Source organism: Strix uralensis, chromosome 5 (genome assembly GCF_047716275.1).
Source record: "Strix uralensis isolate ZFMK-TIS-50842 chromosome 5, bStrUra1, whole genome shotgun sequence".
In the NCBI taxonomy this organism is placed as follows: domain Eukaryota; kingdom Metazoa; phylum Chordata; class Aves; order Strigiformes; family Strigidae; genus Strix; species Strix uralensis.
Genome location: NC_133976.1, coordinates 43,317,700 through 43,461,878, shown reverse-complemented (window position 1 = coordinate 43,461,878; position 144,179 = coordinate 43,317,700). Strand labels below are relative to the sequence as shown.

At 40.4% G+C, this 144,179-nt stretch overlaps 2 protein-coding genes across 20 annotated transcripts; both read left to right on the top strand.

Annotated features, from left to right (window-relative positions):
* The first annotated feature begins 25,547 nt into the window (after window positions 1–25,547).
* On the top strand, window positions 25,548–121,714 carry OSBPL8 (oxysterol binding protein like 8). 19 transcript variants are annotated; one of them, XM_074870614.1, is made up of 27 exons: window positions 25,548–25,722; window positions 26,131–26,257; window positions 36,621–36,656; window positions 56,904–57,028; window positions 58,805–58,908; window positions 64,289–64,325; window positions 69,311–69,448; window positions 89,592–89,662; window positions 94,194–94,274; window positions 95,103–95,204; window positions 96,457–96,660; window positions 101,138–101,222; window positions 102,355–102,526; window positions 106,187–106,421; window positions 107,804–107,988; window positions 108,754–108,835; window positions 109,535–109,633; window positions 110,064–110,160; window positions 110,506–110,604; window positions 111,115–111,212; window positions 112,556–112,645; window positions 113,211–113,347; window positions 113,700–113,885; window positions 116,381–116,468; window positions 116,866–116,968; window positions 117,560–117,665; window positions 117,920–121,714. In XM_074870614.1, exons 5-27 carry the CDS (start codon window positions 58,867–58,869, stop codon window positions 118,053–118,055), a joined length of 2,673 nt encoding a protein of 890 aa, XP_074726715.1. In that variant the 5' UTR covers window positions 25,548–25,722; window positions 26,131–26,257; window positions 36,621–36,656; window positions 56,904–57,028; window positions 58,805–58,866; the 3' UTR covers window positions 118,056–121,714. The 19 variants fall into 19 exon arrangements, with proteins under 19 accessions (XP_074726715.1, XP_074726714.1, XP_074726717.1 ...); XM_074870610.1 differs by lacking the exons at window positions 25,548–25,722; window positions 26,131–26,257; window positions 36,621–36,656 and adding exons at window positions 49,792–53,070; window positions 53,315–54,038; window positions 56,436–56,513; XM_074870611.1 differs by lacking the exons at window positions 25,548–25,722; window positions 26,131–26,257; window positions 36,621–36,656 and adding exons at window positions 51,039–53,070; window positions 53,315–54,038; window positions 56,451–56,513.
* A 533-nt stretch (window positions 121,715–122,247) lies between these two features.
* Window positions 122,248–124,498, top strand: BBS10 (Bardet-Biedl syndrome 10). The gene is made up of 2 exons (XM_074870609.1): window positions 122,248–122,432; window positions 122,517–124,498. Exons 1-2 carry the CDS (start codon window positions 122,248–122,250, stop codon window positions 124,468–124,470), a joined length of 2,139 nt encoding a protein of 712 aa, XP_074726710.1. The 3' UTR covers window positions 124,471–124,498.
* The last annotated feature ends 19,681 nt before the right edge of the window (window positions 124,499–144,179 follow it).

Below are 144,179 nucleotides of genomic sequence, written 5' to 3'. Positions count from 1 at the left end.
GGCTGTCTGGAGAGCTCAGACCATCTCTGTTCTCCTCAGCACCAGGCAATGTTGTGCTCCTCGAGTCCTGGAGCACACATCTCTGGCCAGAGTTGGGCCTGGTGCAAAGAACAAAGTCTGTGCCGGCTTCTGGGAAGCAGGGGTGAGAAAGGCAATCCTACACAGAAATTAACCATACAAACAGTATTGTTTTGGCAAGTCAGTGGCAAAACTAGAAACAGGATCTCATTTGTCTTCCACTTTTCTCCCATATAGGCACAATTAACTTAGATGCTCACTATGAAGAAAACATATATTTGAGAATGCCAAGACTTTATTCAGTACTGGTCTGTCTCCAGTAAAGTCAGTGGATGGACAACAAGGATGAATTTTCTTTTGGTCTAACTCACAGTACAAGAGAGTGCCTAATCAGATAGTTATTTGTTAAGAGTACATTTTCACTTCTTTCTCTGTTCCTCCCCTTTCATTCTCCTCTTCCATTTCTGCAGTTAATTTTCTTCAGTCTTTCTGCAAGAGCTCTACAGAGAACGAGTAGTGAAGCTACCAGTACCTGTTAATTGAACTCCCTTCCTTTATTTATTGTGCCTGAAGCACTCTGAAGTGAAGAGAGAATTTTGATGATTATATTGATGACTGAACATTACCGCTTCCTCTATACTACCAACACTATGAAAGAAATCATACGCATAACTGTCCTACAACAACAATTAGCGTAGGAAGCTGAAGGACAAATTCTTCCAGAAAGAACAGTTGCATAAGAGAAGATTCATATGTGGTGCAGTCTTGTAGATGTGTAGGAAGCTGCTGTTTCTGGTTTTAAAGCTGGTCTGTAAAGCTTCATGACAGCTCTTGCATCTTCATGTTTATTTTATCGATCATCAGTCTCATATATTAAATTCCTTTTCTATTCTCTTCCCTCTGCCCACTCAGTATCCAGATGTTTCAAACACCTTTGCAGCTCTAGCTTCTTGATACTCCCTCTTCTGTTTCTTGTCTCCTTTCTAATTTCCATTAATCAGCTAATTATTGTCAGTTTTGCTTCCATTCTGTTTGGAAAGTGATCATTGGTTTTTCATAGTGACACAATGTAGTTTCTTTTCCTTAGAAGTTCCTCATTTTTCTTGCATTGCAGACTCTTTTCTCAAAGTACCTGAAATAGTCAAATCCCTTATCCTTATTCAGCATTATACAGGTCCCTGTGTTTGCCCTATTCCAAGAAGGCCCTGCTCCAGTCTTTCTAGGCGCCTCGTCCCTTTTCACCACTCTCTGCCACCTCCCCATCACTCCTTGCTCCAGTTCTTGTCCCATTGCTGCCTGATTTGGTGCAGTACAAGGAGCACTGAAAATCCCCTAGAGACAGGTGCATTGCTCTCAGCTGCTTTGTCACGTACCACAAAGTCTGCATCAGCCAGAAGCAGCTGCGGCAGGGCTTTTAGTCCCTACATCTCAGCTTGGCCAACATATGTGCTTTCTGCAGATCAGATTTCCAGAGAAAACCGGGTTCCAAACTCTGACAGGTCTTTATGGAGTGTACATTAACTGAACTGCCACAGCAATTTATAACTTTTTCAAAAATGGTCTAATGTCAAGAGATAAGAAAACAGCAAATTTCTGACATGAGGGCATTCCCCTGCCAAATATCAACTTCCATCTCTAAAGCAGGAAGGCAGTAGAGAACTTTTTTTTTTAACATGGACCAAACCTATATTTTCCATTATTCTTCTCAGAAATTTATCTTGCTGATTTTTCACATACCGCGGAAATTGTTTCATTTTTTGTTCTGCTTTGACAACAAAGGAATATAGCAACCTCCCCAGCTCTTCAGGCAGCGTAAAACTGGTTCCTGTGCCCCAAGATGGTCACACCAAACGCTCTTCCTGCATTGCTGGTCCCTGGCTGACATACAGTAGTTTCTCAAGGCTGGTGCCAGCCTACCTAATGTAAGTGGGTATATACTGCAGCACTACACTGTCTCCAACTGAGTCATGCAGACAGAGGGAACAATCTTTTTTGCAGGAATACCAGCAAGATTTCCTAGACTGGATCATCTCCCTACTATCTTTACCCTCAGACTGTCTCTCACAATAATGTAGGAAGCATTGCCACATTCACCAGGAGGGGCAGAGATAGTCCACGTATGGAGCAGCACTGACTCATGCCTTGGAGTCAAGTGAGGCTGCCAGGATGGGGAACTGCATGACCAGCAATGTGGCAGCAGAAGAGTCTCCATGACTTCCTGTAACTGGTAGCTGCTCTTCCTAAATTCAGCTGAATGGAAGGGTCCCTTCAGTGAAGTACATGCTAACCTGGATGTTTGTGCTAGCCAAGGCTCTTGAGTTCACCATGAAGGGCCAGATTATTACCCAAAGTGATAATGAATCAAATTGGGGTGGCAACATTCACTGCTGTGTCACTACAGCACAGGATTCATAATACATTCCTACCACACCACTTTCAGTTCTGCTAAGAGTTTTGCTCTTCTCTACTCTGCTTTTGCCTTTTCACCTTTTTGGCTTCTGAAACTGTGTGTGTCTCTATTTATCCTTGTTTCCTTCCTTAGACTTTATCAGCCTCTCAGACTCACTCATAAAGCATCTCCTTCACAGAGGTATGGTTTCTGATGCCATCCCATCACTTCAACACAATCACATAATATCCCAACTCCTGCAGTCATTTACAGAGAAAAGTGACATTAGGAAATAACTGTTTGGCTGTTTATTGATGCACCTTAGTACCTGAGGAAAAAGAAGAATGAGCACTCTAATGCTACTTTCTGTGCATCAGCAACAATTTCTCTATGAAACCTGGATATGTGACTCTAGCTGTGACAGAGAAGCAGGTGTGGAAAGGAAATATGGTGACACCCTCCAGTGTCCCACCGTATGGCTGTTATAGAACTCATAGGTGAAGCACTGAATAAAAGAGTGCCTGTATGGAAATCATAAACTACCAAAGCACACCCATGGCTGAAAGATTAATAAATTCTAAAACTGTGTCCCAGGCCTGAGGAAAGATCACTGAATCAATAGATTTTTTTTTTTTTAAATATTATTCCCAAGTCACTCTCTCTGCTAGCTCTGAAAGCTTCTTCCTGTCTCAAACCTATTCCATCCCTCCCCAGCACAAGAAACTACCCCCCTCCATTCTCCACTCCCCCTGCACCTTGCAGAGAGCTCGACTGTGCTTGCAGCTTTAGTACTGGGCAACAGAGAGGATAGCTGGCCATCTTGCAGATAGCTGTGCCCAGAAGACACAACAAATTCACTTTCACCCTTCTTCCTTTTCCTTAATCCCAAATTGCACAGCAGTAAATTGCTTTTTATTTGCTGGGTCAGCTGCAGGTACATCAAAATGGAATCAAGGCTCTGCCCTCTGCCCAGCTACATATGGCAAGGGGAATCATATTAGCAGCTCTAAACATTCAAGTCCCAGTAGCACCTTTAAGGTTGTACTTGAGCTTCTTGTTTCCCAGGACAATATGGCTTCGACACAGTCTAACTCTGAGTCTAACCCTAATCTGCAGGGCTCTGAAGCTGTTAATTCCTGCTGCCTGCCTGCCAGCTCCCAGCAGAAGGCTCCAAATGTTGCTCTTGCTGTCAGTGAAAGCAGCAAAATCTTCCGGGGGATATTAATGCTGCTGTAGGTGAGAAGGCAACAGATGGAAAATAGGTTTAAAACCTCCGGGGACATCCATGATGCTCCAAGGACCACAGATGGCTGGAAACAATCACAGTAAAAGCAGTAGTAAAATTATTCAGGGTCTCTTGCCTTACTAGAGCCGAAGAAGAGACTTGGCTACCTTGTAAGCAATGCCCATGTCAGATGGCTGAATATCTATCCATTCAGAAGTTGCTAATACAGGGAAGTATTCTAGCAAACCATGAATTCTGCTAATCCACGAATTCTAAACCTGCACAAAAGATATACAGTAAGGTTCACTCAGAAACCAAAGAGCATAAATAAAACCCACACATCTGTAGAGATTAATTAATACTTCCTTACCCTTATCTAATCTGGCTCATTAGAAGAACAAGAAAAATATGAGAGTTGATATTTTAAGTGACTTCCTCTCTGTTCCAATGACCTTGATTTTGGAAAGAATGCATTAATTCATGCAGAACCACACTGCATTCAATCCTCTCCTACTACCTGCATGAAGAGGAGGGGAAAATGTTCTTGAATCTCCAACTATTTTAAATTCTGCTTATATTAACAGAACACAGACAGAAGCATTACCTTTTGTTGCAGAGTTTCATAGCTGGGCTGCAATTTGAGGAAGACACAGAAGCTGGTAAGAGAGCAGGGGACAGCACTCTACGTGCTGAGTTATCAGTTCTAATGGGTTGACTTACAGAATAGGACACTATATAAGAAAGGTGCAAGAACTGGATTCTGAAAAAAAAGTATCTGAGCACATATTTCTGTAGTTGAAAACCATTTTATTTATTTATCATAAAAGTCAAGCAACACAGAAAGAGACAACTTTGGCACAAGTTACTTGATACCTGATAACTGATTGCTGATCCCAATGGCTCAGGAAACCCTCCCAACCTGGGCTATTCTATGAAGTTTCTAAACCCTCAAACAACAATTTCAAAACAAAATGTAACATAAAGAAGAGCTGTCCTTCCTCTGCAGAGCTTCACCTCTCCAAATCCAGTTGTGTTCTGTGATCCAACCACTCCTGCTTTTGCAAGCAGATGTGAAAGAACTCCACTTAGAAAATGAGTGTGATGGTTTTAGTAGTTAAGTCAGATTAAAATAAGAATTTAAACACGCAAATCCACCTGATATAATTGGAATGTTAGAAAAAATAAATATCTATCCTACTCCTACAGGTTACTCCTGCTCATAGTTGTTTACTATGGAAGATAGTAGGCCTAAGTCTATTTTGCAATTTTAGATTCGTATAGTGGCTGAACACCTTAAAATAAATAAATAAAAATGAAAAAAATCAAACCTACCTAATCTACCATTCCAACAAGAATGATGGTTATTGTTAGCAAACCTGAAATGCAGCATTCGGTATAAGATGAGATCTCGGGAGTTATTTCAAAGTTTAGCTATAGGACATTGTACTGGGTCTGGCTGAGCTGGAATTGGTTTTCCCCTGTAGCAGCCCTCAGGGTGCTGTGTTTTATGCTGGGAGCTGGCAGGGTGTTGATAGCACACTGGTGTTGTGGCTACTGCTGAGTAGTGCTTACACAGCACCAAGGCTCTTCCCGACATTTCCCCCCACAGTGGGACGGGGTGGGCAAGATCTTGGGAGGGGACACAACCAGGACAGCTGACCCGAACTGACCAAAGGGATATTCCATACCATATGACGTCTGCTCAAGTATAAAGCTGGGAGAAAGGAGGAAGGGGGTGGGCTCACCCTTGGTCCTCCGAGGCGACCACTACGCGTATGGGAGCCCTGCTTCCTGAGAAGGCCCGACATCGCCTGTTCATGGGAAGTAGAGAATAACCCTGTTTTCTTTTTTTTGCTTCCGCGCGCGGACCTTTGCTTCGCTTTGCTTATATTAAAACTGCTGTTGTTTTACCCACAAGGGTTGGATTTTTTTTCCTATCTTATTTTCTTTCCCCTCTTTGCCCTGTTGAGAAAAAAAGGGGAAGGGAGGGGAAGTGATAGAGCGACTTGGTGGGTACCTGGCATTTAGCCAAGGTCAAACCACCACAGACGTATTTAGATAAAGAGTTCATGCTTACAGTCCATCTTCCTAGCCATCATTCCAACTCTTCTCTGTTGTATCCGAGCACCTAATAAAGACAAAGTCATCCAAATAATATATCCTTATCTCTTGAGGGCATTGTACCCAATTTGCAGGTAGAAAGCTGAAAAACTGACTGATCAGTGACTTGCCAAGAGGTATACAGAGAATATCTGTATCAATGCCTGGAGTTTAATCCTTGCTGCTTTACCTACCAGCTCCTTCACCACATAATGTTGAATAAGGACTTAAATAACACCTGTAGCAAAATTTTATTTCCTCACATTGTTTAAATCATTTACTAGAGTAAGTAACATAGCAAAGTATTGTAAGAGCAGCCTTATGGGGTCAGATCAAAAATCTATCTAGCCCAGTATCCTACCTCCAGCAGTGGCTGAAAATAAATGTTGAGAAGTGTCACACCCAGAAGGGTTCAGATCATTGGAAAAGTTTAGACCCAAAAGCTGAAATATCCATCCTTCTACTCGGCACATTTTCTTATCTGACCTCCCTAAACTGAATGTCAAAGCTCTGTGGAAAAACAGTCTCTGGACTTTCATACATATTATGGACGAGCTATGAGAATTCAGCTGTAGTTTAAACCTGAGCTACGTGGACAACTGCTAGCAGTCCTGCCAGGTAACTTCCAAATCTGTTCCAGATGCTTCTGTTATCTACTGAACTAACTCTAACATATTTTTCAGGAATCTGCAAGACAAAAAAGGCTGCAGGTTGCTTCTTTAAGAGATTAGGTCTCCGGTGATTCTTCTTGCTGTTCCCTGTTTGTCGCTGAGAAAATCCTACCATCTGCTGGAGAAAAGAAAATCTGCTCTGGTTTCTGCAGCTGTAACTATTCATCTTCCTGCACTTCATGTGCTCTTGTCTCATTTTTGTTTCAGTACTTTTTTGTTTTGTTTTAAGATGGTTTAATTATCCTGTGTGCACAACGATTTGGCTAAGTCATTTTGTGTGCATACACATGCTGATATCTCAGAAGTTTTCTCTATTCTTTAACTCCCACTGCTGTTTGCAGGGAGACAAACACAGCCTCACTTTACTCATAATAATCGGAAGCTTTATGTGGAGGAAAAAAGCTTACTTCAGCATATTTTATTACTTCTTGAGGTGTAAGGTGACTTGATATATTATGTTTCTGAAAAGCAGGCTTTTTACACTGACTAGAACAGAATACAAGCAAATTAACCCAATAGTTGTGCTCCAATCCAGTACAGCTCTTCACTTATCACTTTGCAATTTCCTACTAGGATACTCCTAGGAAGCAAGACCAACAATCCTACCCATGCCTTTGTCTGGGAACTGAAATGGCTTAAGTCAGCTCTTCAAATCCTGGTCAGTATTGCAGGTGGACTAAGCCACTTGAGCAAAGCACTGGTCACAACAGATACTTCATACTTTAGAGGCCATCTAAGCATGAAAACAAAGAGAAGCCCCTGCACACATTACCTGCTGTGAGGTTTTCCCACCATTTCTTCTTAAAGCACACAGCAAATGAGGTGCCAGCCCATGCACTACCTGTCCCTTGCAGCAAAAGGAATGCTGTGGAAGACTAACGTAGTCTGACTGCTTTTGGGGAATAAGATATCTCACCTAGAACTGAGCTCTTTGGGACCCTTTTCACAGCCAGCTTTCAAGATCCCAACACAGTAAAGAGCATGTGTCCATTACATATTTAAAGCATGGTAACAGTTTCTCTTTGTCAGTCCTGTCAGCCTGGTATCTGTTTCAATATAGTTCAGGTTATCCAAAGAAAGAACACCTTATGGTGACACCTCACACCCCACCCCACCCCCACCCCCATCTACGTTAATACATTAAATTTCACACCTTTATTAAAGAAAACAGAAGGCTGGCATATTTGCCATCCCTAGCATATGGTGTTTACATCCTACTTTAAACACAGGACACTGGTTGTTACATGCAAGCACACACATATGCCTACAAGCTTGTTCATGCATCCTGGCTCCAACTGCCAGGCATTTGATGGATGCATTGGTAGGAGTCACAGCAACAGTTACGGCCCTCTTAGACTTCTCCAGTAGCACCATCATGACTCCTACAGCAAGCCCAAGAGCAAAGACACCAGGAATGCATTCTTGGATGGCTCTGCTGGGGTCACTTGGAGCTTGGCTGTAGCACAGACTTTTATTGCAACTGTATCTACCCTTTTACCCATGTAAATCCTTCCAGCTAACCCTAGTTTTTGTGCTACAATGCAGAGTTACAAAAACCAGCAGAAAGCCAGGCAGACAGAGAAGGTTTTTTCCCTCCATTCTCACTCAGTTTCACTACTTAGGCCCAAAATGTAACCCCAAATTCCAACATACATCTATTTAGACTCTCAGTTTTTAAGCACTACTTATAATAACATAGATTCTAAGAGTCCGACTCTTCCATAACTCTGCAAGTCACAGGTTTAAAAAATATTATTTTATTCTTTCTACCATGCATAAAGCAAGGAAACCAAAGGCAAAGTGACCTGTATTCTGCTTTGGGTGTCTGAAGTAACACCATCAAAAGAAACAGAATGATTTATGGCCTAATATATATCTGTCTGCATTATGAAACAGTAAAACAAAAAGGAGCACATTAAAATCCAGGAAGGTAGTGAAAGTATCTTTGATCTCATATATTATTTATCTCTTCAAGTACATAAAATAAAACAATAGATTTCGCTCTGCATTCTGTGCATCTTATACCTAGAATAATAACATAAAATCATGTAAAAGGACCCTTGTCTAACAATCCAAAATCCTTTCTAGGAAAAGGTGAAAATCCATCTGGCTCACAACTTTTTTCCTTCCTGGACAGTCAGGGAAAAATGAAAGAAAAAGATGCATTCTGCAGTGTATCCAAAGATTGAATAATCTAACTCCGGCAGATCATTGGGTTCCCAGGGAATTTTCTACATAAAGGAAGTCAAGTACAAGCTGACAGAAAATAAGGGCTCTGGGAGATGTTATTACAAAGCTACAGCCTGAAGTGGTAGTTGTGCCTCCACTGCTCTCAGTTCCATGCATTGCAGCAATCCAGCAGTTACCATTAACTTCAGTCTGACTAAAATGTATTGGGTGTTAGGCAGGACATTTTGCTTGTTATAAGCTTGTTCCCACTGCTGTAGATTATAATTTCCTTTCATCATACAACTAGAAAGGAATATAATGCTGGAATCTTTTGATGCTTTATGTTCTAATGGAAATAGGTTCTTCTAATCTAAAGCCACATGCAGAGTTGAAAAAAAATGCTAGAAAAATATTGTTTGTATCAATTTCAGCTCCTTGGTGTGCATAAGGTAGGCTAAGCAAGAATACAATGGATTTTCTCAGGGAATCTCAAAAAGTGCCGTTCTAAATAATTTAAATTGCATATATCTAGTTATGAGATGCTATTGTATTGCAAAGAAATGCAGGAGAGATGTAGAAATAAAAAACCTGGAAGAACTACAACAGCTATTTCTTATGATGTTTGAGTAACAAAGAGCGAGGATAGAAAATACACACTAGAATCTTGCCTGCAGACACACCTCTATTACTTCAGCTAAACTATTACTTAAATTGGTTTATCTAATATAACCTCCTATACAGGCACCTACATTATTTTATCAGTTATTTGTTTGGGTAATCAGCTTGAGAAAAATCAACATAAAACAACTTAGGGCTAACTACATATTGGCCTGCACTGGTATAATTAAACAATTAGTAAAAATGTCACTGAATTCTGTGTATGGATAAGATTTGAAATATCTCACTGCATAGTGCTTGATCAAAACAGCAATAAATACTTCTGGGGAATCCACCAGTACCAGTTCCAACATTCTGGAAGTTAAGGTTAGAGAAAAACGCCTTTTTCCTCATAGGCCTGTCAGTGGAATGATTGTAAGCATATCCTTGTTTTATAGCTGTTTGATAGCTCTTGCTCCTTGAGACACCTAGGAATCTCAACATCATTCAGGTTTATCCATGCAGGGCCACACATCCCAAAAAACTGGCATTAGAAGAACATCACTGATTGAGAAATGCAGCAAGAGCCAGAAAATGACCAAGAGAACGGTGCCTGTGCTGATCAGTTTCAGTGCGTGCATGTGGCAAGATGCAGTCTTCACCCAGTATGATTTCCCTTTTGGATCAGGACTCCTGCCTGACACAGCAAAGAGGAGGTACTTGCCCTGGGGATAAGGAAACAGTGAGCAACAGTAAATAATCAATAGGTGCCTTCAGAGATCAAAACAGGAATATTTTTAAAGGTAACATATGCTAGTAATAACATTCAGACACTGGAAATGTTCATTCAGTTTCCAAATCATGTTCAAAAGGTCACCATCATTAAAAATTTATAAAGTTTTTTAACTAGGAAAAAAATGCACTGATCAGTAGAAATGAGAATTCTCACCTGAGCCTACTCTTACCAAATCAGCAAGTTAGTCACTGTCTCTCACAGCCACTAAGCTTAACCTTGCTCCATCTATAGATGTATTCCCCTCACCCACAAGCTGTTTTCCTCCCAAACCCTTATTTTTTTCCTATAGCCTATAACTCTCTCAGACTGCATCGTCCCATATTGCTTGCTCTCTGCAGCTGAGACAATTTTAGGCACTTCCTTCACCTGGTGTCTTGCACCCCCCTTCAAGTAAAAATTTCCTTGAACAAAACTCAACATGTAGCACAACCAGTCTACATTTAATATCATTTATTCTAGACATGATTGTAGAAATCCAAGCCAAAGCCCAAAATACTTAGCAAGCAGCATGAAAATAGCTTCCTATTGCCAGCAACAGAGTAAAAAGCTGTGAATTCTTTTTTTCTGACAGTATGTTATTTATGGTAAGCAGGCAAGCTCAGGGGTGACTGCAAGCGACTCCAGGCCAAACAGAATGATGGTGAAATCTGTCAGGATATGAGCTTGTCACCACTCCCTCTCACTGTAAAGCACTGAAAAAGAGGGAATGAGAATTTCCTGCCTGATACCCCAAGCTTTTAAATAGGCTGTTCTCTACCTTGATAAGTGTACAAAATAAAGCAGGCATTTCTTCCTGCAATGGAGTGATCAGCAAAATGCTGAGGCATGGGTTTTCCTGAGGGTTAAGTTCAGCATCTTGTGCTTTTTGGCAAAACCCTTGCAGTTTGGGATGAGTTTCCCCGCCACCTCCTGATGAGTTATAATGCCCAAGATGCTGAAAGAAATAGCAGGCAGATGGAGCTAGTGATTTATGCAGTGTCGGGAATGGAGGATAAATGAGAGTGTTTATAGGAGCCATCTGCACCTTTATACACTGATCCTACAGTCCATTCATTATATTTGGGCTTGACACAAGCAAGAGGATCCTTCAGTACACAAGCGGCAGTAAACTATAGTGAAAGTCTAGTAAGATCAGTTGTAATGAAGATTTTGAGCTCCCTGGAAAGAGTAGCTTAACTGTCTTTTGCTGAAGAAGGAAGCTCCTGCTGAAGGTATCCCACTGTATCACTCGCAGACATGCTAGTCTTTTCAGGGTAAAGTTTCCTATGTTTGAGAAACAAAGTCATAAATACTGGCATGTTTATCCTCTATGACTTGGGTCAAATCCTTTGACTTTCTGCTTCAATATTTCCACCTATGAAAAAAGAGGATACTTTATTTACCTCATATAGATATTGTGAGGACATTTTTAAATTTTTATATTGCTTTTAACATGCGAATGCACTCTACAGTGGAATACAGTGCAATACAGTGCATATTACTTTGAAAAGACACCAGCCCATGTTTTGGGACACATGAAGCATGTTTTTCAAAACTGTTCTTCTTATGAACAGTAGAGATGGGCCCAGATTGTAGTAATTCAGAAAAGGCTCACACTGTACCAAATACTGTATTGATTAGACTTGGAGTTCAGGGTCAGGTCTACCTCCTACGAACAGACACTGTTCATGCTTTAGAAAATACTCTATGACAAGTGAAATTAGAAAAATATATAGACATTATTTTTAATATAACAGTGTGCTGATGTATTAGAAATATTATTAGATATATTATTAGAAATATTATTAGATATATTGTTGGAAAATAATAATCAAATGAGGTTATCTGGCTGCTCAGAAGTGTTTTAAGGTTCTTTCTGTCCATCCAGACAGTGAAACTTGTCATGACTTCCTTCTGAAAAAGTAGTATCCGAATAACCACCTTTTCACATGGGAAGTAGAAAGGGTAAAAAGAGTATAAAGGAGAAATCCCATAGCATCCAGATAAGAAAAAAATCCTGGCCCCACTGAATTTAATCAGATGTTTGACAGTTACCCTATTTTAGCACTTTGAGATGGAGAGTTTTGACAACATTCTTTTGTTATACCTCAGCCCCTGGCCCATGGATCTGGGGAAGCAATATTTTGTTCTGGACTTAAAATAGAAAGAGGACTTCCCTCTGTGCATCCCTACAGCTCTCAAAAAGTACAGGCTAGAAAGTGCTGCAGCAAATGTGGAAATTTATCAGAGACTCATTTTGTCCCATAATTCAATACACAAAAGGAGGGTCCAGAGCTAAAGCACCACTTCACTGACGTAGACAAATCTTCAGGGACCTCTTGAAAAATCCTGAGCAACGTGGGACAGTCTTGACATTGAGGAAATGAGTTCCAGGAAATTTTGTTTACATCTAGACATGGTGGCATTGAGATGCCAACTTAGCAAGAAAAAAAAAAATACATATATATACACTTTTAGTACTAATGGCAAACTGATTTCTGAGATTGTCCTTCACCTGAGGTCTCTGCAAACAGAAGAAAAAAGCTTTGTGCCTCTGGGGCTTTAGATTAAGATCGCTTAAGAAGGCAAGGTATTTTCGCAACCAGTCAACACCCTCACAGAGTACTATCACAACTAATGTTTTCAGCAGTACATGGTTTGCAGAGATAGAAGAAAGCAGGTCAAGCAAGAACTTTGTCTCTTTTTCAAGAAAGGACCTAGACTTCTGGGGACAAAAATTAATTTAGCCACCACTTGACTACATTATTTTTATAATGCTGTATTTAAATGACAAGTGAGTGTTCTAACAGGGGCAGAGTACTTGGAAGTATTTTGAATTGATTTTGGCTTGCTCCTCATTAAGCCATACATTGCAGAAAGGTTTAGTAAGAGGCAGTCTCTATGCCATCATCAGTAGGCTGATGGCTGCTTTTAGCCAACACAGGAGTTGTACCTGATGGAAGAGGGTATTTAGATGAGGAAACATGCAGTTACACCTGGATTTGCTTTGGATGAAATTTGTAGCCTTTCAGAATTTTTCAGTTTAAACATTTTTAAAAGCAACATTTTCTTTAAAAATTTTTTTGCATATATATATGTATACATGATGAGTGGTATCAACAATTTTACAAACAGCCTGCCTAGCCATTTTTGTGGTACCATATGAAACCATGGATTTACCAGAAGGAAAAGGTGTTCAAGGCCTCTGTTACAGTTGGGGATGTCATGGAAGATGCTGCTGGGAACATGCAGCTGCAGGGAGACCTGAGGGGAAGGAGTAAGAAGGAAAGAGCAGCAGAGAGCAGCTGTCATGCACTGACCACCACCTCCTACTTGGGATGACTAAGCATGACCCCCAGCAAAACAGAGGACTAGGATGGGGGCAGGAGAAGTGTATGGCCAAAGCAGAGCCTGCAGAAGGAAAGTAATTTCCTGAAGAGTTTGTTTAATTACATTCTATCTTTTATTTCCCAAAACCTGACTCACTGATCAGAAGTTGGTGCAAGCTGTCAATAAATTTAAGTAAAAATTCCCTGAGTTGAGAGTGTTCTGCCTGCAACAGGGCCAAAAGAAAGCCCCCCAAACGCAACCATCTCCCCTCCCTGCAATTGCTGGAAGTTCAAAACTGTCCCCACACCTCCTTTTTATTAACCCTAGCAATGGGTTGGTTTTGTTGAGAATCACAGGTGGGGTACCTATCTGCAGTTATTCTCTCCGGGTCCTACTTGTGCAGCCCTGTCCCTCATTGTCCAGCTGTCACGCAGACTCTCTCTTTTCCTCTCATTTGCTTTCAAGCCTCATACCCACATTTTTTCTCCTGTGCCTATTCATATGCTTCCCTCTGCTGTTATTTTTTATTCTGTACTTCACAGCCGTATCTTTTGTATGAAGTATCGCACAAACCGCCAGAACAAAACATATTCTCCTAACAGGCAGTGCTCTTTCTAGGAGCATGGGGAGTGCTGGGGAAGGGGCAGGCAATTTTAATCCTACTCAACAGAATCACAGAATCGTCTAGGTTGGAAAAGACCTTGAAGATCATCCAGTCCAACCATTAACCTAACATTGACAGTTCCCAACTACACCATATCCCTCAGTGCTGTGTCAACCCTACTCTTAAACACCTCCAGGGATGGGGACTCCACCACCTCCCTGGGCAGCCCATTCCAACGCCTAACAACCCGTTCTGTAAAGAAATGTTTCCTAATATCTAGTCTAAACCTTCCCTGGCGCAACTTGAGGCCATTCCCTCTTGCTCTATCACTTATTACTTGGTTATACACGGGAATAACATAATAAAGTGTCCAAACACAGTGGTTTTTTAAATCATGTTTTCATGGCTACTGAAGACAACTGAAACTGTGCAAATGTTTTCCTTTAGCAAATAAACACTGTGCACAGGCTGGACTTCATGAAGTCACCTTTACACAAGTAAGCAATGATTAAAGAATGTTTTTTTAACATTTCTATTGTATATAGACAGGTTTGTTCAAAATGAGGAACACAGTGCCAACATTCTGCGTGGTATTTTTAAGCTCCACCTGCCAGGCAGATATTCCCAGTATTCCTCTGCATTTTTTCCATTCTTCCCTCTCTTGGAAAATTTTTATTGCTAGAAATTGGCTTAATTTATGTTATCAAATTACCTTAATTCAACAAAACATTTAAGCAGATTCTAGCCTTCTTCCATCATAGTTACAGAGGGCTAAATTAAGATTGGTGGATTCATATATGTCTTTCTGTTTTCCATAGACTTTGTTGTGGAGAAATTATTAAACACTCTGAACTGTTATGAAGACTTAATAATTTGCATTTCTTTGCATCAGGGACATGTAATTCTCTCTGCTTTTATAATAAGCATTGACTAAATCATTGTACCACATGACATAAAACTAAACTGAGAAAAAAAAATCAAAAAAAATTCTTTAATTCCAACTAGAGTAAAAACCTCTGGTGAACTAGATGGTCAACACCATTTTTAGTTCCCTTAAAAATCTTAAGCCAGTCCTATCCATTGCCAGGCAAAGGATGCTTCACCTAAACATGATCGAAACATAACTGCTGTAAAAGTCACTAGGGACTATAGAGAATTAAATGTACAGAATTTGGAAAGAAGCACAACTTTGCAATGATTTCTTCTTTAAATCATTTAAAGACATTTCCTAACCAACTGAACGTTGACTAGGGGTCACTTGAAAAGTAACTGCTGGACACAATTCTGAAAGCAATTGGCCCTATTAGTCGTTGACAATTTCTCTTTGAGTAGAATAACACCTTTAATATGAAACACATTCAAAAGCAGTAGAAAAAAAATGCATAGATTCTAGCTTTCCTGTTTTCTCAAAAGAAAAATTACCCATATAGGCAAGCGAATTACCAAATGATACAGAGACTGATACTGCTGATTAACACAGTATAAATATTACCCATTAGACCTACTACTAAGCTCTAATAACTCAGCTAAGAAAAATCATTTTGGAACCATCATTGAGGAATTAAACACTATCACATTCCTGAATGCCTGATTTCTAGATATCACCTTGACTCCCATGGATACAGAAATACCATTCATAAAGTAGGAGCTCCTTTCAGAAGGGAGCAGCATTTTTTGTTATGTCAATAAACGTCATGGACCACCTTAGTAGCAAGAGTATTTACCAGCTTCACCAGATTTTTGTATACTATTGGAAACTTTCAAAAGATTTTTGGTTTTAATATGTTAGTTTGATGATTTAACTATGAATCTCACTGCATTACACCTTTTAGAAGGACTCTCTATTCATGCTAAACAATAATTTCAATTTATGGCCTACTCCTGGACTCCTGAACTCATTCAAAAGTGTGTTTTTCACAGCAACACCTGCCCAGTGTGCTAGTTGTGCAAGACTAATTTAATTTCAGTTTGGATACTTTAAATTTAAAGATAGAGAAAAATTAAAGCCAGCGTAACTATCACTACCAATAAACTTTCACATTAGTTTCAGTAGAGAACATGGAATTGTCATGGTTTAATTCCAGCCAGCAACTAAGCACCACGCAGCTGTTCTCTCACTCCTCCCCCCTGACGGGATGGGGAGGAGGATCAGAAAAAGTAAAGCACATGGGTTGAGATAAGAACAGTAATTATTAAAATAAAATATAATAATAGTAATGAAAAGGAAGATAACAAAAAGAGAGAAAAATAAACCCCAAGAAAGACAAGTGATGCACAACGCAACTGCTCGCCACCCACTGACTGATGCCCAGCCAGTCCCTGAGCAGCGATCAGCCTCTCCTGGACAACTCCCCCCAGTTTATACACTGAGCATGACGCCCTGTGGTATGGAATATCCCTCTGGCTAGTTCAGGTCAGCTGTCCTGGCCATGCTCCCTCCCAGCTTCTTTTGCACCTGCTTACTGGCAGAGCAGAGGAAACTGAAAAATCCTTGATTTAGGATAAGCGCTACTTAGCAACAACTAAAACATCAATGTGTTATCAACATTATTATCATACTAAATCCAAAACACGGCACTGTACCAGCTACTAGGAAGAAAATTAACTCTATCCCAGTCAAAACAGGGATTAAAGATACTGTCAGGTCTCTTTTAGCCTGTTCCTAAAACCCACAGGAAATGCAGACAATTTTTCTGTTTTTCAAATCAGAGAAATAAAAGTAGATTATATCCCAACCTTACAGGCATTGTATTTAGACTGCATCTTCATACTTCCTAAGGTATTACTAAATTTAGGACACGTCATATTGACCTCCTCCTACTCAGAAAGTTCCTTGGGTAGAGAAGATTAGGGTAATTTGACATGATTTGTTCTGATTTATTAATGCCAGCTGTTGCTCATTACCTTGTTATCTTCTAGTGCTTACACATAGATAATTTCTCCTTGTCTATTTCTAGGAGAGGAAAGTGGGCTGAGTGTAATTCCCTTGGTTGTTGTCTTCTCCCCTTCCATCCTTTCAAAAATGGCCACTGTGATTTCCATTTTACAGCCCTATAGAATTTCCTTCATCCTTGATGATGTTTATTCTTTTCTGCAAATAAATAAAGGTCTGAGGTCTCTTGGACTGTGGTTCACGGGCAAGTTTCATGACAACTGTACTCACACAAATAAAACTGAAAAGGAAATGGCAGTTCATATATTCCATGAGACAGAAATGCAAAACCATCTAGGCAACTTCCAACTAGATTTGTAGACTGCAAGGTTGCAGCAGAGAGGAATGACAAGAAGTTTCTTGTAGCTGGGGCAATGATGAGTATACGCTTCATATTTCATTTGTGATGTTTATAGCTATTAAACATATGCCAAAACAAAGGGCATAGCTCTCAACTTACCAAGATCAGCCTGTCAAGGTCCAGATGTGAGATACTGGCCTTTAACATATTAAGAAGGTAAAAAAAAACATGGTGAAGAATGAAAAATAGCATTGCATAACATGGAAAGGACCTAAGAACACATGGGATAAGTTGCTTTTACATAGTTTTCTATGCATCAGGCTTTCTTATGACAGAAATAAAGTGTCAGATAACACTAGAGCTGTGTAGTACAAGAGCTAACACAGAGAAAATTGTCTGACTTGCCTTTCCCTGATTAGAAAATGTTTCATAAGCTTCTGACAGGATGGAGACCCCACAGTCACAACACACATTTGCAGAGGTGGATGGAGTCTTGATTCAATTGCCCTACTGCTAAATAAAAATCTTAAGAAGACTCTGAAAGATGCCTGTGCTTTGCACTGAATTAATGAATGTTTGTCTGTGAGAAGAAAATCAAATGTGACAGTAGACTTCTTCTGACAAAGTCCCCCAAGCATTGACTAGATAACCACCCTGAACAGTGAATATGTAAGTGTTGTTTCCAGTAATGCGCTAGAGACCAAGCATTTACAAGCTAAGTCAACTTAACTATCCACCAAGAAAATGAAGGAACAGAGACATGGTCAACCTTGCTTAAGGTTTAGATGAGGCCTGAACAGAGAATATGCTTTGAGGATTATGCATTAAGGACAAATATAAAGAAATAAAACCTACATACATTAAGGGTATGAATCAGGCCAGCAATCGAGGGTCAGGAAGGAGGCTTACATCAAGACACAAGCTTTAATTTGCAATATGCTAAGGATCAGCTGCAGTTGCTGCTTCAACTAAAACATTGATCTCAACAGCTAGTCACAAGGGGACCATATTCACAGCTGTCATGGTCTAGCTGAATGGGTTTGCCTAGCCAGCAGCTGATAATAGGTCTGAGAGAAGGGAGGACCTGGACTCACTCTGAGTTGAAAGCACTCACTTTTGTCCAAATTTAGGCCATAGAATGTTATTGCATCCAATATAGAAGACAGCTATTGAAAAAATACGGGAAAAGAATCATCCCAGGGAACAAAAATAACCACAGAAGGAGACTAAGAGAGCCTTGATAAAAAGCCTGTTATTGAGGGACCAGCAGATATTGCCCACTGACTTGACAAGGGACCAGAAAGAAGCCTCCCAGTTATGGAGGTCCCTTCTTTCCCCCTAGTAGGTTATCTCCTTTTAGAAGACAGGCTTATGACTTTGAGTATGTCTTCTCCCATTCTGTACAAGAGTCCACACTTGAGAAGGAAAACACAAAGAACATGTCAGCAAGAAGTTCTGGAATAGAAGGTTCAACCTGGAGCACCTTGATCTTAATGTGCTCATGTCTTCCTTCCTTCCTTCCTGCAAAACTGACACGTGGTGGAGGAATTGTGCCCATGGGTTAGACCCAGCCAGCAGCTCAGCACCACCCAGCCACTCGCTCACTCCCCCTCAGTGGGATGGGGAGGAGAATCAAAAGGGTAAAAGTGAGAAAGCTTGATGGTTGTGATAAAGACAGTTTAACAGGTAAAGCAAAAGACACGCACAGAAGCAAAGCAAAATAAGGAATTCATTCACTACTTCCCATTGGCAGGCGGGTATTCAGCCGTCTTCAGGACAGCAGGGCTCCATCACGCATAATGGTTACTCGGGAATACAGATGCCATAATTCCAAACATCCCCAATTCCTCCTTTCCCCAGCTTTTATTGCTGAGCATGATGTCATATGGAACAGAATATCCCTCTGGTCAGCTGGAATCAGCTGTCCCAGCTGTGTCCCTTTCCAGCTTCTTGTGGACACCCAGACTGCTCGCTGGCAGGGCAGCTTGAGAAACAAAAAAGACCTTGACTCTGTGTAAGCACTGCTCAGCAACAGCTAAAACATAAGTGTGTTATCAACACCGTTTTGGTCACATCAGAGCTACTGTGAAGCACCATCAGAGCTACTGTGAAGAAAATTAACTCTCTCCCAGCCAAAACATGTATGTAATGGTACTCCAGCAATCCCATAGGTCTCTGTAAAAGCCGCTGCCTTACACACTTGACAAGCCATGCAAGTATGGAGTAAGTGCTGGATCACTTATATTCCTTCCACTCTAACATCCCATCACTTGGAGTCAGTTAGTGGCAGATGTGTGAGGGGCTTAATGGCAAGCTTTGAAAGAACAAATGTTAGGATCAGATGAGAGTCCCTGATCACAGTATCAATCTGAAAACAGAACACATCGATGACAGCAGTCAGGCAGGTGAGATAGCCTGTGCAGAAGACTACCACCTTAGTCCCCCAGGTGTGGTCCAGGTCACCAGCTTTATTGCCTTTAGCCATGGCTCATCACCTTTACAATGAAGTGGTGCTTCTGTAGTAAATGTTCTGTGAAGAAATCCAGTGATGGCCCAGTCACTGTGATGTGCCTCTAGGTCCTGGACAAGGAGAAGACTGGCACCACAAAGTCACGACTTAAAAATACCCTTGCAAGCAGTGGAGTTGACTTTGACCAAACACTCCAGAGGCCTATGCAGCACCTGCAAGAATTCCATCCTGTCAGCATCGGCTAACAAGCTGAAAAGAACTTAGATTTATCTCAACCTTACAGTGGTCCAGTTTGGTAGCTCACTTTGGTTTTCTGTGATACCATTACAAGGACTAGAAGTTTCTCCCTCCACAGTAAGTATTCATATTTTCACTTTTTTAGATGGGGGATGGTATTAATCATTCAACGACTTTTAGGCAGAGGAAAAATTCTCTACATTTCTACCTAGGAACAACCGCCAATTATATGTGATGGTGCAGAACCAGCCCTATATTCTTCAACTGCAAAGTTCAGATCTGGATTCATTAACAACTGGTATTCTTGGTCTGAACGGGTTTTGGTCAGTATTGCTGCCAACCAGATATAACTGCATGCTAAGAAGTGCACTGGGGCCTTTCACCTTCTCCCTCATTTTTCCCCTCCTCCCCTCCAAGACCTTGGCCAATCTGAACTTCCCAAAACAAATGTTTCAAATCTGGGGAAGAGTTAGTCTGGTGGTGCCACTTAAGCCTGATGCACCCAGTATGGGCAGAGAGCCTTATAAAGAAGAGTTATGAAATTCATTATTGGCAAGGGTTATTTTAAACCCAGGAGAGAGCTGACATTCTATATGACATGTGAATGTTTTACATCCTTTATGTACATTTACCCTTTAGTGCAAAAGTGGATGCATTTTTGTTATCCATTTCTTCACAATACCAAATACTAACACAAAGAGTTCTGAGAAAACTGACAGCAAAGATATGCAAGCTAAGTGGCAGGTGAAAGAGGTGCATTAGGTCTCCTTGATGCCAAGAACTTCCTCTCAGCAGGATTATTGGATTAAAATCCTACTGATACAGCTAAATATAATCTTATCAAGTTCAGTTCCTTGTAGATGAGAAATGTGAGGTTCCCTACATGAAAGCTGGAGGCTAAAAGGAGACACATGGGGAGAAGGAGCTTGTCCAAGACAGCAGAGGATCTGATACAGCAGATATTTAGAGAACTTGTCAGACAAGAGCATACTGAAAACTGCAAAAATGACAAACCGGATCAGGGCTAAAAATACTTCAACACCGGGGATGCAAAAGAATAAAAATATGCTGGCACTCGAAAAATGCCTGAGTTGAATTAAAAATCCTGTAACATCATGTCCTAAATAACTAAATATAATGCAGAAGAGCAGGACTGACATATTTCATAGAGACAAGCTAAGTTCTAAAGGAAGGAGGAACATACGAAATGTCATTCTGGAGTGCCAATGCCTCTGACAGAATGAGTAGTTCTAGCATATTGCAAAATAAAAATGTGATCTAACAGTGGAAAAATAAGTTTGAAATTTTTTTATGTTAGTCCCATGAATGACTGGAGTAAATTATGGATTACTGTGGACAAAAGTAATTTCATAAGGATAGCATTCATAACTGTGAACAAACTGAAGACAGTGAGAATTACTGTAATGTAAATTAAAATTAGTCTTCTATCATGAACAATGTACTTACAACCAAGTAACAATCCCTTTAAATGTTAATTAAAATCTTAATTTTACTAACATCCTAATGCAGATGATTTCTCCAAAACAGAACAAAGCAGCTCAGAGAGGCAAGTGTTCAGTGGCTGCAGAGCTGACTGCTCTCCAAGCAGCGCTAAGGCTCTCCCGCAGAGGGCAACGGAGGACCTCTCAAACTGGTTTTCTTTCCATGAGAAGAGGATAAAACCATTTTAGGTCAACATTTAGCTGAAGAGTCTTTTGCTGTTCTCCCTAACCCCAGCTGCTTTTTCATTATAACCAACCTTTGTTAATTCTAACTAAGAGCCCACTTTTATATTTTATTAATTTTTTTTTTTTTTCAAGCTGAGAACAAAAGTCTCAGTCCTTTTTGAGAGATGTGGGAAGCTGAAACTTCCAGGAAGATCAAAGAAAGGACAGCTTCCCTGAAAATGTAAAACTGCTGTATATTTCATATTAATGTTTTTAATACAATATTTCTAGTTTATTTCTGGTTTTGGTTTGTTCTTTTTTTTTTTTCTAATTTTCAGAGCTGTCTGTGCCTACAAATGTAGCAGGAAGCTATACTATCCACTTCAGAGAAACAAAAATAAAGGGGGCGGGTGGGGTGCAGAAGGCTCCCTTGCCAGGACTGCAGAATTCTCACCATACTTCGGACTCTGCTGTTGCTTTTAGTCTTCCTGTTTTCCTTTACCAGTAAAGCCCCATGTGGTATGTGTTACCACTAGATAATAAGATAACACCTAGCAGGATTACAATGAATAATCCTCTAGTGACTCTGCAAGAATGTTATCTGAGAATAATGCAAATTTTCTTATCTTCTTTTCTGAACAGAGCTTGTTTGTATTCCTATAGCATCTACCAGCCCTAATCATAGCCCACAAAGACAAGCACAAAACAAAACCGTCTGCCTTTTTGCTGTTCACTTTCAACTCTAAAGTGTTTTATCTTGTTTTCTGAACACACAGTAGAGACCACATGAACTTGGGAAGGAACCATGAGATGGTGGCACTATCATAAGCTCCCACGCCCCAGGTGGAAGTTGTTCCTGCCTGCAGCTGAGCTTCATGTCTAGCATACAGCTCTTCTGCTCACCATTTCACCTTTCCTTTTGCAAAAGTTGAGTCAGGAAGGAGCAGCTGTAGGGAACTGAGGTGAAAGGCTTGCTTCAATGTATTACTGCAAATTTTATGCTGTAAGAAAGAAAAGGACTGGACGAACTCTTTGTGGGTCCTGAGTGTACTAATAAGCCTTAATGGCTCTGAGCAGCCTCACCTGCAGCTTCTATGCCCACCCATGAGCCCAGGAGCTCTATTTAAGCTCAGCCCTGGGCCTTCAGTTCTCACCTAAGCTGTGTTGGAAGAATATTGCTTTTCAGTCTGGCTGTGTCTGTGCCACAGCAATATTTGATCTGGGCCTCCATGTGTGGACTGATTCCCTGGCTTAACTTCAGCCTGGTCTCAGCGGTAGCTCTACCTTGGTGCACCTGATCCTAACCATGATTGAGGGATTTGCTCCTGGCTTCACCTGAGATCTCTCTCTTCATGGCTATTGCCTTATGGACTCTTGGTTGAATGTGGCCTCTGTCTCTAGGTCTGTCCTGCTCAGGTGCTGTGAGAGTGGGTCCTGAATGTTGAGGTCCCTGCCCTGCCAGCTAAATGGTCCATTTTGGATCCCAGCTCACTTTCCCCTCAGGGAACAATCCTGTTCCTGCTGCTCCCTGACAACCTCAAACATCAGGTCTACCCTTAATTTACCTGAATCCCTGCTATTTTAAGAGGGTGGAAATATGCCCTAATTAAAAGCATGTTTCAAGGATGGAACAAAACTTCTCCCCTTTCACACAGCAGTTTTCCCATCCTTTTCCTGACTTCCACATTAACAGGGGTTGATAGCTGTGGCATTCCTACAGGAAAAACAGATCATTCTTTCCCTATTACCTCTGGGCCTCCTGTTGTTTTATAGCTGGTCACAGATCCATACAATGCAGGCAAACGTATTTGTGGTGACAGTTAAGTATTTCTTCTACCTGACAGCCTTAAGGCGTGAGGTACAAGCTCCCACTACTCATCAGTGCTCTGTATCCTCAAACCTGAAAACGTGATACTTTGTGGTCATTTCTCTGCATTTTTCCTATAAGAAGTCACTTAACGTCAAGTTTCTGTGACAGAATTCAGCTTTGTGCAACCTATGAAAACATCAGTGATTCAGTTTAAGCCATGGGAGCAGAGGCCTCAGCTTCTCTGTAAACTGTTGCTGGTTTTGGTTCTGTCACAGACAAGAACTCTATAAAGGTAGGAAAGCACTCTAAGGAATGAGTAACAGGCGCTTACTGGTGACCTCTGGGAGAAGCAAAAAACATAGCATGGATTCACCTGGCATACTCCCTAAGTGAACCAATTCCCAGCTGCCCACAACTGGTGTCACATTTCTTGTTCATCTGAAACTGTGACTCATCCATGGGTGTTTAGCATGACTTGAAGAACTCCATGTTTTTTCAGGAGTTCTCAAAGTGTGAAAGTGCAAAATACAGTGTCCTTGAAAACAGCTTTAAGAGAGTTGCTCTGTCACAAGGCAAGACACGAATGAGTCATGAATTGCACACATGAGCAGGACTGCTTCCCAAAGCTAGATTCAGTTCATTTGCTAGACCACGACCAGCCTTGTGAATTAAAGCTCTACAGTGAGAAAGCTTGCATGTGTAACTCTGGTTGGAGTGGATTGTTTCATTCCAGGGCCCTCCTTTGGGGAGAAGTATTGTTTAATTATAGAAAGCTTTGTACGAAGAAACTTCACACCTACTAATGAAAACAAAATTATTCTCTGTATTCTTCACATTTTATACCTCATTGCTGAGAAGAAAAAGCAATCTTCCGTAGTCAGAAATATACACATATCTTTCTACAGAAGTATTAAAAAGAAAAGAGTACAGAGGAAAGAATACTCAGCCTTTTAATCAACACAGATTATTCAAGGAACAGAATGAAAAGATCATGAGTGGAACACTAGTCCAAGATAATGGACTCCTAGCGACACTGCTACATAATTGAGGTACAGCAGATAATTCCATGAAAAATAGTTGAGCTAGCAGGCTTATTTTCAGAGTTGGAAACATTAATCCTTTGACAACTTTTCTGCGTCATTAGTTAGCAGGTCAGTGGTGAAGGTGCCAGACATTTTCTGAATGTACTGACAGTACCTTCCCTCGAAATAAGTGGAAAGAAGATGCTCAGCATTTCCAAAAGTTGTTCAGCATTTTGCAGCTCTTTTCAGTGATGTCAGCTGGCAGGTGATGAAAACCTGAGGTACATGCTGACTTTATTTTAAAGATGGTGACATATGTAAGCTGCTCACGGTGGTTTCCTATGACCAAGGATATGTTTAAAACTGCTAGGAGAGGATACATTCTGAGGTGGAAAAAAACCGCCAAAGCAGGGTTGCTGTTGGTGTGTAAATTGGCGACCATGTCTCTTGCTGATTTATGGGTATTGTTCAGAGCATATTTGATTTCCATTGTTACTACTTTTTGGCTGCTGAAGTTATTACTCAGAACCACACCTGATGATTAATACAATGCTGCCAGGTTATTTATGACTGTACTTTTTCCCTGCACTGTGTTCACAGCTTCACAGGAGTAACGCCGGTTGGAAGAAAGTTTTTTGGGGTTTTTTTCCGTAAGAAAGAAGCACGGCTCTAACACTGCTACGGTCAGCAGCTCCCTCACAGCCGGGCCTCCCTCCACGCCTCCCCTCGGATCTTTTGCGTTTCCCGCTGGATTACACGGTGCCTTCTGTTCCTCGCGGAACGACGTCCGGACCTTCGTTCTCCCCTCGCCCGTTGCACAGACACGGAGCCGTTACGCTCCCCGCAGCCTCCACCACATCTCCTTTCTTCCTTTCGCCCCCTTTGGCGACCAGCAGCCCGCCCACCCCTGCAGCGAGCCGCCCCGGGGACCCCCGCAGGCCCCTACCCGGGTCCGCACCGCCCCGCAGCCCCGCGGGTGGTGCCGCTGCCGGCCAAAGCCTGACGGGGCGGAGCGCGCCTGCGCTCGCGCCCGCCACGGCCGATGAGCGGATCAAGCGGCGACCGGGCACCTCCCGCGCGCGCGGGGGGCGGGGCGGAGGAGGAGGAGGAGGGGGGGTTGGGGCTCGCGCGCGCGTGTGTGTGTGTGTGTGTGTGGCTCTGTGTGTGTGTGGCTCTGTGTGTGTGTGGCTCTGTGTGTGTGTGTGTGTGTGTGTGTGTGTGTGTGTGTGCGCGCGCGCGCGCGCGCGCGCGCGTGTGTGAGGGAAGGAGGGGCTGGTGCGGCGGGCGGAGCCCGCGAAGGGGCGGGGAGGGGTCCCGGTTGCCGCACACCCCCCGCCCCCCGCATCCGCACGGCCCGGCTTCTCCGCTCCGCCGCGCCTCCCGCCGGACCTGGCTGCGGGGAGAGGTGAGAGAGAGCCAGACGGGGAGGGCGGGGGTCCTCCGCCCCGCCCCGCCGCGCCCCGGGGCCAGAGCCCCCGCCCGCGCCGCAGCTGGGGGCGGGGGCCGTGGGGGCCGTGGTGCCGCCCGGGGTCCCTGCCGGTGCGGCGCTGCCGGCGGTGGCCGGAGGAGGTGGTGCGGTGTCACGGCGGTGCCCGTGTGCCGCCTCCCCGCGGGCTGCTGGGCGGGCGGAGGGAGGCTCTGGCAGCCCCCCGGGGTCGCCGGTGGCGGCTCGGCCTTGCGGCCGGCCGGGGGCGGTTGTCGCTGAGCCCCGGGGCGGCTCCGCGGTGGCGGCGTCCGGGCGCGGGGCGGCAGCGCTCCCTGGGCGCTGCGGCCGAGCCTGAGCCGTGTATTAAAGCTCGGTTTTATTTTCGAGCGGTGGCGCGCCGCTGTGAAGCCGTGTATCTCGGCTTAGGACGTTCAAGCCACTTCAGGATGGACCTGCGTTTATTGCCTTTCTTACGCCTCGGGCCCGCGAGGATCCATAAGCCGGACTGAAAACGGTCGGGTTAAGTACCGAACGCAGTTAAAATTTAGCTCCTTTGATTATCGGTAACCTCCTTCCCCTCGCACTGGGAAAATAATCTTCCGATTGAGCAATGCCCTGGGGAATGAGACCTAAATCCCTATTACTGTCCCTAGTCCCTTATTGCTGCCAGACGCTCTTCTGTATCTTTATTAGCAGGCCTTATAAATGGCTCACTTCCAAAAGAATGCACGCGCATGTAGGCTACAGGCATTTTGCTTAACGTACTTGGTGATAATTCAGATGAGCTTCAGGCATTTGCTTGAAATAATAGTCTTCATAAATTGTATGTTACAGAAATGCTGTATAGAATTCCTTTTCTGAACGGAGGAAAGCCATCGATTCCTGTGTGTCACTGAATGTGTTTCTAACATGAGAATTGCTGCTTGTGAACTACTGTCCAAACAAAACAGAGTTCTTGGGACTGGTGACAAGAAACCTTTTAAAACTGCTGATTTTCATCTGCAAGTTTCATTAACTTCAATCATTTAAACTTAGTCACAGGAAATACAAATCCGTTTGATCCATTGAGTGTTAACACAGTTGAGGCCCTGCTGATGCTTGTTTAATACCAACTTGATTCTTGAAATTTTGAGAAGACAGTAGTTGATACCGAGTTGTTAGTCCCCAGCAAATGTTATGGGCAGTAGGAGAAGTGTGTATGGAGTGTTGCTTCCTGCTTCTCTTTTGTCAGGTCTGTTCTCCAGCTAGTGAGAGTTTAGAATTGATATAGTACCGGTTTTAAATTAAGGGGGGAAAAAAGGAGAAAAGAACATGATTTCCACTTGTTGGCTATCAAGTCGCTGTAGAACAGAGTGGTGAAATTCTCTGTGTGCTGTTTTACTTCAGAGTTCCAGGAAAACTTGTGAGGATGTTTGTTGGTTTAGATAGGCAGTAGTTTTTCATCAAAACTCCTGAGCTTTGAAGTAATTTGTTTTGTGATTATACAACTTTCTAAAACTCTGCAGTAGAGTCCTCCTTTCCAGATGTGCATTTAATGCAGTCTGCTTCGAAATTGAAACCAGTTGCAAAAAGATGTGTGATTGTGGTCACTTCTGGGCTCTTTGACTCAATTTTTCTATTGTTCTGGAGTTACGAAGAGGCTATAAGTAAAGTGAATTTGTTGAGACTGATCTAACCTAGATCTAGCAATTAATAGATTTTCTTTTTCCCCACTTCAATCACGGGGCAGGGAAGGAGCTCCTTTTAAACATTCTGTTCTGTAAAATTAGTTGAAAACTGACTTTTCAGAAAAGGGCCATCCAGCTTGTGGTTTTTTTGTCCATGAATGTGAACTTCTTGCGTATTTCCGTCACTGTTTTATAAATGCTGGTTAACTTTTACAACGTTAAGGTGGAATTTTCTGGTGTTGCAGGAAAAAATACTGGACTTGTACACTTTTTACAGGGTATTGAGTTGGGTCAGAAAGTCAGGCTGATGTGCTGTTCTTTCATGAGTGCTTACTGTATTATCTCAGGGTTTTACTCCAAAGGGAAATAAAATGCTGAAATGAATAGAAAGTAATTTGGGGGGAAAATAAGTTTATTGAAGGTTGATCTTTTCTAGATTGCCTTTTTTTTTTTTTTAATTCTGTTAGAGTGGTCAAGAAGGATCTTGGGTGATACAGTACTTATCCTATTATGCTTTCGAAAGAAATGTTTGTGCAATTACCTAGTACAAGAAACTATGCATGTTTTGTGTTCTGTGAAGTTGTGTTCCAGCCCCCCCTCCCTCCAATAAATCTTTGCATAGATCACTCAGCCAAGATTTAATAAACAGTATCAAGTCAGTTATTAGGCTTTCATTTCTTCATGGACCACCTGCCCCCCCCGCCCCCCCCCCTCATTTCCCACAACTTCTGTTTCCTGAAGCCTGCAGGGGAGTTTTCTAAGGGGTTTTCTCCCTTTCACAAAATCTCTGTCACTTTAGGCTATCTGTCAAATAATTTATCTGTTAGTCTCCTGGGCTTCTCTTTTGGCACAGAAAATAAATTTGTTGCAGAAATTACATGCCATCATATAGTTAAAACTTCCCAATGGGCCAGGCAGCGTTTTTGGGGGGTTTTGTTTTTTGTTTTTTTTTAAATGAACCTAGATCAAGCTCAAATTTGTGATTGAACAAAGAAGAACAACTTTTAGTGTTCAACAAACCAGAGAATTATAAAGGAAGACAGGAAAAAGACCTTTGTTGCAGAAATAGTGACAGCTATTTTCTGGGAAACAGGATAGTCTTACTACCTAAAAGTGTGGGTTTTTCTTCAGTATATGCAATGTGATAGAAACAGTACAAACAGGGAAGTTGATGATCCTATTCCCCAAACTGTAATGTGGAAATCTTGGTCAGGTGAATTGTGGTTCATAATACACTATGCTGTTAATGGCAGATGCGCTGTTGGGGAGAAGAGGAGCAGTAGCTGAAAGCTTTCTGAGGCAGGTATTTATGCAGTCCTGTTTTTACAGGAAATGAAACAGCGTAGTTCTTCATCTAGACTGTTACGGTAAATTGGTGAGGAAGTAAAAAAAGTACTGTTAAATGTCAAAGTAATTCTTTACCGAGTGACCTGTCATCTTTTTTTTTTCCCACTTTCCATTCTGATGTGGTCATAATGCTGTTGAATTAATAAAGCTTTTCTATTTTGTTGGACAGCCTTTTCAATTAACTTTTGTTATAACAGGTAGTTGATGGTAATATAGTTTGGAAATACATCTCTTTTAAGATCTAAAAGGGGATGGGCACAGTCTTGGTGGTTGTTTTTTTTTTAAAAAAACCCCGCAACAACCAAAGTTTTTCTCAAAGGCTTTGATTCATTTTAGAGGACTGTTTCTGGGTTTTGCTTGAGTGATTTCTTGTGCTGTTGTCCTGTTTAACTTCAGCCTGTCAATAGTTTCCTTCTTTCCCTCTGCTGCTTACAGCTCTTTTGCTAACAGAGTGGAGAGTCGTACTCAGAGCTTGTAGCTGGAGCAATGTAAAGGGCTTTGTAAGCCTCTTGCTTCTCTTAAAAATGTATGAGCAAATATTGAGACTAATGTTACTTTCAGAAGTTTTCTAGATGTTGAAGGGTCTAATTGTAACCAGAAAGGAGAACAAATAAGTTTTTACTTTTAAAAATTAACATTCACTTTCACGATATTGGGGATTTAAATAGAGATTGAGATATATTGTTCCTGCTTTGTTGACTTGCTTTGACGCTGAACTTAAAGAATCTGCATCATTTTGGAAATGTTTTTATAATTTAACTTATCAAAGAGATGGTTTCTCTGCCTAAGAAACTTCATCAGTGTAGACACAGTAGAAGCAGCGCTCTGTAGCTTTATCTTATAACAAACATGTGGCTAGCTCGTGTGAACAGCAAGTTGCATGCTTTTCCAGTAATTTGTCTCAATTCATTTTTGTAATTTCATACCACAGTAGAAGAAGGACTTGGTGGAGCTTGGTGTTTTGAGGACTGTCATTGACTTTTAGAAGGAAGGCATATATGCAGTATTGAACCCTATAAACTGAGCAAGTGATGTTTAGGAAGTAGCGCTCGTAATAGGGCACTGATTAGCAGCAGATATATTACTCAGAAGTGTTTTATTCAGAGTAACTGGTTCTGGAGTGTACACAGTTGAAATCCAGTGCAGTATTTTGTTCTGTTTGTTATAAAACAATGTTTTATTCCATCTGTACTCTACAACAAGAAAATCTGTTGCAGATGTAATGTATATAGTAGCATAAGAAGCCTCTTGAGAACAGCTAAAAGTGTTTGACAGATGGTAAGAGGCATTTGGGATGTGAGATTTTCATTTTGAGGACATAGCTTGGACTTCTGGTGTTAGGAGAGGAATAAATAAACCTTGTTTTCTTCACACTCTTAATTGTGGATGTGAGGTTTTATCTCAGCTTGTTCCCTCAGCACAGGGTGCAGCACTGATCCTTCATCCACTAAAAATGCTACATCTGTCTCTTGGGAAGTTCTTAAGGTTCCAGTGACTTTGACACAGTACAAGAGTGGAGTGTGTGTATCGGATCTTCCTCCTTTTTTTTTTCATTCAACTATTCATTCATCCATTTGGGAGTGTTCTCATTGCATCTAAGTTCAGGCTAGTTCATATGCTATCTGTATGTTCATACATTTTCCAGTGCAGTAATCCTGTCACCCAGTGTTTGTAGTACTGCAGAAGCTGTTAATATGACTATTCAGTTGAGATAAAGGAAAACAGCTTGTTTTTTCTAGAGTTATCTTTTACTTCCCTGCAAGCAGAAGCCATGGTATTTCGAAGGTTTTTTTAAAAGCCGAGTGGGTTGATTTTTAAAAGGCTTTGGACTTGGGAGTGCAGCTATATTACTGGTCATTTAAACATGTGAAAAAAATGTTTTTATTGGATTTAGTGTTCTTGCACAACTTAGGGAAGCATGCATGTTGTAGGTGACTTCTTTGATTGACAGTTTCAGCTATTTAAGGAATTACACATCAGAAGAAAATAGATTGGTTTTAAAATTCATGTGTTTAAAGCTGATAGTAAGTGGGCGGTCTAGTGAACGGGGTTGGGTACTTATTTGGTTGTGGCTTGAGCTTTACTTATCTTAGGAGTACCTTTAATAAATTAAAAGATAGTTTTCACCTTTTCTTTCCCCTCCAAAGTAACACATAAGGCCTGTAAATGATTTACTTGACTCTTCAAATGGCAGAAGCATCATTCCAAACCTGGCTTTCTCATCTACAGTAAGTCTTTTTCTATGTACCTACAGAAGGCCTCATCTCAGTCGGCATATTTTTCTGCAAAAAGATGTTCTTTAGATGTTGCGTTTTTTACAGATGATTTAGAAAGTTAAAGAAAACAGCCTTTTTGTGGTAAATTATAGGTTCAGTTGCTGTCTAGTTCATGAATTATAAAAGATTACTGGCTGTATTCTAAAGGAGAATTGTGACATTTTAAGATTCGTTAAACACTTCTTGCCAGGTACACAGCAAGTTCCTTGGCTTGAAATTTTACATGGGTTTTTTTCTAATTATTGTTAAGACATATAGTAAAAAGGATGCTTTTCCAGGCAAAGTGAGTACTTTTTTAGGTAAAACTTCGGCAATGTTTGCGTACATATTGCATTGACTGATCTCATTTTTTGTTAATATATTCAGATTTTACGGTCTTGCAGTCTTCACAAGTTTAAAAAAAAAGTATGATGATGCTGTAAGTCTGTGATTAGATACTCCTCAAGTGGCACTGAATTAAGAAACATGTTTACTTGAAAGCTTAGCTTCCCTTGTCTAGTTGCGGTACAGTGGAAAAGATCACTTGGTGTGAGAATATGTGGTGACAGATATAAGCCCTTTACAGTACTAAATAACGTATTTTTTTCATTCTTGCACGTTTAATTCCGATGTAAATACCTGCTTATGGGCCACTGTTTTTTCTTTGAAGCAGGCCATAGCATGAGAGGCCCTCCATGGTCTGTTTCTCCAGGTGACGTAAATACTGTAGAGTGGATGCCTGGAGTTAGGCAAAAATACTGCTCCCAGTCACATAAAGCTTTTGAAATAAATCTCCATGAGTTTGTCACCTGCCATGCAAGCTGTTCCTTCCAGACCCATCTCAGAGATGGCTGCCCGAGGGACCTCCTGTGGCATGCTCCTCCTCATGTGTGGGGACCCGTGGTGAAAAGGAGCAGGGTAGGAGTCTTGTTCCTCGGGCGGTGGGACACTGGTGCTGCCGAGAGGAGAAGCAGGGAACGGTTTGTTCGCAGTGGAGGTTTTAGTGCAACTTGTGAACCTTTAGGCTACATAAAGCGAATGCTGTTCTTAAACACAGAAGGGATAGCTAGGATATTGTTTAGACATTAAACCAATGAGTCTGTATAAACTGCAGTTCGTTGTTTTGCAGTTGTGGGAGTCAAATCCTGCAGTGCCGTACTGTACCAGGAGAGTGGGTTTACCATTGTTTGTCACTGGAGAACTAGGCTAAGAGAAGGACTACAGCCCGAAAACAAATATTTAACACGGCTCTAGAAGATCACCAGTCTCCTTCCTTGCGTGACTTTACCTTTGTCCGATAAGGGCTCTGTTATAAGGCTTTTGATGTAAGCAGTTTCTTTTGCCTAGTTGAGAGCTCTCATGATGTTTCTTTCAGTATTTTTTCCAGTGGAAAGCAATCACAAGAGCAAGTTCATTTGTGTCTCTGAACTGAACTGAGCCAGTTTAGATACCCATTTAGAGGAGTGCAATCAACTGCATAATGCATGGAAAAATGTTTTGGTTGAAACAGATGTATTATGACTTGATGTATATAATGCGGTCTATATTAGTTGGGACTGACTCTGAGTGTGAACCATTTAACTTTTTCTTCCTCCACATCCCCACCCTCACATGTGTAGCATGAAGATGAGACAGCTCATTTGCTTGATGGATTCATTTGTTTGTTGTTTCTTAAGCAGTTTACCATTGGTGTATCTCCCGCCCTGTAGACAGGCACAGATAGTCTTTGTGCTTCTTGTATAGGAAGATGGCAGTAGGGCCGACTCTATGTCTGTATTGCCACCTGCAGCCTGGCTGCTGAACGTGAAGCTGCATTTGTATGTGTGCTTTACTGAACGCTGGCTCCATGGAGTTACAACTGGGAGCTAAACTAAATGTAATTGGTAAGAGTTGTGCTGGGTGAAGGTGGTGTGAGTGACCAGGGAAGCTTTATTCCAGGCTTTGGTCATTTCCAGGTGAAGAGAGCCTGTGAAGTTCACTAAGCACTTCAGGAAGTGGGCCTCTTTTCCCCTGAATAGTATAATTTAATGGTTTTGGGAGAAGTCACCTGCTCTATGCTCTAATATGACTAGTGCCAGTGTTACTGTGTTTTTACACTAGTCCTGGAAACTGCTGCGCTACTCTTTTTGAGGGACTGGTGGACACTTAAGATTGCTGAATTATTTTTTGTTACAATCTACAAGACTGAGTAACTTTTAGAAAGAAATATATACTTTAAATACTTAAAATGCGCTGATCTTATTAATACAGAATCCATGTATAAATACAGAATACAGTATCCACAGATATTAGGATGATGCGTATAGGATCAAGGGAAACTAAGGGAAACTTGAACTTTTTCTAATATACTAGTCCTAGAAATAAATAGGTGGACCTGAGTTGAAATACTAATGTGAAAATGACAAGAACTGAAGAAAAGAGACACAGCTATTGTTCCTTCTAGGAAACAGTTTTTGAGTAATCACTTATGTTTAATCCAAGTCTGAAGGAAACAAAGTTTGCATAGAAGCTGAAACGGAGTTAAAAATTAAAAAAAAGCTTTAAAAGTATTTGTGGAAGACCTCAAATAATAGCTAATGTGATTGGGAGGAAAAACTGCAGAGGAAAAGTTCTGTAGGCTTGGGTCAGAATCAGGCATCAACTCAGTGTGAATTCATTGTTCCTAATAGTTCAGTCTCTTTGCAGCCATTACACCAACATTGGCATGTGGAGGTACAGCACTTTAGCTAAACTTTGTTAAAAGTCTTTGCACTGTAGACCTGAGGCAAATGCAGTGATAATTTGGCTTTGACTAGTCTCTGTGGGCTTGTTACATGCACTGAACAGCCAACGTACATTTATTCTGAGTATAGTATACCAGGTTGTATCTGATTTTGGATAATACGTTAAATTTTGGTAATGTGAGCTGTATAGTTGAGTAACAGGTTATGCTGCAGCAGAAGTTAATGCAAAAATGCTCTCTTCCCTTAATGCTTATTCTTAACATTTGGGGGGGTGGGAAGAGAGAGGTCTGGGGGAAGTCATTTAGGTCTTGTATTAGGGAGCTAAAATCCAAGGTCTACAAGGGAAGTTTCAGGATCAGTAATAGTGCTTAGACTTGTGTAATTTCCAGCTCTCCACATGCTGGACCATGAGTAATTCTCTGAATAAGGTATGTGCTCTTCTGCTATTTCCATTTCTTATGGGGAGGGTTTACAATGCTCTGTGCTTCTCTGTGGTATTGCCTTCTTTTTTCCTCCCTGATCGTACTCATTTCCAATTCAGGCAATGTCATGAAAGTTATGGTAACGTTAAAGGAGGGGGGCAGAAGGAGGATCGAGGAAGGCTGTTAAATTCTTACGTGAAGCAGCAGGTAGGGTTAATTCAGCGTGACTGAAAATCTGGCCGTGCTGCTTGTAGCTGCTCGTAGCTGTAAGATGGATGTCATGTGCCCATTGCTGGTGGGGGAGTATCTTTTTTGTGAGTGAAGAAAACTTGCATCACTTTCCTAACCTAGTGGCCTCTGCCAATGCTGAGGTGGCCTTTTTGCTTCTCTTCCACCCCATCTCTGCATAAGTAGGATGGTGAGGGCCTTTTGCTTGTTAGCTTTATTGAGGAAAAGACATCTGGGATTACTGTTTTTTCCTGTGATACATGACCTGTCTGTTTTCTCCTGCAACTCTAGCTGCCCTGCCTGTACCTATTCCTTGGTTACTTACCATCTCTCTCCTGCGTTGGTCTCCTACACAGATCGTGGTTAAGTTGCTGCAGGGAATTTTCTGTCTCATTTCTTCTAACTCTAGGTACCATCTGACTAAGCATGGCTTTAGCTGTTTTCAGAAGATTATAGTTTTAGAAGAGTCCATGATCATAATTTTGCATTCCCTCCAGATAGCTCAGACACTGTGGAGGACTACTGGCTGGGCTAGGGGACTGTTTTTTGTTTTTTTTTTTTTTTTAAGTGATATGCTTGCCACGCTAGAGTAATATATGCTGTCTGTGTGTGATACAGACACTGCCTGTGTAGTACCTGCTTTACTGCAAGGACTTGCTTAACCTGTAGAACATAATTTGCCAGTGTGCATATATGTATTTGTGTGTATAAAAGAAGAGTACTAGTAGTGTGTTAGAAGCAGATAACCTCCTATAAACTGCTGGCTGGCAGTTGTCAGTGCAGGGCTCTCAGCTAGGTCTTTAGGCTAGCGCAACAGTAGGGGTAGCTGTGACCTGAAATCCTTCATGTTATTTGCAGTCTCCTTTAGAAAAAGCAACTTTGATTAATCCGTATGATGCAAACTGTAGACTTTGAGGGCACCTCTTTGCTTTGATTAGTGTGTTTTAAAAAAATTTTGAAGTTGAGTCTGCACCATACATGAGAAGTTGCATTTCTAAGCCCATAATTCTAGCTTCAAAATTTACACTGAAGATTTTGCTAAGCTGTCCGTTATGACCTGTTGGAGACTGGAAGATTCATGTATTAGTACATATTTCCTGTACTGAAATTCTAATTTTATAATGTTTCTTTTGTGATGAAATGAAAATCTCATCATTAATTAAAACGTAGTCTTTGTGATTGTAGAGAAAAGCCAATAAACTAACATTTGAATCATTTTATACGCAGAATGAAGGACCCCACACTAGCCTACCTGTAAAGATTTACTGCTTGCTGTTTTTAAAGACAGTACCTTGATTCTAACTTGCAAATAGGATTGTTATAATACTTAACTGTCACTAACCTGTGCTGCCTTGAGAAGAGACTGAATCAGCCTTAATGCAAACAACTACATTAAAATACCAGAATAGAAAATCATTAGGAAAAATGTGCTTAAGGCCTGTGATATTTACTAGTAAAAAGAAACCTCCTCTACACTAATGCCGATTCTATCTATTTGAATAATGCACAAAATTACTGTGTATAAGGAGAGGTTTTAGGATAGATTTTTGAAATCATCAAGAATGAATGTTCTCCCTTGATGAAAAAAGTTCTCCTTTCATTAGAAAAGAAAGCCTGCAGAGGCAAAGAAGCACCAAGTAGAAAGCTAATACATGCTAATCAAGGTAGAAAACAGAATGGAGAGCAACGAACTGCCCTATAAAATGAGGGAAGAACTGATGAAAAATAAACCTGAGAGAGTGTACGGATGGGTCTGTACCATGTCAGCTACTTGAATTAAATATTAACTATACACGCTTACTGTCAGTGCTTTAAGGAACAGCACTTGATATTCCTCCTTATGCGTAAGAGTAGTATTTTCTTTGAAGCTTAATGATCGGTTCCTTTCAGTGTCATCAACTCCATTTGGTTCTCAGATTGGAACAGGAAAACATGCTTTCTTCTTGTGTAAACTAAGAACTGGTGTAAGAAAATGAGGCCGGTCATGTGAGAGGGTTTGTATTTTGGTGGTTTTGCTTTGTTTTATTTTTTAAATTTGTAGAAGACTTCTGTTCGCTGTTGGATCACAGGTTACAAATCATGCTACTTTGGTTTTCAGAGCCATGTTCTTGTTGAACTAAAACAACCTTTAGTATTTTTTTCCCCTGTTTTTGGCATATGAACTATGTCTTCAGTGAACTGTAAAAAGTTGTCCTTTTACATCTTATTGTTGATTTCTACTTTCTTCCCAAACAGAGCTTGATTTTTACGAAAAAGAAGATTAAAGATCTGGTAAGTGGTTATTATTTTCAAGCATAATAAACCAGCGAATGTATGTTGTAGCGTTTATTGAGTATAAATATCTATTTTTTGTTAATAAAAAGTGTCCAGAACAAATTTTTTATGCATAGTTTTTGACTATTTTATTAACTATCAAATGATATTTGATCCCTCTTTATGAAATTAAGAAAACTGGTTGTGTTTTGCATATTTTAAGCCACTTTTCTCTGTGACCAATGTTTTTGTAAATACAACCCACTTATGAACAGGACTTGTGTTACCTTGTAATGTAAATATACTGAAATAACCTCTGTTTTATTAGTTGTCATAAGCAGCATAGATGGAATCAGGGCATGAATAAAATAAGGCAAAAGTCAACATTCAGCTGTACTGTTTCAGTTGCTCTATTCTGTGAATGCTTCCAAGTATAGCCTGTCGTCTTTCACTCAAAAATAGAATAAATTACTTATCTTTACATCCTATGTAGATTAAATATTTTCCAATAGGAAGCTTAGAAAAATATGTTGCAGATGTTGCTCTACTTACCTTCCTGCATTGTAGTGGTTCTTTCTTCCCTTACATGGATTTATTTCTGAACTCTGTTCCTTAATTATTCTGTATAATAAATTGTTTAATCCTTCTTCCTCATTACAGGTACAAGAATTCTTTATGCCTCTGAAATTCTTACCAGCATGACAGTTCTCATGACGTGAACAGTTAAAAATCTTTTCTTTGTGTCCAATACATCTGTTGTTCTTCAGCAGAACTGATAACACTATCTTATGTTCAGGTTGCTGAAGATCCAGCAGAGAAATTACACTACTGCATGGCTTAGTCTGCTTTCAGAAAGAGACCAGTAACTCTTCTGTAACACAGTGGTGACTCGGTGTTGCTCAGTAGCAGTGGGAGGCTCAAGCCTCTCAAATCTCTGGATCTTTTAGTTTTTCACAGAATCACAGAATCATTCAGGTTGGAAAAGACCCTTGGGATCATCGAGTCCAACCATCAGCCCTACTCTACAAAGTTCTCCCCTACACCATATACCCCAACATCTCATCTAAACGACCCTTAAACACATCCAGGGATGGTGACTCCACCACCTCCCTGGGCAGCCTATTCCACTGTCTGACCACTCTTTCTGTGAAAATTTTTTTCCTAATGTCCAGTCTGAACCTCCCCTGTTGGAGTTTAAAGCTGTTCCCCGTTGTTCTGTCACTAATTACCTGTGAGAAGAGACCAGCACCAACCTCTCTACAATGTCCTTTCAGGTAGGTGTAGAGAGTGATGAGGTCTCCCCTCAGCCTCCTCCTCCTCAAACTGAACAGTCCCAGCTCTTTCAATCACTCCTCATAGGATCTGTTCTCCAGGCCCTTCACCAGCTTCGTTGCCCTCCTCTGCACTCTCTTCAGCACCTCAATATCTCTCTCGTATTGAGGTGCCCAAAACTGGCCACAATACTCCAGGTGTGGCCTCACCAGTGCAGAGTACAGGGGCACTATCACCTCCCTACTTCTGCTGGTCACACTATTTCTAACACAAGCCAGGGTGCCGTTGGCTTTCTTGGCCACCTGGGCACACTGCTGGCTCATGTTCAGCTGCTTGTCAATTAGAACCCCCAGATCTCTTTCTTCCAGACAGCTCTCCAGCCACACCTCCCCAAGCCTGTAGCCATGCAGGGGGTTGTTGTGGCCCAAGTGCAGGACCTGGCACTTGGCCTTGTTGAAGCTCATCCCGTTGACGTTGGCCCATCGATCCAATCTATCCAAGTCTCTCTGTAGAGCCTCCCTATCCTCGTGCAATCAACATTCCCGCTTAACTTGGTGTCATCTGTGAACTTACTGACGATACACTCTGTGTCCTTATCAAGATCATCAATAAAGATGTTAAACAGAAATGGTCCCAACACCCAGCCCTGAGGAACACACTTGTGACCGGCCGCCAGCTGGATTTAACCCCATTGACCACCACTCTCTGGGCCCGTCCGTCCAGCCAGTGCTTGATCCAGCAGACCATTCGCTCATCCAGGCCATGAGCAGCCAGGTTTTTTATGAGAATTCTATGGGGAACTGTGTCGAATGCTTTTCGAAAATCCAGGTAGACAATATCCACAGCTTTTCCCTCATCCAGTCGTCGGGCCATCTTGTCATAGAAGGAGATCAGGTTGTTCAGGCAGGACCTGCCTTTCATAAACCCATGCTGACTAGGCCTGATCCCCTGGTTGTCCATTATATGACTTTTAATGGCACTCAAGATGACCTGCTCCATGACCTTACCTGGTACCAAGGTCAGACTGACAGGTCTATAGTTTCCTGGATCCTCCTTTCTGCCTCTCTTGTAGATGGGTGTTACATTTGCCACCCTCCAGTCCAATAGGACCTCCCCAGTTAGCCATGACTTCAGGTAAATCATGGAAAGGAGCTTGGCGAGCACATCTGCCAACTCTTTCAGCACTCTTGGGTTTTTGTTTATAAACTTCAGGAAGCTAAGACTTGTGTGCATCTTAAGTAAACAGTGTAAAGGGTAACTTGGCTGTGTATTGTTCGTGAGAACTATAGACTAAGTACAATGAGTTTTTATTTTTTAAAAAGAATCTGAATACAGAATATTGTCTGGCAGTTGACCTTTTGTGAAAATGGTATATACAAAAGCATTTGTACTGGGAGGCATGGTAGAGGAAAGGGAAACTAGAGTGACAGAGACCTGACGTTACTCTCAATGTATAGTGTCCAGAAGTGCTAGCTGAAACGTGTCTGAGATACTGCATGTAAGTCTGGACTGTTATTCATTGTACACATTTTTGTAGACCTTTTTGTGGGTTTAAAAAGAATGCTTACATTTCCAGTGTTAACAATCAATTTAATTTCATCAGGTTTTTTTTACTGTTTGTTTCTCATAAGTGATTAAAATGTAAACGGCTTGCTTAGCAGATATTTCTATCTTAAAAACGCAGATTTAAGAAGCTTGAGTTGTCTTTCTTGCAAGATGAGTAGCATCTGTTGTGATTCATACGGCTTTAAGGTGTTGGGGAAAGTGGTGTAGAAGCAAGCTCTTGACTTGTAGAATGATTTTCTGAATATAGTTTAGTGCCTTGATAGAGAAGATGATTAAATTTGAGCCTCTGTCTGTGAATTCTTGGATGGAGGGAAGGGACACGGTTTTTTGGTTGTGTGGTTTTTTTGGTTAGGGAGCAGCTGGTATTTTCATGGCTTGCAACTTTCTATAGCTGACCTTCCGCAGCCTACACCGTGGGTTCAGAGAGCGGAAATTCTAAAGTAGTGAAAAGTAATTGCTAAACAAGTTTCATGTTGGTGAAAACTTGGAAAAAGACCTGAGTGAAGGAAGGTGTGTGTCCGTGATTGGGGTTTTAACCTGCAATCTGAAAGCCCTCATTGAATCCTCACCCCCTTCTTCAGTGTCAAGTGTCCCAAGAGTTGAGTCTTGGAGGAGAAGAGAAGAGATGATGGGACTTCTCTATTATGACTTAAGGGTGTAGTAGATAGAATTTTCCACCTTCACTCAGCATCTGCTCTCTTCTTGTGACACAATGTTGCTGTTGCTCATCCATAGGGAATGAAAGCCTGCTTTAGCTCTGGTGGGCTTATTCTCCATATATTATATGGATATATAGGATCATTTGCTTGAAATTTATTCTATGTTTTAAAAAAAATTGATTTTTTTTTTTTTTTTTAATTTCTACTTTTGTCCTGTTGAGGCCATCTTTTAGACAATTCCTCTGTGTCATTAACTGTTTTGGTTATACTTGTCTGACACCTCTAAATGCCTTTTTTTCATCCCAGCTTTATTCTCAGGTTTCTGCTTGGATAACCATGTTGTTTAGCATCACACACAATTACCTTGCCTTACAGTCTTCTGCCATGTTCATAATAGTTTTATCTTTAACCCCATGTACCTCTCTCTTTCTTCTTTCATTTAAGCATATGATAGCATATTTGTTTTTCTTCTTGGCTGCTATCCTACCTGTCTTAGCAACTCAGAAACCTAGTAGTGTTCTGCTTTACTTTCTCTGGAGAAAAATACATGTGTTCACTGATTCGAGCTTGCCAACATACACGCATATTTTGCTGTTGTGAAATTTTAAATGTCTCTGCCTGAATGCTGTGCATGGCAATATTTGCTGCTTAACTTGTGAAGATCATGCTATTGTAACAGTGTGGGAGAAGCTGCAGTGGAGGTGTTTATGTCAGTAAGTGTTTGTCAGCTCCCTCCCCAAACAAATTACTGTACAAGGAAAAATAGTAACACTCTACTCCACCCAGTACTGTATCCGGGGAGGTTATCAGCGTAAATTTATTTGCTAGGACTTTACTTGTAGGAGCCCTACTGCTGATACTCTGGTGGAATGCAGTGATAACTGCTGCAGTCTTGGACTCTGTTACGTTCGCAGACTTAACAAAGATGCCATGTTATTGTGTCTTGGCTTCTGTTCCTCCTTCATCATCGTTTCTCATGCCTCTTGTAGTTCCCAGAAAATGTTTTGCTGAGTAGCGATGACAGTAATTTTGATCATAAGAGAAGCAGGCTGTCCTTTCTCATAGGAAGTGGAAGTGCTGGTCTTTTATGAATTCTCATTTGTGAGCCTTATGATGAGAAGCTGTCATGCTTGGTGTCCTGGGAGAACCTGTTTGAGCTACCGTTCGTGTACTTCACTTGAGATGCCTAATGAGGCTGACAGCTAGGAGAGAGATTTTAGCTGGGGGAGCACTGACATTGCTGTTGAGGTGGTTCCTAAAACTATTGATCTGTTAGTGATTGAGCCATTTTTCTACTCTTTATGAAATAAATATGAACCCACCATGATGGCAGCATGGGATTTTCAGAGTTGTGCTCTTAATTCAATCTGTGCAGCAGAATCTGTAAGAGTTATAGCAATGGAATATAGCATCTTTTCCTCTTCTCAAAGAACTCCAGTTAAAATTTTAGGAAGAAGGGGAATTATAGGTCAAGGCTGTATCGATGTGAATGCATGTGACTTAAAGTTTTCCAAGAATGAGCAGTGGTTCATTTTTGTGAAGCTCATGCCATGCATGTGAAGTGCTAAGGCTTGGACAGCAGGCCAAAGCCAGAGTTGACCTGTAGATGAATCCTGTATATTTTATAACTGATAACCATTGTGCTAGTAGGTATTGTACTAGGTTATAACAAACCACCTACGCTGATGTAAAAAGTGCTAAAGTGCTGAAGTATTGAAGCCTGAACAACAGGCCCTGAGCCAAAGCTGCTAACTTAATACGTAGTCATTAGCAAAATATGTATGCTTGTTAATGAAAGATGAGGCTTAAACATCATAAAACATGTCTATCCTGAATATATCTTTATCCTTCTTTGTGTGTGAGTAAGTTAACAAGGCTATGGAGCCAGTTGTCCGGCCTTGTGACCAGATGTGTGACCTTGCTCATAAATAAATTAGATAAGCAGGAAACTCCCTTAGCTTCTCCCTTGAGCCCTGGCCAGGCTCTGGGGGGGAATCTAATGTGAGAGTGAAACCAGATGTTTCCGCTCAAAACAAAGGTGCCAGCTATTCTGGCTTGCTGATTTTTGGGTATATAAGGCTGGACCCGCTCACAGCGACTTCGGATGCCTCACCTACGGGTGGACGCACCACGTAGGATTTCCCACTTGCCGGGACAGGCTCTCCAAATCCTCGCTGTAACCGGGGCTCCCCAGCGACTGCGGATCTGGCTGATGGTAACGTATGCAAGTGGTGATGTATCTTTCTTAATCACTATGCTCTCTCTCAGGTAATAATGATTTGATGCATTACCCTGTATTTTCCTATTTGTTTGCTTTAAGTCCTATTTGTTTGCCTTGAGTGCGCTATTCTGTCTTTTCTTACTGCATGTTTTCTGTATTACTCTGTTACATTATTCAGTTATCCCCAATAAAATATGCCTACTCTTTTCACTGTGGTGTCCGAGTTTAATAGGCATCCTTAAGCAGCAAAACAGTGTGTCATGAAGTGGGCAAAGTCGCCTTTTAGACAAAAATGACTCCTTCTGGGAGCTTCTGCACAGAGAGCTTGTTGCTGATGGACTAGGGCCATCTTAAAGGAAGGAGTTGGAGAGATTAGCGTGAAACTCAGGTGTTTGCTTTGCAGGCCAGTATTTTCTGGAAAGTCTGTGCCCTGGTTCCAGGCAGATTGGAAGCCCAGAGTATCCTAAACCAGAACAGTACTTTCTAGTCAGGAATTTGAGGCTATTACATAAAACTTACTTTGATTTTGATCAGCTGAAGTAAAATGTCTGAGTGTGCTCAAATCCCATACACAGGAAGAGTTTGTTGTGGGTTTTAAGGATATTATCTCACCTGCAGTAACTTAAAACTTTTTATGTTTAGCTGTCATTATGGTACATATATTTAGCTAGTTGGCTGAGAAGGGACCAAGATTTTGGTTTTCAAATTAATACATCTTGCATAATTTATTACTACGTACAATATGTTTTGCAAATGCTTAAGCTGAAGATTCTTGCAGCAACCTTACAGTATCTTCTGTATATTGTACTACTTAGCCCCAGGTTAAGGTAGAGAGCTGAGCTGTGTAGAATACTGCCATCTACAGCACAGCTATGTACAATAGCAGTCAAGGAGTTAAATGCTTGAAATATGTTTAACTTGACGTGAAGATGATTCTCACTTTTAGCCACCTTATAAAGGGGCTGCTTTCAAAATGAGTAGTTAATTCAAGCTTGTGTAAATACCTGGACAGATGCTAGCTGAGCAGATATATTGTGTATATGTGAAAAGAAATGAAAAAAATGGAAAAAAAAATTAATGCCACTCTGAACTCCAGTAGTGAATGAAGTTATACTAAGATATAGCACATAGATCACTGGAAACAAAATTCTGATGTTAAAACTGAGTAATAACAATAAAATGGTGATAATAATCTCAGATTTGCTAGAGAGTCAGAAATCACTTCACCTATTTTTCCTTTGGTTGAAAAAGTTATGCTTCTACCTAGTGTTTTAACTAGAAAAAAACCCCATGAATTTATTTGTTCTGACACTGAACGCTAATATGATGATTAATGTGAAGGAGTAGATGCAACAAGACACTATAGAGATGCAGATTTTTCTTCTGTTGTCATGATGTGACAGCCTCATACACAGAAGAGCATGGAAGAATTGTGATGTTATTAAGAGAGCAGCGTTTCATACCTGGCTTAAAATCTTATAGTATAATGTGCATTTCAAGCTCAGGTGGTAAAGTGTGGAAACCAGGAACGATAGTAATTTACTTTTAAGCAAAGCTGCAGAGTACTTTTGGTCTGCACCTGTGACAGTATTTGTCATGCAAAATAGCTCTAGTTCAGAGTCTGGATATTCTGAAAGGCTTTTGTAAGTGGCTGGGTATTGGTCTACTGTAATCTTTCGTTCCTTTCATTATTTAGGCGTGTGACTATAATCTTCTATGCCCTTCATTATTCAGGGGTGTGGTAGTAGAATAACATAGTGATTGCAACAAAACCAAGGGGTTGAAAAAAAAAACTGATCCATCAGCTAGAGATCCACATGCATCTGAATTTCATGGCAGGTCAACATGTTTTCTTTTGTGAGAAGAAATTGGAAAGTTGCTAAAAATGTTTTTGTCTCAACAATGAAAAAAATTTAATATTCAACTAAATGTTTTAAAAGTTCAGAACCACTTTTGATCAGTTTAGAGCACTTCGCGTGTCTAAACTAGAATGCTGCCACTTGAAAATGGGCAATTGCTTGAAGTTTTATGGTGTTTCTTATTATTTTAAAGACAGTTGGATTTACAGAGGTGATCTCCAAGGACACTCTACCACTCTTAAATGTTCTTTTATATTTTTTTAATGAAGCTTTCAATATGTAGGCTTTTACTTGGCTGTGAGGTCTCTCTGAAGCCTTACCTTGCAATTAAGTATTGTAGCCCAGGATTTTCCATGCTTTTCACATCTAGGAAAGAAGCAGTTAGAGAGAAAAATGAGAATTCCAGGTCCATCTGCCTGTCTAGTCGTCCTGCTAATTTAGAAATGGCAACCATAGAAAAAGCAGGTTTGGCAACATAAATCTGAAGTAACTTTCCTTGTCAATATTCAATCCAAAAGGCAGAATGAATATGGATACCTTGCTGGGGGAGAATGAAGTTAAGCTCTGTGAACGTGAACTGTGCTGTGCGAGCTGAGAATGAATTCTGGCCCATATCAGTAGGATTAATATCTATTGTTATAGATAAGAATGAGAAAGTAAAATCAAACTTCATAGCCCACCTAGCTCATCTTTATCCTTTGTTTCTATGCCTATTTTTTCTGTTAAAACTTCAATTTTGCAAGAATCAAAGAGTCCCCTTCATCAACCTTAAATGTTTCAGTCTTGGTGGAGAATTGAAGAGTTCTTCGGTTCTCTTTAAAGTGCAATTTATTTATGAATTATGATTTTTACTAACTAACAGATCCTTGAAGGTGTCTGAGACAATTGTGCTTTGCTGCTTTTTTTAATTGAATGCAGTATGCCATTCTCCAGTCCCAAAGTGGATAGACTGCTTAGCATTTTAATTGGTTTTCAAGCTGAATTCAGCTTTAATGTTCAAGGCCAAAGACAGGGTTGTGAAGGTTAATTATACTTATCAACATTTGGAGACCGTCGATTCTCATTGTATATGAAGTGTTGGCACAGTGCTTTTCTCTGGGGGGTGAATTGGCTTATTACTTCATGATGTAACTGGAATGCTTCTGTGCTTATCTTGGTTAGGTGGTCTTGATGGATAAGCTTCTAGGTTATTTTACAGTTTTGTGCTTATAAATGGCATTGAAATATGCAAGGGACTATTCACTTAAATTTTATGAAGTTACTAGCCCTCATGGAGTTATTGGGTCTTAATTTCATATTTCATGCATGTTGTAGACAATCTGGATATAAAAAAACTCAAGTTATGAATGTTGAAGACTCCCTAAAAGCTATCAGAGGAGTGTAAAATGTGCCATTGCATTAAGAACTGCTACTGCCTTCTTGTGTTTCTTCCTCAAGTTGTGATCACTAGGAGGAGAGGACAGGTCATCCCTCTCCAAATTCTGTTGAGGACTGCAAAACAAAGAAATGAAATCCTTTCTTACAGGAAAAATTATACATGGCAAGGTGTTTTTGAGGTTAAGGGGCTCTGCGCACTTGTTGCTTTCATTGAAATCAGTATTACATGTGTTTTTGCTTGACAATTTTGGGTCAAAAACCCAAACCAACTAACATGTATTCTCCTACATGTTCATTATGAGACTTCATGGAGAAATCAGAGTTTTTAATCGTTAAAGTTTCTAGTTGTAAGTACAGTGTACTTCCTGAAGTTCACTGGTTTGTAGCTGTGACCACTGGTTTTGGATATTCAGTCTGGGCACTCAGTTAATAATGCATTGAAAATGCAGGACACAAGATTTCAGCAGTCACCCCTTTTAGCATAGCACATGGTTGGAAACGCATAGTGACAGTTATTCTTACAGCTACTTCTGCAGGAAATCTGAACAGGTACATTCAGTTTTTCTCCTGACATCTCAGTGCCGTGTGTGAAAATGAGTGTCAGAGATGGGACAGTTGGCTAGGAGTAAGTTGGGACATACATTTCTGTTCAGTTATAGCTCTGAGACCTGAGCTTTTGCTGCCTAGCTCCATTTACATTGTGAAGCATGGAAATTAGTGTTTCATTCTTTTCCTAAATGCTAGACTTTGGAGTACATGGGTGAGCTGCCTTCAAGGGAATAAAATGTGTAACATGATACTTAGAGGTGTAGTTAACTGTTGTGTCAGAGATAGAGGGTATTGAATTGCTTTATGCTAATGTTATCTTGGTGGTTAAGCTAGTGTTATCTTGGTATTGCGTGTGATTTTAAATGTGAAAGTAAACTATGAAATGCTATTAAACTGATAACTCTTGTCAGTTTTGGTGACGATATTGGAATGAGGTAATGCTGTGAAGGGAAGGATGTAGTTTTTCTCTTCTAAAAAATAAATACATTCTCTCTTGGAAGTATTCTTTCTCATATTTATTGTAAAAACATCAACTGAATTTGCTGGGCTCCTGAGTGTTGCATCCTTTCTTCTGGGCGTTTGTGTCTGTGTTCTTACCGTCCATGGACTCCCAAACTGTGATGCCTCTCGCAACCTGCACCATGCTGTTCTGACTTCCCTTAACTAGCTGAGTATTGAGGGGATGGATAGAAGATGGTGAGGAAGGAGGGTTCTAAACTTCGTATCACACAGTCCTATGGGATTGCACAACTGAGAGGGTAGCATTCACTTTAAATCACATGCTCAAGCTATCTGATGGCCCCTTTAGCCCATTTTATGGGAAAGAGAATTCCCAGTACTTGAGTAGACTGGGTGAAAGGGCAGGAGGAGGTGCCTTGTCCATTCAATGTTTGTTTGGCCCTGAATGGAATAATTCTGTGTCCAGGATGCTAGGGTTTTTTCTCTCTTTGTTTTCTTCTCTGAAGTATGTCAGAGAACTTGCAAGGAAGTGTCAGACTTTGTTTTCCTGGCTGTGCTGTATGACATGACCTTACAACTGCTCCCTTGCTGTCAAGGAACAGAACTCTGTTATCCCAACTGTGACACATTCTTTTCTGCTTGAATAAATTTACTATACTGGTCCCTGAAGCAGAATGTTAAATGTACCCTGATAATGTGTGGTTCTTGCTATGGAGAATCTTGGTGTCTCCTCCCAGTACCAGGAGTAAAAAGCATTCTGCTCTTCAGAAATGGGATAGCTTTGGGAACAAATATGTTTAACTCCTGTGCTTGAGGGCACTTGGCTTTGAGCTGTGAAAGGCTTGGCTTCTATTTTCAGCTATGGCAAAAATTATTTTTATATAAGTTGCTTGTTTATTGTTGCCTAACTTAGATTAGACAGCAGTATTGAGCTGATTTCTGAGGGCTATGAATTGCAATTGTATTTGCATTGATTATGCTTGTATCTTTTCCATAGCTGTGTGTTGTGGCAGGCTAGGTGCTTCTTATCACCCAAAGAAATGTCATGGGGGAGCATGTAATCTTTTGAATAGAAATGGGTGGGGAAACAAGAGGTCTAGTGCTAGGTCACTTCCCAAGTCTGCAATGCGACAATATTTTACAGTTCCTGTGGATCAGGTTATGTTGTTTAAATGCTATTAGTTCATCATCCTGTTAAACTAAAAGCTATGTGAGATTGTTGCAGCAGTTCCAAATTAAAGTTGATCAGCAGTTACTCAGTAGCTTCAGAAAGACAAGCTTGGATATTTGGTGCTAAAAGCACTAGTCCTCGTTTTAAGCCTGTATGAAGGCTATTTGAAATGTTTGTTTGTGGCTTAATCCCCACAGAACAACACCCACAAAAAACCCCACTTCCCCCCCTGTACCCCCCAAAAATCCCAAACAAAAAAACAACACCTCAAAAAAAACCTGTGAAAGATTGCAAACATATAGAATAGCAGTGACACCTAAAAAACCAGAAGTTAGGTTCATCAGCTCATTTTAATTAGGCAAGCAATAAAGTGAAAAAAACTAAACTTGGCATAAACAATGGAAATCTAAATTAGACTTTCTAAATCTTTTTAATAAACCATGATGTGTAAGCCAGATACTATTGCTGCCTGTTTGAACCTGCTGCTACTTTAAGTTAGAATTTCTAGGGTTTTTCCTATTGGGGTAGACTTCTCTGACCTTTTGTTCTTAAATTCTCATACAGATATCCTGTATCTTGAAATTGTGGAAGCTACCTTCTAGCACTAGCCAAAAGAAATCCAAACGAAGGCCATATCTTATGTCATCAACTCTATTTTAATATCAAGAAGAGACACTGCAGCCAAGATAAGAAAACTAAGTTGTACATGAGAATAAACATTAGGTTCCTGTTTGAAATACCCACCATGTTTAATCCTGCAGAAAGTCCATTTTATAAAAACCTCTCAAACACAATATAACTGTATTGCAGGGAAGCACAGCTTGACTGAGACTTGTTTGTTTGTGTTAAGTCTTCTTTCACACTTTTAATCTTAGAATTTGCATTGGTTTTTCTATTTTATGTATCTCAGGTTAGAGCAGAAATTAGGATTATAGTTACTCTTTTAGCTGAGGCCCTGTGAAGTGTGTTCATGGTTCTTATTAGCAGGAACCAGAGAGGTAATCACAGTTCTTTGGTGAAACTAAGCCATTGGGGTATAGAAAAGTGGTTTGTACGGATAGGTCTTTGGGAGCTCTGGATGAGAAAAGATAGTCTATTTTATTCACTTCACATTAACGCTGTTTCTCAACAGTGCTTACTGACAAAAAAACTGTTACCACTGTTAGACCTTTGGAAGCTGGTAGTCCAGTGTTCTTCCTAAATGAATGCAGTTAAATGACATCACACTCAGAATCTGAATCACTGTATTCTTGGGCAGGTCTTAGTGAGTCACCTAAGATTGGGGGGTTTTTTAGTGCACAGAACCAGCTGCCCCTCTCCCCTTTATGAAACTTCAGGTGTCCTTTCAACTGGTATGAAAATTTAAAAGAGCTCTTGAGGTGTATTTCACCTCTTAAAAATGAGTTAGCTGTCCTTTTCTGTTCTGAGAAGCAGCAATATGGACAATGCAAAGGAGAGATTAAAAACATAGTAGAATTGCCACTTGGAAAATTGGTCCTTTGTACTGACTCAATTTTGGAGGTATATTATTCATTTTATGAATTTGGTTTTCTTCTTTTTGCTGTAGATGTGCATTAAGATGATTCTCCTCCCCTTCAGCTCTCTATTCAACAGTAACTGTTTATATTGCTTTGAACTGGAGAACCCTAGTCACATTTGGATCAAATTGAAGTTGGTAGCATACAGATATAGAATGAAAGGATAATTTGTACTCATGAGCGTACAGTCAAACACTGACAGTTACTGGTTGAGTTAAGAGAGTAAGAAAAATAAAGATTGGTATCTGCTTTGGTTACTGTAATTTCTGGGAAGGCTATGGTGAGACCTCATGTGATACCAAAAATTCTGATACTGTAGGTCACTCGTAGTCACCTCCTTAGACATTTCTGCTCTTTTGAAGTGTGTGGGTTTGGAGATTTTTTGGAGTTTCTTTTTTGAGTATGGTCTGTCCTTCGTATTCTGAGCTTTGACTTTTATAGCTGGGTGATTCAGAAGGTATGTATAGCCATGAATGTGGTATTAATTTGAGTTTGCTTTAGTGTGGCTTTGGATCTGTGTTGTCAAGGAATGTACTGAGAAAGATTTGATCACTTTTGAGGAGGACAGTCATCCTATTCCTCCAGATGTCTGTTAACTCCTGCAAAGATGAGGGAGAGATGGTAGGTGAGAAAAGGGAGTGGCTTTCCTCAAGCAGAGGATTGTGTAGTCTTTTGGACACAGTCTTGGGAAAATGTTCTAGTCCATCCCCCAGCATAAACATAAATGGTATTGTAACATAAGTAATACATGCTCTAATGCCTGAGAGTTGCTTGGTGTTCATATTAAAACTGCAAATTGTTTGTAAACTTTTAGTAAACAAAATGTTTTACAATGATTGTCTGATCAGGTACATATTCTGATTGTGACAAGCTGGAATCTTGCTTGTGATTGCTTAAGTCAGCTCAGAGAGAGGCATTGTAGGAAATCAGCTGCAGTAGCTTTTGATGTGGCAGTGAACTGTCTACATGATGGTGCCTGTCTGTCCAAGCAGAGTCACTGCAGCTTCTGAGATGCAGAAATGTTACACTAGTTGAAGGTAATTTTTTACTTTATTTGCAATAGGTAAAGAGCACTCATCTAGTCACATATAGCTCATCTGGCAGTTGGTAATTCATTGAGCTGCAACAGTATTACTTGCAGTCATTTAAATATAATCTCAGAGTAGTTCTCTGAAACTTTTTGTATTCTTGACCTCCAAATGAGACTTAAAATATTTTAGTATCTATGATCACATTATGACCAAGATGTTTAGAGGGTTTCATCACTGAAGGTAGTGTTCTGCATAATTTGAAGTATTCGGGTAGACTTTCAGCATCCCCTTATTGAGGCTTTTTCAGCACAATGAATTAGTTCTTATATGCTTAAAGTGTTTTTCGTAGGCTTAAAATAGTAAGTGTCCTTTTTTCGTTTTTAAAGCTTTGATTCTGTATTTGACCATAATGTCTGTCAAGGGAAAAAAAGAGTAAAATGTTCCTTTTAGGAAAAGCAAGGTTGGATTTTGTTTTGGAAAGTTCCACTCAGAGGAAATCCAGATCTATCTCGTGTCTCAGGATGGCAACTGATTCCACTTTGGCATCAGAAACGGAAGGAATTGTTCTGCCACTTATCCATCTTGTCTGTGGAAACATCTCTGCTGACTTATCTCACTTTTTCACTTCAGAAAAACCTTTAACAACAACAACATTGCTTTTTCTTTTGCCCTGGCTTGACTCTCTTCACTTCCTGCAGTAGTTTCCAGTCGGCGTTGGCCAAGTCCGTATCTGTAGACATACTCCATGCTTGCATAGGCTGTTATGGTTGGAATGGAGGTGGGTTAAGAGGTGGCCCTTGGTCATGCTTTACCACTGCTATGCCAGACCTGCAAGCAGAAAGGCAGGTGCAAAGTCCCATGGCCTAGCTCAGTTTAAACAATCTGTGCGTGAGTATATCTGTTTAAAATAATTTGCAGTAGTGGGGGTCCCTCTGAGAGAAGAGGGTTAGGGGGAGCACCTGCACAGACAGGCCTGTGGGCAAGTCAGAAAGGCAGCAGCTGTGGTGGGGAAGGAGGAGGCAAGGACCAGGTGTGGAGGACTAATAATCTCTTAAATCCTTTCGGCTGTGTCTAGGAGAGTGTGTCACACTGCAGCTTCATACAGCTGCCAAAATGAGAGATAAGAAATCACAGGGAGTACCAGCTGGCCTCTCACCACAGTGCAGAACATTTATTTTTTACTTTGAGATGACCATGAGTTGACTAGATATATGGGGGGATGTGTAAGTGTGAGGCTATTAGTAGTACCTTTACAGTTGTGAAAGAAGACTTCTAATGCTGTTAGAAGAAAGGCAGGATTCTCTGACTTTCAATTATTAAATTTGTCATGTTGTTTTCTTAAACCTTTTTTAGCTTGTCATCTTGTGCAGGAAAAATGAAAGGCGCAAATAGTGAATGTGCCCTTAAGTCGCAGTTCTTGTTCTTATGCTCAAAAGTTAGACGGAGCCCTTGGTAAAACTGGCTTGTGGAGGAAACGTGGATAATGCTCCAGGTAACTAGACACCCATAGGTGAAGGAATGGGCGTTTTTACCATTAAGACCAGCAACTCCTTTGAATCATGGGAGTAGTTTTGCAAAATTTACGTCATGAAGACTGGGACCAGTTGGGGAGCTTTGAAGCTCCAGAACACCTGGGACTTGAGGTTTTTTGAGAGGATGTTGGGTTTTAGTACCTGGAGGTGACTCTTAGCACCTCTTCTGTACTCCTTCATTTTTATCAGGGCAGGTTTGTCTGTGGAACACCTATTGAAGGTAGTAATTATTAAAGTTGCAGTGGGTATTCAGAAGTTAGCTCTACTTTTCTTGGTATTCATTACAATCTATCGCTCTCAAAAGATAGCTGAGGTATCTGGACTACTTTCCAAGTTTTTTCTAGATGAGAGATGTTTTCAAGTCTTGTTCTTAAGCACTTCAACATTTCTGGGTTTTTGGGGTGGTTTGGGTTTGTTTTGTTTTGTTCTTTTCCCCCTTCTGAAAAGAGCAATACAGAAGCAGAGGAAACAACTCTCTCATGTGGACTGTTTATTCAGGAAATGAGAAGGCAGGTGATGAAACTCAGGGTGGAAGGAAGTGTTTCATAAGGGTAGATTTGGTGGCTGATAGCATTAAGTGATCATAGTATACCTGGGGGACATACGTGAGGCAGTTGTTGAGTCTGATGTGGTTATACTTGTGGCAGACTTTTGAGCATTCAAACAGTGCAATTCAGAGTTAACGCAACAATGCAGTTTGTCATCTATGACCTCCCCTATATTGTTATTGGTTTTGTCAAGCTCTCCTGTTTGGCCTGACTTCACGGCAGAAGGAGTTGAACTTAGAGACTGACTGAGCTCTCAAATTTATCTTCTAGAATATCAGAGTAAAACCTCTTCTTAATTATTCCAAGTTCTTGTTAGCATGTGTAAGATGCTTAGTTCAAGAGTTGAGGAAAATTTGTTATTTCTTTGTTACCAGATCTTTTGCTGAATCATTTGACCCTGTTGGCCTCACTCCATTTTTACCAGGAACTCAGCCTCAGTTCCTGCTTTCTCGGAACTGGTCTGAACAAACATGGGGTCCTTGGCATGCAGTGACATTATGTCACGTGCAAGAAGCTGGCCTGCTCTGTAGCTTGTTAATGAAGCGTACTTGGTGTGTGGACTTATTAACTGAGAGAGATGATCTGTGGCCTCGCACTACAATTGGGGGGCTGTATTCCCTCTGGCGCACTGGATTCAAAGAGCCTTGAAAGTAAGACCTGTGCCCTTACTGCTTTCTGTGCTATTTCTGCTCCCCTGCTGCACGGAGCAAAGTGAAAGTGCCTTCACCCTATCGTATGACTGCTGAATGAAATTTAGATTATTTGAGACCCTTGGTTTGATCACCCCAGTAGGATTTAGGATGTACATTTCCTTTAATCTCTTAAAACTGATCCTATCCCCATTAGCCTTTAATTTTTATGAAACGTGTTCCTTTTTTTTTTTTTTTTTTTTAGCACTTAGATACCTTTCTCAAGAGTAGTACCTTAACTTCCTTATGGACCTTACTGAACTGAATGCACTGATAACAACACTTGAGAACTGCTTACCTAGGGGTCACCTGGTGATCCTGATGGGCAGCAAGTTGAACATGAGCCAGCAATGTGCCCTTGCCACAAAGAAGATGCATGGTATCCTTGGATGCATTACACAAAGCATTACCAGCAGGTCGAGGGTAGTGATCGTTCCCCTCTGCTCAGCCCTGGTGAGGCCACACCTTGAGTGCTGGGCCCAGTTCTTGGCTTTCCAGTACAAGAGAGACATGGACATACTGGGGAGAGTCCAGTGAAGGGCCATGAACATGATCAAGGGGCTGGATCACCTCTTAGATGAGGAAAGGCTGAGAGAGCCGGGGCTGTTCAGCCTGGAGAAGAGAAGGCTCGGGGCCATCTCGTCAACGTGTATAAATACCTGAAGGGAGGGTGTAAAGGTGACAGAGCCAGGCTCTTTTCAGTGGTGCCCAGTGATGAAACAAGAGGCAGTGGGCACAATCTGAAAGAGGAGGTTCCCTCTGAAAATCCTTTTTTACTGTGAGGGTGACAGAGCACTGGCCAGGGATGCTGTGGAGTCTTCATCCTTGGAGATACTCAAAAGCCACCTAGATGTCCTCCTGCAAAGGGGTTTGGACAAGACGACCTCCAGAGTTACCTTCCTACCTCGACTATTCTGTGATTCCCTGTGGTAAATAGCATTTCTCTGGTACTGTTGTGACTCTACTTTTCAGCAAGAATCTAGGTGAATTTTTATACTTCTTAACACCAATGTAAACAACTAGGTTTCCTTTCTCAGTATGCCTCACCCATGCTTGTTGCCACATTGATCTTTGAATTCAGTGTATTATGCCTGTGTCATCTTGAAGAAATTTGCTATATACTCTTATCTGATACCCACCTTGGGCAATTTAAATGCATTAACTTATTTTAGGCCTTAAGGAAAGAAGGCAGGCATCCAGCAGAGTTTAGCAGATCAGTTTGGAGGTCAGAGCTCTGGAGAACGCTTCACCTTTGAAAGGCTGGATCAGCACGCAGTAGCCATTTCACCATGTGCTTGGTGCAGCCCATTAGCAGGTCACAGGGGAGGTTGTACCTTGCCTATGAGGTTTGATGCAGGAGTGTAAGAGGGTATGCTGGTACTATAACAGATCACAAAACAGTATCACCGTGCAAATGCCATATCTAATGACGGTAGGTGATAGTACTTAGGGAGAAAGCTAAAACCTGCCTATATAATACAGTATGCAGGTGTTCGAGTAACTTGGTCCATTGATTAAACAGAAAACGTATTAGATTCAGGGGTCATCTCTACCACTTTCACTTTGTGGCTGCACCTTGGCTGAAATTCAGGAACTCGTGTGGGGGGCAGTAAGGATACAGGAGGTAGCATAACAAGCATCTCGGGTGAAGATCTTGATCAAATTCTCCCAATTAGTCAAGTGTTTGAACTGAAGCTAGTATGTGGGAGAAGGGGAAGAATAGTCCTTCTGTGAACTGAATGATGGTTTTAATGTTAGAAACATACCTCCAATAGGGTATTACTGCCATAGAGTTGGGGCTAAACTCTCTTAATATGCCTGGAACAAGTTACATGTTTGATGAGGAGCTTTTGTTATGCTGGAGGGAAAAAGGGCTTGTCTTTCCTAATAGCCCCTTTATTCAGGTAAATTAACATATCCCCTAGAGTAAACACTCATATAATCTGGTTAACATACCAAATTTATAAGTCAATACAGAACATTACCAAATCCACTTCTCTGATCTCTAATGGTGTGAACAAAGTCTTGTTGCCACATAGGCTTCTGACATGGCCAAGGCACCTGACTTGTGCTGCTTTTGCTCTGTGGCCTTTGTAACTGTTAACTAAGAGAAAATCATGTAACATTATAGTATTGAGGCATACTTTTATAGCTTTTGAGATTTATGTTTTCTAATGGGTGGGAGTTGGGAAGAGGTAAGAAGTCAGTCACATAAGACATTTGAGGATGCATGTGTATAGATAGTTAGAAATGATGCTGGTCATGTAGAGTAGTACCTTTCATTGATGCGTGCTGTCCTTTGCTTCTATGGGAGACCCAAGCAGGATTTTCCTGTTCTCAAGGTGCAGCTAATTGAAAATAAGATTGTTACTAAAACTACCAATGGCTAAAGCAATGTATTAAAACAAATTAAGATGAAATACAGATGTTAATGGGACAGATTGTTGATCATGTGATAAGTGGGATGTATTTCCCTTCTGCTTTAAATACATGCTTCTGAGCTGATCACCCTAGATCATCTTTACAGTTGGAGAGAAATAGCTTATTTTGTGGCATGATTTATCCTATTGGTACAGCTGCTTTAAAATGAGCAATACCTTTCTAAGTGCCAGTTTGTATCCACTGTCTATAAAAGAAACATAGGTGATTAGCCGGGATGCCATCATATAATTCTTTTCAAATAATTTCAGTTTGTGTGTGACCTTCTGAACAATTTAAGCTCTTAAAAAGTGTGATTGTGAAGTAGGAACATCTGTCAATTAGAGCCTCAAACCAACCGAACTGCAAACCCTTGTGAATGTGAAGAGAGCAGCAAAGGCATGTCATAAAAGTCCCCCAAAAGCTAAAAAGACGGTTATTTAAATTTGAGGTTGTGTCTTCCAATCTAATGGTTGGTTAGGTAAAGTAGAAAAGAGCTCACTTGTGGAAGCACCTCTCATAATAACCTGGCTGCATTTGCAAATAAATAATAAATTCCCCTTCCCTACATTGATTGGAAAGTTGTTTCAAAGCCTTGGGGCTTGGATGGTTGAAAACATTCTGTAATTTTCATAATAAATCTGTTCTCCCAAGTTCATACTTATTTGACTTTTTGACAATATCCTTTTGCCTTGCCTTGCTTTCTGTGGTATTTATTTTGGTATATTTCAGAAGCAATATTGTTCACTTCCAGCATTCATTTTGCCAGGAAAAATAAGCCAAGATGGCTGTCTACTCATAAGCTAAACAATGTGGGGAAAGATAGTCCTTAACTACTTCTGCACCTGCTTTATTCTGCATGTCTGTTCAAGTATGAGCAGACAGAATTTTTTCCCTCCTTCTCCCAGATAATTTCTCTGCAGGCTTTGGGATCCTGCTGGATTATGAGTTTCTTGGGGACCATGGGCAACCATGAAGATGTTAAGGTACCTGTCCAATGATACTACTCTTCAGACTGAGTTGAGGAGGATGTAGTGGCTGCAGTTATTTGAACAAATGGAGGAGCAGAATACACCAGGAGTGTTGACAATAAAAATAATGAGTTAAAAAATCTATGTTAAAAATAGAGATGGGTTTAAAACTGTTTTAAGGGGAATGTTCCTGTGTCAGAAAGAATCTGTTTATTTGGATATCTGAGTATGGTTACAAGTTTGTGTAACTAAAAAAAGCTAACTGCTTTAAACATCAGTGTGTACATCTGTTTGCAATGCCACTCATTTTTCATCCTTTTTAAGAAAGTTTAGTGTTTCCGTAAATTGAATATGTATGCAGCCTGCTGTTGCTGAATTGCCTGCTAATAATAGAACCTAAAATAGGTGTGGGGGGAGAGAGATGACAAGGAGCAGTCTCCAAGAGACATTACCCAATGCTGCATCCCTGTGCTGGTGTGTGGAAGGTGCCTGTTGCAGTGCCTGCCGCCCTGGGAAACAGAGCTTCTGGGGTAAATACCTCTTTCTGTGGCAATGCCATCTTTCATTTTATTGACGCAGATTAATCACAATCTCCCTTCAGATGTCTACTGTTTCTAGCCATAGGCTTCCCAGTTACATACCACCTTGGTAATTAGTCAGGTACTTGAGTAAGATCCTCATCAGTCCTTTGAACTGAGTCATAGGGAACTATAAACTGTGCAGTTTCTTCAGCACACAGTGTTTTTGTTAAGCTTTTTATTAACGCTTCCTTTTGTGTTTTAGTGGCATATGATATGGTAACGTGTGTAATGCTGTATGTCCTTCCTAAGGGATTTTTAGTTCTAATGTGCTTTACATAATATATTTTGTTCTTGTATTATAATAAAAACATTGAAAGCAGTTGAACAACTGGTTGTTCTTTATACTGAGATGTTTTCATGAGTGTGAATTTCCTGAGGCAAGCTTTGAATCACAAGATTTTGTGTACTCTTCTGGTCCTCTCCTTGCCCTTCTGTCCTCCTGCACCCAGGGTGCTCCGCAGGCTCCCTGGAGGGCTGTGATGCTTCCTCCCACCTCACCCCTCTGTCCTCAGTCAATCTGTTTCTGCTAAAGCTTGAGCTGAAGCTGTAGTTTTATGTATACCTTAAGCACAGTATGCTAACATCGTAGCTTAAAAAAAAAAAGTCACCATCTCCATGCTACCCCTGCTCTTACACAAGTGTTAGTTTAGCAATCTGGTTTGTAATTTAGCTGCTTCCTGCCCCCTCACCCCACCCAAGACAAAAAGGAAGAGAGGAAAATAAATAAAAAAAAATAGTCCTTGGGTTAATTCTCTGATCAAACACTTGCTCTGGCTGGAGGGAAAGGCAGTGTGAGCATGGCTTCATGGAGGGTGAGACCGCAGGGTCTTCTCCCTGTGGGATACTGGTTTTACAGTGTGTCGTGTCCACTTGTATCTCTTGCTGATGGAAGCCTTGGAGAAGGAACCAGAGCAATGGACTGTAGATGGGCATCTCTGTAGGCATCCCATTTTGATCTGCTTCCCTCCTGAAACCCACTAAATGAATGAACAGTTAAGGCATGTTTTTTTCACTGAGTTTTACTTGATTCCAGGCTGTTTTCTTGTCTCACCAGTAACTTCAAATGTGGTGTGAATACTAAGATTTACTGTAGCTTTCATTCTCTAGCAAAGAAAGTAAATAGGAAATGTCTTGAGAATGAGGCATTGCTTTCTGGCTGTGCGTGGTGACTGCCAGCTGAGCACCTGCTCTGCCACAGAGGGTGCTGGTTTGCGTGAATGATTTAATTTCTGTGTCAGTTCCACAAAACAAAATGTAGCTGTTTCTGGAGTTATGCTGGGAAGCCCTGAACTCTCACTGCTCCAGAATAGCTTTTATGTATCCACACAGTTTGTGTGCACATGCCTGCAGGGTGGGAGTGGTGTGCTGCTGGGGACTCTGGAACAAGGGGAAATATAGGGCAAAACCTGTGGGGTTTTTTGGTTGTGGTTTTTTTTTTTTTTTTCCCTTGTGTTCTTCCAGTGTAACTCTTCTCTATTTGATGCAAGCATAGTTAAAAGTAAATGCTTGCCTCTGAGTAGCTTTTGTTTTGGCCACTTTATTTGAAACTATCCTCTTCATTTCTAAAAACTTTTTACGGCCAGTGTGCACGTTTTGCAAGGAATGGTAATACGCAGTTTACAATAGGAAACTATTTACCTTCTTAAAACATAGAGGAGAGAGAGTGTAACTTTTTAACAGATTTCGGCCATTGGAAGTGAATTATATCTTTCTTTCCTTCTCCAGGATCTTGAGTAGCAAGATGGAAGAACTCTAACTGACAGAGACAGGCAACACACACTTTCAGCATGGAGAGCATTCCAGTTGATGGGGAACTTGATAGAAATTCAGTGAGTAACTTCAACGTGGCTTTATGTAATCAGATGAATGTGAAGATGTTTTTGCAAGGAGAGGATTAAATGGCTTAAATCTGTTCTAGTTTGGTTTGAATTGATACTTTTCTGGTGAATGCATTTGAAATATCATGTAGTATTGCCTGTCATTTGCTAGATTCTCATGGCAAGAGGGCTGTATGTCAAAAACCATTTGATTCTTGGATTTGATCCTTGGTGTCTCAGAGTCCTAAAAGAGAAAGGTATTCCTGTCAGTCTTACTAATTGGCACTTTACTAGTTAGTGACTAGGGACAAAAGAAAAAATAATGTATTTCTTGGTGGAATGAGAAGTAGAAAAGGCAGGAGGAGTGATAATTATGTGTTATCAGAGTCATTTCAGGTCTAAGAGTTTATAATCTCTTACAGTTATAAAATTTCTGAAGTACTGAAAATACCAGCTCTTTCTTTCTAAGCACAATTTAAAACCAGGAAAGGCTAGTGGGTACTATGGCACTTCATCATCATCATCATAATGTTGAAATTATTTAAGAATTTAATTTTTCCACAAGCTGTGTTATGTGGAAGCACTTCAATAGCTGAAGCAGGAAACGTTTTTTAGTTTCCAAAGCTGCTTCTTGATACAAAGCACTGCTTCCCAAAGACAAAATAGGAAATTTTTCTGTAACTGAGGTGAAGCTCAAGTTTAACACCTCATTAGTGACAAACTTTGTGATGGTTCAACTACTACATGGAGGTATTCATTTGATCAAGTGTTTTGTTACTGTTTTCATCTTAAGTGATTAATTTGGAGACAACCTATTTTACAGTGCATTAAGAAAATCCTTGTTTTTTTTCTGTAATGAGCAAATTCTTTGATTTGTTGCAGGGTCAATGCATCTATATCCCAGGAGCAACGTATTATAAGTATCATCTGTCAATTCAGTTGCTGTGCTCCTTGTTTCTTAAAACAAACAAACAAAAAAAACCAGTATATAAAAAAACTTTACAGGAACTTGAAACGTGTTAGTTTTCTTTTTGTGACATCCCTTCACAATAGCATGATTTTAAGAATGTATCTTGAATTGAGGCTCTATATGTTTTACCAAGTCTGCTTCAGACGAAGGTTAAGCATAAGATAGATCTGTCTTTCATCCTATGTGCTTGCACACCTGAGGTGTCATCTCAGAATAATTTTTTTTTAACTGATGATATACTGTGATTGGCTACGCTAAACGTTTCTTACCAGAATACCATCTGGTGGGGTAGTTGTCTGTCTCAATTGCAGTTACAATGTGAAGTTTTGAGTGTTGCATTACAGCTGTTAACAACATTTTTGAAAGCTTATCTGGTAGTGTAATATACTTGATCCTGGTGTGCAGTGTAGTAAAAATTGAAACTGAAAAATTTTTTTTAAAAAGCATATATTTTAAGAGAGATTGGACCCAGTAACTTTGAAGACCTTAAGTGTATGCAAATCCTGACACTTCCTAGAATTTTAAATTTTTTGAAGGGTCATGTTTGAGGTTTTTCAGTATTACAGACTTTTAGCTGCAATTGGAATTTTTTTCTTTTTAAGTTCCAATTGTGTGATTAAAACTCATGAAATACATGACTTGCAAACATGCATGAAGAATACTGATTGACATTTTGCTACATGGTTTAAGTCCTTTGGGGTGTTTCTAGGAGGTACCTGAAAAAGCCCATTTAAGAGGTGTCAGCTTTCTAATGTGTTTTTTGGTTTGTGTGTATAAAAGAAAAGCAGAGGGGATCACAGAACTTAATATTGTAGGCTTTTCTTTCCAGAATCAGTCTAGGGATAAAAAGTCTTATGAAATGCTTTTCCTGTCTAATAATTAGGTTGATATATACTGTATGTGAACACAAATGTTATGACAGCTCAGCAAACTATTTTTGTAGTGTGGCACCGTTAAAGCAGTGCAAAATATGAAACGCTTTAGTTTGAGTTCTTGTTTGAGAAGAGCTTTTTCCTATTTTTCCATAAAGTAATACCTTAATTTAAACAAGCCTCACTGCCCAGAACTCAGAACGTTACATGGGAATGTTTGGTTCAAACCATTATTTTTTTAAATGATTTTTTAAATAAAACTTCCTAGTCAGCTCTAATTTTTACCAAAACGTGTATTTCATAAATATGTTGCCTTTGACATAACTTTTTCAGTCAGTCCTTGCTCTTTAAATACATCAGTAGACATAAACATATGTTTTTTCCATTGAAGCATAGAATAGAGGTCCTTTTTACTGATCAGCTTTGCAGGTTGGGGTAGTGGTCCTGAATTTAAATGTGACATGATTAGGCTTAGTGATTTACATGTATTAGAGACTGCTTTCAGGAAGTCTTTCTTCAGCAGGGTGAAAACTCTAACTTGGCTTTAAAACGTGCATTTAAACTCTATTAAGAATTTAGCTGTAAGTTTAGATTGTAAATCTAGTAAGTATGTTTAACAAACTTATCTTCTGTAGTGTGAGATTCAGACATGCTAGCATGACACATTTTTGCTTTTACCCTAATCTTCAACAGGAAGAGGACAAGTTTTTTTATAGGACAAGTTGGCAGATAAAATTCTAGGTTTAGTAGCAGTTGTTATAAGCTTTATTTCTGAGAAGTGAATGTCTAAAAATAGAACTTTTCTGAAGCACAGATCTGCTTTTGTATGAAAACAGAGTTATGGGTGCTGTCTCATGTGAAGGTTTATATTGCTGGGTTTATTCCTTAGTCTTAATCTAAAACTTCACTGGGAGGAGGGCTAGGTTTTGTATGTTTTGGTAGTAATATTTTTAACTAAATGTGCCTCAGCAGAAGCTAAATCAATCATGTAGTGTTGAGAACCTCCCTTATCAAAGGACTTGTTCTGTAATCTGTATCGAAGCCATCAATTAAATAAATGTGAAAATAAGGACAGGCTGTGTCTCTGGAAATAAGTGCATGTTTCTCTTAATTTTGTATATTTACAATAAAAGTCATGGGAGATGATGGACAGTAATGCCCAGGGGGCATTCTTTTCAGAGAAAAAACACCCAAGTAGTGAAATTATAATTTTTTTGTTCCCTTAGGGGTTTGAATCCTTGATCTGCAGTGATATGAATTGCAGATGATACAGGTGCAATAGACTATTGGAACTTGAAGAGATCTTTTTGGCCAGAATAGTCTCATTTCATTATCTTAACATCTTGCATCAATATTTAGAAATATATGTTCTGCAGGTTTTAGGTAAATACACAGGCTCAAATAGTTCTAATGAAGACAGGGGGTTGACCAGCAACAGAGACAGTTTGGTGTGTAAACAGAATGTCTATTGGAGATGATCAGGGACAGAGTTAGACAGGCTTGTGTTTCAGCCTCTGGCGTAGGGCTGTTTGTACCAGTTCATAGGATTAACCATGCAATGCTAAAATATTTACGTAAAAAGCCCCTGCATCGTCTCGGGTGGCTGGTTGCCCTGCTCTGGGTGTCATGTTGTATCTTGGTCAAGGCTGCTTGAGAGGCAGGCAATGAGACAGGACCTGCTGCGCTGCTTTTTCACTCTCTTTCTTCAACGCGTAAGTATGTACTGCGAGTGAACATGCTGTCGGAGTCTCGGAAAATTCTGATCCTATATGTCTGTTAACAATTTATTTTCCCAGTTCTCTTCTCTTGCTTTCAAACTTTACGAGTGAAATAAAGCAGACCAGTGCTGAATAATGGTGTTCCCACTCCTTCAGTCGGTTGCTGGATCTTTGTACAGTTACTGCAGACTCCTTTATCTTACTCTCTTATCAGTCACTGTTCTCTTGATCCTAAAAACAGCATAGGGAATGCAGTTCCAGACTGAACATGAATTGTTTCCTACTCTGCAGTATGTTACCTGTACATTAAAAAGAAACACTTTGTCTTGAAAAATGTTGAATTCTTGAATCCATTTCATGTACTAGTAGCTAAACCTGTCTACTAAGTTCAGGGGTTCCCTTAGCAGTGTTTCACTCTTCAGCCTAAATTTAGCGTCTGACAGAAATAGAAGGTTGTTTACCAAGTGCACTTAGAATTTATTTCAGCTTCTCTTGTTTAATCAAGTCCTCTTCCAGAAGGTGCAACATTATGAAAGAAGGGTTCCCTCATCTTTCCAGTGATGGGTACTGCAATTGTAATATACTCATTGCAGTATTTTACATTTGCACGCTGTAGCGTCAATTTAACACCCCTAGGCAGCTGAGAGGGATAAAAATCCATGTTTTAAGATCAGAAGTGTAAGACAAGACTCCTGCTTGCTAAGGTTTTTATTTTTCTTTTTTATGTTTCCTGTTGTTTAGTCCTGATAACAGAGAGGCAAGATTGGATCATCTTTAAAGAAGGGCAAGGATTTCTCTCCTTTAAGAAGCAGAAGTTTTTTGTTTGGGATATAGAAGATACAGCATGTTTGGATTTATTTTATTTTTAAGGAGGAAATGTTCACACTGATCAGTATGCTTGTTTTCTGCTCCTTTTCTGTTATTCACGGATTTCAAACATAGTAAATCGTTTAAGACATAGGTGAAACTTACCTTACATCTGTACACGGCTGAGCACAGTGGGGACTTAGCTCTGATTGTAGCCTTGGGTAGCAATGATTTATAAAAGATTCCAGATGAAATGTCAGGAAGGAGTACAGACTACTACTATGTAACTACTCTCCTGTAGTGCCTATATTTGATGCATTCAGTGTGACAAGAGATGATTTTTTTTATACAACATGATTCTTTAGAAATATTTTGATATAAAATGTCCTCCTAAATTTAAAACTGCACTGCTTGTCTTGCATCCTAAGCAATTTAAAACGTTATCTGTGTTTGTAGATTAACTTAGCCTGTGGCTTCTAAGTTTGTGTTTGTGTGCAGAAGCAGTTAGGCTTCGATCTGGCATTAGTGGGTGCTTGCATATTGCTGAGGCTTAAAAGGTTTTGTCTTTCCAAAACACCTGCCTGAAAGTGGAGCAGTTTTGGAAACAGATATTGTGTTATTTCAGCTTTCTTCAGAGCTTTAGTCTTCTGAAAACATTCCAGCTAAAAATTTCTTAAAATATATTGTGTATCAAGTCATATGAGCACTAAATTGCTGATGAAGATGTTCCACTCTGAATTGGAGTTGGGCAGTTGCTGTTTACTAACCATATACAGTGATGGCTTCTAATAATGACTTCTCCATAAGCATATTTGTCAGTTTTGTTCCTTCAACTTTTCTGAACTGCTAAGTCTCTTGAGGTCTTGCCTTTGGTATTAAGGTGCATGTTGTATTTTAGTTATGTACTAACACAGTTTTCATTGTCCTTCTTCTTTCCCGCTGCTGCTGCTTTTGCGCACTTGCTTCTTCCTGGCCTGGATTTCTTTGTTTGCTGTTCTTCGTTCTTCAATTGTGTGTGTACACAGCATCATGGTGATAACAGAGACTCTCATGGACCATCAAGTAAGTGTTACCCCTCCTACAGTATGTTTCCACATATGTTCATAATAGTTAGCATCTATCTTTTCATATAGGCTGTTGGGCTAAACACTAGGTTTTCTTCTGTATTGTAATTGAGAAGCTGAAGTACAATGAAAATTTACTGTTGGAAAAGTATTTTATCTGGCATACTACTCATGTGAATGAGTCACCTTTTTTAGTTGGAAAAGTTTATTCTTCACCTCTCCCAGTCATGGCTAAAAAAAATAAATATTTTTAAATTACTTATCTGAAAGAGAAAAATATATGTTTATCAGTTTGAAAGGAAACCTTCAAATGTTACTATAGTATCAGTAATAAAGATGTGGAAATAATGGTTCAGAAACAGTTTTATGTTTGAGCTTGTCTCGTTATAGTGCTATATGGTTCACTTAATTTCAATAAATTTACATCTTCAGAAATGAACAGGTGTATACCCTGTAATACTCAAATAAGGATTGGATCTGATGTGGTGATAGGGAAAACTTCAGTTTGTGTGTGTGTGTATGTGTGTGCATGCAGCCAAAGATTTATTAATGCCATTGGTTCATGGGTGTTAGTATGATTGTGTGATTGGCAAAATAATTTAGGCTGGGAGTAAGGGTTTGTGTATGTGGGGAAGGGAAAGATGCAGGCACAAACTCTTTCTTTTTGGTGAGAAATCTGTGCAGAAGCCATGGTCTTAGCCAGTATCGTTTATTGTAGACATCAAAAAATAATGCGGAACTGAGTTATAATAAACCTTTTCCTATATCTGATATCCTTGTGCTATTTTCAAGACTGTAGGCACTTTCACATGCTCATTAGAGAAACGGAACAACTGGGAATCTGCACTTCAGATATTTTTTTTCCATTGCTTTATCTGGTGAAATAAATTGGCTGTAAAGACCTCAATTTGTGTTCCTTCTGATGCATGAATCTTCCTGACAAACTATATATTAGTAATTTGATGGCCAATATAAGGAAATTGAATAAAGTATGCATTATTAACTCTAACAGGTCCGTTGGTATTGAGATGTGTTCTCCAAAGAGTTGCGAGGAGGCTTTGATATTTACTAACTGATGTTTCTTCTCTAAAATAACCCTCTGCTCATCTTCAAGGAGATAGATGGTATGGATTTAAACTCATTCAGGTAAAGGAAGGGATGAACGGAGGTCATATTTCTCTTGGATGAGTGCTCTGAAGCCTGAGTTGAAAGCCTAAAAATAAATCACCACATTGAGGCCTTTGAGTGAAAGGAATGGTTGGCAATGCTAACGTATGTCTTGTCAGACACGTTGAGCATATGCCTACCAAATCCGTCTTTCAAGTTGCGGAGATGGCATGTGAAACCTGAGAAGAATTAGAATCATAGAATTGTTTGGGTTGAATGTGACCTTTAAAGATCATCTAGTCCAACCCCTCTGCTGTGGGCAGGGACACCTTCCACTAGATCAGGTTGCTTAAAGCCCCGTCCAACCTGACCTTGAATGCTTCCAGGGAGGGGGCATCCTCACCTTCTCTGGGCAACCTGTTCCAGTGCCTCACCACTCCCATTGTAAAAAATTTCTTTATGTCCAATCTAAATCTACCCTCTTTCAGTTTAAAACCATTGTTCTGTCTCTACAGACCTTGGTAAAAGGTCTTCCTCCATCTTTCTTATAAGCCCCCTTTATGTATTGAAGGGCTGCAATAAGGTCTCCCCAGAGCCTTCTCTTCTACAGGCTGACAACCTCAACTCTCTCACCTTTCTTCATAGGAGAGGTATTCCAGCCCTCTGATTGTTTCTGTAGGTGAGGCATTCCTCAGGAATATTTGGAAAAAAAAAATAATTATACTTTGATTGTCTTCACCAAAACTCACTATGAAGTGTGAGTGCTTTGAAGATTAGTCAGAAACTGCGTGTGGTTTTTCAGGTACATGGGAACATGAGTCCAAAATAGGAAGTTTCAGTTTGGTATTTTGGGCAAATAAGAAAACATGTTTGACTAGGAATGTCATTTATTCATTCATGCTGATTTCTATTTCACAAGTGAGTAAGGTCACTAGAGTAAATGACCATTGCTCTCTTTCAGTATCACTGTTGATTTTGTTCTGTGAATGTAATGAAATTCCAGGGTAAAATCATTCCATGCTTCAAATGAGTTCAAAATTAGCTGTAGGACCATCAAAAATTGTCAGTAAATGGATGGTGAACTACGCACCATACATTTTTATAGTGTTTATAAAATAAATCTATCAGAAGCTATAAACAGCAGCCAAGGCATCTCTACAAATTGCTGAGTTATCTATTAATATGTACTAATTAAATCTTAAAATCTCTTAAATCTTAAATCTCTTAAAATGATCTGCTTCAAGTGGTAAGTGTTTGATTTAATGGCATCTTGAAAACTCAGGTTTGTTACTAGCATAACTTCTCCCGCTCCTCTCTCCTTTCCAAGTACTTTTTCCCTTTTCATTCTAATAGCCTTGTTTTTTCCATCTCTGTCTTCTAAGGTTCCAGAGCTCCTGCCATAAGATGCTTAAGGCATATCTTTACAGAGCTCATTAACTGCCTGAAGGTCCTACTGGTTCTACAGTCATGATTACAGTCACCTTAAAAATCAGGTCATTAGTCAGTATTTTAGAGAAAAAAAGATGAAAGCCTCTTAGTAATCTTATTTGCTATGCCCTGCTCAAACCAACAGGTATATTCTGCCTTGCCTTGTCTTCCCCCTCACCCCAAAGCAGATGTCTGCGCATCAGGATGAGGCATTTTGAAGGAGGAGGACAACTTCTTCCTAGTGGCTGCTATGGTGTGAATAGACGTTTATGTTCCTAACTGATTAATTTCCATTTGTTTAGTACTTTTATAATGCTTTGTATAAAAAGGAGGTTTTAAAACTCACCTGCTAATCATTCTTCAGCTTTATAGATTGAATTTCTCAAAAGCTCACTTAAGAAGTTCATCTTGAATCGCCAGGCATGCGAAGTGCTTACTACAGGATATTCTATGTTAGGTGATACATAAACTGTTTTCTAGGAAAGGAGCCTTTCTGACACTGCTGGCAGTCTTTGAAAGACCCAAATTGAGTCTCCAGACTAACAAAGGAGCATGAATTTAATAGTGAACTTGAAGCTTGTGACCTTGTGGGTTACTGAGTTAACATGACTGAGTTCAGCTCATGCTTTGGTGAAACTTGTATGCGGAGCTTGCTTACACTCCAAATTACTGGCCAGGACCATCTGAGAAATGATTGCATCTCAACAGCTTAAACTGCAGAATTTTCAAAGCTTAAAGCTCAAAAAAACCTAGCAGTGCTGCATGCTGCCTGTTCAGAAACAAGCCTTCTGCCCAGGTCACTCAAGGCAGGGTTGTTAGAGCAATTTCTGCTGCAGAGCAGGTCTGCGATGTGGCTGGCAGTGTGGCAGGCGAGGCACCCACCCATGAAGTGCCCACCTGAGGAGTGCCCACTGGTGGAGCTGGAGTGCTGCCCACAGCAGGGGGCTGGCTGGGGGCACCTGCGGGAGGGACTGTGAAATCCCATTCCTCTGGAGCTAAATGGCAAGAGCAGCTTTCAGCTAGTTGATTGAAGGTTGGTGCTACTTCAGTGCACCTTAAACATTTTTAGAACAAGTGAGTATAGCTCATTCCCCTCACAGGGACCCATTTTGTGTGAGCCTGTGAAGCAGCTGTTTTCTAGCCCCTCTTTTATTTTTTCAGTTGAGATACCAGACCATTTGTGGTACAGTCTCTTCCCAAGACTTCAGCAACTCCCCCAATCCTCCCCTTTCCCCTTACTTGTATCAGCAGAAGAATAAAAAGCTAGTTTGGTGGTACCACAGGAAGAGCAAACTTGGTCACTACTTTGAAGTATTGGCCTTCTGACTTGAACTCTGAACTGGTAAAATGAGCTCTTTACCTTTCTTGTCCATCTTCTCACGTATTTTTCCTAAGCAGCAGTCTGCATAGGGTATAGTTTGTCTGGAGCAGAGCTTTATCAATGTAGAAAAATCATACAGGTGGGTATCCTGGCATCCTTGCATTCTTTGTACTGCCTTGCGTTTATGCTAGTCTTTGCTGAAAAAATGTTTCCGTTACTGTAATAATACTAGAAATAAAGCTGTGAGGAGGGCCTTCTGTACTTTACAGATTCCATCCAGAAAATGAAACTTGTTTGTTTAGACTAGATCTTCTGCTGAGCTTTTAAAACTGAGGAAAGCTTGGGAACTCTTAAAATGAGCTGCATCATAAGTTTCAATCTTTTAGGCAGGCTCTTCTCTAGTAAGCATCTTTTGTTTCCCTCTCTGATCTCTTTTTGTCAGTCTATCTACTTCCCCAGGGCAGGTGTTACAGAGTCAGCCATTCTTCCAATATCAAAAAAGGTACGATTTTGTTGTGTGCAGCTTAAGGAAATGTACAGATACCATAAACAGGATGGATGGCCTGGTGGTCTTGCAAATAGCTAGAAGACACCAAACAAGTCTTTTCAGACTGATAAAGTTCAAGGAAAGTAACGCTTCTGCTTTAAACCTTTCCCTTGATAGAGCCTATACATGATCTTTATTTATGAGACTTGTTTCCTGTGATGTACGTACATGTGTTCATCTTAGCTTTCTGGTATGGTGGCACAGCATGATCTGGCAAGCCATTTCCTTGGTTGGCTGTGTTGTGGGTAGTTAAACCAAGAACTATCACAAAACTGGTGAAGAAAGTGGGATTTCAGAAATTAAGTAACAGCTCAATGCTGTATCTGTATTAAGTAGCAGCCTTTCCTACCTCCTAGGTTTTGTTTTCATCTTCTGCCTCATGTCTTAGACCAGTCTTGTTGACTCCTTTCTGCTGTCCCCTCCAAAGCAAATTTCTGGCTTGAAATCCTTATCTTCTAGAATGAAAAATTTTGCAAGACAGCATTTGAATACCAGTTTCATAAATAGCGGTGAAGTTGTTAATAGAAATCTATGCACAAGCACATAACATCGTTGAATGAGCATCCATTTTGTATTTCAGCAGTGGTAACAAACAGCGATGAATCACAGCTTTTAACTCCAGGAAGAATGAGCCAGCGCCAGGGGAAAGAAACCTATTTTACTCCAACCAAAGAGTTACTCCAGCCATCTCTCAGCCCAGGAACTGCCCACAGCTATGGTAAGATAAAGCTTTTTTTTTTACGGAGGTTTTAAAGAACTTAAATGCTGACATTAATTATCTGTTCCAAATGTTGGTTCAAAAACAGTGCCTTTTACAATAAAGAGGTAAGGAAGAAAACATGTTGAAATATTGTATGTAATTTTTTGTATCCTTATGTGTTAATCTGAAAGCGAAAAAAAATGCATTTTATGGTGCACTAGTTCATTAAAGCATGCTGTGATTTGTGGGAGAACAGTCCATGTGATGGTAAATCATTATCTGTGTGTAATCCTCAAACTGATGGTCATGTTAATGTCTCAGGTATTTAAGTTGTGTCTTTACACAGAAGTGTTATGATACACCATCTAAGCCTGGAACCTTTGGGTAAAGACCTTTTACAAATTACTTCTACTGAAAGATCCTTCTCTTTAGGAAAGGGAAAAAAAGTCTCAGCACTACTTTTTGTCAGCTTTCAAACAGACCTTCTGCCTTGCTTAAACCTATTGAAAACAAACCCTCAGTGAACTGATTGGATACAAAGTTGTCGCGGATGAAAGTATTGACACGGTAATATTTAGTAAGAAATCTAGGTTTATTAATAACTAACAGCAATTTGTTATTATAAAATAATTCAGAAATACTAAAAGAAAGAAAAGCGACTTATTCAGATTCTAAAATGACAAGATTCACACTAACTTACTTAACGGTACCTATATATACATATATACACATGCATGCACATAACAAAATGGACAAACATACAGAAACAAAGGTGTTTGGATTCAGTAGAATGGACACAGAACAGACATACACACACAGAAACAAGGGTACGTACCCACACACACACACAGAGTAAAGAGAAGCTAGCTCAAAGAAAATTTCCCTCTCAGTTTAGAGTAAATACTCACAATGCCTTGGCATTCCTCAACGGGCGATAATTGAGACTCAAGCGGGGGACTTCGCCCTGGCCTTCCGTCTGGAGCAGACGACACCTTAAGGGTTTGGTACCTGAGAGGCGTCCCAGCCCAGGGGAGATGCTGGTCACAGGCCCGCTGCGATCCAGGAGAGCTCAAAGGGTCTCCCTGGTGGTCGCCATTTATAGGGTCCAAGATAATTGACTTTTGTCAAATGCCTTCTGGTGCCTTCCAGCAGTTACAAAAGAATTTGATTAATGTGCGACTCTGTTATTGTTCCCATTTGACCACATCCCAGGCACAGGTGTGCCAGGCCCTTAGGAGTTGATGGGCCATTTTAACCATTTCCGAGCAATCGGGAGGGGCAGGAGCCAGGCTCGTTAACATTGTCAGTCCTTATCTCCACAGACTGGTGTATAGCTCGGGGGATGTGGGTGGAATCGCACCTAGCACCAAGCAGCCCAACAAAGAGGGGCGGGGCGGGGGTAAGGATTGCACCACCACAAAAGTGAAACTCCTCAGTAGGCCTGACCTGTTGATAGTCTGTTTAAAAACCAAAACCAAGCAATAGTTACTCTCCTTGTGCTTATTTGCATTTGAAACTGTTTGTGTTGCCTTACTGTCTAGGACATAATTAGACATGTTTGTTATGGTGTGTGGAGTGAAAACTTCAGGCTTTTTTTATTAATTTCTCTCTCTGTTTACTCTTGGCAGCCATGCTAATCACCTATGCTTCCTTTAGTTGCTGCCATGAGTAGTGTTCCTGAGAATTATTTTTTTGTATGAACGTCGCTAACTCCCATAGCTTGGTTTGTCAAAATAATGATATTAGTTTGTCAGAGTAATAAAGGCAGTGTCTCAGGCAACTTTGAATCATTTTCTTGTTTTCCCATTCAGTACCATTCAGGTAAAAAAGAAAACAACTTTGAAACCAAAGATAGTCATTACCATGTTGAATCTGTGTATTTTAAGAATTATTATGGTAGTATTTTCAGAGCTACACACAGCTAGCTCTGGTATATTTTTTAAAAGGTGCTGTTATCTCACTGGAACACCACTTGATGTTCTCTGGCTTGTATTGTGCTTAGTCTGGAAATATTTTCTGTAGAATATACATATATAACTTGTAATTTTTATTACGTTGAAAGAAATTTTTGGCTATTCTCTCTACGTACTCTGTTGTATCCCTTACTAGACAAATGTTGTAATTATATAAGTGAATTTGAATATTCTAGTAAATTCTTCCTTTTAATGTTGCTCTTCCCACTAGTTCATAAAGTCAAACTGTTGTGCTTTTTTAAGGGCTTTCACTCATAGGAAAATCATCAAAACGGTCTTAAAAACTAGGAGTTGATTATGCTACATCAAACTCCTTGCAGACATGAAGTCTTCTCTCCTGATTTTTTTTTTCCTCTGATTATTTCAGGGCTTATGTAAGTGATTTTAAGTTGGTTATATGTATCTGTGCCTTTTTTTAGCATCAGTCATCACTGACTTAGTCTTCCAGGAGTGCCACTGGGAATGAGGCTGTAGTTTCATGACACAAGGAATTTGCCTTGCAGTCAATTTCAGTAGTGAAAAGGTATGATGTGGGCTAGGCTTCAGCAACCTTTAATTACTACTTCTAGCCTATCTGTACACTCAGGAGGTATAGGTTTGATTTTTGTGGAGGAGGTTGACCCACATTTAGAACAACCAACTACTTCTGTGGTAGTTATTCCTATGGGAAAATTACAGTGCTGGTGAAAATGTGAGCTTATTACATAGGGGAAAAGAGATCCTGTGCAAGCCTGAAAAATATAATAGAACAGACTTTAAGGCGATGGAGTACTTGAGGATAACTGTTGTAACTGAAATCCAGTTAACAAAGGTCTTTACAATATACCTGTTGTATGATGAGAATATGCAGAAGTATAGGAAATGTTTAGATGCAGTATTTAAAGGCATTTACTATGAACTAAATGAAGATACTTTTAGTCACTGGCACATGAATGCATCCTTAGGAGATGGGTAACATAAGTAAACAATTCAAAAGCATGCTAGACACAGGATAAAAGAATTAAAACACAAAAATGTATGATACAGTCTACAAAGAACTGATTAAATGTATATAAAGGGGAGCTGTGACATGGGTGCTTAGCTTTTGCTGCTAACAGTTGGATGTTGTTAGATGCTATTTGGTCACCATTACCTAACTTACATTTCCAGCTGCCTGAATAAAAGAGCCTGTCTGGCAAAGTCAGTTTTGTATAGAGCTTGTGGTTAAAATTAAATGAGTTGGAATGAAATGAAACCTATGACGAGGCAGTCTTTGGTGCAACCAGCACTTTAGTGTTAGTGGGGAAACACTACCATGTGTGCTGGATTCTTTGGCTGGCCAGCAGCAGTCCAGGGAGCAGCATGCTCGGTGCCTGTCACTTGGAAGATCTACTGGGACAAGCTTAATTTGTGTCTTCTGCTTGTGTTTTAAGTAAGATCCTAATTACAGTATTACGAATATGATTAAAAGTAGGTGAGAACTTGAGTCTCAATACGAGGGAGTGAAGGTAAACATTTAACATCTGTTTGGGCCATTGGCTTCCTATTTGGAACCAAGGGTGAACCATGTAATATGTCATTGTGAAGTTGTAAGTGGTATGTATTTCATGATTTTAAGTGCTTCTGTGTATAAATACTGGGTTTTAATAATATGTGACCATAGCTCTGAATTTCAGAAAGCTTTTGTTTTCCTGTACTCGGTTTCTTAGTTTAAAACATGACTACTTTCTTCCTTGCTCCTTTCACTCTGGTGAGATGGAACTTAGTGTGTAGTCTGAGCCAGGGATGAGGGTGGTCTTTTTGGAGTCCAGTACAGACCTGTTTTACAAATGTAGAGTACCACTGGATCTGGCAGCATTGTCTAGTGATTGTTCAACAAAAGTCTGTTTACACTGTCATTGTTCTGCATAATGTTTGCAGGAAGAAGTTGCACCTTCTTATTTTACATCATGTTTTTAAGATTCTTGAAGATATGCTGTCCTTTATTCCAAGGCTGAAGACTAGCTTATCCTTTCAGCTACAGACTGGCCTTTAAAGGTGTGGAGGTCAGACTTGCTTCCATAGAAAGCTTCAGCAAGGTTGTTTGACAGAGAAACTGATGCTGGGGATTATGCTTATTATGCTCACCAGTTTATGTAGCCGATTCAGAATTTTAGTGTTGAAAGGGTAACTCAGCTGTATATAGCATTGGTCCTGAGATGAACTTGTGATTTTAATTGTAGTGGATTTAATTTATTTCTGCCTTGCCCATCATTAGTTGACTAGATGGTCAGAACAAGCTAGTCCAGATCATAATGCTGCAATTACAATTTGTTCTATAAAATATACTTATTGATCCTCCAAACATCAGTAGCTTTAAGTTGGAGAATATCAAAACCTAAGTGTCATCTAGTGCAAAAGCTGGTAACACTTGGATGTGTTGAGGTTCAAGAGACATCAAAACAAACCTAAAAACTATCTTTTTGCATCCAAGAAAGGATTTAATAAAGGTACAAAGTTGACTTAACTAGACAACCTTTCACACTCTTCGTGGTACCACCATTTCTAGAAAGCCAGCACTAGAACTTTTCATGGGAGCTCTGAACTCGCCTACACAAAGGAAAACTTTCTGATTATGGAGCTTCTCGGGATCGTAATACAGGAACTCCATGTGAAAGAGGCCTTGAGCAGCTCCACATTGCGTTAAGTGTGTTTTTAGGCTCTGTAGTGTGGCCTTGACAACTCATCAAGACCCATGTTTTTGTAAGTGTAGCGCATGTAGATGTTAGGACTGATAAAACATCTTTCAGTCCTAGCAGTTGACGCATAGATTGAACAGCCTTAATTTAGCTAATTTTCTGTGTGTGCATTCTGTAGTTGAAAACGTTATTAACCATTAATGGGCAAACTACTACACTTTTATCAAGCTTATTTTTGGGGTTTTCCTTTTTTAACCTACCTATGTGTGACAAAATGGAATCATTGACAAAACTATTTTATTACAGTTAAAAAATGGAAAATATAGAGTCCAGGACTGCATTTTCAAAAGCTGTATAGCAGATCTCTGCTTGCTGATGTAAGCTGTTTATGTCATTACACAAATTATCCCTGGTAAATTGGATTCTTGTAAATCTTGTTAACTCAGATTTAGATTGGGATACCGCTTTATTTATTTGATAAAATGGATTAATATAGAAATAGTGATTGCTTAACATTTGCAAAAAAATCATAAGTCTACTCAGAAAGGGATTTCAGTATTTTCTAACTTATACATATGCTGTTTAAACATATTTCAAACTTTTTATGAAAACAACATAAATGCTTATATAATAATAAGCTGTACTTGTGGTAAAGAGACAAATCTAGTTAAGATGGTAACATTAAAAATTCTGTAATAGGATGTTTGAAAATGTCTGACCTTTTTCTTTTTTACCAGTATTCATATTGTCTGTTTATAGCTTTGTTTGATGAGAGTTTGTGCTGTTGTTCTTTGCTTTTGAGTGTATGTCACGAAGTATATATGATATGCTTTTCTAGTTTTTTAACTTGTTAGTAATTTACATATGTGTTTATTTGCTTGGGAGATAATCTCTGGTCTTACTTTTAAGTGTGTGAGTAGGTGAAAATCCACATGAATATCATAAAATTCACAACATTCATTATAGAAGGATTTTGCTACTTTTTTGGGTTTTGTGGATTTGAATGAGGACTCTAATTTGCAGGTACTAACAGCATCATCCAAATTTAGAGGAACAAATAGCTGTGGTGCTTGTGTTGACAACACTGTATTTGATACTTTAAGGATGGCAACTCAGCAGATGATTCATTAAGATTTTGGAGCTCTAGTTATTGTATTTCATGTGGGTAACAGTGACTTGTGCAGGCAAACTTTCCGGCTCATGAACTCAGCTGCATCAGCCCTCAGTATTTCTCCTAGCAAAGCATTGATGAGATGCAGATAGGGTGAAAATGTGGGTAGTATCTGGGAAAAGCATGTTAGGATGAGGAAGACTGAGGAGGTATTTTACAATAATGTATGTCTTTGAGCTAAATTAACAGCTTCTTGCCATCTTTTTTTTCTTTTTAAAGTCAGCTTGTCAGATAAGGGTAAGCAGTGGAAGCATGTGCCCAGGAGCTTGAGCTAAGAAACAGGATCTGCCCCTCCTTTCCAGTTGAGTAGTAGTAGTTTTTAATTTAGTTTGCAACATGATGAAAATGTATGGTGTTACTTGACTGAGAAACCGAAGTGGCTTAGGTGCAGGGAAGTGGATTGACAGTGGAAGCAGTATTATAGGTCTGCCAGTTATGATGATGATCACAATGAGCAGAAAGAAGATGAAGCTGATTTGGGGGGTAAGGGCATTTTTGACTGTGCTAAGACTGTACTAAAGGCTGTTTGCTCCATAGTAAACCTCTAAAGGACATGCTAGGATTTTAATCCATAGGACACTGCATTTGGGGAGAAAATAGATGTAACTATTTTTGCATGTGTGAGAAGGTGGAGAGTGAAAAATAGATGTTTTCAAGCAGTAGGTTCTAAAGAACACTTATTACCCACTGAAGGGATGAGATGACCATCTCATGACCAAGAAAATACAAGACTTGGATATTACTGTCTACCCGGGGCAGGTAACAAGTCAAAGATTGTTTGTTGTAGACCTGTACAACTTGCAGCCTTTAAAAACCATTTGTTTCAGGTCTTTGGCTCAGTTGACAGCAGCAGCAGTACCATGTTTTGTTTGACCAGGCAGTGAGAAATGTCTGGAGCTCCTGACTCATCTGGCTCACTGGTAGTCAGCGTGCAAGAAGCTCTGGAGATGTTGCATGCATCTCCTCTTACCAGCTGTCAGGGGAGGACACATGACTGTGGTCCAGTGGAAGGAAAGATACAGTCCGGTGCCAGTGAACTTGAAGCCCTTTCAAAGTATTAGCAATCTTCCTGAGATGGGTACTTGGCTTCGGTTCTTTGGCCATGTTTCTGCCAGGAGGTCACAAGAACCTGTTGGTTCATGTGGGTGCATGAGACTAAAGCCGTAGTGGAGCAGCACTGTGTTGGAGCTGGAGAGAGAAATCCTGCGTGCCTGTGGTTATAGCAGATGCATGCACTGAGCATGGGAGAGGCTGTAACTCCCCTGGTTAAATACTGATCACTGCATAAATACCAGCTCCCACTTTTCTTTCAGCTGGCACTTTCAGAGTGTTAAATTTCTTTTTGATAATGATATTTGGCTTGCAGATAGTAAAATCTTGCCAATCTATCTGGTTCCAAATCAAGCTATTTCCTGGATAGTTGGGTTATATCTAATCTTTTTGTCTCATATTTCCTTTGACTTTACTCTCTACATCTAGACAGACAGTCATGGAAATAACTTCCTGCTGTCTGTTTCCTTCTGCTATATCTGTCCTTTGAATAGAGAAGCTGAAGAATGGTTATTTAAATAATTATCTTGACACAGAGCAACTTACTACTAAGCATGTCATGCTTTTTTACCTCACTTCATCTTTTCGTAAGACTGTCTCACTCTCTCAGCACTAGAGAAGTAGCTGCTAGAGGGCTTATTTTTTAACACTTCCATATTAACAGTAAATATTACTTCTGGAGTCAGGCACCTTCTCTGCAGAGTGTGTCTAATGTCTTAGAAAAACGTTAATGCTGTTACTTTCTCCTTCCGCATGGAAATTCTGCACTTGGAGAGTCTTGGTGTCTCTCGCTTATTTTTGGGAGGTGTTTTAATTTGTCTTACCTTGTCTTTTGATGATGAGGAAGTATTTTGTAATCAGCAGTGTATAGGAGCCATGTGGACTGGTTGTTCTTTAGGTAGTTCTGGATTGTTACCTGTTGTACTGTTGCAGGGACCTGATCCCAGTGACACGGGTGGTCACTTTTCAGTTTTATGGCGGAGTGTACCTTATGGAGGTGAAGTGCCAGTTCTGCAAAATTGTGCGACTTATTTGGAGTAGCTTTAGTGATGTTTGCCTCAGATGGGACGTGAGTGAGGTTCTAGTCACAGTAATCAAGGAAGGCGTTTGACCCCTAAATAATCTGGTTTTAGCTTGTGTTACCAGACTGAATTTCTTGTGAAATGTTTTGAGTTCTGCTCTGTGTAGTTTGTCTCCTGGATCTATTATCTTGACCTCCTGCTTTCTTACTGTAATGCATACTCTGGCACATTCCTCTCTGCGAGTCATTGTGTGTTTATTAAAACTTGCCATTTCTGAAATGCTACTCCACCCAGTATTTGTGGCTTGAGTAAATTGCATGTGCTCCTTTCTGTGTGGGTTACAGCTTTATGAAAGCATGGTACTGGGTTTAAAAGGCACAGCAGGGCTGAGTACTATGAAACTTCTGGAGCAAGTTCTTGTTCTCCATGACAGTCTCTGCAGAGCTGGCCTACTTGAACCTGAACTGTGACCTTGAGAATTTCATAAGGGCTGAGATGAAAACTTGAAACCTGAGCAGTGAGCAAGCCTATTCACTTTGGGTGGGAGGAGCTGAGCAGGAGTGTTAGCAAGCGAGGAGGTGCAGCCAAGTACAGTTGCCAGCAAGGCACTGTGAGCCTTTGGTGTTCATTCATAACCACTCTCAGACGTGCCTCTGGAATTACTCCTCAGCTAAACTGCACTTGACTTGGAAATACCAGAGAACAGAAAGAAGTTTGCCACTGTAAACTACTGACACAACGTCTGGCCTCATGGTTCAGATGTGTTCTTTCTGAATCAAATATTGCTGTCTGAAGGCAAGTATATCTTTAATACCCTTTTTGTTAAATAGGAGAAAAACACTTTCACTTAAAGTCCATGTGCAAAAATCAGATGTTGAATAAAACTCATTTATAGGTATGATAGTCTAGCAGTTTCCTTTTTCTGTTTTCTGCATGCCACAAAGAGTGTGTGTATACTCCATGTAGAGAATTATTTATGACCTTTTCTTTTGTTGGACTGGGGGAAGAATTCTACTGGAAAACGTAGTGTTGTCAAGATGTCAGTGCAAATTATTGTCAGACTTGAAAGGCAAGTCTGAAAAGCTTCTGTCTTCTCTGCTACACCATCAGTTTTCCTTCCTAATTCTTCACCCTTTAGCTTTCACAGAATTTGATTTTAAGAAGGTTTTGGGTTTTCCTTGTATACCTCTAAGGGGAAAAGGAATATTTTGTTTAATCTGCATCACTAGATATCACTTAGTTGTATTATTGCATCAGTATCACTTTGTATAATGTGTTCATTATTTTAAATTTCTAAAAGCTATATAAAAAGGTTTATTATATTTTAAATTTCTCAGTTGGATAGTTCAGAATATACTTGAGTTCAGTTTCCATGCCTGGATTTCATACCCATAGAGTTGAGAAAGGTCTTTTTTGATAAGCCTATGTTTTTTTCAGCTGTAAATATTTTTTCATTTGGAGAAGTGTTTTAAAACTAAAATGAGGCTTTGTCAAAAGTGTTCATGCACTGTTGGAATTGCACATGTCTTCTGTTTGTCTTTGTTTTGTATACTGAGATTTAAGTTTTGTCTTAGGCATTATCATGGAAGAATGTCTTAAGCACGGGATTATGATTTGTTTTTCAGTTAGCATTTACTACTGAAGAAAACCTGATTGAGTGGCTAATATGAGAAATGCCTTCTGTTCTTTAGAAAAGGTATACAATAGATAACATCTCTTTAGAGGAGGAAATCTTCATCAGATTGTCTGAGAATGGATTCTTATCCCCCCTCCCTCCTCCTCGAGATAGATGAATTAAACATTTTAGTCATGCTTTTTTCTTCTTTCTACTGATTCAGGTATTATATAAAACAGAAACCAGGAGACTTTTTCTCCCTTTCAGTGGCATATATAGTCTAATGCCTGCTTTCATGAAGTACTTAACTTCTCTTATGAGGAATCTTATTTTTTCATGTACAGATACACTGTGGCACACACCTGATGCATTTAAGCTAGAGTGCAGATACTTTCCTGTTTATGCAGGCTTTTCAGCTGTGTCTAACTTCCACACTTGGACTTGGCTGTAGTCCTATTTGTGAGTATTTCGAAACCATGTAAACTTCCAAGCTGTGTATGTTAGTGCATTTTCTAAGTATATCAATTATTACGGCACGGGGAACTGATCTCAAAAGGATAGAAGGCTTCCTGGGACATTACTCTAAAGTCACCTGATGAATGATACTAATTCTGGTTTTATCAGTAGATTGGCCTATTCTGTCTGAATTTATTTTGGGGGAGGGAAGGAGAGGAAAAATGACTATTTTTGTGTGTGTGTGTGTGTCTAATATGTGGTGGTTAATGAACCTTTCCATTGTCATGTTGAGAACATCCAAGTAAAAGCACTTCCAACTTCTTAAAAGTACCTCTGTGTCCTTTCAGGAATCAAATTTTAAATTAAAAGGGTTTCTAAGAGCTTTGGGTGCTGAGTGTGTGGAGAGCAGAAACACCTTTAATATCACAGGCTGATGCTCAAGAGTTATAATGAACTTTATCTTAGAATTACACCATGGAGAAGAACGTTACAGATTCCTTTTGATCTAACAGGCTTTCAGTTGTGTGTTAGCTATCTCTCCAGCAACATATACTGCTTTGAAGTAGTTGAAGCAAATGTGCATGTGTATGCAAGTATTAGCAGTCATAATAAATCACAAGCTGTTGAAAAAGTGGACAACTAGTGAATTTTTACAGCCAAACCATGTAATTAACTGTTTTACCATTGCAGATTTAAGTTAAATATGAAGATGACTGGGGGGGTGGAAAAGAAGGAGGAAGCTTAAATTTAGTTGGGTTTTTTCTTGTCCCTTCCCCCTCCTTTGCAGTGGTGAGACAGTGTCATGTTTTGGCACTCCTATATTGCTGTCGAGTTAAAGCAGAAGGTACTTAGGCAGAATGATGGCTTCCTTGGTTGGGAGATAGCTTCAGAGAGGGGAAACATAACATTATCCTTATTGAAATTCTTAATTTTATCTAGATCTCAATTTCACTTCTAAATGGAGAAGAGGTCACAGGAAGAAGAAAGAGATTTTTTAATCTGTTCTCATTTACAGTTTGGCTACATGAGCAGTGTCAAGGAACCTGAGAGGGTATAGAGAGAAATAAGGGGAAAACCTTCAGCATTCCTTTGTTTCCTCAAACCCCTGGATGTCTAGCCACTTCTTAATAACATGAATGTAATGTGGTGGAGAAGACTGTGTTGTGGAAGAACCTGGTAGGCTATCAGAGTCATGCCCAGTAGTGGCCCCAGAACTGGCTGGCACAGCAGCTGGAGGCAGATGCAGGCAAAGCGGTGTGGGTGGCTGGTGGTAGACCCTCCCACCAGTCTGTGCGACCCTGCCATTACGGTACAAGACATGGAAATGTCCTGATACCAGTGTCAGCAGAGCAGAGCGTTCCCGAGCAGGGTCATAGCCCTGACTCTGAAAGCTGAGATAACAGACCTATTAACTGGGCAAGATAGGTCTGTAATGAGAGGATACAGTTCCTCCTGTGTGTAAGGGAAGTTTTTCTACTGCAGCTCTCTCTTGATTTTAATTAGAAAAAAGAAGATACATTTTCTGAGGAGATTCGGATCAAGGTAGTTGCTCTCTTTTTTAGTTAAGAAGATAGATTTGGAGAAGTGATGTGGAGCTGTGTTTATTTAAAAAAAAACAACCCCAAAACCCAAAGAAAACAAAAAAACAAGTGGTGTTCTCCCTCCTTGCATTTCCTGCTCATCACCCCACCATTCCACTCCTTAAGTTTTTCATCTGCTCTTTCTGTTTCTTCAGGGATATCTGGACAAGAATTGCTTCAGCTGAGGGAAGTATGAGACACAGTAGTGGATAAATGGAGATAGGCCTGAGTACAGGACATGCTCATCCAGTTTCTCCCCCTCCCTGTGCTCAAGCAAATAGTTTTTCACTTCTTGTGCCAAAGAAGTGAGTTATATATTGCATATAATGGTTTCTATTGATGGCTCATATTTGGGTTTTTTCAGTTACATCTTTTTTCCTTGGCACATATTGGGATATTAGTCTGTTAAGAGACATGAAGAAATTCTAGTGATTCATAGGATGCTGGAAGCTACTGTGTTTCATAATCAGAAAAATTATTTTCAGTGTTTTCTGTATGTGTCTTGGTGTATGTATCTAGAGGTACTAATGCTCATATACTCTGCACAGTTAAAACTTTTCACAGGGGTTATGAAATACTTCAGTCTACTGTATTATCCTTGAGTCAATGTGAACTGAAATTAATGAGCTGCAAATAGTAAATAAACTTCTTTGCATAAGAGCTGGAGTAAACAGTATTATTGAGGATTAATCAAATTCACACTACCATTGATTTAATTTTTGGGATGTGTTTCACTTCGTAAGAAGAGGAGACCTCTAGTACAGAGTAAGGGAGAATGCAAGTTCTAATTTTCAAGCCAGTTATTAGTGTCTTATTTTTCTGCTTTCCAGCAAACAGAGTAGGTTTGAAAACATATTTTGTCAGAAATAAAGTGTGGTGGGGAACATGAGATCGGCAGAGAAGCACCAGCTGGGAAGGAAATTTCACATATGGAAGAGGGTGTCCATGCATGTTAGTAGTCAGGGCAAAGAAGCAGCTGATCTAATGAATCATAGAATCATCATAGAATAGTTTGGGTTGGAAGGAACGTTAAAGACCATCTAGTTCCAACCCCTCTGCCATGGGCAGGGACACCTTCCACTAGACCAGGTTGCTCAAAGCCCTGTCCAACCTGGCCTTGAACACTGCCAGGGAGGGGGCAGCCACAACTTCTCCAGGCAACCTGTTTCAGTGTCTCACCACCCTCACAGGAAATAATTTCTTCCTTATATCTAATCTAATTCTACGTTCTTTCATTTGAAAACCATTATCCCTCATCCTATCACTACACTCCCTGGTAAAGAGTCCCTCCCCATCTTTCCCATAGGCCCCCTTTAAGTACTGGAAGGCTGCTTTAAGGTCTCCTTGGAGCCTTCTCTTCTCTAGGCTGAACAACCCCAACTCTCTCAGTCTGTCCTCTTAAGGGAGGTGCTCCAGCCCCCTGATGATCTTCATTGCCTCCTCTGGACCTTCTTGAGGAGGTTTATGTCCTTCTTACGTTGGAGGCCCCAGAGCTGGGCACAGTACCCCAGGTGGGGTCTCACGAGAGTGGAGCATCCCCTCCTTCAACCTGCTGGCCACACTTCTCTTGATGCAGCCCAGGATACAGTTGGCTTTCTGGCCTGTGAGCACACATTGCTGGCTCATAGTCAGTTTTCCATACACAAATACCCCCAAGTCCTTCTCTGCAGGGCTGCTCTCAATCCACTCATCACCCAGCCTGTATCTGTGCATGGGATTTCCCTGACCCATGGGCAGGACCTTGCACTTGGCCTTGTTGAACTTCATGAGGTTTGCACAGTCCCACCTCTCAAGCCTGTCCAGGTACCTCTGGATGGCATCCCTGCCCTCCAGCGTGTCAACCACACCACACAGCTTGGTGTCGTCAGCGAACTTGCTGAGGGTGCACTCAATCCCACTGTCCATGTCACCAACAAAGATGTTAAACAGCACCAGTCCCAATACCAACCCCTGAGGAACACCACTCGTCACTGATCTCCCCTTGGACATTGAGCCGTTGACTGAAACTCTTTGAGTGCAACCATCCAGCCAGTTCCTTATCCACTGAGTGGTCCATCTGTCAAATCCATGTGTCTCCAATTTAGAAACAAGGGTGTCGTGCGGGACAGTGTCAGATGTGCAGTGGATGAAGTAGGTTAGAGAGAGCTTAATTGACTTTATTATTGTAGCTATCAGCAAGAACAGTTTGGATCAGCTAATTTCTAGTCTTGAAGCACAATTTGCTGGGATTTTTTATGTTTAAAATCTAAGTTGGTTCATTTAAGTGTTTTATTCATTGCATAGAATATTTGGGCCATTAATAATAAAAAACTCTTTTTGTGGAGCTTATTTGGTGTACCTCTTCCAGGAGTCAGGCTGGTTTGTATATATAAATATGCCAGAATCTTAGAGAAGAAAAAGCTATCGCCTCACCTTTTAAATAGAAATAAGAAATGAAGGTATAGAAGCCACGGCAATCTGTGGATGAAAACTAGCTAGGTAAGTGCCTAAACAGGAAAGTTCAACATGGCTGCGTAACACAAAACATGGGCTCCTTTTCCAGATTCCCATAGCGTACCACAATATCAAATAGGGAAGCCACATAGCTCACAAGTTGTGCTTCGTGCAATATAAATTTGGGACGTGAAAGACTAACAGGGAAAAGAATTGATTTAATAGATCTTTAAAACCTAAATAATCACAGGTTTTGTTTGCTTAGAAGGTAGAGATGAGTAGGACTAAAACAGATGTAAAAAATACGATGCAGTGTATTTGTGCGAAAGAGGAGATGAAGCAAAGTCATTCTGCTTTAAGCATCCTAATGGGTTTGACGAGAGGGATATAGTGTTGCTTGGCTTGCTGCTGATTTGGCAGCTTCTGTCTCTTCACTGCATTTTTCATGTGTGCCCTTCGTTTGTTTCTTTTTTTTCCTTTTGTATCTTACTCATCAGAATGTGAGGTAAAAGGCTGTTACTGCAACACTCTTGTTCCAACCAGCTAATGCTAACCAGCTTTCACAGAGAACATAATCCTTACACAAACACCTTAACTCATGAAGGAAGAGGGTCCAGTGCGACGTAGGTTTTCTTCATGTGCTGGGATTTCATCTGTGTTTTCTCCAAGAGCTGATGGCCGAAAGCTTGTCCGGAACGCTTCATTTGGAGGATATAACGAACTCTCTCCTGCTTTACCAGGTTTGTTTTGGTCTTGCATTTCTTAACGTACAGAAGAGAATATAATTTCGACTTCAGATTTTTCAGCTTGAATGAAAGTAATGTAGTGAGACGTTGGTAGAAATCAGAAAGAATATTGCTTGTATGCATTTAGATAACAGTTCTTTGTAGTGGCAAGATTTGCAGATAGGCAAGTAAGCTTACACAGCAGCAGATCTCACTTTAAAAGGCATTTGTGTATTTGGTACTGACTGGAATATTTCTTTTGGTTGTTTAGGCTTTTATGACTGAAGTTCTGTGATGTGGTTTATAAATACCTTCCTCCTTTGTACTTTCCACTCCCCCCTCCACAATGGACTTTCTTTAAAATAGTGAGGTACAGCAGAAGGTTTAAATTTAGCTATAACTACTAAAGAATGTGTGTTTGTCATCAGTGGTTTGACAAAAAATGACAAGATAGAATGAGTTAAGGCTAAAAGCATAGGCTTGCTAAACTCTGTAGTGCAAGATTTTTAAGAGATTCAACAACAGAAAGGGCTTAAATCTCCTTTTGCTCAGATTTGTTGTCTTCTGAAAATCAGTACTGGAGTACTGAGATGATTTTCTACAGTTTCATTGTTCATAATGTGCACTTCTCATATAGGTACCTGAACTTAAGCTGTTTACTTTAGGAAACTTTGATGCTTGAAAATGTGTTGCAAGGTCACCTCTTCATGTAAGGGACGTTGTAGAAATTGTACATTCTTACTGGAATTACTCTATATGTGTGATTTGTCTTGTGCATACACACATACACACTTCGTTGCGTAGTCCCGTGGAGCCAGAATGCTGGATGGGAGCAAGAAAATATAACAGTTTTCACTTTTTATTATATGCCTACTGCAGAATGGCTTACTGAATTTGTAAGCCCTGGCTCTGAAGCCATGGAAAAGAGTTGGGGTACAGAGCATAGGGAAGGTTTCAGGCTGGTGATTAGGGAGCTCTCTGCATCACTGGCCAGTGCTGGCTTGCAGAATCACTGGAGCAGCATGTTCAGCCTCAGGCAGGTGGGGGCTGTTGCATGGGACATCACGTTCTACTAGATTTCATTTTTTACCCTATAATGTTTCCTTTCACTCTGCTTCAGGAAATGATTAGCCTTCTACCAAGAATCTAACGCTGAGTTTTATTCAAGCTGCTCAGGAAATAAAGATTTGAAAGAATGGAGTTGGCAACTAGACAGATCCTCCCTATCTTTCAAATAAATGCGTGTAGTCTGGTAATTACTGAAACAAAAAGGGATTCGTTTCCTATTTGCTTCCTTCCTGTATAGAATTCTACATTAAAGCTGATCACTGTCCATAAGTGGACAATGAGTGACTTCTTAAAACACAGAACAAATGGAGAACAGTTTTTGAATTAAAAAAATCAAGTGTAAACATACAACTAAAGGATGTTTTATCTTTTGAATCTTCTATATATCTGACGAATTTAAACAGTCTTAGTATGGTGGAAGGTATACTCTCTCAGTTTGGTTTAAGCAAGGAGTACTTATTGCCTGTCTGAAAGATACTCATGTATAATTATTATGGTTTATTTTCTCACATGACTGTGATTTTGTTTCATTGACACCTTGCATGTGTAGAGTTCTGGCTGTTTCAGTTCCTTGAAGTTGTCAGGCTCTTGCATCTGTTTGAAAGCTTATCATGAGTTTTCACATAGATTTCTGCCTGAGAGTTTTGGAAGGACTTGTTGAGTTTTCACAGTAGGAACTAGTGGACAGTTTCCCTTGGCTTCTAAGGTCATATCATGAACTGGGGTTGGGATCAGCTTTCAGAGCCCATGGGCCCATGATGTTAAGACAAGGAAGATCATGCTGGGAGAAAGTCTGTTAAGACCTAGTGTTGCTCTGAACACAATCCCTGATGTCCAGAATTGCTTTAGAGGCTACAGTAGTGGAGCTTGTGTTTAAAATAAAAATATTTTTTTTTAAATCTGCAAGTGTCTTAAATAATACTGGGAGCTTAATCTGCAGCTCTGAAGATTGATTCAAATGGCACTTGCTCATTCTCTTCTAACTCTGAAGATTGCTTTCAGGATTTTAGGTAGAAAATGAACACAAATTCAAGAGATTTAATTGAGAGGAGGTTACAGAAAGGGACTGCATCTTCAACACCTGAATTTCTACATAGTGAAATGTGAGCTCAGGTTATCTTATTAAAGAGTTCCTGATTGAATTACAGAATGGGAAACAGCAAGCAAGCTAAAATATTAAGCTCCAAACCACTCCTGATAAACATTGAACACATTCTTTTTATTAGACCCTGCCTCTGGTGTCTCATACCCTGGCAGTCTTTGCTTCAGACACTGATTCAATGACTTTTTGTCATGCAATTTTCAGTACCTCTGGGGTGAACTAAAATACAAAAAGAGCAATAACACAAAGCATCACTTAGATGCGCAGCTTTCTTGGCTTTGCTGTTGTCTTTGTCGGAAATCCATAAGAGAAATTGGTTCTTTGTGAGTGGTAGAAGGAAGGGAGGAAACAGTATTTCTTATGGTTGATTCTATGAATGTAATTGTTCTGTTGTTGTTGTTTCCTTAACCAAATATTTCCATGGCAAAGTGTATATTGTCCTCAGCTTGGGCCCATATATAGCTTCTTATGATGCTTCAGTACAAATTTCCCTGCAGGTATTAGTATCAAAATGTTCTTGTTAGAAGTAAGACTGCTTATGGTATTGAGGTCTCTCCTCTTAATAGAGGCTCCCTGGAAAACACGTCCTTACACTGGGTGAGTCCATGTCTGGATCAGTACCTGAGTTATGATTTATTTGTCTGTGTTCTGAGTGAGCTTATCCCTTCTACAGAGACGGACATTAAAAGTAGGATGATGTGGGATGTGAAGCTGACTGGTTGGGTTTCCTCACAGACCAAGATGGAGCAGTGCAAGGTGTTACTCTGCATCACCCTGATTTGGGTTCACTAGCAAACCCCTCAGGCAAACCCTCTGCTGTGCCTGTGAGTAAGGAAGGGAACATTCCACGATGAGTGTGGCAGCATATTTCTAAATTGGCAAACACGCACACCTCTTGGGCTTGAGACACTGGAAACAAGGAGGTGAAATTCTTGGAAACATGACTGAACTTCGGTTTTGGTGTCTGATTCTCTGGGACAAAGTAGTTCTTCCTGTTTTCATTTCTGCTTGTTGATACCAATGAAAAGCTTGTTTATGAAAATAAAGACATATGTTTGTTAGATAAGGATGTGTAAAGCCCTTAAAACTGTTGTCCTTTAGAAAGCAAGCTGTGAATTATAGCTTCTCTTCTTTAAGAGAAATCCTGATTTAGCACTTCCTTGTTGATTCCCATCACTAAGTCTTCTATATGTGCCTATAAATAAGCAAGTAAAAATGGCAAAGACATTAGAAAATGCCTGTGTTACATTTTCAGTGGAACTTCTTTCCTAATGAGGAATTTCTTTTGGGTATGGGGTGAGTAGACCTCATTACTATGGTTCTGCTGTGTGTTTGACTGCCTAAGACTGGCATCAAATCTACTAATTTCTTTGCGAGCTAGGACAGGTCTGTCCTCTAAAGCTTGAAGCAACCTTTGTCATTTCAGCATGTGGTGACTGGTGTTGTAGAAAATGTGCTTTTGTATTTTGTGTTATATAGGAAATGTGGCTTCTGGCCTCTGGATGGTCACATGCCTTTTTATTTTTTTTTTTTCCGGATTCCCTAGTACTCCAACTCTTCTGCCTGTCTAGATGGTACTTCCTTGTGGTCAAATAGCCTTCTGCATTGTAGGTTTTCATTAGCTGAACAAACCTATCATGGATGTGTTGGAGGCATTTCAAAAGAAAGGGTTTAATGAACTGTGCACAGAGGGGCTTCTATAAGGGCATGTAAAGGTTTCTTTAAAGGCATGTAAGGTTTACTTGGTGTAAACATAAAATGAAATATCATGGTTCTGCAGTATATAATTTTAAAAATGTGGTCTTAAAAAGAATCTCTGCAAAAGGTAATAAACAAAAAACCCGAAAAGACTGATTACCAGACCAAAACTAAGAGGAATCTTGCATCTCTCATGTAACCTGAAGACCAGCTTCATGCCTCTATAACTCAGTGAAACCTCTCAAGGTGTATATTTGTCATAGATGAATCAGTTCTGTCTTAGAGTTTCTGGGTATTGTAAGCTGTGGAAGGCCAAAGATACTAATTTACAAAAAAAAGAAATCCTACCCTGAACAAACTACTCAACACTGCTATAGAGAGTTAATAATTATTTTAAAGCTCATAGTTTGCCCACACATACACACGCACCCCTGAAGAATATGAAATCAAACTGTTTCTCTGATAAATCTTCTCATTTTAGAGATCTGAGTACCGATTTCTATTTCTAAGTTCGAAACATGTTCAAAGGGAAGCTCAGAAGAGCTTTTGGTGGCTGTTTATGCAATTTATCTGCTGATGTAGTGCCCTCTGGTGGGGTACAGCTCTAGGCTACCACTGTGGGAGCCATGCAAGGCTTTTCAGCTGCGTGGATAATTCCTGAAATTCATGTACGACTTCATACTTATCTGGCTTCTATTTGGAGGGCATGCAAACGATGGCATTCTTACTTACTCAGATAAATGCATTGCACAGTTTGTTTTATTCCTATTTATAGAAGCTTTATGCTACCATTAACCTCTTTAAAGAAAATGGATCACTGGAGTGTTCAGTCTCATAACCAGAGTAGATTATTTTTCCTTAAGAGGATGCTAGGTTCTCAGTACATGTTCTGTGGCACGTCGCAGCTGCGCAGCAGCACTAACGCCACTCGCGACCCCCCTTTCCTTTGTCGCATGTATACTGGCTGCAGCCATTGTCTCACTTTGCTTTTTGGATACTGGGAAAGTGCGGGGTTTGTACTGCGAGACGCTCCCAGAAGATAAATGTGGGTTTTTGATGACTGTTTTAATATAAAGCCTTGTAGTTACACTTATGCAGTGTCAAGTTGAAAGTTTAAATTCACAGCTAACGAAAGCGACCTTTTCCATTTTCTTGCAAAAAATTTACTTCCAATCTTAATCAGTGTTTTAGATTTGCTTTCCTGTAGGTGGTATTTAGCAATTATTTCTAGCTACAGAAATGAGCAAACCAAAAAAGGCTTTATTTAGTATTCTGCTCCGTGCATGCATGTATCCAGATAGGGGAGAATGAGAAGATAAAAGCACAAAAGTTTGCACACCGTATTTACAGTTTGTCAGGTTATTGGATCAGGTGCAGTGCCATCCAAATACAGTGGACTGTTCTTGCCTCTTAATGGGTATTAAATTAGTTTATATTGTAGTAGCTGGTATGTTTTTAACTGATGTGATTAACTGGTATGTATATGTTGTTTAAAAATCCAATTTATACTTTTTTATGCTAAGCATAATTTGCAAATTTATTTCAAAGGCTAGCTCATACAAAATGTTAATGTCTTCAAATAATTTACAACAATGCTGTCTTTTCTTTAAGGTTTTGACAAAGGGAAGGACGATGTGTCACAAACCAAGGAAGATGCAGCACATTCTATGTCAAAAAGCAAGGTAAGGAAAGCAGACTCCTAATCTGGCTTAAAAATGTCAGCGTGCAAAGGAGTTCTGCATTTTTAATTAAATGCAAATGTATTTAATTTTCATTGTAGATAATCTTGAAGATTACTCTTCAGATTCAGCAACAGATAAAGATTAAAGGGGATTTCTTAATATAGTCTCAGGATTGACATCACATGAAAATCTACATTTCAAATTAATGAAAATAAAATATGGTGTCTTCTCATTGTCATCCTTGGGTGGGATGTTGCCTCGCCAAATGTAACGATGGATGGAGGCTGACTCTTGCTATTGAACAGAATTTAAAATCCTTTTAAGCTGTAGGTGAAGATGCTGTTCACTGAGCTGTAGCAAATCTTTTTACAAGAATGTTAAGGAAACTGTAATGGGAAAAGTTTTAGTTTAGGGTCATAAATTGCCAGAATAAAACATAGTTAAGTGTAATCTGTTGATCAGTTGAAAGGGCTTCTGTGCCTCGGAATTTAAGTATAAAGGCCCATTTCATTGAGGCAATGAGAGTGCAAGGGAAAGCATGCTCAGTAGAATGTTAAGCTAGATATAATTGCTATGCATGTTTATGCTTTCTGGTAGTCTTGATAATGGAAATGGAAAGGGCATGACCCAGGCAAATTCATAATCATCATTGTGTAGTCCCAAGTTGAAAGAGATGCAGTGAAAACTGAGAATGTCTGAAGTGGAGTTGGGAGATGGACACTGCAGTCACTAAAACCATAACATCTTGGTGGGTAAACTTTTTAAAAAGGAAGAAAACATGAACTACCTGAGCAACCAAAAAGACACTTTTTATGTTGCAATACCAGGTCTTTTCTCTCCAGAGTGTTTTGTTCTGGTCACAAAAATTTGTTCTTATTTACATGTGTAGTTTGCAATAACATTCTTATTGAGAATAAAATGTTCTTTTCTGATGGTAGTGAGATAGTAGGTACATGATGAGAGATTTGTGTAAAAAGGCATTGTAGTAGCGTAGAGAAAAATCTACCATAGCTATCTTTTCCTTTCCCAAATCTCTTTAAATTTGTAGATTACAGTTATAGAAGCTGTCAGTTTTAGGACATCATATAGGCCTCTGTGATACAACCTCCTTTATTTGTTGTCCTGTTGTAACTCTTAAAGCACGTGAACATTTTGGTCAGCAAAAGTGCCTGGCATGTCAATACACTGAATTTTTATCTAGTGATTTGTATGTATTTAGAATGTGGAATTCCAGAAAAAATTATTTTCGGTTGGGTGTCTCATAAAACAGGCATCTCTTTCTCTTCAAGACATTAAAGATTAAAGAGGAGAGGGAAAGACTGCATTTTGCAGAGTGGGAGGTTATATATGGTTTGATCACTGAATGGAGTAGCTAAGTTTACTTGTTTTTCTTACTTAAGCATCACTACAGGATAGAGGTTAAAGGCTTTAAATTACCCAGCTGTGTGGTTTTGTATTTTCAGCTAGGATGTCCACTGTTTTTTACAGAGGCAAATGTGGTAACAGACACTTGAACAGTTTGTCAGGGCACAGCAGACATGGGCTGCTCTGTAGGAGAAGGTGAGGACCCAAGGGAAATGGGGGAGATGCCTGCTTCTCCCCACTTTCACACATAGCCCTTTCCGTGGTGCTCTGCTGCACGGTTAGCCCTGCAGTCTGTCAGTGCTGTCCCTGGGCACAGCCAGCAGCACCCCTAGGAACAGAGGGATTGTGCTCGAGGTCTTGATGCAAATTTTTCTGTGATGTTTCACGTATCAGAGCCTTAAAGAGAAACATTAAAGTGATATCAAAGTGACTTAAAGACTGTAGTAGCAATTCCCTGCCTAAATGGTGTCATCAGAATTGCAGAGGTGAGCAGGTTAGTTTCTGCACCTGATGCTGCAGTTTTGTGGTGTGTAGGTAAGCATTTCAAGCTGTTGGTGTCTTATATCTGCTTGGAATCACAAAACTTTGAGTCTTTTACTGCGTCCTAGAGCTTCACTTGTCAGGGAGATCAAGGAGCATGTCTTACCATCCAGCTTGCTTCTGATCAAAATATTTATGTTGGTCCAGAAACCTCTAACTCATTTTTGACTTGAAAATCAAGTTAATACTGTCTCTTTTAACTTGGATTTATTTCAGACTCTATTAATCATTTATCTTTGACTATCCAATTTGTTTTTTCTCTTCCTTATTTTTTTTTTTGGTTCTTGTCTTTCCAGGATCTTAAGTCTTTGTGTGCTTTGCCATTACTTTTGTTTGTGTTTTTCTACTATCAGAGATGAGACCAATATTCCTATTTCTCCTAATACATGTTTTTCTTCATCCGTATTTTTGCAATTGCTGCATGTGGGGCTTGATAAGACTAGTGGTTCCTTTATAACGCACAAATAAACTTCAGGCTAACAGCAGATGGTAATGGTCTGTCACAGCTGTGGAGGTGAAGTAGCAGCCCATTTTTCTAAGTAAGGATGGAAAAGCAGTGATGACACTTGCCCAGAATCTGGTACTGAATGTGCCTCACTGGGAGTTGCAGTAGGTTCTCTTAAAATGTTTTCTTTTTTAAAATTTTAGTCCCATCCACTTTGTGTGGATATAACACTGAGAATGTTACTAGCTTAAAAATATATGAATCACTGAGCTGTCTCATAATCTGTTGGACAGGTAAATATAGACCTTTACTCAGTGTCATATTAGTGAGCTTTAAAACTGAGATGGAGAGAAAATAAGGTTTTGTAACCGGTGATACTTACTGGTTTGGGGCATGACCTTTAGATTGCATTAGCTGATTCGAGACATTCATATGCATGACCTTTAGATTGCATTAGCTTTGTTAGTGAGCAACTAGAATATTTATGAATGTTTTGCTTAAGTTGCGCCATTATAGTTTACATAATGAATTCATTACCTCTTCTTATGTGACAGCGATAAGCGTTTTTCCCTCTTCTGTTATTACATTTGAAGTACGGTATTTCCTTTAACTTCTAGACAGAGGAATTAAATTTCAAGTTGTATGCTTGTCTTAAAGATAAATTTTGAGTGTTAAGAAAATATCTTTAGTACGAAATGAAAAGGTTTCCTTCATTTTTCCAAGATGTATATGGAAGTTAGAGAACATTTACTTACTGAAATGATTTTTGAGATAAAATTCATTTTTACCAGTTATTGCACATCTTTTTGACACCAGCTATCTAACTAGACTCCTGTAAAGTGCTAGCTCTGAATTAAAGGCATCAAAGTAGGATCAAAGTTAAATTGCTTTGTTCCACTTGTAAATCTTTAATTTTTACTTCTTTGGTTTGAGCAACTTGTGTGTTAAGAAGAGTGTTCATGTGCACTGTTTTTATTATTGCAGTAAGTTTTCTCAAAACTTGAATGTTTTTTGACTGTCATTTTATGGTATTCCAAAACAGAAATTCAGTGAATAGACTTTGCATTGTAGTCTGAGTTTTGAAATGACTAGTCAGAAATCTCGAGCAGCTTGAGAAGCAGTTTTCATAAACTGTCCTTGAATTTACACAGTTTAGAAGGTTACATTGATTTTTTATTTTTTTTTTTTTTTTTGGCCTAGGCAGGAACTTTGGGTCCATCCAGCTTATATTTCAAAATCTTTGTAATTTATTTGAAGTTTATATATAGTGGATACCTATTCAGTGTTCTCTGACTTTTTTTTTTTTTTTTTTTTTAAGACCTCTGTATCCCAAGGTGAATATTTGGTGGCTCTAGTTTCCTTTCAACTAGTAGGCAACAGATGCCAAGGAATAAACTTTGAACTTTACAAGATGTGGGGAGAGGCGGGAGGGAGAAATCATGTGGTGCTGAGGCAGCATATTGTCCTTCCATGAACAACGACTTGGGTTTCATGAACAAACCTGAGTCTTATTCCCCTGTCTGTCACCACTGTGAGTTTCTCAGAGATGACTTGCAAAGTAATGAGAGCGTGGGATTAGGGAGGAAGGAGCAGAACGAGTGCCATTAGTGGTCAGTTGTACTCTGATGATTTATAGAGCACTGGATCCTAGATTGAAGAGGCTGTATTTTCCTTCATGGGTCATGGGGTAAGTGTCTCAATAGCAATCGATTCAGAGGAGCTGTCAAGTTATGAACGAAGATGTTGGGATTCATATGTCATGGGAATGACTCTTGTGTTTAAACACCAGGATTGTCCTAAAACCTTTCCTCTGTGCTAAAATAATGCCTAACTGGTCAAGACTGCACATATCAAGTTAACAGGGTACATGGGCTAAATATTTACTGTGTATAGTTCAGCTTCTTCTGGAGGAATCTCAGACTTCTTTCCCATAAAACCCTTATGAAAAAAGACTCCATAAATAGGTGGTGAGCAGCTCATGTTACAAGTTGTGGTTTGTTCGTTTTGTGTTTGGGTGGTTTTTGGGGGTTTTAAGTGGGAGAAACAGTAGAGAAGTGGGTGGGAATGGGAACCTTACAAACATAACTGTGCACTTCAAAGGCTTTCTAAAGTGCCTTCAACAGTAATATATCCTTGTATCTATCATTATCATTTATTTACTATGCGCTTTGTGAATTTCAGTCTGAATCCAAGCTTTTCAATGGCTCTGAGAAGGACATCTCTTTGTCTTCAAGCAAACTTACAAAAAAGGAATCTCTTAAGGTGAATTCATTTCCAAATAACTCCTCATGATCTATAAATGCATTCACATAGTTTTTCTGTGTTCTCTAATGAGAAGACAAGAATGCCAAGTAGTGATGAGACCTATGGAATATTAAGTATGGTGAGAAGTTGTGGTGTAGATTCCCTTCAGATCTTCTTGTACTGTTACTTGAGTATGGACTTCTATAATGCACTCTTGAAGATGGCACAAGGTTATAGGATAACTCAGAAGACTATAGGATTATTCAGGCTGACAGGGACCTCAGGACAATGAAATGACGAATAGAATTATCAAAGTTACAATTTGCATGCAGTACCTGTGGGTTTTCTACTGCCGCCTTCCCCCTGCGTTGTAACAAGACCAGACTCCACTGTCTGGCAGATATCACGACAGGAGAATCATAAAATCATTTGCCTCTAAAAGAGGGAGATACACTGCTGCAAATTTCTACTAGTGGGTAAAGACTACTGATCAGATAAGCCCAAACTTGGTTTTGTACTTTACACCAGGAAAGGAGGGGGGCGGGGGTGTTGGTTTGGTTGGTTGGTTTTCCCCCTGTGATTCTAACAGGAGTTTCAAAGTCCTCAGTCTAAAGCAAACTGCAGAAGAATCTGAAATTGGTTATATCATAGCTGCTCTTGAAACACATCATGAAATAGTTGTTCACATGTTGAAGTCAAATACTGTGTTCTAAAGCTACTTCTGTATCTGTACTGCAAATTGAATTTAGCAGATTTTTCCTCAACTTGTATTGATAGATGTATTCTTGTGCTCTGATTACTGGCTTATGGCTGTGGCATTGTACATATTTTTATTATTATTTACAGGTTCAGAAGAAAAATTACAGAGAAGAAAAGAAGAGAGCTACAAAAGAATTACTCAGCACTATCACAGACCCATCAGTTATTGTTATGGCCGACTGGTTGAAGGTCAGAATCCAAGTGTGAAACTTGAGTTGAAGATGTAGCAGCTGCTTGCTGCTTTCTGACCGGAATAGAAAAGGCTCAATCTTTTACTTGCTGTTAATGTTTTTCTACAAGCATAGCAGCAACTAATTGCATCCCAGGGTCTCTCTGCTCAAATCCTAGGGGAATTAAAGAGGAACCTAGCTCCCACTTACTGCAGTCTCCATAGTCACAGGCATCTTCTGTGTATAGCCATTAACTTCAGATTAGTTGACTTTATGGTTCTTTTTTTCTCTTTTTTATTTTACACTTTGAATTGAAGCTCCATTATGTGCATAACAATAGTGAAAATGGTTCAGTCATACGAGATATTTGAATACAAATTTCTGTGTGTATTTCTGGTAGTTTTCCTTTCCTCTCTTAAGAACTAACTGTCCCCTAATACTGGTACAAAAGATGGGGAATTAATTTCTCAAAGGTAGCAGTCAGTGTCATCAACAATAGTGCAGTTTATATATTTGTATATAATTCCTTAAATTTGTAAATATAGTCATTGGAAATTGTACAAGAAAAAAAGATGTGTTACCCATTATTTTTATAAAATTATAATTAACTCCAAACAATAGCTTGTCTGGAAAAAGTTTCTCAAATTTTTGCAAAAATCAGTGTAAACAGGCTAAAACATTGCTCAGAGGTCAAGTTGGCATTCAGTCCTACAGACACAGAAGTAATTAAAATCCAGAATTGTCAGAATTGATGCAAGCAGTCTAATCAGATGTGCAAATTCAGGGACTTGAAAGGATCTTATATTTCACTTACGGGTTGAAGCTAACAGCTGTTATAAGAGGTTTTATCTAAGAAATCCAAATATATCTGCATTATTTTGTGAATATCCTGTTTTTCTTATCAGACATCTGCCCCTGTTTTTAGAGGAGCTCTGTTTCCAAAGATTATCCTATTTTCATGCTAGTGATAAAATACGTTCCAGATAGGAAAATTCATGAAGGTTTCAGATGAATTGTCATACTTCCCATATCTGGATGTGTGTATACACATTTGTAGAATAAGTATTCATCAAGAAAGATTAGAAGAGTGAGCACTGAAAATTGTACCTTTGTATTGTCTCTGATAAACCTGGATAAACTTTGATAGACCTCAGAAACTTTGTTTGAAATAAAAACTAATAAATAATTTGAATTTTAATTTTCATTTTGTGAAGGGGGATGGTTTTGGTATTGGCATCACTGAGATGTAACTGTAACTATTTATCTTCTAGATTCGTGGTACCTTGAAAAGCTGGACCAAACTGTGGTGTGTACTGAAACCAGGAGTGTTGCTTGTTTACAAAACCCCCAAAAATGGCCAGTGGGTAGGAACAGTGCTCCTCAACGCTTGTGAACTCATTGAGAGGCCTTCTAAAAAAGACGGCTTTTGTTTCAAACTTTTTCATCCTTTGGAGCAGTCCATATGGGCTATAAAGGTTAGTGGTAGCATATATGGTTCTTAACAGATGACTAGCATTAGCCAGCTATGAGTAAAGGCAACCTTAATGAAAAGCTGAACTGCATTTTCTGTTAGAACTTTAATGGTTTGTTTATTCTGAATATAAGCCTTCAACATCTAGTCCTCTTCATCACAAAAAGTATTTGATTTATTCTGCTCTGTATACTTAAATAGCTTCAGAAGTGTGGTGTGCAGAGCGATGCCATTAAAGAGGTTAATGCCATCACTGGCAATCATGTAAGCAGAAGGAATGAGTGTATAATGTTGTATTTTACATCAGTCAAACCTGAGAAATTAAGGAGGGAAGTGACTTGCCAAAATGAAAGAGTTGAGATGTGTTATAAACATTCCTTGGCTTCCAAACTTATATTCCTGTAATAAAATGACAGCCTAGCTCAATTTGCTTGTAAGAGTAGAAATTCAGATGACTTCCTTGTGCAATAATAGCTTATATTTCAACTTGTTAGCCAGTTGTGTACCTTTTTGGCTACAATTTTAGGAAGATAAATGTTTTCCTTCAGTTCTGATGTCTGTTTGCTTTGTCATATGCAATACTGTGAGCAGCTCTTATCTGTAAGTGTTGAAAAGCACAGTGTGTTCTGCACAGCAAAGGTTTATTTCAATTTCTTGTAAGAATCTTTAATATTTGTTATTACTCATTGTTTATACTCTAGTAAGGAAACTATTGTAGTCCTTGTTTTGTGTTTGTATATGGAGAGGGGGTGTGGAAGCACAGCACAAGTGAACATATTTACCTCCTGAAATGACATCTTGCTTTAGATGAAATTACTGTACAATATTAGGACCTTTGTCATAATAAAATAATTATGCCCTCTGCAACATACATCTTAAGAGAGCTACTAATTGTGAGATTGCATTTTCTGAATCTTAAATTGATATAGATGTACTGTCACATCTGTAGAATATGCTGCATTGATTTTGTCTTCCTTATCTCAGACTGGGAAGTCAGGCAGCTAGTATAATTCCTGGTGTGTGTTTGTGGTCTTTCTGAATTGTTATCATTATCAATGTTATCTAAATTTACCAAACTTAGATCAAATCTTTTGTAGATGCCTTTGAATGAATTTATTTTAATATTGCGTAGGAGGACTTTTCACTAATTAGTGGTGATCTCACATTTGCAGAACACAAACTTCATATCCTTTTTCAAAGCTATAGGGTTTGGTGTTAATGTGCTTTATTTATGATCATGTATACATACATTGCAAAGTGGTGGCCTGCCTGCAGAAGATCACAAATCAGTCTTATATTTCTTTATTGCTTGGCAATGAGAAATGGATTTGTTTGTTTTTTTAACTAGATATTTAGAATTTAGAGGACATGCCCCACCAGATTTTTACTTTTTTAAGGTAGGTCAAATTTTGAACCTGAACAAGTTGATATTGTCCATTCTAAATGTGCTGAGAGCTGGAGTGGCGTTTGTTCATTTTGGTATGGCTATTTGCAGTTGAGAATTACTGGATTTAATTAGATGAAAGGCCTTGAAGTTTGAAACCTTTTTCTGCCTTGTTTACCTAGTCAATTATAATGTCCTAGTTACAGATTTATTATCATGAGGCAAACTTTCATGAGTAATAGCAATTGATTGATTTACAGAGTAGATTTACCAGAATGAGCCTGATCTAAGGCAAAATGAGCCTTGTTTGCAGTCAGTTCAGGAAGATGACATTGCAAGAAACATTTACACAGGTACTGCAGGATATTTTCTCACTTAAACACACTTCCCATAGTGTGTCCTTCTGGCAGACTGCAAATTCTCTTCTGCAGTAGTTTGTGGCCAGTCACTTCACACGCTCCCTTAAGCCTGTTGCTGTGGTCTCTGATGTTCCTCCTGCACTCTGAGGTAGCTGATACACTGTACCTTGTCCTCTCTTCCTCATGTGCCCAGTCCTGATGCCATTTCCATTTTCTAAAATTAGTAACTAGATGAGTTACTGCAAATAATTTTTCATGAGTAAATTTAGTCAAGTGTGACTGCTTATCGGTTTTTATTGCTTCCTCTGAATGTTCATGGCATTTGAGTTTTATTGGCATGAATATTCTGTAGGAAGTAAACATCAAAGTTTTTTTTTAATGTAGTGGAATTTTTAACTTGCCCATTACCTTGTATTGATGTAGTTGTGCCATCATTCTGTCAGGAACAGAGACAATTCAAAGTCCCCTAACAAATGGAAAGTAATTTCTCTTTTGTACAGAACATACTGAAAATTGATTTTGAAACCATAATGGGTGATATCAAAGAAAAATATCCAGTGCTTTTGGAACAGTAATCAATTAGAGGAAATCAAGATACACGAGCAGTTATTCCAAAATAAGTCAACCTACTTAAATGTTTGCTGCAAATTATTCGTTCCATTTTGATCAATGTATTGTCGAAGCACCTAGGAGAGTATAGCTTTCTTGCATTTAAAAAAACCCAACCCAAACACCAAAACCACACTTCATCTCTAAATTACAGTTGTTTGGTACAGAGTAAGTAGTGTACCCTGCATGCTCACAATATAACCTGAAAGGCAGAGGTCTGCCCTTAGTCTGTGACCTGAGAGTTTTGAGGACTTGTGATGGCTGAGGCCTCTGCACGACACGGGTGCACCCACGGTTCCACGGTCCCCTCTGTGCAGCGCCCCAGCATCTCTCCCACCCCTGCCTGGCGCTGCACTGTGCCTCGGTGCTCTCGCCTCCCTGGGGGCCCCGTGAGAGTGAGACCTGTTCCCTGCCTGCCTGCCCTCAGGGCCAGGAGCACTCATGCATGGGGCTGTCCCTCCAGGTTCTCTTTACCCGCTAACTCCTAATCCTGTTTTGCCACTTCACCAAAGACTTTTTGTAGGCGCACCTTTCCGATCACTCAGAGGGGGACTGAGGTTTGGAATCTTGTTTCTAATGCCCAAGTTGCTGTTACTCCATACTGACTATTCGGGAGTTTCTGAACATCATTCACACCAGCACCAGCTTGCCCGTATTGGTATTTAAGTGCCACCAAGACTCCTTGTTACCTGCCTCTCACTCTCAGAAATGTTCTGGCTGTTTCATTTGCTTGCTTCTAAAATATCTGCCTTTACCTGCTTTTGCTCAAAACTTCTGCTGGCTTTCCAATTCCCTCTTCTAAGCCTTGTACTGACTTTTCATTAGGCTTCTCTGGGGGAAATAAGTCATGACCAAAATGTATTAACTCAGCAGTTAGGCAGGCTTAACCCAGCTTTCAACAATAGCTTCAAGTATGTTTAATACAGCCCTCTTTGCCTACCGGTTGTCTTAAAGTTACCATAGGTAAAATTTTTTTGAAAGGGTTTTAAAATGGTTGTTTAGCATTTTATTTCAAAATGAAGCTCAAGAGAAATGGAAAGGTCTTTTGGATTTATTTTTTTTTTAAATTTGTGGAATAGTCAAAATTAAACTTTGGCATTTGACATCGTCTGTGTGTCTTTTGGTTGAACCTAGTGTCAAAGTGTCCTGCTGATACCTTTATAGAGAGACTTAAGCATCTAAATGTCATTTATGGACCTGGGCATCATCTTTTTTTTTCTTACTTAAGTGATAAGCCTACAGTTAGGCACCTAAATATTTTGTGGGCTTGACTAGTGGATAGGTAGAGGGGTTGAAGGGGAAGGAGGGAGGGAGAAAGGATGGGTGAGTTCCTATAGCAATACTTGATATTTGGATGGGAGAAGTTATTTCCTTTTTATTTAAATATCAATTGACTTATCTGTCTTCTGAAGACAGGCAAAAATCATGCAGTTCTGGAGTATAGGATGCTGCTGAGACACCAAACACATTGTCACGTAAAGTAAGCATGAAGTGGATCACTGAAGAGGGCCTCCCATTCTCTACAGGGGTTATGGCTTGCCCTTGTGTGTCTCTGTGCTATGAACCGTAGCATCCTTGTTGGAATTGAGAGAAACCTTTGCTCTAATCAAGAGAGCATTGCTCTTAAACCACCCCACAGACATGTCTATTGTTTTGCTTGCTTTCAGTCTTACCTCTTCAGCTGAAATACTGAGCTGAAGAGGAATAGCTTGTCCCTTGTGATCTGTCTACACCCATCTGCAGGAATCCCCGGACAGTGAGGGAGCCTCCCCCATGGTGTTCCTTTTGATGCTTTTGTCATCTTGCTATAAGTAGCATCAGCAGAGCATTTGCAAGTTACTATGCCAAGTCTGATTTACCAAAAAAAAAAAAGCCACCAAAAATTATTTGAATCCCAAAGACCATTCTTTTTAAAGTGGGGTTGAACTGGGAGCTATACTTAGAATGAAGTGTTTGAAGAAGAAATCCAGTAAAAGAGGGCTGTCCATCTTTCCATTCATGTCTTCATTAGATGTTGCTGAGTGACAGTAAATAGCCCTGCAGTGTGTCAGCTTGTTATTATGTTGAATGATAAACTGTAAAACTGAATTAAAATATCTGATGCTGTTGCTTGTTTTGTGTATTTCAAGGGTCCCAAAGGTGAAGCAGTTGGTTCTATAACTCAGCCATTGCCTAGCAGTTACTTGATCATCCGAGCCGCTTCAGAATCAGATGGTAAATAGATATTTCAGTGTTCTTCCACAGTGACAGCAGTTAGTTATTGGAAAGAGATGATTTCAGTTGTCTTACCATGTCTTATTACAGCACTGTGATTGCAGTTTAATCATTGTTAAGGTTCCACCTTAACTTAGTGCATTCAGTTGTGTTTGGTACTAGTACTTTTTTCATGGTTATTAAAGGAAAATCTTGACCCGAATAAACTGTCATTCAACTCCTTGCAGTTCCCTGTGATTTTAACTATATTAATGTATGTCTAAATACTCGAGCTAGTTCATTTCTAAAATGCTAATGTGGACATACTTTCTTTCTAATGAAAGCATTTGTATATTACAAAGTCCAGCAGTTGCACAGAGTTCTAGTGGTAAGAATTCCTTCAAAGTAGAGTTTTGTAACACCCTTCCTTACTGGGCAGGTGGTGGTCAGTATCAGTGCAACCAGCTTCAGAGGTTACAATGTGGAAATAAAATTTAAGACTGTGGTGTAACCTTTTTAGAAGTTGCGTTCCTTCTACTTGTTAATTAAGCATACCCCTGCAGACTTTTAAAAATAGGACTGGATTTGCTTTTTGTATTGGAAAATAGATTAGACACATGGAAATGAAGAAATAAGGAGTGGAAAGAACACACAAATTTGTTTAGTTGCTTTTTGCCAAAAATTCTGAATGTCTGATATTTTATATCGAAATGGCATTTATATGCTGTCATTATAGTTCATTTTCCACATTGTTATTATATTATGTGAGCAAATTTTGCCAGCTGATGCAGTTACTTAGTCTTCAAAACTAGAGCAGGGCTGCAGGCAACTTTGGAGGAGTTCAACAGTCAGGGCCTGGGTGGAACCATACTTGCATTAAGGGAGAAATTCTGGAATATGATCTAACAGAATCATGATTTACTTTGCTTGTCCTGAACCCTGAAGCATCCCTTGTACCAGAGCTGGGTAGTTCTGGGTTGCTTTTGTGTCCCTACCAGATTATAAAATCCAATGCATGTAACGTGGAATAACTCTGAAGTGTGTCTTCAAAGACAATGTAAGCAGACCCAAAAGGATTGTGAAATTAGGAAATGGAAGTTGTATAGTTCGGTTAAATCCTTAATTTTTAGTCTAATAATAAATTTGTCTTCAGGGAGGTGTTGGATGGATGCTTTGGAGCTGGCACTGAAATGTTCAAGTCTGCTTAAACGTACAATGATTAGAGAAGGTAAAGAACATGATTTGAACTCTTCAGCAGACAGTACTCACGTCTCTCTCTATGGTCTGCTTCGTGCTAACAACTTGCACAGTGGAGAAAACTTACCGTAAGTGAATCAATTACTAAATCTCATTGTCCATTTAGCAGAACCTTGTAGTGATAACTTCTCCACAGGGAGAATGTCTTCCTAAGATTGCCATTCTTTTTGCTCCTGAATTCTCTTTATATACCTTATTCGCACTGTGTTTTATATTGTATGTGGATAAAACTAAAAAAATCTTTTTTCAAAGTGGATACAGAGGAAAGTTTGGCCCAAGGAACTCAAAGTTGAGTATCACACCAGTAAGTAATCTGTTAAGCTGTTAAAAGTTTTAATTTTTTTGTATCTTGAAATTGGTCTCGTCTTAGCTTCACCTGAAAATAAGAAATTTAGTACATGTGACAAGGGTTGAAAGATGTGAATATAAGTTGCTGTTCTTTGGTTAGAGAAATGAATAATCCTATCGTTATTTAAACGGTTTCATCATGTCTTGGCTTTGAATCATCAGATGGATGAATAATGATTCAGTCACCCTATTATTATATTAAATGCAAAAAATTTGAAATTATCTGGTATCACCTGATATCTAATGTCTGAGTGGCCTTGCGTAACTCTGTTTATTTCAATAAATACTTTCAGCCAGACTTTTGGAGGCATAAGCTTTTGTGGAAATATTATTAAACAAGCATGGCGAAAGAATGGTGTTTTCAATTGTGGTACCAAAGTGCATTAGAAAATATGGAAGATTTATGCCTTTACTTGTAATAATTGGGTCTGAAGCTTAGCAGTATGCACAGTTTCTCTCAGTTATCTTCTACCAATTTGATGTACTTTCAGGTGGATGTAAATTTATTTCAAATAATTCCTCCTACCCATGGAGATTTAGCTGCCCATCTGTCTTTTCTGGGTGGACAAGAATTTTGTATGGCTGTTAAGAGTATGCTCCTGTATGGGAGACAGAGAACTTGGACTGGGAGAAATACAATTCTTTCTGGCATAGATAGTCTGAGAAAAGAACAGAAAAGGCAAATTATTGCCCCTGGCCCAGATTCAGGGCCCTATCCATACAAGCAAGCAGGCTCAGCTACAGTTTTTCTTCTGTTGTGTCGTGAAAACAATAAAACTGCTGTGTACAGTTCAGCTGGAGATGGGTACTCATGAATAGTAGTTTAATATCAGCAGCTGGCCCAGATTGCAATCACAGCAATTAGCTGCAACTGTTAAGTCTAATTAAGACTAATGGTTTAATTAAGTAGATATTTGAATATAGCATATTCTAAAAGTATTCAGTGTGTTTAACCATCTAAGCAACAAAACCTGCAGGCTTAGTTTTAATGGAGTTGGAAGGAGAGAGAGAAGAAAGATGAAAGCAATTTTAGCTTCAACTGAGAGCTAGCTTTCTTAAGTACATTAATAGCAAGAGGAGGTCCAAGGAAATTGTTGGACTGGTACTTGTTGAAGATGATCACCTGAAAAATAGGGATGAAGAAAAAGCAGAGACATTCACTGCTTTTTTTCCCCTCAGTCTTTAATAATACTAGTAGATCTTGGACTGCCTGATCCTCTGAGTTGGTGGGCCATGAGTGTGGGAACAGTGACTTTCTATTTGTGGACGCTGAAATTGTAAGAGACCAGTCGTAGCAGCTGAATATTCATAAGTCCGTGGGGCCTGATGGGATTCATCCTGGAGTACTGAAGGAGCTAGTGGATGTTATGGCAGAACCCCTCTCAATCATCTACCAAAGGTCTTGGGAGACTGGGGAGGTCCCCGCTGACTGGAAGCTAGCCAACATTATTCCAATTTACAAGAAGGGTGTCAAGGAAGACCCAGAAAACTACAGACCTGTTAGTCTAACCTCAGTACCTGGAAAAATTATGGAGAAGATCATACTGCGTGCTATTGAAAGACATTTAAAGAACAGTGCAATCCTTGGGCACAGTCAACGTGGGTTCACAAAGGGAAAATCCTGTTTTAACTAATTCGATATCTTTCTATGATAAGGTCACCTGCCTAGTGGATGAAGGGTAGGTGGTAGATGGAGGTTTTTCTGGATTTTAGAAAGGCTTTTGATACTGTCGCTCACAGCACCCTTCTGGACAAATTGTCAAGCTGTGAGATGAGCAGATTCACAGTGCACTGGCTGAAGAACTGGCTGAAGGGCAGGGCTCAAAGGGATGTAGTGAGTGGGGCTACATCTGGCTGGTGACTGGTCACCAGCAGTGTTCCTCAGGGTTCAGTCCTAGGGCCTGTTCTGTTCAGTACTTTTGTCAGTGATCTGGATGCAGGAGTTGAATGCACCATCAGCAAGTTTGCTGGTGATACCAAACTGGGAGGTGCTGTTGACTCTCTTAAGGGATGAGAGGCCTTGCAGAGGGATCTAGATATATTGGAGCATTGGGCAATCATCAATGGCATGAAATTTACTAACAATAAATGCTGGATTCTGCACCTGGGACAGAGTAACACCGGACACAAGTATAAATGGCAAGAGGAGTGGCTGGGGAGCGGCCCTGCAGGAAAGGATCTAGAAGTGCTGATTGGCAGTAGGCACAATATGCAATGTGCTCTGGCAGCCGAGAGGGCAAACTGCATCCTGGGGTGCCTCAGACACACTATAACCAGCCAGTCAAAAGAGGTGATTATCCTGCTGTAATCAGCATTTGTGCAGCCTCACCTTGAGTACTGTGTGCAGTTCTAGGCCCCTGTGGTGGTTTAGTCCCTGCCGGGGTCTGAGACCACGCAGCCGCTGCCCCTCCCCCACAAAGGGAGTGAAATACAAAGCCCCGGGCTGAGATAAGGAAAGGTTTAATACAACAGTGCAACAGCAGCACAACAAACAACAACAGTAACAATAACAGTAACAGTGATAACAATGAACAGGGCAAGATATATATACCGATACAGCAGTGAGAGGACCGGCTGCGTCAGCCACGCAGATCACCGATTCTTCCCGCGCTCTGACGCCCGGATGTGACGTCAGCATGGTATTGAATAACCTGGCTAGAGCTTCCCCCCAACTGCTGGGGAAACTTAACCGTATCCTGGCTAAACCAGGACATACCCACAATTTTAAAAGGATTTAAAGGTCCTTGAATGCATCTGGAGAAGGGCAACAAAGCTGGTGAAAGGGCTGATAGGCATGTTCTGTGAGGAGCAGCTGAGGACTTTGGGTTTGTCTAGTTTGGAGAAAAGGAGGCTGAGGGGAGACCTCATTGCTCTCTCCAGCTTCCTGAGGAGGGGAGGTGGAGATGGAGGTGCTGATCTCTTCTCCCTGGTATTTATTGATAGATTGCGTGGGAATGGTTCAAAGTTGCACAAAGGGATGTTTAGACTGGCTATTGGGAAGCATTTCTTTACGGAGAGGGTGGTCAAACACTGGAGCAGGCATCCTAGAGAGGTGGTCGATGTCCCAAGCCTGTCAGCGTTTGAGGCATTTGGACAATGCCCTTAGTAAGGTGCTTTAACTGTTGGTCAGCCCTGAGGTGGTCAGACAGTTGGACTAGAAGACTGTTGGTCCCTTCCAATGCAACTATTCTAAACTTGGTGCATTTGACATTTCAGTGAGAAGAACACCTCCTATATGTTTCCAGTGAAGCTAGTTTGACATTGTTGCCAGATCAGGCTTGATACTGGCAATTTTAGTGTGTATTTTATTAAGATCCTGGTTTGGAAACATGAAGTTATTGTGTGAAGTTGAAGATTCATTTAGCCTTTATTTTTTGTAGGTTAAATGACAGTGAAATTGAAAGGCATCACTTTAAAGATCAAGATATGTACTCTGACAAATCTGATAAGGAAAATGACCATGACCATGAGGAATCTGATAATGATGGATTGGGGAAAAGCGAAGAAAGTGATAGCGACACATCGGAGCGACAGGATGATTCCTACATTGATCCAGAACCGATTGATATCAAGGAAACTACTTACTTAGAACAGAGTCATGAAGAACTTGGCGAGGTAAAAGTGCTGTTGATGTAGTGAGCAAGCAGCTTCTCCAAATAGAAAGTTATTTTAGCGGTCAGACTACATTTAAAAGCTGACTTGCAGGATTGGCTTTCATGTTTTCAGCAATAGTGGGGCGAAAAAGTTCTGTTCACCCATGTTCTGCTCTGCATTGCCACTCTTGTGCTTGTGTCTGAGATTTTGACAGAGATAATAAGATTATCTAGAATATTGCTCAGACAGAAGGTGCTTGGTTTGAAAGGGCCACCTGCAGCAGCAGTTGACCATGTCTACCTGTCCTTTTGTTGTTATTTCTATTTGTTTTTTATTATTTTACTCCTGTATTTTTCTTCAGGTAAAATTCTTCCAAGCTGAAGATTTTAATGCAAGCTGACACCTCTTTTTCTACTGCAAGCAAGGCATTAAGCAGCCTTGGGGTCTGCAGAATTCAGTGGAAGGCTTGCTCTGTTTCTGATGTCACCTTGCATTCTAGTATGATGCCCCAGAGCTGCCATTCCACTTCTGTAGGTTGTCTTACATATCTACACAGGCAAATATATCAGGGATTTGTGTGTTTTACTTGCTATAAAAATACCAAGAATTTAGTGACAGAAATTTAGATGAGCTTTTTCCCAAATCTTACCATTCTTCTCAAGCGATAACTCTGAGATTTTTTTTTTTTCCATATCTAGAGGACATAAATACGTTGAGCTTTATGCTTTCTAGTATTTTTTCTAGAAGAAGCAGTATTTTAGGAAAAGTTGAGTTGACAACAAATTCTTGAGTATGCATTTTGGAACTCTTCTGGAAAGAGGGATGCTTATCCTTCAACCTTTGCTTTTGATTTCAGAAACTGTAAGGAAGAGTACCTCCCCTCTTCTTGGACAGAAAGGAGCATATTGGACTGTGACTGCTGGTTTTGCTCACTTACCCCTAAGTAGTGGTTTTCTTTAAGGAAAACCACCGATACTGTTCACTGGTTGAGACAGTGAAAAGCATAAATATGGCAGCTTTCATGGTGGAGAAAAGATGGTAGAATGAACAGCCCTTTGCTATGTAATTCCTGCACGTGAGAACACAGGGTAATGTACTTGATGCCTAGGGAAAGACTAAGGGAAGAGGATATCTGAACAATGTTCTACCTCAAACTTTTCTGGTTTAGGGCTGATGGAAACAAATGCAGTTTTTAATGCTGAATAGTATATCTATCATACTTCATGTATTGTAAGTGTATTCAGAGAAACTTTATTTTTCTCCCACAGTTGCTTGAGCTTCCATGACTGGTTCATTTTAAGTATCCATTTTCCATTCTCATTGCATCCTTAGAATGTGTTGACCTGTCTTCTGGAGGATTGTTTTCTTTCTCCTTTCTTTAAGCAGTTTTTTGTTCATCCTAGGCAGGGGAGGCTGCTCAGACAGAAGTAGTATCAGAAGAAAACAAAAGTCTGATTTGGACACTACTGAAGCAAGTCCGGCCAGGAATGGACTTGTCCAAGGTTGTACTGCCTACATTTATCTTGGAACCTCGTTCTTTCCTGGACAAGCTGTCTGATTACTACTATCATGCAGACTTTCTGTCTGAGTGAGTCAGTCTTATCTCTGGTTTTCATTCTTTTAATTTTTTAAATTAAAATGGGGTAACGGCGTATACTGAAACATTTGATCTGGTCTTCTTAAAGAACATTGTAGACTGCTTAGAGTTGAAACGTTTGTCTGACAGTGTATCAGTCATCACATATCCTTGTTTTCAGAAATAAACTGCCTGAGAGCTCATATGATACATCTTGAAGTTTCTTAGTAATTTAATAGCAATTGCATTGCAGACATTTCTGGTTTAGCTTTTGGAGACTGGTTAAAAGACTTTTCAAAATTTTTTGTTTCTCTAGGAGACATATTTAAGATGGTAAAACAGTACCAGTTAGCCTTTTTAATACAGTGTTAAGTTCTATTCCGATTTATACTTGCCTGCTCAAATGCAGCTAATAAATTAAAGACTGTAAATTGAAATATTATTCAACTCTGAGCTCTGTGCATGAGTAGGCCAGTTCTCCAAGTAGCATCTTATAAATGGAAGAACTTCAGTGGGGGTGGAAGAGTATTTAATGTTACAAAGAACAGACTCAATTATGGAGGTACCATTTCTGATTTTTTTGTTTGATTTCTGTTTTCAGATAATTATTTTAAAACTTTTGAATTTGATGCAATCAGGCTGAAAGTTTTACAGTGCTGCAAATCACAAAACTTTTGTTTTAGTCAGCTCCTAGATTCAAGATGTATCACACTGATTGATAGCATATTATAACTGAAACAATGCTGGTATTTGATCTGTGTTCTGTTTGTCTCTCAGAGCTGCTCTTGAAGAGAATGCTTACAACCGCATGAAAAAAGTAGTGAAGTGGTATTTGTCTGGATTCTACAAAAAGCCAAAGGTATCCTCTCACATATTATTTTGCCTTTACTTTGGTCATTGTGTCTAGTTTGAGGGCTTAGGGATGTGCTGGAATAAGTTTTTCTTTTTAAATTGTATTGTTCTGCATTTTTGAAAATCAAGGTTAAGCTTTTGTTCTTTACACAAATGCATCATGGACCTTTTTGGTCCCTAGCCATATTTAAAATAGACTATCTTCAATAGCTTTTTTCCTTTGGAGTAGAAGTTGAACTAAACATTTTTTGATAAAGTTGAGCAGGTCTGTGTTTACCATTCTTCAGTGATAACATGCTGCAGTTGCAAGATTAATATTTCCACTACTTCATTTAGCTTTACACTAAATACTGTTTATAGTAATGTTGGTGGTAAACAGTATTGAAAGAAGAAAGTACTTATTACCTAACTTCAGACAAAAGGTCTGTAATCACTCTCCTACAAAAAAAATCTTAGAATCTGTTTGTCCTTATGTGTAGCCTGGAATAGTTCAGCAGATATACTAAACCTATGCCAATTTCCTTAGAATGAAGAGCAGAGTAACTGAGCATAGTATTCAAATGATGCAATCAAGTACAATGTACATAAGCTTATATATTAGGATTGTATTTTTTTTTGTGTCGTGTCTTCAGTGACAGACTGATAAAGTGTTTTGTGAGTTCTGTACCTGCATTGTATGGTTACTTTCTCTTGTATTTCTGTTTAGGGACTGAAAAAGCCGTACAATCCTATACTTGGTGAGACTTTCCGCTGCATGTGGATTCATCCAAGGACGAACAGCAAGACTTTTTACATTGCAGAACAGGTGGCTGCAACAACCAGAAAAATATTGTTAAGAAAAGCAAATGCATTGCATTTCCGTGGTAGCCAAAAGATGTGGTAGTTTCATAAAATGTATTTAAATCTATGAATAGTATCCTAAAAGCTCTCCTGGTGAGCAGTTTTTTTGCAGATGTCTCTTAAGTGTGTCTTCCTAGAGAGACAAAGGTGTTTCTAGCATTTCTGTTCCCTCTTCCTCCAGTAAAAGTCAGGTGCTAATTTTCTTAACTATTGAAATTCAATAAGTGTTTGCGTGGTCTTTATGTCTAAAGATTATAGTCATATTTCACATATATTAACTGTGTTCTATTATGTGCAGCTTGAATTTTGCATTCTCTCATTACTAGATCAAGGTTTATACTATATTGCATGTTCTTCTTTGGTTTTTTTTCAAATATGTGGATTTTTTTCAACAGGTATCGCATCATCCTCCAATATCTGCCTTCTACGTTAGCAACCGCAAGGATGGGTTTTGCCTTAGTGGTAGCATTCTGGCCAAATCAAAATTCTATGGTAAATAATGGGGGTTTTTGTTGTGCCTTTATTGAGGAGTATAAAATTGGTGCGGATGAGCTGTGTTTTGTGGAAAAAAGGCAGCTGTTAGAAGAATCAGGGGTTTGATCATTGTGTTATCCTTTTCTTACAAAGTTTTTGCTACTGGTCTTTGGAATTTTAATTTCTATTTTTGGAGTATTTTAATTTTTAATTGGAGTCACTGTGTATTGTAGGGGCTTCACTGGACAGGATAGATTGCAATGCTAAATACGCTGATGTTCTTCACTTTATTGCTCAGTTATTAGGAAATGTTGACTTTGTGTTGCAGGGTGAGGAATATGATTTTCTGTCTTTGGATTTCAGGGAATTCATTATCTGCCATACTAGATGGAGAAGGACGGCTAACATTCCTAAATAGGGGAGAAGATTATGTAATGACAATGCCATATGCTCATTGTAAAGGTAGTGAGTTTTTTCATTCTTTAGGTGGCAAAGTTATGAGAACAGTAGTTTATTACTCTAAATAGTTCATTATTCTAAATAGTATACTGTGTTGGATCGAAGCTTGTCATCTGAGAAGAGTATTCTGAACATTGGCAACACTGGTAGCTCTAGGCTTCCACATATTTTACCAGGAGAAAAATACATCTGTTGTTTAAGCAATGATCTATTTTCATAGATTATTTCATAGATCCAATCATCTGCAATAAGACTTAAATACCACCCTTGCTAGAGCCAGAAGCATACACTGCCAAAGATATGTCTTAACCATATAATTTACTTAAATCTTTTTGTTTCTGTTTGGGTTATCTTATTTGGCAGAAAGATCATGCTTATCATTAGGAAAGGTCATCTGAAAAAATTATTTTTTTTCTCTGACACAGACATGTTTAGTAATTGTGCCCAAAGAATTTAGGTTTTTTGTCTTGTTCAGTCACAAACGTTCATTTTATCTTTTTTTTTCTCTTGCAGGAATTCTTTATGGCACAATGACCTTAGAGCTTGGTGGAACAGTCAACATCACCTGTGAGAAAACTGGCTACAGTGCAACAATTGAATTCAAACTCAAGGTTAGTAAATGCTGTGAGCGGGCACAAGAAGAAGAATGAGCATAATGATAATGAAAAAAAATATATTAGGTCACTCCTTAGATGTGATCTAATTTAATATAATACTGAGTTGTCTTTTTGGAAACTGAGGAATTTTCACTTTAACTGCTACGTATCCAGCTATGTGTATCTAGCAAATAGTGATTTATTTAAAAAAAAAAAAGAGAAATTATCTCTTTTCTTAATGTATTCTTCTGGGTCTGAAGGTTTTGACTGAAACTTACAGTACTTTCTTCATCTCTGCTGATAAGAGATGCAAACATATTGCTAGCTGTATGAACAGCTGTAGTGGGGAAAAAAGCAACAGTCTGTCTATCTCCGGCCCTGACAACAGTGTGTGTCTAAAAGTGTAAGAACAGGGGAAGTGTTTAGGGATCTCATCAGTGGTTCAGATATTTTGTGTGTTGTTGTTAATATGCCTTGGTGATTACTAATTCTCTAAAAGTGTTCAGGGTCTTTTAAAGTCCTGGAGAGTCCTTGGAGGAGAACTCAGACCTAGGTTTCCTTTTTCCATCCTGGATAAATTTAATTTGGTCATGACACCTCATATAAGATGATGCAAAGGCTTTGGCTAACATTTATATCAGTCTGATGCCTGGTGCTAAGCAACAGTTTACATAGACTATTTTAGGCAGCTGTGTGTGCTGTAGCAGCACCTCTCCACTCACAAAAGCTAAACAAAGGTTTCTAAACTACTTACAGATGGCTTGCACTTCTGAAAACTACGTTTGCCATCCTTGAGGCAGAAACTGATTTAAAATTGAACAAAGAGTTGTTAAGAAGTGTGCACATGGAGAGGGAAACTGTATTCAGTTGAAATTGTAGAGGAAACATAAAAGTTACAAGGTGGTGTTAATTGATATTTTGCCTCATCAGCCCACTGGATACATGTGCAGACTATCAAAAAGGCTGAAGAAAATCCCTGGCAATCATTTTTGTTGATGCTACTCCAAGAGTTAATCTCTAGTAACAAATGGTGCTTGGTGAAGTGGTGAAATTAGTGTAGCAAATGACTTTTTTCTCCAAGATATCATTGTGTCGCTGTTTTCTGCATTATTTTCCATTTTCTTTCCATATTTCCTTTGCTCAGCAAATCTTTTAAGAAAATACAGCATGAGACAACAACTTACTGAGATTTTAGACTTCTTTTGGGGATTAAACAGGCAGAAGTTACAATATTAAAAGCCATCAGGGGCTGTTTACATCACATTTCATAAATGCACTTTTTTCCTTAACACTAAATATAAATGCAAAAATAATTTGCTATTAAAATAAACATGAAAGCATTTATTTTTGTTTTGCAGCCTTTTTTGGGTAACAACGACAGTGTTAACCAAATATCAGGGAAAATTAAGCTTGGTAAAGAAGTGCTGGCTATTTTGGAGGGTCACTGGGTAAGTAGTGAGTGATGGTATTTTATAAAATCTGGCTGATAGTTGAGACAGGTGAAAATAGCACTTAGTTACAAAAAAGACTCAAGTTTAAAAGTTGATTAAGTACTACTTTTATAGAAAATATCTCTATAGTTTGTTTTCAAGAAATTATAGAATCAACATAGTGTTATTTGCAACTGTTAAAAGGTGGAAAAGTTGTGTACATTTGGGTAGTTCATGAAGAAAATACATTTCAGCTTGTGAAATGTTTTTAGTATATTTAGTACTATGAAGAATTGTTATGCATGAAATGTTTAAACTTGTTTTAGTTCTGGTGAGATGACCCTGGCACCAGTGGTTTTTGGCTGTCGTAATGGTTCCATTGCATCTCTGTTCCAAATTAGAACTAGCACAGAGTGTAGAAATTGAATTTTAAAGTTAGCATATCTAATTATTCTTAACTACATGCATCCAAAAGAAAATAAATTCTCGTTACAGAAAACCCCTGCTTATTCCTCCCTTTTGCGTTATTTTGTCACTCTTTGAGATTATTACAATTAAGGTAACTGAATTATATATGTTACAGGACAGTGAAGTTACTATTAGTGACAAGAAGACAGATGTTTCAGAGACATTCTGGAACCCGACATCTGATATCAAGCAGCGTAGACTACCTAGATACACAGTGAAGTTTGAAGAGCAAGATGACTTTGAGTCAGAGAAGTAAGTTCACTTCAGAACCATGTGTAATTATTTTGCCAAAATAAAACTCATAATCTTCTCCAAATTATGAACGAATGTTATGGTTTGAACAAATTAGGAACAAAATAGGTTCCTTACCTTCCCATGTTTGCTGATACTAATCTGTAAAACAAGAAAGCAACACTGTTAAATACAAGTTCATTATTTACAAACCTTACAGTCATGGAGATTCTTGATGGAAATGTAGAAAAAACATATATTACAACATGGTAATATTCTGGTAAGAGCTCGATCCCTTTACTTATCCTCAGGGAGATGTTTGCAATTATTTCTGTCAACCAGATTGTAACTCTCTATATTGCTTGTTCGTCAGGCTTTGGCAGCAAGTGACAAGAGCAATAAATAACAAAGACCAAACAGAAGCTACTCAAGAGAAATACATTCTGGAAGAAGCTCAGAGAAAGAGTGCCAAAGAGAGGAAACTTAAAGGTGAAGAGTGGATGTGCAAGCTGTTCGATCAGGATTCAGTCACAGGAGAATGGCACTACAAATATGCTGAGTGAGTCCTGGAGTGCTTGTAACAAAAACTGTTAAATGGCTGGTAGTGTCGCTGAGCCTCTTGCTGTGGTTTCAGGAGCAAAAGAACTCAAATATATAGCTGAATTCAGGCTTGTGAAATGCACAATGCTACTTGATATTCTTATTCATATGTTTTAATTAAAATGTGTAATTTTTTAGCTGAACTTGGTAGGCCTTTCACCAAAGAGAGGATGTTAATATGTCATGTTGAAAAGGCAGTGATTGCTAATACAGGAAACCATGTTTCATGTAACCATTGCAATGGGCTTTTTCTTTTCTGTCTTTATGGTTCTGTGCCTCAGTGAATTCGTGCTGTGTTTTAGAGTTTCTTGGGCATGGCACTTTGGGATGCATTGTACTTTTGTTTTTTCCCCCGAGACTGACAGAGCAGCTACACAAATTTGTCCAGACTGGAAAGTATGGTCATACATATGGGCGTAACAACTGGAAATCAGAAAAGCCTGTGCCAAATTGAACTAAGCTGTTCAGTTTGTTATATGTTAAAATGACTCTGAGCGTAACAGGTTTACAGCGGTGGTTAACGCTGGGACCAGGTAGCTCAGCTCGGCTGTCAAACATGCCCTGTGCACATGAGTGTCTGTGGAGCTCTTTGTGTGATGATCTGGACTGGAGGGCGAAGATGCAGCTGCCTCTCCAACTGCTGGGATACATTCTGTGTTCTCACCAACTCTTACAAGAGTCAGCTTGGAGCTGAGCCCTTTGCTAGGGATGGTTTTTCACAGAACACCCACATTCTCCTGATTCTTTTACAATACCTAGCACGCATCTATATTGCAAGGATTGTAAAAGTAAAATATCCAAAGATTGTATACTCTGAGTTAAGTAATTCTAAAGCCATTGATGCTGGAAGCATGTTCCCATGGCTAAACCTGGGAACCCTTCACCTTTCAGTACAAGAATGGCAATACTGGGGCAGTGGCCTAAGTGTATGTATAGGGAAGAGTACAAGAATCCCGTGTATTCTTCATGTTTCCAGCAAATTTGCAGCTCAGAGGTTTCCTGGGAACGAAGCAGGGATTCTGTCTGTTTAGCAACTCTCAACAGATCTATTTTTCATTAATTTCCTTGGTTTTCTCTTCAGTTTGTACAGACTTTCACCACACAAAACATCCTGCAGCAGGGAATTCCCCAACTACAGTAAAAGCTCTGTGAAACACCTTCTCTTGCTTTGAACCTTTTGGTGCTGTTGATGCCTCTTCCTGTTGGAAGTTGTGAATAGTCCATCTGAATTTACTGCCCATACTGTTGAACCCTGCGTAAAACCACCAGGAAAAGTATTGCACTTGAAATCTGTTAGGCCTTAAAGCTGCAGGTGATAGTCTGTCTTGTTAATTGCGTTATTTCTTGTCTCCTTGAGGCCTTGTGGTTCAAGGATGTGCCACGGAAATTTTACGATGTGCTAGAAAGCAGTCTGCGCTGTCAGCATTCCCTGGAAGAAACTTCTGTCTCCTTTTACACAATAATGCCGGCTCACCACCTGATCCATGTAGAGAGCAGTCTTTTACGCTGCTGTGAAAGCTGTGGCATTTGTTAAAGTATCTGGATTATGAATTTAGGCATCTGTCTTAGAGATACAAAACACCTTTGGGAGAGCAATGCCTTGTTCTTACCCAGTTACCTTAGATGACATTTGATTCAAGTCAGGTTAAGGTAAGATATAAATGCAGGTCTATGTTCACAACATCTGAAACAGCTACAAACGTTTTAAAGGCATACAGGAGGAGATGAAAGGAAATCCATGCTTAATCTACTCTCACTAAAGCTGCGCATCAGAAAGCTGACTTGCGCTTTCTATCCTGCAAAGGCTGTAATCAGTGGGGATGCTGGTCTTTGGCTGCTTGTTGTTCTCCAGTGAGCTGTGTGTCTTTTGCCTTTTTTTTTTTTAAAATTCTATATCAGCCTGTACTTGGAAAAGCAGTGTTAAAAGAACGAGCATAGCTCATTAGGGCCTCTTAAAACCAGTCTTGATTACCATTAGCCACTTTGGGATGAGAGCAGGTTTGAGGTAACTGATTCTTAACCTCTCCTTCCTAGGCATCTTTTAAAATAGAAGAAGAAAAAAAGCAGTTCAAAATAATAATAATTTTTAAAATCCCCTAATTTCCCTGTAGTTCTAAAATAATAACTGTACATTAAGCAGAAAACCTCTCCATGTTTGACAAATACGTTTCACTAGCCAGATAAATTCATAATGATATTGTTGGTTAATACAATAGCTTGTACTCTTACCAGCTGGCTGAGGGTTTGACCTGGACGTAAAGTTTATTTTTTGGCTCTCTTGGCTCTTCCGGTTAGGACTGCGGTATAGGTAGAAGATAAGATCAATTATTCCACGTCTGCCTTCTATATAGGGAGAGAGAGCTTTAACCTGTTCATACTGAGTAGTTTCTGAGCAGGAAAATATTTCTTATTTAAATTGTTGTGGTATTAATCAATTATATTCACCTTGTCTAGTACCAGACCATGGGACCCTTTGAATGATATGATCCAATTTGAAAAAGATGGCACCATCCAAACAAAAGTTCGACATCGGACACCAATGGTATGTTCTGGTTCTGTGAGCAGGTGCAGCAAGATCCAGGGACTTGTATGTATTGCACTATGTGTATAAAGGTCATCAAAGCATTGGGAGCGATGGGAAATACTGTTGTTATCCTACAAAAATGTAATTTACCCAGTCCATAGCCTTTCACTTCTGTGTTGCATCGTAAGCGGTAGAGGTGACTTGACTGAATAGGAATATATAATGGACGAACTCAACAGTTTAATGTACATTTTCCCTTAAATGGGAAGATGCACAAACTTCAGACTGTTTATACATCAAAACTTTTAACTTGGACTTCTATTAGATACTGTGCTTTTAACTATTGCTATTAAAAGGTGCTGCTTTGCTACAGTTCTGGTCGTCTGGAAATAATTCATAAGTTTATCAATCGTAGGTTAGTGTTCCAAAAATCAAACGAAAGCCAGCCAGTCAGAAGAAAGGAGAGTGTGGTTTCTCATCCCCGGAGCCTGATAACCAGGATTCCTCTGGGAGTGAAGGTAGGAAAAGATACCTTTGCATAAGGAAATAATAAACTGCCTTGACAGTGAAACAGTTCTGTAGTCACACACTCTTCTTAATTTTATGTTTGTATTACGAAGTAATGCATGCTTTAGATCGCAGTTCTATCCAATGTGAAGCACGTTCTGGAAAAACAAAAGGAGCAGAATGGCTCATGGTTTTAATTGCAAACTCTCCCGTCCTTTTAAACATCAGTATGTAGTGTCATAGACTTAAGCGATGCACATATTTAGTATGGGGGGAAAAAATCATGTTTGTAAACTCTTTTCTTTCTTAAAACAAGTTGAATGGTTCTAATTTGTTGATCATTATGTTGCTAGAAGGCAGATTTTTGCTGTTGATAGTGCTTGCAGAAATTAAACAATACAGTGTTTTAAGATATGTCAAGTGTTTAACTTGCTGTCCTATGCTATAGGTGACTGAAATAAAGCTTTGGTTTTCAATAGAAGCTTAGTTAAAAAACTCTCCCCTCATTTTTGCAACTGGTTTAGTTTGTCATTAGTACTTCGTTCCTTTTTTGACTTAGCAGTCACTTCTGTGAATTACATCTGGCTTTTGTATCTTTTTAGCGCAACTTCTGAAACATAATACAAGAATAAGGAAAAAAGGGGCAGACCTTGGTGAACTGCAGAGTGCCATTGAATCTATAAAGGAAACCCAGGAAGACATTAAGAGGTAGTACTAAACAAAATGCTTTAAAAGGGTTTAGAGAATACTAATTTTCTAGCTTTTTTCCCTTGGAGGCTGGTATGTATTTTTCTGCTATAGAGCCTTAATGTTTTTAAACTACCCTTCTTCCCAAATGTTGATTGCTTATTGATGTTTCATAATTTTCCTCAAAAACTGTCTTCTGCAGGGAGCCCTAACATACTAGAAAATGCCAAATTGTCTAGATTGTAATTTACAGTATATTATTTTCTATCTTACAGGGACATTATGGCTCTACGAAATAGAGTCACTTCTAATTCACCACCCGTGGACTACCATTTCTTGCAGTTTAAGCACTATGTCTTCATTTTACTTGTGGTTCTGCTACAGCTTATCATTAATTTCTTGTTCAAATAGGAAGTATGAACAAGGGCCTTTCTGAGCTGGAATGATCGAACTGTTACTGGGGACCATATTTTAAGTTGGACTTTAAATGATGCAATATTATCTAAAAGAGCCCTGTAGCAACAACTTACAGAACTTTGCCTCAACGTCCATGGTTCAGAATCATACTCGTGTCTACCCAGTTGAAGTAAGAATTGTGTAAGTGCCAGTACACTCTTGCTCCTGGTGTGTGCCTCTGTCTCGCAGACATAAAACATCAGCCTTGTGTTTATTGCGTCATACGCTGTACTGATGAATCTTCACCACAGAATAGATGAAGTTAAATATTCAGAGGTTAGACCCTGTAGGTAGGATGTGATTCCTGTTGTGGTAGAATGATAAACAAGCATACTTTGTTACATTTAAACTTACGATTTTTGTAACAAAGGAACTTTTGAAGTAGCCAACAGTTTTTGTAAATGGCGTTGGGTGTTTGGAAGTAAACTTCTGTTTAAAGTCAAACAAATACATTATTATACAAAGATCATGAGTGGTAGGAACTGGCAGGTAAAAAGCTCAAGTCTTTGGGAATTCTGCAATGTGATGTCCTTGATTTGTTTTGGAAGTACTAGTTTTTATCCTGAATTACTATAGTGGCTTGTACGCCAGCTTTTATTTTTATAGTTTTAAAACTTCAGATTCTTCATAAAAACATTCCTGCATCTACTGTACAGAGCACATTTTTAACAGTACAGCACTCGGGAAGGTACTGTCTTGGTCCACACTCTCTCATGAATTGCAAATGTCAAGGATTTACGGTATGTTTGTAAGTCTTGATAAATCTACAGCTTTGAATTTACATTTGTGTATGGCCATGTCACAGTAAGAAGACAGACTGCTGATGCCAGGACTCTTATTTTTGAAACAACATGTGAAGATGCAAAGGTGTGCTTAGTATGTAGCTGGAGTTGAACCTCCCAAAAGGCAGATGATGTAGAATTCGGGCACTGTCATGAGTTTACTTGTAAATGAAACATGTGTGATTACAAGGGGAAGGTCTTCAGAAATTGTGGGATGGCTTACACCGCACATATCAGAGCAAATGAAAGTGAAACCCTAAGTCTTTGTTAAATTCCTCCTTACTGCAGTATATACTACCTAACAGAACACACGGATGCACCTATTCACTATGTGGTAGCCATACAAATTCATGTGAAGCTGAAGTTTCCATTTAAAACTAGGGTTTCTAACATTTTTTTATTTGAAGAAATATGTGCATGTATAGAACTTGTAAAATTCCAGCAAAAAAGTTTAGTGCCAGTGTTTATCTGGTGAATTCCATATGCCAGTCAAGCATACCAAGTCAAAAAGGGCTGTAGTATTGCAAAGGGCAGCCAAGTTTGTTTTCAGAGGATCCTCTCAGAAATCAAATCCATCCTGGGCAGTGGAACGGTTCAAAGGTCACATTTGGCTTTTTGCCATGGCCCAGTTATCCCTCTGCCTTGGGCAGCCTCCCTGACTCTCCAGGTGATCTGCCTTTCTGTGCTGCATCAGTCTCACCAGTATTTAGTGAAAATACTATTTACTTGTTGTTTATCAGTCTAGCTCGTATATTCCTGTGGCTGACACCTTCAGACACCTCCCCTTCTCTTTTACCTTTCCCCCTTTTTGGGCCTAACCTATGTAAAAGTTTATTGCTTAAGCAGTCAACTTCAGCTTATTTCTTACAGCTTCATATTTAGCATAGTTTGGTCTTGAATCATTTTCTGGAATGTGGTACCTTAACCAAAGTGGTCTTGTATCTGTGGGCAAGACCCAACTTGATTGGACTTCCATTATATCTGTAGCTGAGGAGGTAAAATATGTGAATGTAGGAAGTCCCTCTGTAAGAAAAGAAAAAAAAAATCCGTAAATTAAGTCTCTGAACAGAAGCTGAAGTTGTTAGCCATGTATAAAATGGCATAAAGCATGCAGAATATTATTGCATTAATTTAATGTTCTCAGCCCAGAATTTGGCCATTCATTATCGTGTTTAGATATCAAAGCTTCACCTTCCTTAAGATCTGTTACAAGCCTTTAAACAGACTCTGTACATGAGAGTAATACAAGAGGAAATGAGTGCAAATTCGGGCAATAACTTCAATCCCCTAAAATAATACTCTGCTAAATTTGTGATGCTGAAACTCTTGACTGATAGTTGCAAGCTTTTATCACCCTTGTAAATAGAAATGTCCTTCTGCCCTTTCATGTTGAATTTTTTAATTGCTTCTGTTCAAGATCAGTTAATAACACAGTCTGCATGTGTTTTGACATGGACTGCGTGGTAGTAAGTGTGGATTTGACCCATCCATCTGGCTGGCGGCACGGTGTGGTACACGGACTGAACACATACTCCACATCTGAAATTCATGCTCAGCTCAAGATAAGTAAGAGACTTGAACAGAGCGAGACAAATGCCTGTACTTATTTTCAACTTATTTTTTAGAGTTTAATTCTGTTGTAAAAGTGGTTTTAGTGATGGTCCAGGAAGGTAAAGGATATATATGACAGAACTTTTTGAAAAGTAAAATTGCAGACTTCTGCTTGACTGTATTTGATAACTTCAATTCCAAAAAGTACATCGAAAACCTAGTAATTCCCATTTTGCTGGGTTTTGTACAAAGTTCCCTCATATGAATAGAACAAAGAAATTTCTTGCCTGATTTTTACAGTACAGCTGGTCACGGGCGTGTATGAAGCCTTTTCTTTAGCGCAGCACCATTGTCCTGTTTAACCATGATGATCTTGGATATTATAAACTTAAGACTGAATTCTGCACATACTTATAAAATTTGACTCTGCAGTTTGCAGACATTTTAGGGCTGTGGCCTCCTACTAGTTTTTAAAGTTTAGAACAGCACTTGTTTTAACATTTGATTTACAAATCTTTTGGTTTTTTTCTTATACAGGAAATATTTTCAGATTTTGTTACTATGTGGCTTTGTTGTTTTGTTTTTTCAAATGCACTCTTAAGCCTTTAATTTGCCATTTAGGAACAGATTGCCTAGTTAGGTAGAGATGACCTAAGGTAAGAAAAAGTAAATAATGCCATGTGAAATGTAGCAAGTATCAGTTTCAACAGTAGGTGATGTTTCTTGCATTTCACATGTTAATTCTTTTGAAATAGTTGACATTACTTAATGAGGGTATAGCCTCATTGTTTCCTCCCCCCATTAAATATCATAAACTACTTGAAAGGTTGTCCCGTAAAACGTAGTGATGGTGGTTTCTTCCTTTTTTTGTTTGTTTGCTGCCCTCCTGTGCCTTTGGGAAATTTTTCTTTTGCTAGACTGTTTATGAAACAGACTTTGGCTTCAGTGTTTCATATGGTTTCTTAAAGGCTGTTACTTCTCCACTGTTTGTGTAAATAACATATACAAGGATTCTGTACATCTCTTAAGTTTTAATTATTATTTCAAGGGTATCCTCAAATCACAGAAAATTTAGCAGGTATTCAAGTATTGTAAACAGTGCCTTCTTGATGGATTTCTTGCTGTTCTGAGACGTGTAAAGATTTGTCAAGTTTGTGCCATATGTAACATCTGACCTTTTGTGAGGGGTTTTGTGTTTGAAAACTAACTTTCCTGCTTAGTCAGACTCCGGGGGAAAAAAATATCAACCATTAAAACACATTAAATTATTCCCTCTTGTGACTGGTGCGCTATGCGTGGAGGATTTTTGGTGTTTGATGTAATGAAGCAGCACTACTTTGTGACATTATGGAAATAGCCGTAACAAAGTAAGAACCTCACAGATTATTTCGGTTTATTATCCTTAACGCAGCTGCGCAGCGGCTCCTGGCTGCCGCTCCTGGAGCTGGCCCGGGCGCTGCCCGCTGTCACCGACCCGCGCCGCCCCTGCCCGGCCTTTCGCTTGACCAAGTGGGACAATAAGCCTTGACGACACTGCGTCCGTCTCCGTTCGTTTGTTTCTGCTCGCTCGCCGCCGCCCGGCCTCGCCCTGTGAAGGGTCTGAGCTGTCCCCGGGCCGGGGCAGCGGGCCGCCGCACCCCTCCAAGCCGTGCCGCGCGCCTCTCCGCGCCCTCCCCCGGGCCGGCCCCGCCCGCCGCTCCCTCCGCAGGGCGCCGCGCACGCGCCCCCGCCCGGGGCCGGCGGCGCATGCGTGGACCCGCCGCTGCGCCCGCGCGCGCGCCCGGCGGAAGGGGCGGGGCGGGGCGGCGGTTGCCATGGCGAGGCGGCCGGAGCTGGGGCGGCTGGCGCAGGAGGCGGCGGCGCTGGCGGGCGCCGTGCGCGGCGCCCTCGGGCCACGGGGCGGGCGGGCGCTGGTGGTGCGGCCCTGCGGCCGGGCCCTGCTTACGCGGGACGGGCGGCGCCTGCTGGAGGCGCTCAGCCTGGAGCCGCCGACCGCCAGGTACCGCGGCGGGGCGGGGAGGGGGGGGCCGGGCCGGGCCGGGCCGGGCGGGGCGGGGCCGCCTAACTACCCATCTGCCCGCAGGATGATGGCTGCCTGCGCCTGCAGCCACGGTGCCGCGACGGGGGACGGCGCCAAGACGTTTGTGGTGCTGCTGGCCGGCGTGCTGGGCGGTCTGCGGGCGGCGGGCGGCGGCGGCGGGCTGCGGCGGGCGCTGCGAGCCTTCGAGGAGCAGGTGCTGGAGCGGGCCGTGGCGCACGGCCTGCGGGGGCACCTTCTGCCGGCTGTCGGCGGGCGGCTGGCGGAGACGGCCGCCCTGGAGGCGCTGCTGGAGGCCTACCTGGGCGGCCGGCTCGGGCCGGGCGAGCGGCGGCACCTGGCGCGCCTCGGCTGCGAGTACTGCTGCCGCTGCGCCCCGGCCGCCGCCCCCTGCCCGTCCCTGCTACGCCTCCTCGGCCGCCGCTTCGCGGAGCTGCACGCCGCCGTAGCGGGCCTCCCCGTGGCGAGCTCCAGGGTCCTGCCCGGGATTGTCCTCCGCAGGGACTTCGCGGCCTATTGCCCGGCGAGGGGGAACCTGCGGGCCGTGCTCGTCACCGAGCCCCTCCGGCCCGCCCTCTCGGCCCCCGGCGTCGAGTTCCTTGTCGACTCCGAGGGCCGGTATCAGGCCTCCCAGCGCTGGATCGCACGGAGGACAGAAGCCTTAATGAAACACTTTCAGAGCAACGACGTTAAGCTATTGCTGTCGAGCGTGAAGCAAGAGGAACTTGTTATCTACTATGCAAAATTATACGGCGTGTCTGTGGTAGAGTGCTTGTCGTCAGAAGAAGTGGCCCTTATCTGTGAAATCACGGGAATCTCGCCTTATGAACCTTTTGGTGATAACACACACAGAGAAATCACTGAAAGCGCAGTGGCAACGTTTTGCCAGCCCTTGCTGCTCGGCTCAAAGAGATGCGTTCACATTGGCTTCACCAGCGTGTGCGCCTTTCAGCCCCACTGCCTAATTCTTTGTGGGCCGGTGGAGGGTGTTAATGAGCAGCATGCTACTGCTTTACAAGGGGCATTTACAATGCTGCAGCAGCTATTTAAAACAGTTTATCAGAGGGAGGAATGCAAAGCAGACAATGAAAGCCAGAATGAAGCCTCAGATGTTTGCTGTTGGCCTTCTTCAGCTACTCAGAAGCAACTCGTAATAGCAAATGCTGCTTGTAACAGCAGTCGGGTTTCTGAATGTCAACTGAAAGTACCTAGGGGTGAAACAGAGACACAACTTACAGACCTTGATTTGCAGGGAAGTGAAAATCCAGCACGTGTGCAAACAGACTTGCAAAAGCCCTCAAATGCCATCTCACACATCAAAGAATTCAGCGTTGCCACTGACGGAGATGGCTCTTCAACAGATGTACAGAAACCGCATGCAAAATGCGAGCATCGGGGTGACGTGCACGAGAACTGTGAAAGCGATTCATTGGTGGACAGTCAAAAGAACTGCAGCACTGCTGCATTAGCAGCACGTAATGCTGACACAGGCATTGCGTGTGAACGCCTAGGCGTTGGCAAAGATCTAGAGAAAACAAGTTGCAATGTAGTTCCATTTAAGCATGAAAAGAGTTGTGTAAGTGTTGCACAGAATTACTCCAACTGCCTCATAGAAGTAGGATCAGTTTTGCCAGTAGGAGGTTACTTTGAAATCCTGTTACATTATTATATTCAGTACTATGCAAAACAGTTGCAGCAGTCAGAGGTAACTGTGGTAGCTCATGTAGTTGCTGATGCTTTGTTAAGTATTCCCAAGTCCTTGTACAGGACAACAGAACAAGACAGCTTTACCAAATTCTATCTCAAAGCCGTAAATGCGCTCAGAAGAAATCAGCCACTTCCTGTGAATGAGAGAGGTTTAGAATCAGTGTATTGCAAATACCAGTTAGTCATTTCAGTTCTTCATTGTGTTACAGAGCTTCTCTCCATAGATTTAATAATTGGTATTAAACGGCCACTGCAAAAAATTAAGGATTATGACTCGGAAGATGACTTCTGAAATCATTAATAAAGAATGTTTTTGAGTATGTGTTTTTCTGTGTCTTTCTTGTCAAATGGATATGTCTCAAAACACAGTGCTGGAGACTAAAAGGTATCTTTTTAGGCCCAGAGACTTAACGTGCTGCTTTCCTCTTGGGAGAAAAGGAAGAAGGCAGCTAACCAGCTGAGATTTGTGGAAAACTGGGTTGTGAACAGCACAAACTTGGAAGTTTCAGACATGAGGAAGTGTAGCAGATTGCCACTGCAGGAGATGTGCAATGCCATCTCCATCCCCATGCAGAGGATCCTCTGTACGTTCTAACCAAGGGCGAACTTCGCCTCTTCTGGCACGTTAAAAGTTGCCAGTGTGGCATAAGCCACTGAACTTGCAGGTTAGAAACAAGGGGTTTTTTTAGCCTTCGAAATAGGCTGGATTGAACGTTATTTTAAATAAAAATATTTTTGTATGTATTGTGGTTTTGAAGATAATAGGAAAAATATAACTGTTGTTAGCTTGCTGAGCGCTGGGGCAGGCAGTGGTAGGCCTGGTATATCCCAGGTAGGTATATCCCAATGAAGAACTTCCTCATCTGGTCGGAGATGCTGCATTTTTATCTTCCATTGAGTTCACTTTGGTCAAACTAGAGTTAAGAACAATTTTATATCATGACTGGCTGGCATTTGCTCTGGCAAATTAGTTTATGTGACATTATGTAGTACAACTTAACTTTAACTATCCTGGGTTGAGTTGTGCTACTATAAAAGGCTGTGTAATCATGGCAGAAGTTCACACAGGTGATAATGCAGTTTTGTGTGAAAAACCTGAGACAATTTTTCAGTTCAGACTTTGATCATTTGGGATTTTATTCTGGTTTTTTTTATTTTATTCTTTTTTTTCCCCATGATTTTCACCCTAATAAGATTTGCTTTAAGCTCAGAGTCACCTGGAATTAAATATACCTACCTTTCTGCCATGTCTTAAAATCTACCGGTGTGGTGGGGGAGGTTTTTGAGTAACTGAACAGCTGCAGCTGATAATGGGATCACATTGGTTCTCTATGTGCCATTGCCAGTATTGTGTAATACTTAGAATAACTGGATTTTTTTTTTTAATCTGGCATTAAATAAAATTCAGTGAGGATATTTAAAATCATAGCCATAAATCATATTTATCTGCTATACCTGAGATGATTACAACTGGAAATCAGATTTTTTTCCCAATCAGTTTATGCTATTGCTTTCCCTTTTTCAGTTTCTTCAGAAGAGTCTATCTACCAAAGTTCTTTCAGGCATTTTGGCAGCAATGCTTTGACTACAGCTCTCTGTTGAAAGTTTATATATTTTCTTGGTAATACAATTTTTTTTTCCTAATACACTCTTACAGACACCCGCATATAAAAACCAGTGAAACTCAGTGTTCACTGGAGTGATTTCTTTAATGAAGGACTAGGGGCAGTAATTCTTTTTTTTTTAGAATCATTTTTGGTGGGTGCAGAGGTGCGGGAGAATTAAACACGGAGGAGAGGAAAGAAAATCACATTCTTGCTGTTACCACATGCTTTCAGTAGCTGCTTAATGTGACAGGTCCAGTATGAGTGAAGAGAAATCTCCGTTGTGGAAGGACTGGTGTTCTGGAGCCGTGTGCCCTGCTTGCCTGTGGAGCCGCTCTGGAGCTTCCCCCATCCCTGGTCCTTCAGCAGGCACTTGGGCTCTGTGTTTTAGCATTGTAACGGGCTGCCGAGACAGTTTTGCTCTTGCACGAGTTTCTGCGTGCCCTCTTCAAACTGCTGACCAACTTGCTGGCCAAAGATTAATGATTTGCTTTGTTGTAGTCTAACAACTGCGATGCAGAGCACGTGAGGCCTGGCAGCAGTGGGGTTGTCTGCAGAAGCTGCTTTTGTATTCTGAAGCTAGGTGCTCTCTAAATACAGGTGAAATAAAGAAAACACTGTATCATTTCACATTATTTTATACCATTTGCACATCTTCACACTTTCAGATTTACTGCAGTTTCTTGAGAAAGGTTAAAACAAAAATGTGGTATGTGAATGACCTTCTGGCTGTTTGATTTAAATTGTGTCATTCTTACTGAGAAGAAAGTGAAAACATTTTATGATATACAAACCTCATATTTTTGTATACCAGAGATACAAGGGAGAGTTTCAAAATGACAGTTATATAAAACTTCTTTTTCTGAGCTGTGTCTGGTGAAACCTCTCGAGTCCAAAGGCTCATTGAGTCAGGTGCTATATTTCATTGACTTCTCTGTCTTTTTGTATTTTGTAAATGATCAGTTTTCCCTTTTAAAATACTGATTCCCTGTTTTGTGTGGAGAACTGGGAACATGGTACGCCTTTCCCATGGAGAGGAATGTCCTTTCTTTGTCCTGGACTGCTGGGGTGGACACTTATTCAGGACATGGCTGTTTAGTTTCCAGTCCTGGAGTCTACACACATTACGAGATGTGCACCAGCTCAAGGAAGAAAAAGACATTAACTTAGTCTTTGGGAAGAAGATCAGATTTACTTCTGGATTCAGCTCGCTCTTATCTTTAGGAGTCTTCTCCAGTAATTAGCCTGGAAGTGAAATCATGACCTAATCTTATTCACTGCTGTCCCATCTACTCTTTTAAGAGAAAGGCTGTTAGTGGCCCAGAGAGGCAGTGCAGTTTGTGTTCTGGGCTGCGGCTCAGGTGCTGCCAGTGCCATTTCTGCTCTGCTGATGTTTCTTGACCTTCTTCAGCAGCTGCCCCCCGATTGCAGAGGCTGTGGTTACCCAGTCACCCTACTCAGGCTGTTACTGCTCCTTGGTACCTAAGCCTTATGTACGCAATTATTCATGATATCTTGCAGCTCTCTGTGGACTGAGAGCAGCCCTGCAGAGGAGGACTTGGGGGTACTGGTGTATGAAAAACTGACTGTGAGCCAGCAATGTGCACTCACAGCCCAGAAAGCCAACTGTATCGTGGGCTGCATCAAGAGAAGCGTGGCCAGCAGGGCGAGGGAGGTGATTCTCCACCTCAGCTCCACTCTTGTGAGACCCCACCTGCAGTGCTGTGTCCAGCTCTGGGGTCCCCATTATACGAAGGACATAGACCTGCTTGAGTTAGTTCAGAGGAGGGCCATGAAGATGATGAGGGGGCTGGAGCACCTCCCTCATGAGGACAGGCTGAGAGAGTTGGGGTTGTTCAGCCTGGAGAAGAGAAGGCTCCGGGGAGACCTTATAGTGTCCTTCTGGTACTTAAAGGGGGCCTATGGGAAAGATGGGGAGGGACTCCTTATCAGGGAGTGTAGTGGTAGGATGAGGGATAATGGCTTTAAACTGAAAGAGGGTAGATTTAGATTAGCTAGAAAGAAGTTCTTTACTGTGAGGGTGGCGAGTCACTGAAACAGGTTGCCCAGAGAGGCTGTGGCTGGCCCCTCCCTGGCAGTGTTCAAGGCCAGGTTGGACGGGGCTTTGAGCAACTTGATCTAGTGGAAGGTGTCCCTGTCCATGGCAGGGGGGTTGGAACTAGATGGTCTTTAAGGTCCCTTCCAACCCAAACCATTCTGTGATGATTCTATGATTCTATCCCAAATTTTAAAGCTATCCATAAATGTAGCTTGCCCTTTGACAGGTGACATGGGGACGATTCTAAGAGTGATCTCTTGACATAGTGACAGGGACAATGGGGTTACCTGGAGCAGCTTGGGAGAATATATTTACTCAGTCAAAACTGCAGACAGTGGTATGTTTGGGCATGCACTGAGGTTGTAAAATACTACAGGTTTTTCTTCTCGCACTGTTTCCCAGAGATTATTTCTATTTTGTGCTATTATACTATTATTTTTATATTTCTAAATATGGATTGGCCTCCATGCAAAGTGAAAGTCAGGTACATGTAGACATGTGTGTGAACCCAGGTCCTAACTTGAAGTATGATGTAAAGTATAGGGATACTGGTGTTAATAGCCTAAAATTAAAAGGATGATTTTAGAAAAATCTTGGTGTTTAACTCTCCTTTCTACAGCCCTTAGCAAACCTACATTCTATCCCACATGAAATTCATCAGAATATTTTGAAGGCACTCACCCCAGCCACAAGGAGCGTAGGTGTATTTTAAGCAAGGTAATCCCATTTGTCAGGTAGCAGATTCACATACACAGGCAGGTAGTTTCTTTTTTTTTAAAATTAAACGACAGTTTTTGAGATGTATGTGTAAAAATGTACAGTGAGACTAGATTGAAACTGCATCCTGCACACAGCTCTTGAGAATGGGAGTAATCTATTTACATGACAATGACACACCATTTTTATTTGTTGATTTGGATGGGGATCGACTCTCAACAGACTTTTACAGGTGCTGGGATGGCACCGAGGCAGCCTCCATTCCCCAGCTGCCTTTCCCCAGTGCCTGACCTCGGCAGCTCACTGCTCAGCACCTTCCTGGGCCCTTACTGATTTCTGCAACACCAGCTCCCTGTTTACCAAATGGGTATTGCTTAACTTCTTTTGTGAAAGTTATGCAACCTAAATATGGCCTTATATTTTCATCTATGCTTAGCTGATTACTGACCTTTAAGCCTTTTTGACAGAGAGTGTCGCTAAGAGGAACCAGCCGCAACAAACAATATTATTCTGTTGTGTCACAAATCACACACTACTAAATCACATTTGCAAGAGGGAGTAGGGAAATGCAGTATTTTGTTTAGGAGCATAACTGTATAGTGGCATAACTGGTAATTTTATATTGTTTCTGTTGTTATCTTTATAACAGTCATCTTCCAGAGTCTACAGGTGGGTGACTAATCATACCATGTGAGACGATTAAGGAAGATTAAATCCTTCACTTGCCTATACCTCCTGGACTTCACTAGAATAGTGTTCATCTGAGCCTGTACTTAATTTGCTTTTTGTTACATAACAAATCTGCTATTAGCGGTAGAGACTTCAATTTTTGATTACTAAATTTATTTCTGTGCTTGTTTAGGTTAATCTGTCCCCTTGTGTATTTTTTGATGAGGTTCTTTTAAATGTCGTGTTAGGAGAGAGAAACTATTTCAGTGTTCAGCTGCAAAAATCTCTTTAATTATGTTGAAATCCAAGAAACCTTTTTTGTCACCAGTAAACCCGAAGATTAAATACTTGCTTTATTTACTATGCTATTTATCACATCACTACTACTCAGACTGAAAAAATCAAGAGAGTAATGTCTGAATTTATAAACATTAGCTTTGGAAACACATTGGCTGTAAGTAACACAATTATAATTTTGCAGAGTAGCATTTTGTGTAAGGTGTCACTTGTATTCTGTTAATGAGACTAGAAATAAATGTTTGGATCGAGGATTATATAAATTACTTCCCTCTGAGAATATTAAACTAATAATTACTTCCAGGAATAAGAATTTTAATTTTAGCATTCCAAAACTAAAAATAATGATAGCAAAAATGTAATGGATTTAATATACAGCAGGCCCTTCTTTATTATGTGATTCAATAAAAGATTAGACTTTGGAAGCGATGCTTTTTCCTGTGATAGAGCAGGGCATTCTTTTTAAAAACAGTACTGAAAAAAAGAATTCAAAATAGTTTTCCATGGGAAAACCATTCCTGCTGTTGTGACAGACAGTTTATTTTCCATGAAATCACCAGCAGATAAAAGAACTGTTATACTGAGGCTTTGGTTCGGTGGAAGATTAAGGGCACATCAGCAATAGTGCTTCCTGTATGGCTGTGTCCTAAGCCACCTACAGAAGAACTCACTATAAACGATAGTATTTCAATTTAAAGTATTTTTTTAAAGGTATGTTTTACCTCACGGAATCTCTAACCTGTTCTTATTTTGAGATTCCCAGTAAAACAATCCAGCATGGTGATCTTTCTTTTGATAATAATCATGACCTACTTTCAGTGTGTGTCTTCATTTTCCAGGCTGAACATCTGATTACATATTACCTTAAAATGTGAATGCAGCCAGTGAACACATGGCGGGGATTTCTCTGCGTATGTTGAGAAAAGGCAGCTGCAGATGGGAGTTACGTCCGCTGAGATTTTAGCATTATACTTGATACGTGTCTGGTACCATGTATGAGGATTATATTTTGGAGCAATGAAAGGCATTGTAGAAACTGCTGGATTATACTCATAGGGCAAATAAACTGCATGGGATCTGTTTCCTAAAACCATAAATACTCTGAGGCTCTTGATTACCGATGCAGTAATGAAAAAAGTATAGAACAGTTACATAGTGCTGCAAAAAATTTAATCTGTTGTCAGTGTTGACTGTATTGGAGATGTTTATTGGCCTGAGGGTTTTTTAATGTATTGGTTTTAGGAGTACAATCCTGAGGACCTCCTGAGGGCTTCTACTTTCTGCTTGGCTGTAGAGCTCATATGACAGTGTAATACAGTAATAACTGTGTGGGTGGAGAGAAGGAGGGACAAGAATAAGAGAAGACGGGATATAGGAAGACCCAGTTCAAAAGGAAGAAAGGGGGAAGGATGAATGATGAAGAATGAGGAGTAGAGCGTAGGAAAGGGCCGTCGTGTAGAAAGAAGAACATAGAGTCTCACATACATGAGTGGGAAGAAGCAGCCCCAGCTTCCACACATCCCTCCCTGGAGATACAGTAGCAAAAGGAAGACATTAAGTTCTGCCCTCCCTTTGGAAGAGTGGTAAAAGACGGTTGCCAAATGGAAAAAAAAAAAAAAAAAAAGCCATGAAACTGGTTTTCTCCTGTGCTGGTGTAGGAGCATAGCTACCTCGGAAAGCATTAGGAGCAGTGGAGACAGCCTGTCTGCGTATCCCAAGGCAGTCTGGGCTGTAAACTTGCAACAGCCTGAGATAACAACTCACATTTCTGTTCCTGAAGCTCAGAGAGTGTAGGGGTGGGTGCAGAAATTACTGGGTGTGGATTACGTTTATTTAGATAGCACATCTTGCCCTCAGTGGCCTGAGCCTCTGGAATGTGCTTTGATCCTTAGGTACTTCCAGTATATAGGCTGGAGTCATCAATAATACTCATTTTGCTCCACAGCCTCAGTGGCGAGGGATTCTGGGATTGAGCTTGTGTCATTGCTTGTGCCTGGGGAATACTGCGCAAGTTTGCGTTACAGGTCATGCAGTGAAAAACCCAGGATTGTACTGGGAAGCTGCTGGGTTCACTGCTTTGAAAATAATTGTACAAACTCTTATTGAAGTCATAAATCATCATCTGATAAATTTGCCATCTGCTAGGCCTTAGATAATTAATCTAAATTTACTTGTGTTAAAGCGTAGAAAGCCTGTCTGGGACCTCTATGCTTATTTTTCATAGTGAAATATAACAGGACTTCAGTGCTTTTAGCCTCCTTATTGAATTTTGGGGAAAAATTAATTTTCTTGTATAGTTCTGACTTCTCATAAGACTGAAAATTTCCAAGAGAAACAATTATTCTAAAATTCATAGATTTCCAGCATCTCAGATACCAATCTCTTATTGATCGTGTCTTGTTTGTTTAATAACTAGCACTCATGACCATGAAAAAGGTCTATCCCCACTGAAAGAGCAGGTTTCCACTTCTGCATATTCAGACCCCAAACCTCTAATCCAAATGTATTCAAGTGATGGTGAACAGAAGATACTGAATTTACAGGGTACCAGACCAGTAAAATGAATTACCTAGTACTCTGAAGCAGAAGATAATCAATACCAGCTTTTTTCTAATTAATAATTCTCATTGTTTTTCCCGTTGAAAAAAAAAGATGGTTGAAATCAAATGCATGAACAAAATCATAGATCATTCTCTTGCTACTGTGTTTAGCACATTGGAGTTTTAACCATTCATTTTGTGGTGTCTCCAGGGTTTTGTAAATATGGTTAATAAAAACTTCTTATTGATTCAGTAACTGCCTGACTTTGGCTGTAACATTTTAACTGCAAAGATCAAATTATAATAAAAATGTGGCAAGCATCTCTGAGTATCTTGGAAATCTATTACCATGAACCATCGGAGAAAAGCTGTGAATCTTGTCTTCTGGAGTTTTATAACAATGTATGCCTGAGGTTAGGATTTGGTCCCAAACCAGCAGCATCTGCAAACTGTATTTAGTATCTCATAAATTGTACAGCTTTTTAACAACTTTACCTTTACATTTTGGCACTGCTCAGGTTTATAACAAAGTCTGAATCTATATTGAAATGCAGAGAAATAAATTTCTTATCATTATTCCCTCTGGATTCCTGTTGTCAGAATGAGTGGGTGTTCACGTCAGAATGTAGAATAAATGCTACTGCCTTGAAATGCTGTCTCTACAGCTCCTAATGTTATTGCACTTGTCATCGTCAACTTTCTAAATGCTCCAGTTTTGAGCTTGGAATAAATTTGTTCCACTTGTAAAAACACCCACATCTGTAGGAAGAAATGTGTGTGTGTGTACCTTTCTTTAGTTTCCATAATGAGACATGTATTTTCCCTCACTAATTTTCCTCCCTTGCACTGTTTTGATGTGCCATGTGACACTGGCCATTATTTATCCATATTTTTTCCTCAAGGTTGAGAGTTATCACATTTTTTTTAAATCTTAGATGCCAGGATTTCTCTTGACTTACTACTTTATCTGTTCACATATATTTTAATCCCCCTGCTCAAAAATTATTTTAATATAAGAGTTATTGAATGATTCAATAGAGAATAACAGATATGAATATTCAGTTTAAAGAAGGCAAGTGCTGAGGACTATTTAAACTTTTCACAGTAACAAACAGCACAGGATTAATATCTTAGAGTTGGTGATAACTGGATTCTCCTAAAATGGTTTTCATTTAACAGAAATTTCCAGGATGGCTTTATAGTTGGACAGTATCACCGTATAATTAGTTTGCTGCTATTGATATAATTAGTCACTGCAACGGTAATATGGCAACCCATTTCTTGTAAAAATAACTAACAGTTGGTCTTTTGCAGGGATAGCTGTTAAATATCATGGGGTAAAGACATCAGCTAGAGGAGGAGACAGAGGTTAAGACCCCAGGGTTTCATCATCACTGGCACTGATTTACTGCAAAGCCTGGAGTAAGTCACTTAATGCCCGTGTGATTAATTTTTCATCATGAGATAGTAGTAGGCTTCATATTCATAAAGGTTTCAGGCTGTGCTTTAAATCTTTGGGAATCCGAAGATGGATGCAGATGCAATCATTGTGTGTTAAAAAAAAATAAATGCAATGTATTGGATGTCCTCTCAGTCTCTCAATTATCTTTTTATAAAGTGTGGAAAACTGTTTCTAACAGGATTGCAGATATTGTATATTTTATTCTTTTACCCATGACTACTGTATGAAAACTGAAATGTTAATGAGGAAGCAGACACCATTTCCTATGTTGTTTTCTCTTCTAATACAAGAAAAACTCCCTCACATATTAAGGATTTCTGCATGCAGTACGGTGAAATGTTTAAAATGCAATGGTTTTAACGAGCCTGTCCCTTTCCCTTGATGCAGCCCCGTATTGGTTCCTGTGTTTCCCTGAGCCATTGCCCATGACTTGACATCCAAGCAGCTTGGAACAAGGGGTAACCAGAGTATCTGGCATAGTCCAGCCAGGACAGGTAGCGGTGACTTCCGAAAGGTGTGAAGAGAAGCCCCAAGCCAGCCTTCAAGGGCGAGCTGCCTTGCCTCTGGAGCAGGCTGGACAGGGGTATGCTTCGTCTTTCGATATGAGCACCGCAGACACCTGCCCCTGTGGTTATTACTGCACTCCAAACACCAGGGTCCAAAAAAATCCTCAGGCTCCTAGAAAGAAATACAGGCAGAACATATTGCCTATGTTACAGGCAACTAACTCTCTCTCCCCTTTACCTAATGTGCTGGGCAGGTGCAGATTCGCGGTGCAGTGCGGCGCAGCCATACCCAGGCCAGGCGTGCCCACTATGATTGGGTCTGTGTGGCCGGGCCTGGCTCTGGGCAGGGGTGTTAGCACGGTCATGGGAGCAGCACGGCCGTCCCTGAGCACGCCGTGCCACGCTGAGGTGCTTGTGCTGAGGCCTGTGCAGATGGCACAGAGCTGGATTGAGGCGCTAGGAAAGTCATCAGACTCGGAGATTTTGACCTTGGCCTCCACATCTGCATGAGGTGCTTGGGATTTTCTCAGAAAACATGTCTGGGAGCATAAGGTTATGACCCTGGATGTGCTCTGTGGGTTCCCATCTCAGCTGAACGGACCATTTAACTATCAGTCTTCTGCTCAACAAAGGGATGTTTCTGCACCCAGCTCCCTGGGCGGCCCTGAGCTGCTCAGCCCATGCCTACTGTACCCCAACAGCACTGGGTTCATCCCAAAGTCCCTTGTGGAGGTTGAGGTGGTCCAGGTGTCCGACCTGACAGCTGCTGGCACAGCACAGGAATTTGCCTGCAGCGTGAGCCTCTCTGGAGCCCATCCCACCCCCAGAAACACTGTAAGGAGCAGGTTCAGTGCCTCATTGCTTTTTTATCTAAACCTTCATGCCTGTCATCAAAAGATACCAGTGTTCACTTACAGCCAAGTAAAGAATATCATTACTTTTGGAGAGCTAATCAGTGGGAGACTGGTCTCAAGGGCACTATTCAGCATCTTTGCAGCCATGCGACTGCATTTCCTTGGGCTGCACGACTGTCCAGAGCTCCAGCAAAGCGTGTGTGTGCTATAATGGTGTCCAGTTCAATTATACAACCTTCTCCATAGCTGACTGACTCTATCATACAGCCTGGCACTGGCTCTGTCTCCTAAAAGCAATGGAGGAAAGGTGTATGGAAAACCACTGCATGGGAAGCCCTTTCTTCTTCATGTGCAGCCGTATTTTTGATTTATTAGTTCCTTAATCCAGGTCTAATTTTTGAGGGAACAACACATGCCAAATTGTTATCTAATGTGTCATTTGGTTTGCTGGGAGAGAGCGTAAAGTGTACAGCAGACTATCTGTGTAACACTGGATGGTTATTTTAGAATAAAACAGAGAGAGAGAGACCATTTAGTGGGTTATGCATGTCATGTAGTTCCAAGATGTGCTTCTGTTAATCACCAGCCCAGGTTAAAATGTCTTGCAATTCTCCTTTGACTGCTAAACTTTGGCAATCTTCATGAAATAGTCTACATGTTGGAAGACTTATTACTGCATTAAAATAATGAGTCCAACACCTACCCATTTCTCATTTATCTATGGAATTTTGCTTCTTTCTCCTTAGATATTGGAGATCACATTTTTTTTTAAAAGACTAGAAACTTTGTGTTAACACTAATAACAGGTCCAACCCAAACCTGTAGTTCAAAGTAAGATACTTATCTGGGATCCTAATCCACAGTTTTTCAATTTCAGTTCATCAGCCCTAATGTACACAGGAGAAAGAAGCAATTTTGCTCAGGTTTTATCCCACTGGGCCAAAAGCAACCTTTTTTTTTTTTTTTTTTTAATTTTGGGTATGAGAGATGATTTGGGTTGCTTGGGAGACAGCTGTATAATACCTAATTCACAGGATGCCATTTCTATGTATTCGATGTTTATTCACAGACTTGGATATACTAGTTGTAGTGAGGTTGTTACGATGCTCTGACTTTGAACTTTAATTTCCACAGGTACCTTGACAGAGCATCCTAGCAGCGAGGAAAAGGACAAAAAGGTACAATTGTATTAAAAATTTGACTAATTATCTTGAAAGTTATATGGGAAATTCAGAGAGAACTGAATCATGTGCTATTAGCAACTGAAACCCCAATTTTCTGTTAAAAAAAAGGTTGATGCATATTGTTGCTCATAAAACAAGCAACAGATTTTGCTTAAAATCTGACTTCTGCTGCAAAGGAGATTGACAGGAGAACCACAACCACACCAATGTGTGGGTGACATTAAATGTCAGAGCACTGATGGAACTGGGAAGGAGCGGAAGCTTTTTTTTCAGCTTTGTGTGCCCAGGAGGGACAGACTGGTCTCATGCCCTGTGTTGTGCGTAGCTGGAAATCTGCCTTTGCCTTACTGCCTGCTGAAAGAAGTCACTTGCACATAAAAGTGCAAAGAGGTCCTAACACATAAAAATCAAATTCCAGAGTACAAGTAGAAAAGATACAGAGTGTACAGTTCTGGAGCTTGAACTCCCCTGTGCATTTGATGAAACACAGACCTCTTTTAGGTTTTAAGTTTTGTTAACTTATTTACTAAATTCAGGGTACTCCACAGAACATGGGTTCCCACAGGATGAAGGTTTGAAGTGTTCAGGTTTATGAGGCAAGGGACGGCTGGGAAAGGCTGATCCTGAACTCGACAGAGCTGATGAAATACTCACACTGACTCCACAAATTTGAATTCAGACGTAAGTGATGTGAAATGGGAACAGGAGTTGGGGACGGGACTGAGGGGGCTTATTTGCATTTGTCTATGGCTTCATTGAGAGCACCGTGCTTGTTTAGTGAGCCAAGGATATCTGCTGTCTGCAAGGCAATGACTCCCAGTTCCCACTGAGCTGCCAGGGCTGCAAGGAGCCAGAACTGGCCGTCTTCCAGAGGCGAGCTACTAACACTCCCTGTGATGCAGCAGCCTCCCGTGCCGAGGTTGGCAGTCTCTCTCTGCTGTGCGCGGCTCTAGAACACCCTCCAAAGAAGAGAATTTTTTTTAAAAAAACAACGCTTTGTATTAGTAACGAGAACAGATGCTGATCTCAGATGCCATGTGTACTTCAGGTAACCTGGATGCTCTTCAGTGCCTTATGCAAAAGCAGTTTAGGCACATTTATATCAAATGAACCTAGCTCCCCTCTACCTGTTTTTTACCGCACATGAAGGGAAGCCTCTTTCTTTTCTCTTTCCCTGGAGGCCCTTCTTCCTATCCCAGACACCACACCACAACATGTGAGACCAGGTAAAGATTGTGCACGCTTCCCATGTTGTTGGTCTGCTTGAAATGTCACCAAATGATGACGGAGGAATCAGGAGTCCTGAGAGGCTTTGCATGCATTTACTTGAGAGGTGTCAACCAACAGGTAAAGGACTAGAGAGCCCCTTGGACTGAGCTAGTAGTCCTGCTGTTATCTTCTGGTGCCCTTCTTCCTGTCCCCTTCCTTTATTGTTAAGCTAGCAGCTCCCACTGAAGCATCTGGTCTCCTCCAGACTGTTTCTTGCTCCCGGTTCCTTCAGTTCTTTGAGGTTGAGAGGAAAACCAGATCCAAAGAATGGAATAATGTGGTATTTTTGGTGATGGATAGGGTTTGGATTTTCAGGTTATTTTAATCCCTGCTTGTCTCCAGGTTTTAGGTGTGAGGGTATGCACCTCCTGTATTTGTCTTAGGCCAGCTGGGTCAGAGGGAGCCACAAACTCTCCCTATTTCTCATGACAACTGTGCAGTAATCTAGACTTTGGATGTAAGAGAGAGGCAGATTGCAAGGCTCAGTCTTCCATAGCTGTCTAGGCAGTCTGCCTTTCAGTTCACATTAGTTCCCTGTAAGACAGACTGGCACAGCTCTGTTTATGGCTAGTATTGCTGATGGGATGGGGTGGGAGGGAGAAAAGCATGTCATACAGTCAGAAATCTGCCTAACGCTCCCTACTAAATACAAACCCAGAAAGGCTCGTCTTCCTGATGATTGCATAGCAGGCAATTGCACATAAATGCACACTGTTAAAATTTGTATCTGTATATAATTCAGTTGTGTCCCCCTGACTTTGTCCACATTTCTACTTGATTTGTATATAGCATTTATTTAGTGTTTTTTACTAAATGGTGGTCTCAGTGCAGTTGGAAGTCACAAGAAACAGCAGAGGAGAAAGTTCCTTCCATAGGGAAGCCATGGATTAAAAATAATGACTCTCCTGGAAGAGGAAGTAGTAGACACTGAAACGTTTCAACTCTCTTCATTTGCTAAAGTTGTAAAATCTGGCAGCTCTTTAAAATAATGACGATCATCTAAATTCATCATGCTTTTTATTTTTTTCAAATAAGTAATCCATCAGAATGGCAAAGTACCTTTGGAAAGAAGAACATTGTGATATTAAGTTAATCTAGAAGTTACAGAGAAAAACACAGTTTATCTGTTAATTGTTTTACTTCAATGCCTTTTGCTGATATTGAGAGCTTAGAAGAGCTCAATAGTGATTTCAATTACTTGGGTATAAATCCAGAAAATGACAGTGGAGTTCGTCCAGAGTTACATAAGTATAAACGAGATTTTAAGAATTGTCAACATAGTTTCCTTCCAGGCTTTAGATCTTATTATCTTAATTAGCCTCTCAATTCAAGGGTCTGATTTCCACCATGGTTAATGAATTGCACTTATACTTGGTGAGTGAATTATCTTGCAATCTTTTTAGGGAATATTCTAAAGACTCCCAAAGAAAAAAATAGCCTCAAAGTTCTCCAGCTTTGTTTTTTCAGGTATAAAGGCTAAATATGGTATGTGTTCCCCAGAAAATGTGAGTGAGAAGGATCAGTAATGACATGAACAACATGGCCTATTTACAGTCCTACCAGCACAGAATTTGCTGTGGCATGGAGAACCTCAAACAAAACTCAGTTGACTTTCATGCATTTAAAACAATGAGGAAGAAAGACTAGAATTGCAGATGCTGCCTGGGTTTAGTTAACACTGATGAAAATATTGAATAATAGCCAAGAAATAAGCTGAAAACTGGATTTTAAAAGGCTGAAAGATAATTAATAGAATCCTGAAGTATTAAAAGTTTTAGCTGAAAATGAGGTTGTGTTCTGTGAGAAGGCTGTCATTTGCTTAAAGAAGTCTTTTCGAAAGTCTTCCCCAAACCCATGGCTTGTATTTGATTGTCAGTGTTTTAAATGCCTGCCAGCCCATTTTGAGAGGTGGTACATTGTCACTATGAGCAGCCCTTTGAGTCTATGGTATTTATTAGCAGTTGATCATTTTCACATGGTTTTCTTTTAAAAATAGATTCTCAGTGCTGGGTTACAGGGTCCCCAGTTCCTCTAGTCTCATTTAGGAAGGGATGCCCTTGCATTTTAAGCTGGATGCCCTGGGCAGGGGTGGAAAGGAGAGCAGAGCAGTGCTCCTAAGCAAGGTGACTGCATCTCACGTGTTATCGGTGAAGGAAGGTGGACTTGAGCAGCAACTGCAGGAGGGACTCCAGGCCATCGAGGTGATGGCAGTGGCTCTTAGCGAGGATGGCAGAGCACACTCCAAACCCCCATGGAGGGATGCGACACCAGGCAAACAGTACCATGTCGTGTGGCACTCAGGAGCTGCAACCGCCTTCACGCCTTGCTATCTGTGTAGTACTCCTGCAGTGCCAGTGAAGGAGCAGCAAGCTCCAAATGTTCTGAAATCATCAGGTAAGCTACCAGACTGAACAACCTTTAAATGACTGACATAACTCCAGTTCTTGAGACGCATACTGCAAGCCTGTTTTTTGCTGTGTTGTCATAAAATAACGCGGTATCTTGAGCGGGAGTTACTGTCCTTCCCAACAGAGGTAATGTGAATTATCCTACAAAAGCACTCCTACTCACTGTCTTAAAATATTGCATATTGTATCCTCAGAACTGGCCCTATCCCTAATTACCCCCTTGTTTTGTTCTCCTCAGCCAGCTTCTTAGAGCACAACCCACTATTTAAGCCTGCCTCTCTGCATGACTTCAATCCAGGCTTTGTCTAATGTTATGCTTCTGGAAAAGGTGAAGTTGGTCCAGCTGCAGCTCCAGTAGCTGTGAATAAGAGAAGGTATTTGTTTGCTGGTTTCTGTTCCCTTATAGAAATAACCCAAGTCCTTCTTGGAGCAGATTTGCAACAGTGCCTTTGAGTTTCATTGTGTGCCTCTGCTTTGCTTGAGGTGTAAACCAACCACAGCAGCTATTTGCTGCCTGCTATAGTACAAAACGTCAGATATTATCCGTAAGTGCTGCACACAATTTTGTGGCAATTCAGTAAATGGCATACGTGGCTGCTGTGCTCTGAGTGACTCAGAGCCCTAGAAATGAGCTGTTACTAAACAGCAGGGTACAAACTAGGCCTTTCTTTACTCAGCTGAAACACATAAAGCAACTTATTGCTGGAAATATTTTTCTCTCTCTGGCCTTTTCTTCACTGCCAAAAGAGGTACATTCCTAATACCTGTTAGAGATTTAAACTGCAAACTTATTAAAATATATTTACCATGTTTATTGTAGCATTTTAATCTGCTAGCTCCTGTGATGCTAATACAAATGCAAACGGCATCTTTTCCCATGCGTGGTTTTGTTCTTGGTGTATCCAGTGCAGCAGCCTTATCTTTGGAAGACTCCAAAGCCATCTTTTTGTATTTTTTTTTTAACCTATTTAATAAAAATCTTTATGTTTCTCGTGCTGGAATCTGCAAATAATTCCATGTCTGTGTGCCCCACCGAAGAAAGTGGCGTAGGATGAAAACCTCACCTGGACTTGGCTGCCTTCAGGAGCTGGGCCTGAAGAGGACTTAGGCTAGCAACCCAGCCACTGGTCCCTGGTAGCACAGCTGGCTCTGGCCGAATGCTGACCCTGTGTTTCACCACATGGGCTGATGAGAAAGTAGCTGCTATGATGGGTGTTTGATTTGTTGCTGTGCTGCAGTAACCCTTGGCATTAGAAGAGCACAAGGATAGGTTTGCTGCTGAAATCTCCAGCCTTTCCTCTGGTTAAGCCTTGGATTAAGCCTCCTCCAGTATGTGTGAATGGTGTAATAAATGGAAAGTGGATTCCAACTGTATTTTTGATGGCTAATGGCAGAAGCCTTGCTGTGCCTCGCCTTCCAGTTCTCTGTCTCATGACATTCCTGTCTCCCCCTACTCAGCCTACTGTGGGATCCCACCCCTGCCTAATCCCACAGCCAGCTCCTTGAGCTCTCCTAGTCTCCTCTTAGAGCCCCTGAAGCAAAACATCATGGGTTCTACACGTTCTTGTCACTACCCAAAGCTTTGAAATCATGAGGTCAGCTTCTGCCGTGCCATGAAAATTATGTTCTTCCAGCCTTTAGCCTCACCTGCCATTTGTGTCCTGCTTTCCTTCAGAGATAGAAGAGCTACAGTAATGGCAAGAAGAGGACAGCTTCTAGTCATTTTCCTTAATGTAGTTGGATATCTTGTGTCTTGCCTCAATTTGGGGAGGCACAAACAAGCAGAAGAGTCCTGGCAGCCCCAGCCGTTACCAGCTTGTGTCCTGCAGTACTCCTGCAGGTGGATGGGAGGCTGCCTGTCCAGCCCATTCATTTTGTTGGAAAATGAGAAACAAACCTAAATCCTCAAGGGAGGCAGCTGGAGAGGGCAGAAGGGGAAACTTGAGATCACTCACTCGTACGAGAGACTCCCCTAAGAGCTGGTTAGCCACAGACAAGCCCGCAGTGCTGGTTGGCATGGCTCTTGTGCACTGCTCTCTGCCTCATTACCTGCCAACACATGGATCCAGCAGGGATTTGGGCGCTCAGATAATTGGAGAGTTGCTGGGGAAAAGCTTCGCATTAGGGGATGTAGCCTGGGGAGGGTTAGATCCAGGGGGAATGCCAATGAAAGAGCTGCAGAAACACTGAGTTGTCTATGTGCTTGCCACATACTGAAGCCTCTTAACTCACTGAGTTGAGGATCAGTGCCCCTGGTCGTTCCCTTTTCCTGCTGGAGTCCCTGTTCATCACGGACATCAGTGTCTTCTGTGTCTCCCTGGTACAGCTCTGTAACCCAGCACTCAGCATCTGGATTTTTGGTAGTAATTAAACTCTTTTTTTAAAATCATAATTACTCATTTACTCTACACTTGTCGTCTATTCCTCCTGTCTTGGACAGGTATTTTCAGGCACTTGTCTCCTCCCACCTTCTAATGAGAGATATCTGTAGGGCCACTTTCTCACCATGTCTAGAGAAGGGTTCGTCCTTTTTACATTATTTTTAATTGCCACCACTGGCCTTATCCTGAGTGAGTCTGTCTACTTGGGTTTTGAACCAAGATCAAACCCCTTGGGTTTTGCCCCCTCGGGCAACATGTTTATAGTACAGTAGTGGATTGAGTGAGGACACACTTCCTCTGGTTTACGTTAACCCGAGTGACAGGTCACTTTGTGTGTCCCTTCTAGGGGCATAGGGATTCTGTAGACCTCATACCCCTTCCTCTCCTTCATTTCTCATTTCCAAGCAGAATTGTCTGGGTCTTTCTCATACAAAGCCTTTCTATGTCTCTATGTTCATCCCACTGCATGCACTGCTGAACTTCACTTTGCTACCCACCTTGACACCACGGGTCTGTGATCCACAGCTCTCCCTGGGCAGCAGTGTCAGAGCAGGTGGTCCTTGCTGTCCCTGAGCAAGCCCCTTGTCAGGACCTACTTTGTGTTGTGCTCTCAAAGGCTGGGCACCGTCTGCTGAGGGCAGACACTGGTGAGTAGTAGGAGAATTCAGAGAATTGTCCAGCAGTGCTGGTAGGCAGTCCTGGTGCTTCAGTGTTTTATCATCTTCCAGAGAGGAAGGAACAAAAATGTCATACATGGTCCCTTGTCCTTGTGCTGTCTGGGAGGAGTACAGGCCAGATGAGCTTGTGACATGACAGTGAAGTCCCTCTGGTTCATATGGGAAATGGAGATGTGTGATCTGGGCAGGAGCCAACTAGTGCTGCCAGGCCCTCCTCTTTGAGCACATCTTGAAACAATTATGATGCTAAGGAAAAACTGGTACCTGCTGATGAGCAGTGCATAATTATGCAGCCTGGCTTGGCAGCTTGGGTTGTACAGGCAGGAGCACTGCTCCTCCAGGCCCTGAGCAGCACATCTGTGCTCACAGTCTGGCTTCTTCCCACCTAATCCATGAAGTCCCATGGGGTAAAACCACTCCAGCTAACAGGACAAACCAAGACCAGCTCAGTGACAAGAATTTGTTATCACTGTAATACCGAGCTAGCAGGCAACCTTTTGCAGTGCAAGCTGTTTTGCAGAAACAGCCAACGTTTGCTTGTAGAGCTAGCAACATGAGAGCTGAGCCAATATGGTGCCTGTCTTCCTTGCTTCTGCACCTCTGAGCACTTTTGGGACACCTTGACTCCTACTAAATGCTGCCACTTAAAGCGTTTCAAGAAGGTTCTGCCATGAAGGTCTGGGTTGCCCTTGGCTCCCCCAACAACACCTGGGATGAAAGTGATGCCTCTCTTTCCCCTACCTGGGGAGGTTATGAATTTCTCCTAGCTGTGTGTTCGATGACTGGTGGTAGGTAGGATGAATTCAGGCTCTTTCCTAGTGCCAGAGAGAGAAGTGTCCCATCCCTTTTAGCATGAGGCCAGGCACTGGATTCTTCCAGAGGAAAATAAATCTTCAGGGTTAATTAATAGTTCCCTTACACTAGCACAAATCTGCCTGAGTCATTAGAGCAAAGTAGCAAATTGAAAGGACACTCACTACTTTTATTCTGAGGAAGGAGAAAGTCTCTGGAGAGTTTTTTTCTTAATTTTGATTCTTTACCTTCTGGTTTTAATTTAATCCTTTTCTCAACAAATAAACAAAGACTTCCAAATAAAATTTGCTCTGCACGAATGAATCACTGTCATGCTTTTTCTCCCTTGCCTTTGAGAAATGTTATAGGACAAACAATGTTGCCCATGTTGAATTAATAGAAAATAATGAAGAAGACAATGTGAAAGAAGTGAATCTTGCTGTCCATTTTCCACTGAGATGACTGTAAGACAGAGGCAGGAGTCATGAGCTGTCAGCTGTGTGGCCTGCAACCAAAATTCTTCCTGAAAAGTGGGAGCAAGCTTCACGTGCCTCACCTGTGGGCAGGCAGCAGACTTACCAG

Bases quoted from the DNA above. Each gene is read 5' to 3' on its own strand.
- OSBPL8 (XM_074870621.1), top strand. From the start codon at position 58,867: ATGGAGAGCATTCCAGTTGATGGGGAACTTGATAGAAATTCA. The intron at 89,663-94,193 runs GTAAGGAAAGCA...TGTGAATTTCAG, and splicing joins ATTCTATGTCAAAAAGCAAG to TCTGAATCCAAGCTTTTCAA. The intron at 110,161-110,505 runs GTAAATAATGGG...TTTGGATTTCAG, and splicing joins GGCCAAATCAAAATTCTATG to GGAATTCATTATCTGCCATA.
- BBS10 (XM_074870609.1), top strand. From the start codon at position 122,248: ATGGCGAGGCGGCCGGAGCTGGGGCGGCTGGCGCAGGAGGCGGCGGCG. The intron at 122,433-122,516 runs GTACCGCGGCGG...ATCTGCCCGCAG, and splicing joins CTGGAGCCGCCGACCGCCAG to GATGATGGCTGCCTGCGCCT.